Here is a 121,896-nt window from a genome sequence, read left to right on the forward strand (position 1 = left end):
CAACCAATTGGGCCATCACCTGCTGCCAGGTGTGCTGGAATAGGCTGTGTATGAACATGAAGCTGGAATCAGGAGCCAAGGTTAGGCTTCAACCCAGGCTCTTTGATGAAGGGTGGGGTCTCCCCAAGCAGTGTCTTAACCACTGTGCCGAACGTCTGCCCTCTCTTTTCTTTTTAAATTGGAACATGGGTAGAAGCCTGAAGAACAAGAACTTTTGTGTATGAGTAGGGACATTATGTGGCTCACCAGGATCTGTTAATTAAATATGAGAATTGCTCCTCTCAAATATGTGGCCCCTGTCTTCACCTTCAAGAAGCCACTTTTAATCTGTCTGTTGTCTCAAATTTCAGAAACGTGTCCTCTTCCAATGTTTGATTTTTCATGCCCACTTTTCACTTAAAGGCTTCATAAAGTAAAGTAGCTAAAGATTCTTTTAAGTGTTTAGGTTGAGAAACAGTGTTTTTCAGATGGCTCTTAGTCTTCATGCAAGTGGAAAATAGGATCTAATTTTCTTTTGCTTACAAAAGAGAATTTGCATAGAGAGGAGAAGAAAAAGTGGAGGGAGAAAAAGCAAGCGATTATCTTGATTTTACTTAAAGTGAAAGTATATTCACATCAAATTTACGTATGTATGTTCTCAGCCATTATGTCCTCAGACTCTACCTGTAGTGTGTTCCCGCAGTCACTGTGATGTGGCTTGGTAAAGATAAAAATTCAGAAAGTTAATTTCTTCAGCTTAGTCTATGTGATATTATCTACTAGCCTCTAATTTTTAATTTAGCACTTATATATGGTTTATTGATACCCAGCATAGTGTTTAAGATGTGGAAAAATACATGAAATGTTAAAAACAAAAGAGGCCCATAATACTCTGCTCCCATGAACTTCCACTTCCCCATCATCTCACATCTCTAACAAATTTTGGTTGACTCAGAGTTAGGTTTAATTCACTAGGGCTGTGTATATGTTGCTCATTAAGGCATATGGTTGTAATTTTTTCTTGTATAGCTTTTAATTTCTCGTGAAGTTCATCTGTTTTTTTTTCTTTTCATCTTCTTACTTCATGCCTCTAGAAAAAATAGGAATTTGAAAAGGAACATGGTACTTCATTGTGCCTCTGAAGGCTCTTTCAGATATTGCCTGAAATGGCAATGAGATTGGTGGGCAACTGCTCCTTGGAGACAAGATGCACAGCATCACGTGGCGTGGTGCAATAGTGGGGTGTTCCCAGGGGAAAGAGATACATAGCTTGGGTGACTGAGGCTATAAATGCTGCTTGGAGATGTTGTCTGTTAGAAATGAGGGTAACGAAGCCCCAGTAGTTCAATTTAGAATAAGGTATGCTAAATTCACATAGAGAGGGTACCATATAAATAAAGCTCAAAGGAAACAGGGAAACTAAGATCTTTTAAATTTTGTGCTTCCAAGGGACAAAAACAAAGCCCAAGGAGACTGCATGTCTCAGTGTTGTGTCTGAGCAATAAAGCGGTACACATAGAAAGAGTTTTCTTACACATTGGGTCAGCTGGTGACTGAAACTTTCCTCTCAGTGGGACATATTTTGGAAAGGAGTTACAGCTCACAGATTTTGGGCCTCAGAGCACTGTTCCTGGGCTGCCTGGCATCCTGTGCCACTGAAGCTACGCCAGCCTTCTCCTTTATCTCTATCACAAGATGCCTACTGTTCTTTCCAGGATATGCTGCACATTGGCCTTGTCATGCTTTTGTAGGTATGGGCTGTCTTGAGTCCTAGAATGGATTTTTTAGGAATTTTTTTCTACGGATCTAGAATTTGTGTTGTAAAGGTTTATGGGTATAAGTCCAGTGGGATGATCTACTTCATACCTTCTTCAGTCTAGTTAGAAAAGAAGCACACACAATTTTTAAAGTTGTAATAACTTTAGCGGTGCTGGTGGAAAAACAGCATAAAATATAGCAGGCTAATCCTCCACTTGTAGCGCTAACATCATATATGGGCACTGATTTTACTTTGGCACCCATAGTTGTGCTTATTTTGCTTTGAAATGTTAACAGTCAGGCATATCACCGTATTGAGATACTAGCATTCACTCTCAGAAGGCATGGATTTGAGTCCTGGCTGCACTTTCAATTCTGGCTTTCCAATGATACACATCCTGGGAGGCAACAAGTGATGGAACAAGTAGTCTTCTCCACTCATATGGGAGACCTAGATGGAATTCCCAGATCTTTATTTCAGCCTAACCCAGTCCTAGCTAGTGTAGGCATTTAGGGAGGAAACCAACAAATGAAAGATCTCTCTGTTTCAAAATAAACTTCTTTAAATCTTAATGAAAATTTATTTGAGAAGTAGGGGAGGGTAAAGAATAGAAGAAAAAACTTTGATCGGTTTACTCCCCAGTCTGGAGCCTGGGCTCAGGCTCGAGCTCCCACACGCGAAGCAGAGTCCGTTACTTGGGCTGTCACTACTCCCTCTCACAGTCTGCATCAGCAGGAAGATGGGCTCGGGGGTGGAGCTGTTATCAAGTCCAGGCGTGCATAGTGCTTTTTGGATCTGTCATTTTTATCTTAGCCCCTAGTCCAAATGTTTGCCCAAGACTCAATTTTCAACTTCATTTCTCCAGAAATATTTAAAAGTTGCTTGATACTTTGTTTTCAGTTAGCCCTTAATTATTGGTTTTGAGAAGTACACGCGAGGATTTTCCCACTAATCTGTATTTCTGTCTTTTGGCCAACCCTCAATATGTAATTTTATGACCTTAGATAAGAGCTGTTACATCTCCTTATATATTCACATCTTGCAAGCTATCTAATTATTTTTACTTTATGGCAAAATACAAATCTTACCTAATTTTGTTGCAGGTGTTAGAACTCATGGGATTCAGAAGAAACGACAAATCCTAGCTGTGGAAAAAGTTAGATGTTTGTGACTGTGCCCCTTGGCTAGAATTGTGACTCTAGGAAACTCAAAAGCCAAAATTGGCCACATGCCAATCCTTTGAGCTAGAGACTTTGAAAGACCATAGAACCTTTGTTAACCTGAAAAATAAGTAAACAAGCGGCTGACATGCTGTGCTCAGCACAAGTACTGTAGCTCGTTTGTCTTGTTGGTTTACAAAGGAAATGTATGAACTCAAAACTATTATATTGTCAGTTTCTTTGAACCTGTAATATTGTGAGGGTATTTTAACTTTGGCAAGAGGATTAATATGTACCTATGATTTGTAAAATGAATCTTGCTATTGACTTTTATGTAACTCTGTCATTACTTGAGTTCCTAGCTATTAATTTACAATCAGACTTTACATTTTGTGTCACTTTCTTTAAAAAAATTATTTGGCAATTACATAAATATAAAATCAAATACTGAATATCTCTTATTTATAGAAAGATAATATGTGATTATGAACAGATACATTATTTGGCCAATATGTATTTACTGTTTGAATAGCAAGATATGTAAAATGTGGTCAAAAATGCCGGGAAGTCTAAGCAATCATTACTGTGAGTTTCAAAGACAAGACATGTATTGGATAAGGTTTCAAGGAAAAGGAATGCTTTGAGCACAAAGCCTTGAAGAACAGGTGTAGTAAGATTATTATATGTGAGAATTGATAAGGCATCATCATAAACATTATGCACATATGCTCACTGAAGAAGTGTGTGATCAATTTAAAGACTCTTTTAGGAAAAATACATTGAAAATTTTACATGCCTCCCTGATTTATTTTTTTCACTAACAAAAAAAAAAAGTCATCATTTCTGAGGTAACTACCTCTCATTCAGACTCTTGTCACCAAATTTTTATAGTACTGGTTAGCACTGGTTGCTCAGATCATTCTTTTCTGGCAATAGTAGGAGGCTGTGGATTGCATTTTTGTCAGTCATTGCCTGTTTGCCACCACCCCATTTTGCAGGAGTCGTTAAGATGCCCTTAAGTTTATTCTCCTCTCACAGCTGCTGACCTGTGATGAGCTGCGGTTCTCTTGTAGAAAATCACACACAGCATCCTATGTTTTGGCTCCTTCTACTTCTTCTTTTTTTTTTTTATGATGCATTTATTTATTTGAAGGCAGGACAAGAAAAAGAGAATGTGCTGGTTTACCTCCAAATGGATGCAATGACTTGGGATGAGCCAGGCTGAAATCAGGATCCAAGAGCTTCAATTAGGTCTCCCATGGAGGTGGAAATGACCCAGGTACTTAGATCATCTTCTGCTGCTTGCCTAGGGGCATTATCCTGGAACTGGATTAGAAGTAGAGTAGCTGGGACTCCAACTGTTCTTCACATGGGATGTGGGTGTGTGCTCACATGGGATGGTGCCCTAACCTGTTCTACCACAGTGCCAGCTCCTCCTGCTACTTCTGCTAAGTGGGTGGAAGTGGGTTCATAGAAGAACATAACCAGGATTTTAAATAATTCTCAAGACTTCTGAGGATGGGCCCTATTCCATATACTCTCCAAGTTGTTGTAACTGCGACATGTTTTCTTTGCTAGTGACGGTGATTTAAAGCATGGAGCCTGGAGCCAAATCGCCTCAGTTTGAGTAACGATTCCACTATTTTCTAGCATTCTTAATTTGGCCAAAATATTTCATTGCTCAACTCACTCATATTTTTCTCCATAAGATAGAAATTCATTGTAAAATATTCTACACTAGGCACAAAGTAAAGGCCTAAATATCATACACTAAAACACTAAAAGTTACAATTTTAGTTTACTAATCTTACTGTGCTCATTGAAAAATAGTCCTTGGGCTTATAATAAGCAAAACTTCAGCAAACCTTGACAGATCTTTACAATTTGATCATCACAAAATAAGTGTGCTGTGTTATATTCACCTAATTCAAGTGTGACAATTTTATGTTTTTCTGTATGACCTATGTCTTTATCTTCAGCTATCATCCAAAGGGTGAGGTCTACTAAGCATGGTCTTTTTTTGCTTTGACACTTTCAGCATTCTGTCTTTCTATACCATCTTCCCTCTTCAGTGAGAAGGAAAAATAAAAGAGATATTTCCCCCTTTTCTCCTAACCCTCTTTTCTGTCAGCCTTGACCCCCAGGCATATTGGCACTGGTTTATCTTCAGGAGAATATAATAAGAAAACATGAGTAAGGAATTTTAGTCTTCTCCGTTTGAACCTTCTGGACACAACTTTAAACAAAATTGGCATATGCTAGCCATATGTTTAAATGTCAGCCAAGTAGTTAGAAGTCTAATACTGAAACCTAAGCAGCAGAGTTTAGAATTACAGTGCAAAATTCCCTTTCTGTTCATGGTCGTGCTCACACAGTGGAGTTTTATGTTGTAAGGTTTGAAGGGCACCAGGCAGCCCTCCTCCACTAACCAAGAAAGAACTGCTTCTAAATGTCTGTGCTACTAAGTTATTTTCAGGAGAGATGACACAGAGTAGCCTGCAAAAGCCAAGTAAGATTACTTTTGGCTCAGGGAGGACTAGGAAATATGGAAATAGCCAGTATATTGGAACACTTCAGCTAAGAGGAAACATTGAGAAAAGGAGTTTGGGCCCTCAATCAAACTTTGCTGGTTTAATTCTCTTGCCTAATACATTTCTGCTTTATTTATTTCTACAAGTCTTTGAATGCAGACTAGCTCATGACATAGTATCAGGCAAGTGGTAGTTACTTTTTAGAAAATAAAACCATGGAAACTATAAAGAGCATGAGCTAGAAACCATAACGATTTTTAGCTTAAACAAGGCTTGGGATATTTGTCCTTGATGGATGATTTAACACTTAATGTCCATGATGTGAAATGAAAAAAAAAAATCACCCAATGGAGAGCAAGGTTGGAGTGCCTTACCCACTTCCATGCTGTAGGTACCCCTTTGTTGCTTCAAGAACCATCTCGTTAATCTCTGTCTCTTGTTGCACTAAAGACGTGCAAGTGCAGAAGGAAACTTACAAAGTATTGGCAAATCCAAGCAAATATCATTCTGTTGAAGACTTTCATTCCAATTTACTCTCACCTGTGCCAATAATTAAGAGTGGCAATATATTAAAATTATTCTTGCTTCAATTCAGTCTGGGAGAAGCTTATCTTTTGGTATAACAATTTGCTACCATGGTTTTGATCATCTTATCTATAAAACTAACTGGTTTTGTTATACTTGGAGACTTTAACAAAAAAAAAACTTCAAGCTAAAGTTATCCTGATTGAAAAGAAGGTAAAACAGTTTTTTCTTTTGAGTCATTGTCACAACATGCAGGTGAAGAGCCACTTAGTCGTCTAGACACACATGATCTCCAGGTGCACTGAGAAATAGTGCTACACAAAGTGACTTGAAGCCATTGGAGCTGGATAAGCCATGGGGTCATACAGTGACTCCACTCTGGGGCTTCAAGTTGTTCATGTACTGGGGAAGCAGTAGATCATAATGTTACAGGTTCAAAAGTGCAGTAGTGGATGTGGTAAAGTCCACCAACAGGAAATCATGTCTTAAAGCTTACCTTTTCAATCTTGCCACTGTCCTTACTAGTTATATAACTTTGAACAAGTTACTTAAACTTGACTATCAGTTTATTTTCTACGAGTTTTGATCTGAAAGTATTCCGAAAAGGCTAGTGTAAACAATTATTTGAAAGAGAGCCGAAGAGAGATTTTTCATTTGCTGGTTCACACTCCCATAATATCATCTCATTGGTGCTTAGTGGTGGGAGAATGCAGTCCATACAAAATATTTAATCGAATGTTCACAATGGCCACAGACGTACCTCATATCATTTTATTAAGAGCAAACTGCACCAGTGTTAACGACAAACTTTTGTTTATATCTCAATTTTCTCTTATATGAAATCCAAACTGTGTAAATAAAAAGAAAGCCTTTGCTAAGGAAAATCTGGTTCCAGTAAATCACAGAGAAAACAGTTACTATGACTACAAGATTAGTCGCCCATTCATTCACTTATTAAATTACTACCTAACAATAGTCATCCCTGCTTCCTGGCCCAGGAACATGATCTAACCTCTCATTTTGAATTGCTAAGTAAAATTATAAATTCATGTATTCATTTTCCTATTTGAGAAAACTGGTTTTTATGTTTCTGTGGTTATAAAGATTAATTTTTGAGGATTGGTTCTACTCAGTCTTGTTAAATTAACTTTCAGGGTAGAGCCATGGGTTTTACTGGTATCACAAGGACTCATAATCTATAATTGACTGCCTACCAAGAAAGCTGAAGTTTCTTTTCTATGAAAATTACAGCATACTGATGAGTATCTGATACTGATGTTTCTTCTGTTTACGTTTGGGATTTTCTATATTTCATGATATGAATTCAATCAAATCAGCTAGCAATAACCAGATGTATTGCTCACAGCAACCGTCCCCATTCAGTTTGAAGTAGGTAGGTTTGCATTAGCTGTTTATTTTCATTCTGTTATTTAAAAAGCTTTGTATTAAAAATGGCGATTTAATAACGGCATCTTTTTCGTATCATTTTGAATACCTAATATTTCTGTTCTCTGTATGGAGTTTCTTGAGGTATGTAGATAAAGAGATTGGAAGTGTTCATGCCTCTGAGGAAAGAAATGAAATTAATTCTCTAAAATGAGAATTTTTTTAATACAATATAACCCTTATAAACATTGAGGGAATTATTGGATTAAAGGTGATTCAGAAAATTGGGCATTAACAAAAGTGAACAATGATGTGCTTACCTTCATCTAAGTTAAGAATTTGCTTTCAGGGCATGTTAACTTTCTCTTTTGTGATATTCGTGTGCCTGTCAGTAGATGGAGAAGGAAATAATGAATCAATAAGTAAAGTTTCAATATTATTGGCAACCACCAATATTGGTAAACTACTGCTAGCCTAACATGCATTTAACAGAGTGTACTACTCGGTACTGAGGTGAGGGAGTCATCCTGCAATTAAGTAGCCATTTGGGATACCCACTCATGTCATCTCAGTGCCAGGATCGAAGTCCTCGCTACTCTGCTTCCCAAATAGCTTCCTGCTGATGTTCAGCTTAGGGATAGGATGGCTCATAATGGCTCAAATGCTTGGGTGCCTGTCACTCTTATGGGAAATGCAGAAACAGTTCTGGGCCCCTGGTTTCAGATTTGATTGTCATGGATACCCAGGCAATGAACTCTCTTTGTCTTGTAAGTCTGTGTAGGTCTCTACCTTTCAAATAAATTGAAAATTAATAAAAATAATTTTAAAGAAAATGAGAAGCTGTACACAAATTTAAAAATATATCTAAGAACCCAGTTTGCTGTGAGTTCGTAAATGCAACAGTGGAGATTAGAGATAAAGGAGAAAAATTCCTAAATACCAACAATGATGCCTCTTCCTTGATGTAAACAAAGTACCTCAGGGAAAAAAAAAATCCTAATTTCCTTTTTTAAACAGAAGGGTCCGGTTATCTTAACATTGTAATGTCTCATATTGCAGTGCCTGTGTTTTATTTATTCTGTGATGGTAAATTTTTTGCTTGACTGATGAGTAAGTTGAAATGAACTGGAATGTGAGGACACTGATATTTTAGTCATTATGAATAAAAAGGACAAGTAGGCTTTATTGTTTCTTCCTAGTTTAAAAAAGCGATGTTTATTTTCTCAAAAGTGTTTTCCATAAAGCAGATTTTTGTCAAACACAAGCATATATATTTGACCCAAATACAAATGGTACATAAGGGTGTTGAGAGAAAAGTGGATGTCAGTTGTGTTTTATTGTTACTAGTAAAACCCAAATGGGACAGCATTGTCATTCAGAAACACAGGGGAGATAGGTACTGCAATGATTTCCAAGATGCACTGTCATGGAGAATATCAACTACAGATAACAGTGTTGGTTATCTTCCTCCATACATGTACGGTCTTTAATATCTGTATCATAATTTACCAGAATAAGTAGAATCCTCACAGCCTTCTTATATTATGGAGAGGAATAATTACAACGTAAAAATAGACTAAAGGAGCTTTTACCGTGGTTGAGGGACAGAAATGTCATCGCAGTCTCTTACTTTGGAACAAACTTCCAAAGTATTTGAAAGTTTTATTAAACTAATTGGACATGTTGAGCTAGAATCATACTGTGCTAGACTTAGGATTTGATTGGCCAGTGCAGATACATGTATCCATATCATTTCATGAATGTTTGTTAATGTTTAATAAGAATGAAATTTGACTACAAATCAACTTTATTTTGATTCTCCTATTTTTGTTCTCTTAATCTGTACATTATGGTAGACGGTTTGTTAGTTTCTTTTTTTTTTTTCCCCCTCCCTTTGGTGTGATCCTTCTTGAAATAGTTGCCTTCCTTTCTTTCCCCAGATACTCACGAAGCACATTATCAGGAAGGTGAATTTGTAGTGAATGAACACTCTGATAGGTGATGTTGTCATTCAAAGTGGCTGCTCAACATGCTATTCCACAATACTGACCCTTGAGAGCAGCAATTTATCTTTCTTACCTTTTGCCCCTTGTTCTCTGGGAAAGCTATTAAAACAGAGGAATTTCGGACTATTCAAATATTAAGACGAGACAGTTAGCCTTGGCTTGATGAAGAACTTAGCAACAACAGCATGGGAATCTGCAGTTTTTTATTTTTTTTTTAAAAGGTAGTGGGGATGGGGTGGGGAGAGAGAGAGAGAGATATCATCTGCTAGTTAATTCTCTGAATACCCACAATTTCCTGGATCCTAGAATTCCATTCAGGTCTTCTGTGTGTGTGATGGGGATCCAAGTGTTTGAACCCATCTCCACTGCCTCTCAGGATGAACATGATCAGAAAATGGATTGGAAGTAGTGGTGGGACTCTGTCTCAGTTGCTCGGATACAGGAAGCCAGCGTTCAAGTGGCAGCTTACCATGGTGCAACGAAACACCCACTCCTAGTGACTTCCTTTTATCTAAGGTCCTATCTCCAAATACAGTCACACTCTGAAGTATTTGTGGCTACAGATTCAACACATGAGTGGGTTTGGGGTGGGTGAAACAAACACTGTCATGTGTGGGCTAGAAGTTCTTCTTCAGAAGGTCTCCATGGCACTTGAAGGCACCGCACATGTGGAGATGTTTAGAACAAACCCCATGTTGTTACAATTTCATTAATAACAGGCTGTGTCTCAAAGGCCGCCTCTCAAAATTCCAGAGTTCTGAATGTCTAGGACAGCAATATGGGATGCCGAAAACCAACGAGATTTGTCACAGCAAAAAGCAACTTCACTCAGCTAATTTAATCATTGTAAACCTCACCTTTGTTAGCTGGAAAGTAGAGATAATCTGTATTTTGTTATTTATTTTATAGGCTGGATAGGTCAATTATTTCAAGTGACTAGTATCATGACTGAAAGCTAACGGTACTCATTGACTAGAGATTCTTGTCCCCTCATTGCTTATTTCTTAAGAATTACTGACTGACTCATCTGTGGGTACAAAAAGGGAATGTGATAAAGGGGAGTGGAAGGCTCCTACAAAAGGTGATATTTAATCCGAACTTTTTAGGTCAGGTGTAAATGCTTTTATAATCGACTTCAGCAGTCATATGGCTTAGTTTTCTATAGGTTTACTGGGAAAAACACTAAAACTGTTCTCAGATAATCTCATAAAAGAAACCACCCCAGTACTTTGTTGTATTTTTATTTTCTTTTATGTGTCATTTTCAAAAACTGAAAGATCGCAATACAGAGTCAGTCAGAAATCTTTAAACTGCAGATTCTCTTCTCTAGTACCTGCAGCATTGAGAGCTGAGCCAGGTAAAACCCAGGAACCAGAAACTCAGGGTGGATCTTCCGTGTGGGTACTTGAGTTGTCACGTGTGGCTTTTCAGCATGTACATTAGCAGGGAGCTGGAATCAGCAACCAGAGCTACTCAGACATGGCGTCTGCGCACTCTAAGTAGCGTCCTAACACCTCTGTCAAATGCTTACTCCTCTGTAATTATCATTTGAGATTTAGGTAAATAATTTATATTCCATTTATTTTTTTAAAGCACATTATTAGCAATATCTCGTGCTTTAAAAACCTTAGTCAGTAGTATGAAATGCCTATATGAAATTAATCTACCCATACTGTAGTTTTTGGAATCCTTTATTATTTAATATGTAGGTGACTTTCTTTTCTGTTTATTTGTTTTGTAGTATGGTAACGAACAGTACAATTAGTCCCTTTGATATTAAGTATTTACAAGGTTACCATATTTCCTTACAATAACTTACAGTTTTCTGGAAATGGACTCTTAGAAAACCTGAGGGCTATCAAAGAGCAGATACAGAAGTAGTATTCTAGTAACAACGCGATCAAAATGGAACTGTGTCCTTGGTCATGAAAACAGATGTGAAAAGAAAAATGGCTTTAAACATAGAGATGGTTTTCTAAGACATGACTTCATCAGCATTTCAGCTGTCTGTCTACAGGGTGCTGTCTTGAAGGCATCAGAAATTAATACAAGGAAGCTTCAAAATATTTAGGGAAAATGGAATCTGATACATTTGGCTTGGTGCAAAAAAAAAAAAAGACACCTTGAAATCTGTGCATAAAAAAGGGGGAGTAAGAGTTCAAGGAGAATGGGAATTACAAAAAATTGTGCATAGATTTGAAGAGTTTTTACACCAAAGTAAATATTTGTTAGTTCTATTTTTATGTCCTTTTTGATGTAACCTTGGGATCCTATTATCTTTTACTTTGTATCTTAGAGATGTTTTTTCCCCCTCCGTTTACGTGAGGATTTCCCATGGAAGCAACCTGAAGGAATTGATGTGAAGGTCATTTAACGGGAGCTTCTGTTTAACAAGATGATGAAGGAGACTGGAGTTTGGGTGAGTGATAGTGACCTATGAGCTGTTTATATCCTTTAAAACAAGTAAAAAGTCAAAAGTGAGAAACTCCATTTAAAGCTTGGTTTCAATCCCACCTCCGGGAACTAGGTAAACTACTCAGGTGCTATCGTGAAAGCTTTTACAAAGCAGTAATGTGAATGTCTGCTTTATCCTCTGTGGAATGGCGGAAAAGCATAACAGTTTGCAGAGAATTCCCTTGCCCACAAAATTCAGCGGATTTCTTAGAAAGTTGGTGTGTTTGATGCAGGTTCCTTGTTCTGTCTCCTTGGCCCCACACTTGTCACACTTTGATATACATTTTTCATCACCAAGGGGGCACATTACAATGCACATTTCTTGGCTTCACGCCTACATATTCTGGTTCAGTAGTTCTGAAGTGGGTCCAGGATTTAAATTTTAAACAAGCTTCCCAGATGACTCTGTGGAAAGTGTTTTCCGAGAAACCTCCCGTAGGGAACAGAACACTCGGCCCAGGATTGTTTCACTCCCCTGTTTTGACAAGCTCAGGGTAGAGATGGAATCTGATGCTTTCCTATCAGTACGCTCCCACAGTGTGTGTCCAAGATAGTCCCAAGGGAAAGAACTGTGGATTTGGACTTGTCCTCTGAGACTGTTGAGCAAGAAGAGGATTTACAACATGGATGAAACATCTGGCCCGCTGGCAGTCCAGCGTGTAGCCCCAGTTTTAGGTAAAGCAGAACTCAGAGCCAGCAGTGCCATTTATAGGCTGGATCCAATTGTTGCAGCTGGGAGAAACATACCAGTCTGTTTTAACTTCTCATCATGCGTTGCGATCACAATCAGATCATTGATTATCATCATTCCTTTGTCCACCATCATTTCTTTTTTCATTCTGAGCTGAGCTGTGAAATATTTTTGTCGTCATTCTTTCTCGGATAATTTTGACATATTAAGTTTCAAATCAGATATCATAAGTGGACTAACTTGTTTCGGGTAATCAATGAATGGAAGAATAAAGGGAGCAAATCTTTAAATTATCTGTTTCTCTAGCTTCATCCATATGGTTTAGAGATGAAAGTTACATGGTAGGTGATACTGCTGACTCTCGTGTCTTTCTCCAACTTCTTGGGTTCAAATCCTGGTTCTACCAACTTAATAGCTATGAATAATTATCATCCACCCCACTCAGTGGTTCACATCTGTATCTATACAATTAAAGTCATGGTAACACTGTTTTATAGGGTTATGGTGAGAATTTGATGAGAGAATATGTAAGATGCTTTAAATAACTCCTGATCTTTCAAATTAGCAGCTGTTATCAAGAAAAACTAATTATTTTTTGTAGAAGATTCACCGATTCTTCAGCTTTAAAATTCAGCTGTCCTCTCAAATTTCTCTTAAAATTACATACTTTCCATTTTTTACACAAAAAGACTGCTCCAAGATAGCAGAATTTGAAAATTATGCTTTTTATTATAGTCACATAAAATAAAGTCAGTTACACCAAGTTGTCCAAATACATTGGTGAATTAAAGCTCCCAACACTTACAAATTTTTATACATATATCTATGCAATTATAAATACATACATATGTAAAAGATATATATTTCTTCTAAAATAAAGTGCCCAGATATTGATATATGGGATCTTAGGAGAGAGGAATCACAAAATTTTATCAGTCATATACCATACTTCCACAATACAAGATCTGTTTGAAATACATTTAATTCTCAATTTTCCTTTTTTTTTTTTTAACATTTCTTTCTAAGACTAACAATAGTATGAGTAATTAATCCAACATCCAAAATTCTAAATATTTCATCAGCATTCATTCAACGGTCAGGACTTGGTGGCAAGATTGCTAGTGTTCTTAAATCACTCGGGGCTTCATGAATAAAGGCTTAGAAGGATCTGAGTGTGGGTTTGTCTACCTCTACCATAATTGAAACCTGGATTGGGGCAACAAAGGAGCATTAGGGAGTGTTGGTATTGAAAGAATCAACTGAAGTTCAAATGGGCTCTCTATTAACAGTGCTGGCATATTGGAACTCAAGGACAAAATAAAGAGTTACGGAAAACCTTAATGGCTTAAGAGAATTGAGAAAATTTTATCTTCAAATAGATGCTAGAGTTCTACTTCCTGTTTCAACAACTCACCTGCCCTTCCTGTGTTGTTACTGTCATTTCTGCTACGTTAGAACTTTTAAGATGATCATTTGTAGCCTATCAAGAAATGGACTTTAAAAATGTTTGTGAAAAGAATTCAACCTATTCAAGCAAGTGAAATTGCCTAAAAATAGCTTAATGCTAACCCATCCATACATAGAGTGCATCCTATTCAAGCAGGAAAGGGAGAAATTGTCAGTGTTGAACTTGCATAAAACACCCTATGGAAGGCTGGTGTAACGTGAAGCCCAGACATTTCCCAGAGTTTAAACAAGGAGTGGGGTATTTTGTTTTGTTGGAAAGGAAAAGGACTTGGAAAGGAAAAAGAATGGATTTTCACTGACTTGACCTCCCCTCAGTAGGACAGGGCAAACACACAGTAGTCTAACTACTAATTTTGGTGAGCATCTTGTTAATGGCTTGCTTGACGTGCGTAGTGGAGCTGCGTCGCCTGGTCTTACCCTGTACCATCCTCCTGCGACGCACCTCTCGACACAACTCGTAGAATATCTCCGTGATATTCCCTTCACCCGTGCAGGCAGAACACTCATAGAAAGCACACGCCAATTCTGTGGCCAGCTTCTCCCCTTCCTCTGTACTGACCTGTCTGGAGTGGTCCAAGTCAGCTTTGTTACCAACCAGGATGAAAGTCACATTCTTGGGCTTTTTGACCTCATCTAGGATGTTCTTCAGTGGCACCACTTCTTCAAAACTCCCTCGGTCAGTAATATCATAAACCAGCACAAAGCCTTCTCCCCATCTCATGTGTCCTTCCCTCTGAATGGTATCTTCCTATGGGCAAAGAAAAAATGGCTGTCAGGACGTCTGGAAGTGATGGCAATGTATAGATGCAGTTAATGTTTTAATCGTCCCTTAATTTCCTTTTTAATTTTGGATCCAGTGTCATTAAAATGACTTGTTCAGATGTCTGTACAAATTTACCTTCTCAATTAGTTTGAAATAGACACTCATGTCAAAGTTCAGAAAACTGCCAACTCTTGAACTTCAATAGAGACAGAAAGAGAAAGATCTTCTGTCCGTGGGTTCACTCCTCCAGTGGCCACAACGCTCAGAGTTGAGCTGATCCAAAGCCAGGAGCCAGGAGCTTCTTCCTGGTTTCCCATGCAAATGCAGGGTCTCAAAGCTTTGGGCCACCCTCTACTGCTTTCCCAGACCACTAGCAGGCAGCTGGATGGGAAGTAGAGCAGCCAGGATATGAACTGCTGCCCATATGGGATCCTGATGCATGCAAGGTGAGCCACTAGGCTATCACACCAGGTCCTACACTTGTCTCTTCTGTTTCTACAAGCTTCCAAAGTTTCCTGTACTTTCACGCTGCACTCGCTTGGTGCATTTGGTAACCAGAAAAGGTCAGGACATAAGAAGATGGTAAAAGAAAGGAAGAATTGTTTTTTTTTTTTTTTTAATTTTTATTATTAAACTCTTTAATTCAAATATTCAAATTGTCTTGGTATCATAGATCACTGATAAAGTGCCATGGAAATATTCAAATTCTTATTATTTCACTGATCATTACTGTATTTGGAAACTAAACCTGTCTACGAGATCTTTGGCAGTCTCAAAAGGAACTGATTGAAAACAAATTTGAAAGGTAAGTATTACAGGCTAGAGTCCTAAAATAAACAATTCTAAAACAAATATACAAGGAAACAAACTTCTGTGAGATTACAGAAACTTGAGATACAATATGAGGAGTCTTAATAGGAAAATTTGCATTTGTGCTTGAATTTAATTTTTTTCAGTATATTTACCATATAATTTTATCTTCCACTAAATGTTTGAAATCTCTTTCTGTGCTAAATCTCTCAAAGATTCACCTTGCATATAAATATATTAGAGGCTCTGAGATCCTTTTAGTAAAGAAATATGATGCATTTTGTCTGAGCATTTCAAATTTACTTGACCATGGAAACCTACTAGTATCTGCCATGCCACAAAATGTAGATGAAAAACCCTAGCCTAGGGCCAGGTGCAATCACCTTGTGGCTAAATCCTCTTCTTGCATCCACTGGGATCCCATATTGACACCAGCTCATGTCCTGGCTGCTCCACTCCCCTTCCAGCTCTCTGCTTGTGTCTTGAGAACACAGTCAAGGTGGCACAAGTCCTTGGGACCCTACATCCGTGTGGGAGAGATGGAAGAAGCTCCTGGCTCCTGGTTTCAGATTGACTCAGCTCTGGGCATTGTGGCCACTTGGGGAGTGAACTAGCAAATGGAAGACCTTTCTCTGTGTATATCTACCTTTCCAATTAAAATAAACAAATAAAATGTATAAAACCCTAACCTAGATAATTTAATAATTTTAAATCTTTTAATGATATTTTCAAACCTTTCTTGAGGCACTGGGGAAGTTACATAAGGCTGTATATACAAGCTGTTACAAATAGATTTAGGCCTAAAAGGCTAGATAATTAGGGAAAAAGGTTGTAGTCTTGCAAAAGCTGGTCATAGGATCATGCTTAATTTTGTTCAGTTGTGTATATCTCTTATTCAGTTGAATCAGAAAATATTTTAACTGAGCTCCTTATTCACCTGGCCAGCAGTATCTAGGATCTCCATGGAAACCACTTCATCATCGATGGTTGCTTGGTGTCGGTAGGTTGATTCTGAAGAAGTGAGCAAATAAAAAAAGCAACAGGGTAAATACCTGCAAGATTTAACTTTGATCCTTAAAATTAAACCCTCTAGTGATTAGAATGTACACCAAAGTTGAGAACCACTGGTTTGTTTTTCACAGTGATGTTAGCAGAAGTTCATGTCATGGACAACCTAGATATTTATCTCAGGGAAGACAGTTTCATCGTGGCATACTAAGAATCATTCTACAGAAAATTAAGAGTATATTCAGCAACACGCATGAATCTCAAAATTCAGTTATATATGTCACATTCACTTAGAAATATTAGAAGTTGATGTGCAGCACAACAAAATTCACATATATTTAAAATGTACACAAAACTAGGAAAATTGATTTTCCAAAAATATACATAACAGTTATACCCTACTATGTGGTATCTGATCACGTTATTCTAAATGCTTTCTTTAAGGTAACTCATTTAATCCACAGATATGTCTCATGAAATGTGCATTGCAATTAGCTCCAGTTTACAAAAGGAAACTGAGACAGAGCAAGGTTAAGTAACTTGCCCAAGCTCACCCAGATGGCAAATGGGTAAAAGTGAGATTTGATTTCTGAAACACTGGCTTTGGAATTCAGTCTGTGAAACACTATGCCTATCAGACTCATTAGATGATACATCCAAAGCAATGCAAGGAAAAGCAAAGATGCAGAACAAAAGGGCTTTGCATGTACTAAAGTGATCTGGTGCCAACCGTAACGCAATTCTTTGTACCTAATGATTCATATCACCAAGCTACCAACAAGATAAACCCAGAAGTTTCTGCTTCCCTGGTGCAGCCTGTAAGCCAGTGCTCCTGTGAATTTCTTCCTATCTACTTCACGTTTCTGACTTTCACTTCAATGATTTTGCAGTCCTTTCTTGGCCAGTTTTGTGGCACTTTGTTGTCCTTCAAAAAGTTGATGGGAAAAGGGATGAAAAATTTATCGTGGTGCAAAGATATTTGGCAATCTGCGTAGTTCTTCCATAATGTGCGTTTCAGTAAGCTCCTGGAAGGACCATTTGTGTGATCTCTTCTCCAAAATGCAAAATGCAGAAAGGGAAACTTAATAGCACAAGCCAGCCTTCTCCTTGCTATCAACGGTACGGTCTGCGATCATCATCCCGGGCTCGGCACACTACTCAGAAAGTGAAATTCCAAACCGCGATGCCATTCAATGCATACAAGTGTCTTTTACAACACTGCCATTGTCCTAGAGCATGGCGTTGGTAGCGAGTCTTTGAGTATCTCCTCCCTCTCCTCACTTAGATTCAATGGAAGAATCTATTTTTGTGTGATTAAATGCTCTAAGATGCAACTATGCATTTAGAAGCGTTGTCTCAGTGGGTTAATTATTATTATTATTTTTTTCAACTTGAGTGGCCTAGCACAAGGAGCAACAGCCTAGACAGCAAACCCCAGGCTGTGAGCTGTGGCCTTTTGATGTGCCCTCCTGTGCCCTTCAGTAGCCTCTGAAGAAGCTGTTGTTCGCCCTGCAGCCTGGCAAACAGTGTCCTGGGTACTGTTCCATCTCTTTGCACCAGAACTTATCTGCGAGACCAAGACATTGTTTTTCTCTATTGCTTCCATGATAAATAGTATTTCAGCCACAGAATGCCACAGTAGGAGGCAGTAGGTGGTTGGGAATAGAAAATAATGAAAATTATATGCAGTTGTGGGTCTCTCGGACGGATTGCTAACAGAAAGGAAAAGGGTGAAACACAGGAAATGAGGGAATGTCTGCCTCTGATGGAGCAGTGGGTGGTCGCAGGGATTTCGTCAGAGCAGAATTCTGGTTTCATATCATGTCAAGCCTTTTTTCTTTGAACTTTGCTCATTAGAGACTTTTTTTCTTCACATGTAAAACAGTGGAAGTATTGCCCAGAGAAGCAAAATATTGTGGAGATAATTAAAACATGGTGGGATGTGTGTGTGTGTGTGAAGAATAAGAAGAGAATAAGAATAAAGAAAATGTGTTTGTATTTGGATAGTGGACATACTTTTCATTTTTGTTTATGTTAATGGAAAATGATAATTTGAACCCTTTTCAAGAGTTGAGAGTAAATGTTTAGGAAATACTTCCAAAGGAATTGAAATGCTTTATACTCTAAGACAAATAGTAGTTTCAAAATAGAAGTAGGCATTTTAAAAACTATATTCAAATTTCAGTGTGTGAGGGAGACACATGATTTTTAAAACTATATTCAGTAACAGCTTTCTAAGTGGAAGTATTTTTTTATATATATTCTAAGGGGAGTTGATGATCAAAAAAATGTTGGGAGTGGTAAATCCTCTTACTAACAAAGCTTTTGCACACAATTAAACATGTTAGTGTAGACACGTGGCTAGCACGGCATAACACAGGAGTGATGATTTATGCTAGAGTGGGGATTGGACCTCCTGGGTGCTATTGCTGGCCTAAGCACAAACCAGCCATATAATCTTGGCTACATCTACTTCTTTGGATGCATTTCCTTATTTGTCAAATAATGATCTCCAAGTTCCTTGCAGCGCTGATATTAAATATTTCTGCAAGTTGGCTCAGCACTTCAGTTTCTAGTCGAAGGGTTCTGTTCAGGATGCATCTCTCTCTGTAGGATCCTCTCCAGGAGAGGAAAGAAGAAAATCAGTTGAGACAGAATGACTGTGGGTCTAGCATGCATGCTGACTCCCACTTTCAACACTGGCTGAGCTTTGGCCTTCAAGTGGTTCAAGTGATGTACCACTTGGAGGAGAGGCAGAAACCGAATGCAGTTTCTTTTTTCTTCTCCCATGATCTCCAGAAAACATATGTGTGCTCACGTCACATCACACACACTTACACACTCAGGCACGAATGCTAACACACAAATAGTGCATGAGGTAAGCCTTTGTATTCTCTGTAATGCCTTGCATACTTATTGAGCAAGAAGATACTTAGAGGTCACATTCATTTCTTGGTTGGGACCTGATCAGAGTCTGGATCCTGTTCCCCAGCCAGAACATTGCTGTCAGCACCCTTAGGGTAAGAGTTCCAGTTCAGGCATCCAAGTCTTAAATTTTGTGGGCTTCGGTGGTGGTTTTCAAATGCTATTCATAGACCAAAGCTAACCCCTGACAAAAATCTCACTGATCCTCAGTGAGATGATAGAAAATTCAAAAAAATCTAAAATTGCCCAATGAAAAAATAAAATACTTATTTATTTAGATCAGATCTTAGTAAGTACTCTCAAAATACTAGGAATTTTTTAAAAAGAAAAAAAAAACACCTCTCTTTTGTGAAATAAAAGTGTGAGTGTAGATTTAGGTTTCCTCCTCAGCCCAAGCCCTTGTTGGCAACTGTCATTGGGGTTCCTGTGATAATCTCTCTCCATAAAACCCAGCACAAAGGAAAAAACAAAGTGTAAGCCTGAAGTCTGAGAGTGTGGACACGGTGTGTTTTCCGCAGTGGCATGCATTTACTGCTTGGACTATCTCAGTCAGTGCCTCTTCCAGCTCTTTCAGGTTGTGGAGTGCTGTTCACAGTTCTCCTCTTCCGGGGGAGTAAGGATTCTGTTACAGTTTGAGAAAACAGGCCCCGTGTGTCTGACAAAAGCATTGAATCTAGAACTCAGAATTCACGAGGTTTTTTATTTTCTTCTTCGTCTTTTTTTTCCCCCTCGCACACAGCTTGCTTTTCAGAGTAGCTCTTTTGGTGGTAGTTTGCTTGCTTTTCAGAGTAGCTCTTTTGGTGGTAGTTTTGACACTTGCTGTTCAAATCACCATGTATTCACTCCACAGGGGATTCTGTCTTCTCCAGGAGAGTGTGTGGTACTCTGCTGGGCATCCCAGGAAGTGCTTTCTCTTGAACCAAGTGGATTGGGAACTACTCTAGGCTAGGACATTAGCACAGACAGACAGACAGACACATGCACACATGCAAATCCGGCCTCCTGCATGAGCGTTCGTGCGATCTTCACCTCAGAGAGTCACACATCTGTTAACTCCTGCAGTCTGAGGAGAGCTCTTGTTGCTTAGCAGCTGAGAGCTTCTCTGAATCTTTTCTGTACCAGGCCGATGAAGTTTCATTATTGTCAGAGAAGGGAGCCTGTATCACCGATAACTGATACAAGCCAGTTGCTATTGATAGCAGTTGTTTTCCAGAGTGAATAAAGCAAAAGGAAAGATAGTTCACCTAAGATGAATCCAAAAATAGTAACAATTGTTCCTGGCATGCATTCAGTGAGAATTCAAAAGCTCTGTGAGAAGAAGGGGTGGGCGTTTGGTGTAGCAGTTAACACCCACGTCCCACACCTGAGTTTCTGAGTTGGAATCCCAAGCTCTGCTCTCTACTCCATGCTGCTGCTAATGCATGGGAAGCAGCAGGAGACAATGCCTCGAGAATCTGTGTCCCAGACAGCCAGGTGAAGGACCTGGGCTGAGTTCTGGGTCCCTGAATGTTGAGTGCATTTAGGAGAATGAACTAGAAGGACAGCAGAACTGACTTCCTACTTTTCAAAATAATAAGCGAAAATTTAAAATTTTGTTAAGTTTATTTTATCTACTTCATCTTTCATGGAGATATACAAATATAAAAACAAATAAGTATTCTTCTCAAATCCTGCATACAATTAAGACTCTCAGATAATCTCTGTGAAGGTTAAATAATAGAAGTACAAAAAGAGAACAAATGTTCACCCAGGTGGGAGGAATTGCTGAGAGCTTTTAAAATACAAATTATAGTTGTAGACTTGGTATATCATTTAAACTTAAAAGTAGTTATTTAAAAATATATATATTAAACAATTTTTCATGAAAAGCTATTTAAATCCAGAGAGGAACAGAGGCGTGCTATGCTCCTAGATTAAAGGACATAAAGATGTGAACCTTCTCTAAGTACTTCGTAATTTTAGTGCAGTTCCAATCCAAATCACATCATGCTATAACAGAGTTTCTAAAATTAACCTGGAAGAATATGCTGAAGAGAGTCGCCAAGATAATTTTGTAAGAAACTAATGAAAGAACATTTTCTCTCCCTGCTGAATACTGAAATGTGCGACAGAGCATGCAAGCATCCAAAGAGTGTGCTACTGGTTTGGGATGTGAAAAACAGGTCTGAAACTGTCCGTACAATGAATGATTTAATGCACAATGACCATATTGGATATAGTAGGGAAAGGTAGGGATATTTACTAAGGAAGGAAAAAACTGGTTCCTGAGTAAAACAAAAATGGGCTTTCACCTTGTGTTTTTCATTAAAATAAACTCCGCAAAGGTTAACAAGTCAAATGCTAAATAAATAAAATGTAATGTTAGTTTTTGTCCCCTTCTGTTTGGTGTTCTTTCGTAGCACTTTTCATTTGCTCACATATATATATTTTTTACTATTCTCTTTGCTACTGTAAGCTCAAAAAATAAGAATTGGATTTTTTTTCTGCTAATGTTTTATCCTCAGGACTCGAAAAATATGAATAATGCACAGAAGGCATTTAATAAATATATTTTAAATAAGTGAATTAAAATAATCAAACGAGATACAATGGGAAAAGAAAGCTTCCTTGTAAACTGAGCATACATAATTTTGGAATGAAAAAGAACAACAACTACAAAAATCCGTGAAGAAATCAGAATGGTTCTAACCCACTTTAAGTGTCTTGATTAAGGCTTCTATGTGTAAAGATTAACTAATTTATTTCAAAGGCAGAGTTAGAGAGAGAGAGAGAGATTAAGAGAGAGAGAGAGATGTAGACATATCTTCTGCCTGCTGGTTCACTCCCCAAATGGCTGTATTTGCCACTTGGGCCAGGCTGAAATCAGGTGCCTGGAACTCCTTAGGAGTTTTCCATATGGGTGGCAGGTTCCCAAGTACTTGGGTCACCTTCCAGTGCTTTCTCAGCTGCATTAGCAGGGAACTGGATCAAGTGTGGAGCCTCTAGGACTTGAATTGGAGCCCTACTGGATGCCAGTATAGCAAGTGGTGGTTTACCCCCACTGAACCACAATGCCAGCTTCAGTTGCTATTTTCAAGATAAGGAAGATCATTTACCTTAGGATTTTTAACTTTTACATCATTTAAAAAATTTGTTTGAAAGATAGAGATACACAGAGAAAGAGAGAGGGAAGCGGAAGTAGATGGTGAGGGGCTGGGGAGAGAGATAGATTTCTTATTCACTGTTTCAACCCCCAAATGCCCACAGCAGCTGAGGCTGGGCCAGGAGTGCAAAATCCAGTCCTAGTCTGCCTTCTGAATGGCAGGGACACAACTGCTTGAGTCACCACCTGCAGCCTTCCAGGGTGCACATAAACAGGAAGCTAGAATTAGAAGCAGAGTTAGTCACTAAGCGTGGAAGAGAAGATACAGGCATCCAAAGTGCATTTTCACCACTGCATTAAATACTCACTCCATACTTTCTTAAACAGACCTTAGACAGACTGATTGCAGAGAAAAGGGGAGAAACAGTCTCATCTGACATTTGCCCAAAAGTCAGTATTTAGAAGTTTTGATGCTACTACTGCACTCTCCTCGGCATGTTGTCACAATCCACGCTAAACCTGCCATTTAAAATTTCCTTTTCCATTAGAATGATGCTGTGTATTTCTGATGTGTGAGCATCACGTTTTGTCTACCCTCTTCTTGCCTTGGGTTTGATCTCCCTTCGTCATCTGTACGTTACAGTCCTGCAGAGTTCTAAGCGGAGAACTAGGTGTCTGAGATACCTAGCTGCCATCTCCCAGGGCTTCCTTGCGTAATCTGATAATCCACTTCCAGAGCATCCGCCAGCGGATTAAGCATGCTGCATCATCCTTTCTCTGCATCACGAACTATGGAGGAAACAAAACCGGACTTACCGAGGGTGGGGTCGTATTCCCAGATGAAGCGTTTGGTCAGAAATCTCACTACAAGAGCTGTGGAAGGAAAGAGGAACATTTCAAACACATCCATTCATTTGCTTAGGATTCATGTCCTTTTGAGGAAAGAGGAATGAGCCAAGCAACTTTATAGACATTTTAGATTTCTCTCCTGTGTAAACCCAATAAACTTTGTTATTTTATTCAAATAGTTTAAAATGTGTTCATGTTTACCTCCTTGAAAAGATCACTAGCTGTAAAGTGTATTATGAAAAAGCAGACATTCAGAATTAAGCACTTGATTACAAATTCACCAAAGCCCATCAGTATCACAATGGCTCTGGGACCACTGTAAGCACCTGCATGATCTCCTTCATGTTTATCTCATCCCTAGGAGACAGAAAAGGAGACACGGGCTCCAGGTTAACTCGTGTCTCTGAGCTCATCTAGCCAGTTAGTGCTCCAGTGGGGATTTGAAGTCATGAAGTCTTTTTACAAGGCCTTCGGTTGATCCATTGTACCAAACTGAGCACAAGTACTAGAAAAGATGGATAATGTTAATCTGAATGGGTTAGAAAAATGGAAGAAGCCGAAATAGATGGATTCTGTTTTTTCCTAGGAATCAATGGGACATATGTCTTACAATCAGCGTTGACAAGAGTGGTTTTTTTTTTAATATCTGCTTTGCTAGATTTCAGAGGGTGGTATCACAGCCACTGTAAAAGTCAAGTGAAAACACTGGATCGTTTTCTTGGGAAAATGAACATTCATACAATCGGATGTAATTCCAGCAGGTTCAGGAGCCCCTAGAAGACTCCACCTTGCCTCCCTGGGAACCCGTTGACCTGAACCAAAGAATCATTGCCAACTATATATATTTTTTTTTCTTTTGGTTTGTTTTCACTGAAATGCCATGAGCTTAATAGCCAAAAAACGATCCTTGAAGAAATAAAATGAATGCTCAGTTTTTGTCTGTTGAAACTTTGGAGATCAACAGACTCACACACCTTCTGTCCAACATCTCACACAAGAGATCACCAGCAACCGCAGTGAAGACTTGAAGACGGCAAGCACACGTGGCTTGGCTGCTGACGACTGAGGACTGCAAGTAGCAGTGTTCTTTCTCATCAGAGTGTCACGCTGGCGGCCAGCCACGGTAGTCACAGAGCCTAAAGCAGCGAGGTCACTGACCATTTTAATCCTTCCCACTGGGAACTTACTGTGGTTTCCTCTGTGGTCTTCACAGTCCAGGCACTGTGCACTGTCGAGGGACTGTGCAAGGAGTAGTCATCAACAGACAGAAACTTTTCTTTTTAAATTACCATCTTGGTAAATATAACTGCTTGTGTGGTTCAATGGTTTTCACCTTTTGATAGGATATGCAATTTGAATTTTAAATTACTACTTTGAAAAAAATAATTATTTAGTGTCTTTTAAAAATGAATTAGTAAAATGAGCTGAATTTCTTGTACGTACATTATGGAAGTTGAAGTTCCCCAATTCAAAAACCATTTAAAAACTTTGATCATTTTCCCCCAAATATTTCTATAATATACTAGACATACCCTTGTCTTTTAAAGACACATATGGGCCTAGCACAATGGCCTAGTGGCTAAATCCTCACCTTACAGCCACTGGGATCCCATTTGGGTGCCAGTTTATGTCCCAGCTGCTCCATTTCCCCTTCAGCTCCCTGCTTGTGGCCTAGGAAAGCACTATAGGATGGCCCAAGACCCATGTAGGAGACCCGAAAGAAGCCCCTGGCTTCTGGTTTCAGATTAGCTCAGTTCCAGTCGTTATGGCTACTTGGGGAGTAAACCAGTGCATGGAAGATCCTCCTTGCTGTCTCTCTCTCTGTATATCTGCCTTTCCAATAAAAATAAATACATTTTTAAACTAAATAAAGTCACGCACATACACACATATGTATATATTTGAATCATGAAGCAAATGTCTGTGTCTTGGTAAAGAACCTTGAAAAGTGGCCTGGGAAGTTATCCAGTAATGTTTTTGGAAAGTGTAGAGTGGGTGAGTAAGGCTGATCTGGAGTTTGGAGCTTCGGAGGTTTTCAAGCTTTCCCAGGGATGGATAAACAGAACACTGCCCTCATATTGTACAACTGCTTCCTTTCCCTAAGATCACTATTTCTAATAATCTGTTTCTACCTATTTTATCTTGATTATGCCAAAGATTGATAAGTGACACTGAAAGTCTTGTTAGAATTTTGTCTCATAGAAGAGCAATTTAGTTCTGAGGTTACATCCAAAGAAACTGCTTGTGCTCCTGAAAGCATCCCTTGGGACACTTTTGAGGCATTGTGTTGGTGGTTGATGAGTTCTTCCAGCTGATTTCTGGATGACTGGCTCTTTCTCATGTAGCCAGCAAGGTGGTGTGGCTAGGCTCAACCCATGTAATAATACTAAACATTTTTAATTTTTAAAAATGGTTTTCCTATTTATTTGAAAGTCAGAGTTACGGAGAGAAAAAAGAGAGATTCTGTTCACTGGTTTACTCCCTAGATGGATGCAATTGCCAGGACAGAGGCAAGCTAAAGCAAGGAATCCAAAGTCTCATCTGGGTCTCCCCACATGAGTGATAGGAGCCAAAACATTTAGGCATCTTCTGCTTTTCACAGGTAATTAGCAGGAAGCTGCACTGGAAGAGCAACCAGGACATGAACCAGCACTCAAATGCAATGTCACTTTTGCAAGTGACAGCTTTACCCATTTTGCTAACATGCTGGTCCCAATGGTCAGTTTTAAGAGACACACAGGGGCCAGAGCATTGGGTAGCAGTCTAATCCTTTGTCTAGGGGGGCCAGCATTCCCTATGGGTGATGGTGTGTGCCCTGATTGTCCCACTTCCAATCCTGCTCTCTGTGTGTGGCCTGAGAAAGCAGCAGACGGTGGTCCAAGTGCTTGGGGCTCTGCACCACCATGGGAGACCCAGAGGGTGCTCCTGACTCCTAGCTTTGGATCAACTCAACTTAGGCTGTTGAAGCCATTTGGGGAGTAGCCAGCAGAAGGAAGATCTCTCTCTCTCTCTCATTCCCTCTCTGTAAAAATTTTTTCATTAAAATTTTTTTTCATATAAAAATAAATAAATATTTTAAAGAGAGACATACATAGTTTGTTCTTTTGACAATGGAATCATACACTTAATGTATTTGAAATTTATTAAAATATCACAAACTCTTAAAATATACTCAGGTTACACATGTGTGCTTTGAAGTTTTTTCATGCTTCTCTCACAGATTCTTCAGACCAATGCATTTTGCATAGTTTGGATTTTTAGCAATAGTTCAATAATATTACAACTCAGCGATTGGTCTAAAGAATGAAAATAGTAGCTTTGTACCTGTGGATATGTTGTGTGATACCGGCTCTGTTATCACTTAAGTGGCATGTGAGGTGTTTATATGGTTTCTAGCATTTACTGGTGCAGTTATCCGACTTCTTGAGCATTTTCTGCCTTAAATTTTATTGCAATGTTATGAATAAATACGGTTTTCATCTGTGATATATCCTACCACCACTCATCTCCTCTTTGCTAGAGTTCCAAGTCCATGGCTTCACCTGTTGACACTAAAGATACTTCTTCGGTAGCTAACATATTTGTACTATGTCTAAACAACCCCTTAGAACTACTTTTCACATGGCAGCCCATGATTCTGTTAAAATACAAATTACCCGTGTTATGCCTTTGCCCCAATTTCTCCCTGCTCTCATCAACAATAAATGCCAAAATCTGTTGTACACGATTGGAATCATTTAGGAAACAAAATCAGATAAAGAGTCTTGGCCTTATGGGGCATAGCTTCTAGTAGAAGGAGATTGATTAAAATGAAAATAATAAATCATATAATATTTTAGAAGTGTTAAGTGCTCTGGGATGGAGGAACTACAGCAGATTGCACAGGGTTTGTCATTGAGGTATATGGACATAATTATATAAAACAGGTAATCCTTTTTGACAAGGTGATATTTGAAAGGGCTGAAGGAAGACACCTGGGGGAGTGGTGTCCCCAGGCATAGTGCATAGCCAGTGCAAAGACCCTAAGGCAAGAATGTGAACTTGATATGATTAAGGAACACTAATCAGTCCAGTGTGGCCAGTGCAGAGTAAACAGTGGGTGTAACAGGAGATGAGGTCATTTCATACCGCTGCTCTAGTTATGTACTCCTCCAATTCAATTCATGCACTATAATTACTACTTGCTATGGTTTAAACGTCTCTGCCAGAAATCACATTGAAATGTAAGCCTTGGTGTGATGTACAAAGAAGGTCTAAACTTAATCTGTGGTATTTAGAGGTGAGACCTTTGGAACATAATTAGAATTAGGCAAATTCATCAGGTTGGTCCCCATGATTGAAAACAGGTGGCGAGACCAGAAGGCACAAGTGCATCCCAGTCTTTTGCCATCTTGGCACTCTTCCAGAAAATCAGCCGCCATCGGGAGAAGATCCTGGACCTTGAACCAGAACCATGGGCCAAAAATCTCTATTCAGACTATGGTACTGTGGTGTTAGCAACAGGAAAAGCATAAGCTCACAAACCAATAATAATAACGGTCATGATGATAGTAATAAATACTACAATGCTTACGTGATATTTTTTACTATGTTTTAGAGTGCTTATTCCATAAAGACATAGAATTAGTACTTCATATCTATAATAGTAATCTATAATGATAACTGACACTGAGAGAAGATACAGGAAAATTAACAGGAGAGTTCACATCAGAACCATGCCTCCCAGCCATAAGGTTTTTCTCCTACACAAATCCATCTCTGGTAAAGAGCGACACGAATACATAAACTGAAAGACCTTATGATTGTTATTTTATGATCCACATGCAGATTATACCTCTATGGTTTATTAAAATGTTGACTATAATGTCTGCTCTAATTTTCTTTTCAATTTTCCCCTTTTCCTGCCCAGTTATCTTGACTGAACTTTCTCTTTTGAAAAGAAAGGGTGATCTTGATCACCTTAATTTCTATCGAGAGTTTGATCTCAGGTCATGTTCTTTCAGAGGTCGCAATGTTTGGCTTCTTTGATCAGTTACACTTAAGTCACCATATTCCAAAAGGTTTCGTTTTCATTCTACTTCCTTGAAAACCCATACTTTTCCACTAAACAAGCCAAAGATATCCAGTTGCTAATTGAGGGAAGAACATTTTCCTCTCTTTACCAAATTTATAGCCTACTTGGATAATTCATCATATTTGATTCATTTTTAGTATTACTGGCACCATAAATTTCTTGACTATTCAAAAAAGTCAGCTTCTAACAAAATGGAAAGTGCAGTATGTAGAATTTATTCCAATGAAATATTTTTAAATCACTTAATGTAACAATTTAGTGGAATGATATTCCATTCATGAAAGGCAAAATTGCTACATTAAAGTAGGCATGCTATTTCTAAGGATTTATACTCCAGGGCTAGTGATTCAAAATAATTCCTGATGTCATTTTCATAAAGAGGCAGCCACCACAAGTGCCAGCTTTTATGAGTGGAATAACGTTTTTAAATGAAAACGAATTAGATATGATCTGTACAGAATCAAGTTTAGAAAGAGGACACCTTTTCAAGGTAAATTAAGATTAACACACACTGCCCAGTTTGAATATGATTTGGCTTGGGAACTCATGGAAGATGTTGAATCCCAAAGTCACGAGTCAATGACATTAAGATGATGGAAACTTAATCCAATGTGATGTCTGGGAAGTAGACTTAGTGGAGGTCACTGGATCACTGGAACATGCCTTTGGAAGAGAGTTCTCATGACAGCGTTGTTATGGAAGCAAATTGGAGGCAGCTTCTCTCAGCTCCCCAGTTTGTTTTGTGATCATCCTTCAAACACTCTCATCAGAGCTAAATGGATGGGAGCTCCTGACTGGGGCTTGCATCTCCAAAACTGTGCACTACAATAAACCCCCCCTTGGTTGGCAAGGAGCTTGTCTCACATGTTTTACCTTAGCCGTGAAATGCTGACTAGTACACACACAACACTCTGATAGTTTGAAAACATTTGAGACATATTCAGCAGACACACACACTGAATTTTCAAGTGTTACTTTTTCAGCTCATACTCTGAAAATGACATGTTCATTAGCTTCTACTTACATAAACCATGCAATGAAAGGATTACCAATGGCTACAATGCAATTGCTTTATAAGGGATAAACATACATGACCTCATGAACAGCTCTAATGGTTTTTCTGTGTAGGTTTTCAGACATCCTGTTGCTTTTTAAAAAATCCATTTCCCAATTCACAACAATGAGTTTTTATTATGGGGCATCTGAAAAGATGAGCATGTACTTCTGGGAATATGGTTAGCTGTTTTGGGAAAAAGCAAATAGTCAAAAGTGTTTAAAATGCCATGTCTGGAATAGGCAAATCATTTCTATTTCAAATAAGATTGTTTACCTAAGAGTTAGGTCTGAAATCACCACAGGTGAGGTATCTTGGGAGATTTTCCCAGTGGACTGCTGGACTCAGACCCTTACTACAGGGAAAATTACAGAATGTGTGATCTGACCCTGGAGTGTATGTATTGGGACTGGCCCTCCTTAGTTGCTGAAACCTGTGCAGTCGACAGTATGTCCATATGCACACAGGGGATATTACTGCCAGCTCATCTAGGCCAGTAGGGCATATACATATGCATACATATATATATATAGTTATAGTTATAGTTATTTTTATAATATAAGACCAGCTAAGAATGGCATGTTTTTAATGGCCTTCCACAAGAATTTACCAAGTTTAGGAGAATTCTGTCACAAATAATTTTAAATATTGTGTGAAAGCAAAAATTTGTGTTACACAAAGATAATATGGCTAAAATTCACACAACTGTAGACTAATATGAATTGCAGTAAGTGCATTCACAACCCCATTGTATCTTAATTTACCATGCTTATTTGTAGCGAAAATGTTCAATGTTTAATACTTATCGGTGTTAAAGCATAAAAATCATTTTGAGGCATTATATAGGCTTACATCATATGCTATGTATGAAACTTGATGGAATTAGGATGGAGCCAGGAGATGAATGCCATTCTTCCCCGCCCCACCCCTTGCTCCTTCTTTTTCACTTTATTGTTGTATTTGTAGTGTGATTCCTTGACTGTAATGCCAGCCAAAGCAAGGAGGCAGAGTTGCATATCTGCTTTCAGTCTGAACATTGTGTTCTATGCTTAAAATGGCATAATACATACAACAAGTATTTAAAAATAATGAAAAAGAGAAGGATGAGGGGTTTGGTAACTATTTGGGAATTCCTCGCTTACTTCACTAAGCACAACTTTAATTCACGTACTATCATATACATTATAAGCTGAAGAAGTTTCAACATGAAGCAGTGGTGTTTTTATGCCCCCTCAGTCACTGAGTGTGCACTATGCAGGGCCAGGCACTGTGCCGTATCTTTGCGTGTCTTTCTCTTCACTGCCCTGTAGCACAGAAGATATGTTTATGACGCGGATCTGGATGATGGATGGTTATTAACGAAGGAAGCAAAGGCCAACAGTTTCCCTCTCTCCCCGAACGTTAAACCCACTCTTGTCTGGCTTGAGGATCCACATTCTGTCATGACTTCTGCCCGATTCATTTATTGGAAGCTCATCTTTTCACAGATGAAGGCATGGCCATCAGAGAGCTTCAGGGTCTCCCTAGACACTGCTTTAACGGCTTCTTCTCCTTAAACGGCAACATTGTCACAGAGAATAGTGTATGCACTTTGCATTTGGAAGCAGTTTGGCATATCCCTGCTCACATATTCTTCCAACGTGGAGACACACTGGTCTTGTTCAACATTGCTTTCCTGTTCTGTCTTAGCAAAGATCAGGACCAAAACCCTGGAGAAAAAGAAATCCGAAATGTCTCAAGAAAAAGTGGTTTTTGAGACAAATTTCTGAACATTCATTTATGTTTTTATTGCCTCAGTGTGGAGCACTGACATTATTTTAATTTGCAACCCTTGTGCACTCACACTGACAATTATCTCCATGACACCATCTTGCAAATGTAATTTAGTTGCTTTTATGTTTCTCTCAGAGTTTATTATCTTAAATATAGTATATGAATCATTGCATATTTGGGGTACTCTATGTTTGGGGGCTGATTTTGTCTTAATCTAGCACCCTTAAAAATTCCAATAAGCTAATAACTAATGAGAATATTAAGTAGGTAGCCCAAAATGGAATTAATCAAAGAAAGGAGGGGAGGAATCCTTGGAATACAGCAAACTCAAATAGCGTTGCACTTCACAAAATATAATATCTATGAAGAGTAAATGAGGAAACATCGGTTTTCCCTGATCTTGCTAAGCAGTATCATTTCCTACGTGACATAAATCAACCATTTATTTCTTCTCTGTTACAGCTTGTGTACAACTACTTTGTAAATGTTCATTGATGTTATAGTTCTGTGTGTCTTATCATTTGTGAGTGATCTAAAGCCAGAAACTAAGCCTTGTTTTTCTTTCTCCGGTGACTGACTTGATTGTGTCAAGTGAGAAAAGCAATAACTATATGAGGAGACAGACATAGGTCATGTGTGATAAACAAAACTCCCTCCTGACTCATTTCCTCTGTCATTAACAAGTTTAGTTTTTCAGCAGGAACAGATTGCAAGGATCCATTGTAGACAAGGAAGAGGCGAGTGAAGTCAGTAAAATTCTTAAAGAGTTGAGAGTCAGCCCCTTTGTGTGCTGGATTAAAAATGAATAGATGAGGACAAAAATCAGTTCACAGCTGTGTTTTCTAAAATAGCCTCATTCCCCATTGTCATTTCACTTGCCTCTATGCTGTTAACTCCCTGTGAGGGTCAAAATAAAGACACTGAAATCATGTAAGTCCCATAAAATAATAAATAAACAGAAAACGAGTAAGTTAATAGAAATTTAAAATGATTACAATAAAAAAGTGTGTGGTTTATTATGCCAGAAGTTAAAATGAGAAGTAAATTAGTTCCAGATGGGGTCTAGGGATTGCTTTTAAATGACTGTGTTTGTTTAAGCTTGAAAATTTTTGATTAGTCCTGTATTCTGACCAAAAAAAAAATCTGACAATTAGGGTGTTTCAGTGCACACTTCCTGAGGATAAATGTGTAATCTTAAAAAATAATAATGCAAGACATTTATTTAAAAAAAAAATCTAGCCTTCAAGTCTAGCTTCAGTGAATTTTAAGTCCTGGAAAAATGACTTAGCCATGGAAAGGATAAGGTAGGAGTTAATTTGAGATTAACAGCTGAGTCTGAGGATAATAGATGGGAAACATGGAAGAATCATGATTTACAATTTCCAATTTCTAACATGTTTAACAGGAAACAGAAAATTGGGATTTACTGCAAGGAATATAACATTAAGAGAAAAAAAAATGTAATTTTCTGGGATGAGCATTCTGCCTATCTGTTAAGCCTCCAGTTGGACCTTTCACTCCCCATGTTGGAATGTCTAGATCTGATTCTTGGAACTGGTCCAATCACACCTCCTGCTCATGGGCACCTTGGGAGGCAGCGAGCCAGGGCACAAGTATTTGGTTTCCAGCAGAGGAGACCTGGATGTAGTTCAGAACTCCAGCTTCAGCATTCGAGGCAGTCGTGAGTATTTGCAGTGAACTAGCGGTAGGAGCTAGCTAGCTGAGCTCTCTGTCTCTCTATTTCCTCTCTACCTCTCAAATAAGCAATGCTTAGAAAATAATAAAGGAAAAGTTTAAATTTCGAATAGAAAAATAGCATATGTGTTTGAATGGCAAGGCATTCTTGAATAATTTAGATCGAAAGTAGAAACACGAAATAAGTATAGCATATGGTAACCAACTGATCTGATGTTGTCTTTTCATTTCCTATCTTAATGGCTAGCAAATCCAGTTATGGTTTCTGTATCCAAGATTTGAAGCCAGTGACATGTAACTTTCAAAGCATCACTTGGTGTAGTTATTATAAGAGTGACAATTAGGGAACAAATTATTAAATTTCCCAAGCCAGGGCCTATAATTCAATAATTTATAGTTTACACCAAATTCATTTTAAAAATAAAATTTCATACTGGGACATCATGTTTAAACAGAAATATATTTTTTTAAGTTGTCAAGGGGTTTGGATATAAAATTTGTATGTTTAATAATCCATTTTTCTGAGAGAAAATGCATATGTTACTGATTTCTATTTTCTCCCTGTAATTACATTACTAGAACACATAAGGAATTGACAAATGGAAACATTTAGACTGTACTGTGGACAAGAAGTGAACATCCCAGAGAAGCAGAGGAATACATGGTCTGCCCCACTGACTGCCTTTACAAAGATCCCAAGACCGTACAAGTTAGGGTATGCAGTCACATCCTCCTTTTCATGTTTATGTGAGCATTATTTTAATATGCTGGGTTTAGGGTGTCTAATGCCAGGTGGAGGTAACTTCTTGTAATGAGTGGGTCCTTTTGTGGCTCCATCACCATTCTATGGCTACCTGTAGAGTATTTAAAAAACAAACAAACAAACAAAAACAAAAAAAACAGTGCCTTAACAGGTCTTAGTGTATATGGAGAGTCAGGGCCTGGCAAAATAAGAGCAACCTTGAAACGTTTAGTGCCCACATTAAAAAAAAAAGATTTATATATTTTTATTGGAAAGTATGATACACACATAGAAGAGAGAGAAAGATCTTCCATCCATTGATTTACTCCCCAAGTGACCACAATGGCCAGAGATGAATGGATCCAAAGTCAGGAGTCAGGAGCCTCTTCTGGGTCTCCCACACAAGCGCAGGGTCCTAAGGCATTTGGCGTCTTGGACTGCCTTCCCAGGCCACAAGCAGAAGGCTGGATGAGAAGCAGGACCCCCGGTATTAGAACTGGCACCCATATGGAATCCCAGCGCATGCAAGGCAAGGACTTTAGCCGCTAAGTTACCGCAAGGGGCCCTAAGTGCCCACAATTTAGAGACTTTACATATTAAGCTAACAAATTTCTTGTTAGGTTTGATATGATGGGAAACCACTAAAGCACAAACCAAAACAGGATATGATCACTTTGTTTTGCAAAGATTCATTCTGTTCCAGTGCCAAGATGCACAAGAGGGAAGTAGGTGATGCTGAAGACAGGACTAGATAAGAAGCCATTTCAGCACTACAGAATGGCAATATCAAAAATAAATGGAATGATTCCTCCTTCACTCTCACCTCCGGCATATGTCTCAAACCATTACTGGAGGTAGACAGCATGTAACCTTTCCAAACCAACCTTTTTCACTTGGCAATGCACATTAAAGGTTGATCCTTGCTATTTTAATAGTTTATTCCTTTTTATCTCTGAATATTTCTTTTCATTGATGCACCACAGTCAGTTTATTCAGTTGGTAACTGGAGAATTCTTAATTTTTAAGCTAGTGTGTTTCATCAGTAAACTTACACATGCAGATATTGGTTTAGACATAACAAATCAAATCATTGTGACAAATATTTAGGAGCACATCACTGGATGGTAATACTATGTCTGGTTTTACACAAAACTGTCAAGTTCTTTTTCAAAATGGTATGTTTCACTACTACTAGTAAGGAGTGGCAGTTTCTATGGCCCCATACCCATCAACATTAGAATATAGCACTGCCAGTTTTTTTAAAAAAAAATGTTTTTAGCCATTTTAATAGGCAGGTATTCAACATTGCATGGTTCTTTTGCTTCTGCATATAAACTTTGAAGTCAAGTTGTTGTTACCCATAAAATAACACAGCTTGATTTAGATTACTTCACATATATAGAACAAATTGGGAAGAAGGTAAATTTTGATAATGTTGAGCCTTTCTATAAATGGACCTGAGATATCTTACCATTTATTGTCATGATTCTTTTTTTGGGAGTTCTGTAGTTTCCTTCATAGATAGTCCACATATTCTGTGGTAGTTAATATAAATAGCTTTGTGTTTTGAATTTCATTACTGTTTCTGTTGTTCATTACTGTTGTGTAGGAAAATAATATTATTATATATTAATTTGTATCCTATAATCTTGTTCTCATTGCTTATTTGATTCAGAATTCCTTTTATCTTATCATCTCAGGTTTTCCACAGGGAGATGACCATGCCATCTGTGAGCAAAGACAGTAATATTTCTTCTTCCTCAATCTTTGTACAATATATTTTCTTTTCTTATTCTATTATCTAGGACACCCAAGATGGTGTCACAAAGCAATGATGAGGGAGCACGTGCACGTCTAGAAAACTTAGTTTCCTACCATGAGGTAAAATGTTAGTGGCAGAAAGTAAATGATGCTTTCCAAGGTGATGGGGATTTCTTCTACTCACAACTTGCTAAGGGCTTTTAGTGGATGTTGGATTTTGTCCAATCTACTGATATTATCTTAGCTATTTCTTCCTTCCCTGTGGATGTATTACATTCATTGTTAATTGAATATTGACCCAAGGCTCAACCAAGATCAATTGACTTGATTTTGTTAACAGATATATGCCTATTCAAATTGTCTATTTTTGTCTCGTGTGCATTTTTAGATTGCATTTTTTCAAAGAATTATTTCATTAATACAAGTTAATATTTTGTGGGTAGAAAATACATGCCTATATGGTATTCCCTTGAAATGCTTTTAATACCATGTCTCTCATTTGTACTAGTAGTAATTTGTCTTCTCTCTTTTTTCTTAGCCTGCTAAGATTTTATCAGTTTAACTGATCTTTTTTTTAAAAGAAAAATTTTTGAACTTGGTGGTTTCCTCTAAAGATGACCTATTTCCAATTACAAAGTTTAGTCCGATTTTTATTGTTTTGTTCTGTTTAACTTTGGATTTAATTTGCCTTTCTATTTGCACTTTCCTAGGATTAAAACCTAGATGGTTGATTTTTAGATTTTTAAAACATTTATATATTTTTTATTTATTTGAAAGGCAGAAAGAGAAATAGCAAAAGAGATTATTTAGTTGGTTCATTTGGCTGGAAATTGGCCACAACAGTTGGGAGTGGGCCAGGCTGAAGCCAGAAGATAGGAACTCATTCAGATCTCCAGTGTGGGTATAGGAGTCCAGTACATGGTCCAGTGTCTACTGCTTCCCAAATGTACTAACAGAAAGCAGGATCAGCAGTGAACCAGCAAGGACTCAAGTTGGAACTCCAACATGGGATCTAATGTTGCCATCAGTGGCATAACTAGCTACATCACAACGCTGGCCGGTGACTTTTAAATCTTTATTTCCTTAATTTAAAAAAAAAAAGGAATTAAAAAAATGCATTAGATTCTCAGGGTCACAGGAAATGCATAATAATTACAACACAATTATCCTAAATTTGCATGTTAACATGCTGTAAATTAAAAAAAGTTCAAGCTCATAGATATATTTCTACTAATTTAATGATTCTTCCCTGGCTACTCCCCTCCTCTTTTTTCTTAAGTAATGCATAAATTCCTTCTAAAGTATTCTGTTTAGTCTCCAAATACTTGGGACTTTCTTATCTGTCATTATTCTACTGACTCCTGGTTTAGTTCTATGTGGCCTAGAGTAGAGATTGCCCTATATTCTCTTGGTTGAAAGCATGCTTTATAAGCCAGAGAATGGCCTAGTTTTGGTTAACGTTCAATGTGTGCTTGAGAAGAATGTGTGTTCTGATGTTACTGGCTGAAAATTTTATGGTGTCTCTGTCTAGGTTGTGTGTGTGTGTAGAAGTTCATTCATTCCAGCACCCAAATAGTTGAGAGACCTGTGCTTTCTCTACTTAATTTCCTTTTTTCTTGGTCAAAGATCAGAAGAGCTTGATTGTATAGGCCTTTTAAGAAATTATCACTGTTGAGTCTCATAAATTTATGTGTCTAATCCTTTCATCAGTATCATGTTGTATTGTTACTCTAAGTCTTGAAGTCTGATGGTATTAGAGATGGAATGCATTCTCCACTGAATCTATTGATAAAGTTGGAAGAACTGTTATTTTAACAATATTGAGTCTTCCAATCCAGGAACATGGATATCACTCCACTTATTTAAATCTTTGATTTAATTCTTCAGACTTTCATAATTTTTCTAACAGAAATCTATGAGAAATATTTTTTGTTGGATTTTTAACCTATGTATTCAACTTTCTGTATGCTATCTTAAAGGTATTGTGTTTTTAATTTCAAATTTCATTTTTCATTACTGATAAATAGAAGGTCAATGATCTTTTATTAACCTTGTATCCTGTGACCTTGTTGTAACTGTTCATTAGTTTCAAAAACTCTATCCTGATGTTTTTAAATTTTTTACAATAATTATGTCATCTGTATACAAACACTATCTTCTCCTCCAATATTTACACATTTATTTCCTTATGTTAGCATACTATTTAGGACTTGCAGTTTAATATTGGAAAGTTGCAATGAGAAGGAATATCCTTGCTTTATTCCTGAACTAACCAAATTGTTTCATGTATTTGGGACCTCTGTTGTCAGGTGCATGTTAAGAGTATTGATGTCTTGTTGGAGAATTAGCTCCTTTGTCGCTATGTAATGAGCCTCTGTCTTAGTCCGTCAAGGCAGGAAACTGAGCTGGTTGCTGCGAAAGTGCCTTGGCCTTGTATTTGTTCAATCATTCATTCAAAATGTATCGAGCAGCTTGAATGTTCCAGATTCCCATAAGGCCTAGAGATGCTAATAAACAGATAGAAATCTTGTCCCTCAAGTTTTGCAACCATTATACTTCAGGAAAAAATATTTTGAATTAAAAAAAATGTGTGTGTTAGATGATAATAAGTGCTATGGAGAAAAATGAGACAGAGAAAAGAAAGTAAGTTGGAGAGGTGTGAATGGTGTATTATTTCAAGAAAGGTGACCAATAAGGTGTCAGTGTGATAAGCCATGCACCTTTCTGCAGAAAGTATGTCCCAGACAGAAGAAAAAACAGTGCAAAGACCCTGCAGCAGAAATGCACTGGACATGCTCTAAGTATAGGAGTCGTGACTGAAAGGAGGGGAGGGAGGCAAGGAGAAGGCTGGGAATTGGTCAGAGTGTGTAGTTGAATGAAGGGACCTTGATTGGAGGCAGCAAAACTCCAGGAAAAAGAAGGTGACTGTTCTGTGGGTAACATGGATAGGACAAGGGAAGAAGCAGGGAGAATAGTTAAGAAGTTATTGTGGTGGCTGAGAAAGTGGCACCTTGGATCAAGGAAGAACAGTGGCAGTAGGAGTTATAGTGGATTGGCTATGGATAGTAACAAGAAAAAAAAGAAATGAAGGGTCACTTCAAGGTCAGTGGCTTGAGAAATTGGAAGGATAAGGTGCCATTTCCTGAGATGTAAGAAGACTGGATTGTGCAGAATTTAGATGAAAGATCATGTGTTGTGAGCAAGGCTGAGTTAATGATGCCCTTTTACACATGCAAAGGGAGGTTAAAAGCAAAGGGATGAAAGAGTCTGTGAGGGTGGAGACTGTGGAGATCCGGATGAGAGACACGCAGGTGTCAAATTTACAAACCAATCAGTATAAAGAAGGGATTCAAGGCCACAAGGTTGCAGGAGGGCACTGAAGTTAGACAGAAGCATCCTGGATGCTCAGGCACCTGAGGTTTTTAGCATGAGTTGATGAGGGAAAATCATCCATGAGGGTGACTGGAAAGGTGGAAAAGGAGAAAAGCCAAGAAGACGGAGGTTTCCAGAAGTTGTACAAAAGGAGTTTTTCATGGAAAAGGGACTGGTCAACAACTTCAACTGAATGAAGGATCACAAGCAAATTACAGGAATGGATGGCAGCTTGATCTAGAGTGGGTTGGTTGAAAAGTTACAGAGAGGAAGTGCAGAGTGAATCTACGCTTTCTATCTTTCACAAAATGTTTTGGAATCATGTTCTACTCACAACAGCATAGCAATGTTAAACACTGATCAGTCAACATTTTGTTTGAAAATAAAATTGTGAACCGCAGAGCCATTTTAAATATTTATCATTTTGTTTGAAGATGAAATTGTGAATGATAGACTCAGCAACATAACAAATACAATTTAAATGCACAATGCTGTAGAAACAAGACTGGAATAAAATGACAGAAAGTTACAAAGTGAGAGGGACAGATAATGTGGTGGAAGCACTGACTCACTAGCTTTTTAGGAGATGATTTCTTGAGTTTCCCACCCCCGCCCCTTTTCTTTCTACCAGTTTGTCTTTACGTTAAGCCATACTGGGAAGGTGAAATTAGAGCTTAAATGCAAAGAGAATGCATACAGAATGCCTGGATTTTATTTGGTACATTCAGAACACAGAAAGCACTTGAAATTGAAATTAGATTGTTTTGGAGAAAAGTCAACTTAGAGTTGCTTTCTCTGTCCACAGTGGTTGACTAAGAAATTAACACCAGCTGTGAGAACTCACAACTGTTTAGCTGATGTGTTTAAGTTCTTTGGGAGAGACTAGTAGTGTGAAGCAAATCAAAACATGCAGGTTGTAACGGTAAATCTGGGTTTGGATTCCAGTTCTGTCACTATCTTGAGAATCTCAAGTAGGTAGAAACATTCTCCGAGTCCAACAGCTTTATTTGTCAAATGAAGACACATAGATAGAGCTTGAAAGACTGTTATGATTATCAAAAGCCATGATACTAAAGTGATTTATTATTTAAAAGAGTGAGAGAGGAACACACACACACACACACACACACACACACACACACACACCCCACATGGTGATTCACTCTCCACATGACACAACAGCCAGGGGTGGACCAGGCTGAGGCCAGGAGTCAGGAAAGGCTTCCTGGTCTCCCACACAGATGGTAGGGCCAATGCTTGAGTATCTTTTGCTGTCTCCCAAGTGCATTAGCGAAAAACTGGGTTGGGTGTAGAGTGGTCACCACTTACACACAAATGTGGCTAAGCAAATTCCACTGTGCCACAATGCCAGCCCCTGTTAAAATGTTCTGTAAACTCTAAATGTTCCAAAATGAAATGATGCAGGAATTAATACCACAGTCAGCTAAGAGCAGAGGGAAGGCCAGTCTCCAAATTCCTGAGCAGGCAGCATCCTAAAGCCTGTTTATCTTTAGCAATCTGGCTTTGCATCAGATTGGCTAGCAGTACAAACAAATGCAGATTAGTTTTAAGCAAATCAACTTAGAAATATCACATTAACAACCTTCCTCTTCAGTTTTCTTGTGACTTAGATTTTCCGCAAATATTCTTAAAAGAAAAACTTCTATCTCCCTGAAATCTGCCTTTCGGCATGCTAAGGCTTTCAATTGTGTCCAGCTTCTAAATCAAGTTTAGTAAAATCTTAACAACCAAAAAAAAAAAAAATTGGAGGGCTATCTTTGTTTCACTTTGCCTGGAGTAAAAAGGTACATTCCAGATCTCATTTAAAAAAAAATTCATTAGCTCCTTGTAAACACTGGGTCAAACTTAAATTTATACTGATGCATAGAAAGACTCCATGCTCTGGGTTCACCGACTATATGACTTTAACATTATAACTCAAAATGATTCAAATCTGCTCTACAAATGAACATAATTCCTCCTGTAAAGTTTGACTTCTGTATAATAATTATAAAGCATTTTTTTATTAGACTGTGCTTAGAAGTCAAATGAAATGTTTAAACAGTCTTTAGCTAATTCAGTCTGAAGCAACTGAACAAAATTGGGGAATGGGATAATTTTATAATTGTCATCTTACAGACATACTACAAGGCAGTGGAGCTGCAGGTAAATTGGAGCAGCTGGTATATGCTCAGAGGTATATGTATGCTTAGATGATTTCCCTGAGTAAGCTGAATAGCTTCTCTGCACTGAACCACCAGCCATTGGCTCCATTGTGTCAGCATGCCAATCACTCTCTTACTGATGAGCCTATAGCCCTCCACCCTACCCAACTTGTGCCTGGTATAGGCATTCCTAATTGACCATTGCCTGCTTTCCTCTGTGATCTTATTATGTGAGTATCCTTCCAACCTTCTTGACATTGTTCCTGAGCGTTACTAACAAAAAAACTGAGTGGGTGCAGGAGGTAGGTGTGTTTTATTCTGTAGGCTACAGGCTGTGGTCTTCATACTGTGCTCCTTTGACTTGTGAAACCTCTTGCATGCTGCAGGCAGCCATAGGGGATTGGTAGAGCAGGTGGAACAAGAGTTCTCACCTTTGTTTCTGCTGCAGGTATTAGCAGTGAGTTCAGTGGTTACCTGTGGATGCAGGCACAAGGGGAATTGTGAAATAATGACATCTAGGCATTTCTCTTTGTGAAAATTCACATAGTTTTCAGCTTAAACTTTGAGCATTTCTCTATTTGTCTCTTAGACATCACTACAGGTTATAAAGTGTACACACAAAATAATAGTTAACCCACCACATCTATAAGCTGAAGGCAACTCAATTGTTATTAGTCAGACTTGGGCTCGTGTTTAGGCTCAACAGAGTAATTCACCGTGTGACTTGGGCAAGTGACTAATTTGCCCCTAAAACTGTGGGGACAAGGCTCTTATTTTAAAAAAAAGAAAAAAGAAAGAAAAAGAAAAGGAGAAAGCCCAGATTTTAAGTTACCGAGACCTTACAGTTCTCAAGTGGAAAAACCAGACTGGAAACACAAGCAGGCTATATATTGAAATAATGCATTATGTGATATGATAAGGCTCAGATGGAGGAGGGCATAGGGAAGAATTGAATGCTGGCCAAACAATCTCCAGGAGACAAATGTCAACTGTAGGTTTAGGTTTTGAAATTCTATGTTAAATAACTGCCTGGCATTTTATTATGCAATTGCTATGCCTCATTTGAGATAGAAAATGAAAGTGTAAAAGGGCAATATTACCCCTGCACTTTATAGACAAAGACACAGTTGTGTAGAAAGGTTAACGCCATTCTTTCTCGCAGTGCATTAGCATCTGCATCCTCAGGACACCCACTGGGAAAGCCATCTACCTTGGGAAGCGTTATCCAAAATCAGTCATGAGTTCGGTGTAAGGATGGGTGATTTTTTGGTCCTGCATTTTTAACATTTTCTACAGTGAGCCCACTTTATTTCACAGTGGAAGATTCACTTGAAAAGTCCCATGCAATGCAGACAACTAATCTCGCCCAGCAATAAGAACCACATGTCTTCTAAATGGGAAACATGCTGATTTCTCCTTTGTTTCTTGGAAACAGCTTGCCAGACACGCTGTCTGCCGCTTTGAACCATGTACATAAACAGACACAAGCCAAGTGTTTGCACGCAACAGCTAAATTGCACACATATTGGCAATTTAAAGTCTTTGAAAGCAGTGGTGCAAGCTGATACTGTGGTTGAATTCACCTCAGATATTTCTTATAAACCACACACCGGGGACAGCTGTTGCAGATGGTAGCGTCTAGAGTCATTTTGAAAAATTCCTATTTCATTCTGAGATGTGTGTGCTGCGTTGGGGTGTTTAAACAATAGCAAAAGTTACAAATCCTTCAGGTAAAATTGAATATACAGGAGGTGCCTTGTGAGTGGTATTGGAATATTGCTACCATCCACTAGAGGGCGCTACCAGTATGCACAGAGTTTTCTCAGGGCAAGTAGGACAAGTCTCCCCTCCCAATCGCTTTCTGTTCTCCACCCTTCCCCCCACCCCCGCCCCAGTTCTAAGCAGAGAAAGTGAATGTGGTTAGGTCAACGCTTTTATTACGCTTGCTTTTCCTGTATAAATCAGGTAAAACTTTTCCTCCCAATGAGGAGATTGATGAATTGTGTGCTATCCTTACTTTTATGATCCTCTTAAATTGCTGTAACCACTTGATTGTAAAAACGTTATTTTGTAATGAATGTTGACTGCATCCCATGTGTTAAGTAATGAGCTTGTCTCCACGCGGTAATAAATTAGCTATAAGCCCACCTTCTTGCCCACCCATTGGACGTTAATGGAGGGCTTCTGTGATAATTACAATGCACATGATATAACTCGGGAGCTATAAAATACGGAAGGTAGATGCTATCTTGTTTTGCACAGTTAAATCCTTCGGCTGTGATGGGAATACTGGCCATAGTCATTTGAAAAAACAAAATCATATGAAGTTTTCACAAATGGAAAAGAAAACCAGAAAAGAATATCAGAAAAGTCAAAGAAGTAGCAATTTCCTTGATAAGGAAAACTAAGGGTTTTTGCTTCTAGGTTCTGGCTGCCCTGCACTGAGCTGGATGTTCTCAGGGACAGAGACACCAAAACACCTCCTTTAAGTACCAAGAGACATTTCTGTCCCTTGTGCTGCAACAGGTCGGCTCTTCATCTTCTGATGCCATTAGGGATAGCTCCCTTCAGGCTCAAAAACAGAGAAAAACAGAGACCAAGATTCCCACTTTGTCCTGTCTGATCCAGCTGAAACATATGAGAAGTTTGCTATAATAAAATAAATGACATCCCATTTGTGTCATGGAAAACTCAAGTCTTTGTTCGACACCAATAACCTGAATTGAGGAAACTAACCATTGAAAGATTCTTGGTGGCTTCCCAAGCAATAGGAAAATAAAATTACAATGATAAAATATATATATATTTTAAGTCAATTTTTATATAGTATTTCAAGTTTAATATATATATATATTTTAAAATTAGAACCAAATCTAGGGACATGTTCTTAGGAATTAAATCTTAATACAGTTTGAAGAAGAAAGAATTTTTTTTTCCATTTTTAAGAGTTATTTATTTACTATGAAGTCAGATTTAGAGAGAGGAAGAGAGGAAGAAAAAAGGAGAGAGATGGCTACAATGACCAGCGCTGGGCCGGGCTGGGGCAAGAAGCAGGGATTCATCAGGGCACAAACACTTGGATCGTTCTCTGTTGTGTGCCCAGGCCATTAGCAGGGAGCTGGATCAGAAGTGGAACAGCCAGGACACAAACTGCTGCTCATGTGGGATGTGGCTGTTGCAGAAGTAGGTTTTACCCAGTATGTCACATCACTGGCCCCAGAAAAGTTCTTTTTTTGGCTTTTTTTTTTCTCCAATAATTTTTGGCCAAAAATAATAGAGCTTTCACTAAGACTGAATTCTCGGCTGTTTCCCATGCTGCTTAGGAAAGTGGTATTTTCTTGTTGAATTAATATGTGCAGACAAGTATTTACTCACTACCCATGAACATGACCTCCTTACAAGTCATCACTCCTAGTATTTATGGTCTAAGAATGAGGTAGTCTAAATGAGTCATATATTTACACTGAGCAGAGAGATTAAGAAAAAAAAAATTAACACCACAATTTCCCTTAAGTAATGGAAAAAATGTAGCTTGTTACACATTTATTTTTTGGGTCAGTGTTTTTCCAGCCATTCCACAGGGGTCTCAGGTCACCCAAGATTTCTGTAGGTTTTCTTGAAAGAAAGAATGAGGGATTTATGATGGGTGCTTGACTTTAAATTGGATAACCATTATCTGCTACTTTTAAAGAATGGTTTACTGGTCTGGATACTGAAAAATAGGAACCAGTGGTATAGGCTTTGAATGTCTGAAACAAATGATCTTGAATTAAATTTCCAAAAATAATAGGGCTTCAGATAAGAACTTTGCTTACAAAAGAGATCCATTACCCCAGTCTTACATTTTCAATAGGAGGGATAGTTCAACACTGGGACTCAGAAAAATGACAGTAAGGGCTATGAGGAAGGAGCAGAAAACAGTGTCCCTGAAAAATGCAGGACTAGTTAATTTACAGAAAACAACAACCAAAAAGGATCCTTGTGGTGACCTGAAGCACCTTACTGTCTAAATGAAAGACTTAGATAAATAAATCCATTCAAGCACAGTATAGGATTCATCTGCTTTGATGATCTTTAAAGACACTTTTATGGGGTTGAATTGTGTTCCTCTAAAAGATGTTGAAATCTGAACCCTCCATTCCTGTACATATGTTCTTACTTGGAAGTAGGGTCTTTGCAGAGCAAATTAAGGTGCATTCGTTAGGATTAGCTCTTGATAATTTGGCTGGGTCATTAGGATAAAGGGGACAGAAAGACGCGTGTGGAAGAAGGTTGATGGGAAAGCACAGGCAGAATGCCATCTCCAAGTCAAGATGATGGACCAGAGTCTCCTGTGCAGCCCTGGGAGGGAATCTCCCTTCAGACTCCTTTATTTTGGATTTGTAGCCTTCAGAACTGAGAGGCAGCAAATTCCTGTGGTTTATGATAGCTCATGGTACTTCATTAAGGCAGCACTAGCAAACGAACACAGACATTGCTCTCTGTTAGACACTGTCTTTGGCTCCTAAGTTAGTTGCTGCTTTGCCCTGGCAACCAAGGCACAGCAGAAGCTGTGTCCAGATTGCCCTCAGATTCAACCACCTGGTCTGAGTCTACATGCCATCCACGTTAGGCCAGGATGGAAAATCTGCTTAAAAACACACACACCTATCATCCAATATCAGATCTCATGCACAGGAGTTGTGTTCCCAACAGCCAGTAGGGAATCAGGCATTTGTTGTATTTCGATTGCTACAAGGACTTGTTGGCCAAATAGATAACAGACAGAGAAGTTTGCAAAGTGGGAAAAACACTGGGATGTTATATGGTGATCATGATGTCCGCTACTAGCCAAGAACATGGTAAGTTGTCTACTATCCTATTCCATGGCAGCCAGACCCCACAATCCTTGTGCAAAGAAACTTGAGTCAGTCACCCTCAGCAGCCATGTTTACAAACATTTCCTTAAACACTAAGCATAAACAAGACTTTCAAAAAGCACCTTAAACTCCAGAACATACCAATCCTCATATTAGGTGAAGGAACTTAAGAGCAGTTAGTTTAAATAAGACGGATGATTGCATTAATCTAAATTAGTTACATGTCTTCTTTCAAGAAACCTACTTTATGTAGGCACTTCAACACTGACAGCATTTCTTCTTAAATCTCTGCTCCATTAACAGACTAGAAAAGAAGCTATTTAGCACACGTGTATAAAATGATAAGCTGAGATGCAAAACTTAGATTTTAAAAAAAGTTTTTAAAAGGCTATAGAACAAGCAATGAAAGGAACCTAGGATGGGCATTTGGCCTGCGGGGTTAAGACACTTGCATATCAGAATGCTGGGTTTGACTTCTGACTCTGACACCTGACTCGGGCTTTTGTAACTGCAGTCCCTAGCAGACATGAAATATTAGTGTCTCTGCTACCCACATCATGGAACCTTGGGTTCCAGGCTACCAGCTTTCCTTTTTTATTTTTCCTTTCCTCTCTTTTTCTCTCTTTCTCTTTTTAAAGATGTACTTATTTTTATTTGAATGGCAAGGTTACAAAGAGAAAAGGAGAAATATGGAGAGAGATCTTCCATCTGCTGTTTGACTCCCCAGATGGCCACCAATGGCTGGAGTTGGGCCAGCATAACGCCAAGAGCCAGGAGCTTCTTTCAGGTCTCCCAGGTGCATGAAGAGGCACAAGCACTGTTCTATGCTGCTATTTCAGGCTATAAGTAGGGAGCTGGATTGCGAGTCGACCAACCAACCGGCAGCCCTGCTTCCCATCCAGCTCCCTGCTTGCAGCCTGGGAAAGCAGTCGAGGACGGCCCAAAGCCTTGAGACCCTGCACTTGCATGGGAGACACGGAGGAAGCTCCTGGCCCCTGGCTTCAGATCAGCTTAGCTGTGGCTGATGCGGCCGCTTGGGGAGTGAATCAGCGGATGGAAGATATTCCTCTCTGTCTCTTCTCCTATGCGTATATCTGTCTTTTCAATAAGAAAAAAATAAATCTTAAAAAAATAAAAAGGAAACAAAAGCAGGCCTGGGTTGGAGCACATAAAGTAATCTAACATCTCTAAGGGTTTTCATCTTTCATTTTTCAGTAAGTACCTATGATGTATTGTGACTATCAGAAAAATATGCAGACACCTGGTGCCACCTGTGTAGGTGTGACCATAATTTGCCTGTCGGAAAATAAAGGCTTAGAAAATGAAATTAAAGAGAGTGACACATGAAAGGACAAAGGAAGTCTCCGACAAGGCAAATATATAACCGGGCTGATGAAGCCTGCAGCGTAGTCCTTCTGAGCTGTGTTTCCACAGGAACATGAGGGTGGAGGATTCACAAAAGTCTTGGCTCCAGTCCACCCCCGTGGCCTGCTGACACAGGCCCAGCTCTCCACAGAGCACTGGGGTTGCCCCACTCCCTGCCAGAGTGCTGCTTTCATTTAAATTGAGCAGAAAGAACAAGAGATGGGGTTGGGCTAAGCTTGGGATTTGGACAGGGTGTGGTGGGTGAGGTTTCCCTTTCTGAGGCAAGGCCCTGGGTTGGATGCACTTGTAGGACCTACCAATTATCTTGTCCTGTTTAGAATCTTTCCTCATTCCTGTGGTTACCGGAGCACCCCAGGGGCCTCTGAGAGTGGCTAGTTGTTAAGCCAGGATTTTCTCTTCTAAGACCAAAGTGGGGTGCATGTTATAGAATGGGATCTTTGAGGCCCAGCGTGGTAGCCTAGTGGCTAGGGTCCTTGCCTTGCACATGCTGGGATTCCATATGGGAGCCAATTTCAATTCTGGTGGCTCTGATTCCCATCCAGCTCCCTGCTTGTGGTCTGGGAAGGCAGTCGAGGACAACCCAAAGACTTGGGACCCAAGGCTTGGGACCCTGCACCCCCACGTTGTAGACCCAGGAGAGGCTCCTGGCTCCTGGCTTCAGATTGGCACAGCTTTGGCAGTTGCAGCCGTTTGGGGAATGAATCAATAGACAAAAGATCTTCCTCTCTGTCTTTTCCTCCTCTCGGTACATCTGCCTTCCCAATGAAAATAAATAAATCTTATAAAAAATAATGGGATCCTTAAACATTTTTATGATGTGATAGCTTGATGTAGCTTATGAATCACCTCTCATAATAATACTTAATCATGTAAAATATGGAACTTCAAAAATGTGTGGGAAATGGAATCAAAAGAGGCTTGTCTGGGTGCAAAACACTTCAAAATCCATGCATAATTTTTCATACTGTACATCTACCTGAAATTTTTGAGGCCTCCTTTATATAAATGAAAATTGGCTAAAGTATCATTATCAAAACATTTTAAAATACCACTATACCATTAGAAAAATATTTTATAAGCAAACTGATGGCAGAGTAATTATATCCTTTTTAAAAATACATGAACTTATTTCAAGTATAATAATTATAAATAGTTCACATTAATGATGACTATAATTGAATTTTGGGATTTCAGCAACAATAAAAACTGAAATATTTGCGATATCTCCTAGTGGCAAAATTACAGATATTGCCATCAACACTGAAATTTTGCTTGCATTCATAATGGAAGTTGGTGCAAAATGTTGCTTAAAGGTTAGCAAACATGAAAATGAAATGGCTCCCTAAGATACATCTGAGAACTCTTGACTGGGTCTGGATTACCAGCTCTGATACAGAGGCTTACCTATTGTCAGGCGAAGGAGGTTTTGCCACAAAAATCACATTAGTTTTTGTGCAACTGTATAATGATCATCAATTTGAAAAAAAAAAAAGTTTGAGAGAGAGAACAAATGAGAGATTGATAATGCTCCCAGCTGCTGGTGCATGCTCTCCATACCCACAGTGGCTACAGGTGGGCTGATGGCAAAGACATGAGCTGCAAGGGCAATCCAAGGACTGCGTGAGGATAGCAAGGACCTGATGACTTAGGGCCTCTTTGTTGCCTCCCACAGTCTGCATTGGTGGGAAGCAGGAGTCAGGGGGCAGAGGCAGGGGCTTGGCCAAGAAACTTCAATGGGCACTTTAGCTGCTGGACTAAACACACAGGGCAGCACATTTAATCTCTGTACCTCTGATAATACAGAAGTCACTTTAGAATGTTTACAGAAGCAGCAATACAACAAACACGGCTGCCCTCTAGCCTTGAGGAATGCTTGTTAAGGCAATCATTGATTTCAGAAAACCTGTCACAGTGGTTGATATTTCCTTTGTACACCAGGCTATGCAGCAAGAATTTGCAGGATATCGAAGAGTTTATTGTGATCAATGCATTGTGAGTCCTTACGGGGAAAAGGCAGACTTATTTGACCCAATGTAATCAATAAAAGACAGTAGTTCAAACTTACTGAGAACTTCATTTACATCACAACCTTATCATGTACATTGGGTAAGTCCTTCACTTCTCTGAGCCTCAGGTAGACGTCTGAACTACAAAATATGGCTAAAGATAATATTTATATAATAAGCATATTAAGACATGAGGCAAGAGAATTCATGATAAAGAGCTAAACCAACACTGTTGCACAATGAGGAAATGGGTGCCAGCTACAGCTGTCAAGCAACTTTTCATCTATCTGCTCCACGGCTTCTTTTTTTAGACTTGCTATAGAGTCTCAGCTTCAGCAGGCGACTCAGTTTTCCATTCTGTACTCTATATCTTTTTGGTTTAAGAAGGCAGGAGGAAACAGTAGCCATTCAGACTGCATATAAGGCAGATGCTTGGAACAAAACAGAATAGCTTGAAATACTTGTTATCTACAGATAAGAGTATAAGTCTGGCATCAGCTTTAAAATATTTTGTCATTTTTGGAAGTATTCTACAAGCCAACCACCCCAGCTCTTCTGTGTCAAGAAGTCAAGAGGGACGTGCAGGAAGCTTGAGAACTAGTGGGTAATTTTTCAGATGAATTCCCTTAGTTGATATTAACTTGAAGGATGTTAATTTATGACCTTGCTTGGAAAACAATCATATTCCGGCTTCATGAAAATGTAGTGCTAAAAATTATCAACTATTTCCTGTCTCTAGAGTGGTAAGTCTAGACTTACCAGGAGTATCCCACTCTTACTCCTTGGTGGTTCCTACCATATACTTAAAGATGAAAAGGAAGGGGAAGAAAGAAGAGAAACAGAACTATAATTCCAAACTGCACAGAGATGTTGACGACCAGGAAATGAGGGCTTTGGTTGCTTATTTCAAAAAAGCTGCATTTTTCTTTTTCATCAAAATGAAATGTATAAGACTGCCTCCACTGAAGGAGGAATTTTGCCTTCCTTTTTTTTTTTTTTTCCCATGTCAAGTTTTTGGATGTATTTTCAAACTGAGAAAAAAGCTGTGAGAATAGAATACAAAACTCTTTTGTCATTTATCTGGATCCACCCACTGTTTACATTTTGTTCTTTTTTTTTTTTTCTTAACTTTCGCGTGTCTTTATTCCTCCCCCTCTTCCTCTGACTGCTCTCCCGCAGCCTCCCTCTCCCCCAGTGGTGAGTGAATGAACTCACTTTGCTGTGCAGTTCGAGACTAAGTTGGAGGAACTTATGCCTGCCTACCTCCAAATGCTTCAACATATACACTTAATCACAAAGCTGCTTGAAATGTGGTAATAATGTTGGTACAAAAATATGGCCTAATCTACAACGTATAATTATATTTAAAAGAATCATCCCAATAAGGCCCTGTTTAGGTACCTTCATTTCCCCTGGTCCAGCATCTAATCCAGGCTCAGCCATTGAAATTAGTTGTTATTATCTCTTCATTGTCTTTTATATTAGAGTAGTTCCTCCACTTTTTTTCCTGCTTTATTAATAGTATAGTATTGAGGCCTGATGCAATGGCTCAGTTAGCTAAAGTCTTTGCCTCGCAAGCACTGGAAACCAATATAAGCACCAGATTGTGTCCTGGCTGCTCCACTTTCCATCCAACTCCCTGCTTATGGCCTGGGAAAGCAGTAGATGAACCTACACCCCTGCGGGAGGTCTGAAGAAGCCCCTCATTTCTGACTTCAGATCAGTTCAGCTGTAGTTGCTGCAGTCACTTGGGGAGTGAACCAGTGAATGAAAGATTCAGTTATTTAATATTTTTTTATATATTACAAAAGAGAGACTTGAACAGCATACAGTTTTTAAGAGGAACCAAATGAAATCTCAATTGTCTACATTTTTCTTATGAATAATTGAGGTAATATGTTTTGGGGAGCAGAAATATCACAGAAGTATTTTGTCGTTTTTAGTGCACCAAGTCAGAAAGCACAAGATGTTGGTTTATTTTTCGTCATTGATTATGCCAACTTCATTTGACTAAGGTGGTAGTTTTGGAGTTTCTCCAATATAAAGTTATTGGTTTTCTATTTTTACTTACTCAGTGTTTTTTAGGAGACACTGACATTTCGTAGTTCTACTGACCCCTACTGAACTTTGACCCAGTAGTTTCAGCAACTACTGACAACTCTCAATCAAGGCAGTTATTACTCTACTGCTTCCTAAACAGCAGTTTTCTGTCTCATTCCTTCTGCATTTGTCAGTTGATATTCTCCAATTAGAGCAGAACATTCTTCTCTTTGGCATTTCTCTGTTTATTGGTTTTGATTCTGGATCAACAGGGACACATTTATTCTTATTTTACTGAGTGGGTTATGATCCATTACTATCATTATTTACTCTGTCTCAGAATTGACCAATGGAAATACTTTCAAGTTGGCTCTTATGTTTTTTTGGCAGGTCCCCATCAGTTGTTGAGCAGGACTTCAACATTTTGCATGATCTCTTGCCTTGGTAACACAAATCAAGTTTTAGTTCTGACATAAAAATGATTCACTTTACTTTTGCAGAAGGGAGAATAATTCCTGAGTTTTTCAGAGACATGTTTCAAATTTGCACATGGCTTATCAGATTTTAAGTTTCCTTTCTTTGGTTACTGATTTTAGACATTTCTTCATATGTATTGATACAACAATAAATCATACCAAAACCGAAATAAACAACAAAAGTTTCCAACCCAGTTTTTCTTCCTGACAATGGGAAAAAATGAGAGGTTTAATGGATGTTGTCCCAAGATAGTGGAAGAAAACCCTAAGGTCCCATAACTCACATAAAAAGAAAGACAGTTGTAAGGGTTACAATAAGTTTTAGGAAATGGACAGGAAGAAGGGGTGAACATAAACTTTTGGTGTCTGTGACATATTTTTCTTGTGTAAAACTGCAAATTTGTTTCAATACGCAATTAATGGCTTGTTTTATTTTCTGTAATTGAGCATGTGGTCATTTTGGTTTAAAATCCTTTTCTTGCATTGAAAAAAGTAGTGTCCACAGTCTTACTTTACTTAGAGTGTTCCCTGTTGAACAGCACAGGGGCTGTTGCTACAAATCATTGGACAGGTTGGAAAGAAACATACAGAAAGTTAGCAGATGAAAGCCACATGCAGATGCCACTTAAACATGATATTTTTGTTTTGTAATTTAAAAATATTTTATTGGCACATAAAATATTGTAAATATTGGATTGAGGATGTGGTATAGCAGGTGTAAACACCACCTGAGGCACCAGCATCCATTTGAACACTAGTTTGAGTTTTACCTTCCTTACTTCCAAGCCAGTTCCCTGCTGACGTGCCTAGGAGGGTAGCAGATGATGGTCCAAGTTACCAAGGCTCTAACAGTCCATGTGGGAGACAAGGATGGAGTCCCAGGCTCCTGGATTCAACCTGACTCTCAGCCATTGTGGCCATTTGGGTAGAAATCCAGTAGATGTTGATGTATCTCTCTCTCCTTTCTCTCTCTTTCTTCCCCCATCTCTGAAATTCTGCTGCTTGAGTAAATAAGTAAATGTTTTTAAAAACGTAAACATATTTATGGAATACCTCATGATATCTCATAATGTGTATATATGTGTTTACATCAGAGTAAACGTGTATCTCCTCGAGCATTTAGCATTTCTTTATGATTAGAGGATTCAAAGTCCTGTCTATAGCCTTTAAAAGTACATAGAATATGCATTGAAGTTATGGATGTATAGTTATATTAATGTACAATGAAATGCCAGAATTTCTTACAATGAAACTTCATTAACCAACTTTTTCTCATCCTTCTCTCTCCTCTTTTCTCCCTGTCTTGGGTTACCATTATTCTATACACAATGTCTAAGAGATCGACTTTTTTTATTTCATATATGAGTGAGAACAGGTGGTTTCTTGTCCTTCTGAGGCCACATTTTTGGAACCTTCTGTAAAGCTATCATTCACAAAGAAACAAAAAGGAATCCTGCAGGAACAGATAATGCTTTACTTTATCATCTCTAAAATAAGGATGACAACACTTCTCTTTTCCATACCCGGGATTATTGAAGTAAACCAAAGAGTCACTGCACATTAAATACTTTACAGGTGAGAGCCATATATATAATTAGATCATACTTTGACCCAACATATTTGAAACATTACATCGACATTGGATGTTAGGGATCCATTTCCCCCATCACATGTATGATGACACAGTAGAGGTGACAGTTAAACAAGAGAGCTAGAGAAACACATCTTAAAATGCCCAACAAGCAGTGAAACCTTATGGAACAATAGTTCTCTCTCACACACACAGATGTCACCATGTCACACGGCCAAATTCGCATGTATAGAAAATCTCAGAATAAGTCCATATGTGTTTTTTGGAGCAAGATTCCCGCTCCTCTTAGCAGTCTCTTGTCTTACAGGCAATATGCCCATTTGTTATTGATTTGTGCACTGCACACTTTTTGTATGGATCATTCAGAAAAAAGTGTCAGGGTGTTAATCTTTGTCATTATCTCAAATGAGTCCCCTAGCTAAGAGGGGTGGAGAGAACTGGGGTATATGGTTATTAACTACACATCACCTCACTTCCTTTCCTCCCTTTCTTAGAGTCACACACTATAGCAATGCTTCTAGTGCCAGCAGTAATTAGATGAGCATAATACACCTACTGGTCAAAGCACAGAGGGTAATACAGGAGGACTGCTGGAGTGGGAAGAGAAATCAGATAAAGCCTCTTATTTCTATGCTCCTGAGGATCTCTTCTATTCCGAAGAAAGGAAAATCAAGCCTCAAGAACAAAAAATAACACAAATGTAATATACTGTTTTTGTGTGCCTACAAATGTGAAAATGGTCCCCAAAAGACAAGTGTTGACTCTCACCACACAACTAATTAATGCCATAGTGAAGACTAAAGCCTAAACCTCACAATCAGTACCAGACCTTGGAATGCTCTAACAATGTCATATTGTGAGTATCTGAAACTTCTTCTGATTAGCCATTGCTTTACGGAGGGCTATTCATATTACACCTAGAATTTTGTTCCAAGTTTTTTTTTTTTTTTAACAAACTTTGCCAAAACAGTGTGAATATTGTTGGCACTCGAGTTCTCAGTTGGGTTAATAAGAATCCTACATTTTTATGTCTGCTGAAATGTAACAGGATGTAGGCAAGTGTGATCAGGTGCACTTGCCTGTGCTGGGAGCCAACAATGCCAGAAGCTCTACGTGAAACCAGAGCAGATGCTACTCCTGCAGGTGGCCTGACACTCCTCAAAAAATCCAGAAAGGATTCACAACTGAGAAACATGGATGACTCAGGCAACAGGGAAGAGGAATGGGCGACAATTAAAATGTAAAATTTCATTTTGTGACTCATAGAGTCATTTTTTATGGATAGCATTTCAAATGATGCCTCTGTTAATTTACCATGAGTACATGGATTTAAGAAGAAAGGGACAAAGATCCCCAAAGAGCTAAGTTTCTGCATGAATGTGGAGAATTGTTTTTGAAGCATTTCCAGTAGCGGGTAAGGCATTGATGTGGAGTAGGGGAAAGGAAGTGAGTTAATAGTCGGATGGTCTCTGCTATAATTCCAGGTCTGCCGAGGGAAGTGCACCATCAGGTCTGGCCAGGGAAACAGAAACCACCTTAGCTCTTTCAGACAAAAGCATTTAGTAGAGAGAAATTAGTACTCAAAATATTCAGAGTTCTGAGAGGACACTTAGGGAATGGGAACTCAACAGCAGAAAGTTGTACCCACAACAGACCTCCAGACCTAAGGAACTAGCTTGAGGAAGCAGGTAATCAAAGCTGAGCATACGAAGCCTTCTAGAAGAATCTGGAGTCAGTGCTGACTGCCTAGTTGGAGAGGAGATAGACCACCGAGGGAGGAGCTTTTTGAGGTGATTAAAGTCTACATGAAATGCAACTATTGCAAGACACACCACAGGAATCACAGAGAAAATACTGTGGTTGTTCCTCTCCATCCTTTCATCTCCTGCCACCACCTCGCATCGGATAAGCACACGAGGAACACATACTGGTTTCCCTAGGAGTTCCAGTTCTGTCTGAAACAGAGCAAAACAGATTAAAGGCGAGAATGAATCAGAAATTACTCAGGCTGTGTGAAGTGGCTCATGGCACAGTTTATAAAAGTCTGATTCAGGCAGACACATGAATCTCTGAGCCAACCCCGGCTGGAGCAAGCTTCACATTAGGGACTTCATTACTCACTGTGCGGCCTGGGTTTGTCCATCCACACCTCCACTGCTTCTGAAGTAAGTGCCAAACTTGATGTCTACCAAGCAGACTTCAGGGATCCCCTAAACAATGTTGGTGGTTGGGCCATACATAAAGTTAGATCCAGCACACCACGGGAGCCTACGGAACCTATTTCATTTCTCTTAAGACCTCAATAACCTCTCCAGCTCATTGCTTTTTCGCTCCCAAGACACTTGAGCACGTCCTGAACCATCAACATGGAATTAGAATATTGTTCTGAAACAAATGGACTATTAAGTGCCAAAATGCAGCCTTCTGTGAGATACCCTGTACTCTTACTGGTCGCATGCCTGTAAACACAAAAGCAAGATTTACTTTAAGTTGTCATGCCTTGATTCTCAGTACTGCGGGGGCCAATAGAGCTATTGTTTAATTCTCCAACCTTAGCTCATCCATCCATGGTCTATGGAATTTCCTCCTCTATTTTTCAAAGGAATCTGCCACCCAAACAAGGTGTTAATTAACACAAAATAGTCAAAGGAGCATGAGAATAAAATAGAAATAAAATGACATTGCCTTTGGATAGAATCCAGAAGGATGTTATTGAAGCTGTTCAGTGGTATGCTCTCTTCATTAAGTCACAGGGCCACTCACAAGGTAATGTTAAGAGCAACTTGTAAATAATCCTCTGGCCAGCTGAACATTGTGCCCCTCTCTCGGAGTCCTCAAACTGCTCCTCCGTTGAGCAAAATGAAGAGAAGGAACAAACTGTACCAAACCCATAATGGTGCTGAGAGCACACTCAAATTCCAGTTCGTTCTCTTTTGCCCTGGCACTTTAGAAGGCTGGGGGAAGGACTTGTGCTAAGGCCTGATTGTATCAGCCATGGCAGTATGGCCACAACCCTGCAAAACACGGCTTTCTGCCTCTGCATGAAGACTGTCACAGCACAACGAAGGGTGCTAGATTGGAACACCATACACCAGCCACTTCTTCAAGCCAACAAGCTTTTAACTTCTGCCAAACCTTTTCTTTTTTTTTCTTTTTTACTAACATAAAGTTGTTCGGGCTCCAAAAATAACATCTGTTGCTTAGAGTAACATTTTCAAACAACATAATAAACTGTACTTCCAGAAAATATACACTCTGTACTTCCCTAAGGGAATTGGCAGAATGGATGATGTGAGAACCTGGCCTCCTTCTATTTCATGGACTGCTAGCCTTGGGCAAGTTATTCAGTTGATAAGGGGAGGGGGGAGGGTTAGCGTGTACATTTTACCTTCATTTGCAGCAAGCATTGACTGAAGTAGCTTTAAATAACAACCCTGCCCAGAGGTGCCTGGCAGGCTTTTACTAGCAGAAAGTATTTTTAAACTAAGGTCATGGTTCCCCAGAGTAGGTACCAGGGAGACTACAGGAAAGTTAAGACATAAATAACTAGTACAGTTTAATTACAGCACAACTTCAGAATTGGTGAAAATTAAGATGACCCCTTAACTCTAACTTCCTAGTATTTCTTGCATCGTGCTAATCTTTATCCTCCCCTTCTTTTCCTGACAATACTTTGGAATATGGAAGACAGACAAAGCCTGAGCTCCCATGACCGATCGTCCACAAGGTGTTAGTCATTTGTTACTGGGGGCTAGGAGAGAATATTGAGACAGATTATAATCACTGCTACTGCAGAAAATTCAGAATACTCATTAAGAAATCCACAGTAGAAAAAAGGACAAAGCTCTACAAAAACTCCTTATTTCTAATTTGAGAAGGAATTCTGAGGCATTTCTTGGGGTTGCCAACCTTTCAAATATATGACATGACCCTTCCTTGCACTTGGACTAGGATGTGTGGTTACAGGAGAGGGGTTGCCAAGAATGGAAAAGCAAGGAGTTACAGATCATGTCCTGGGAGCGCTGAGAGCCTGAAAGACACTGAACATAAATATCCACCGTCATAGGCTTGCATGAGAATTTTTTTTTTAAATCGTATTTACCTAATGTATCCAGTTTAATATAATTCCTTGATCTATGAAGGTGTAACACCAAGAGAACGGGGAAGTTGGGAATTTAGTTTTGGACATCTGCAAAGCATCTCAACCTTTATGAGCTTCAGTTTCTTCATGGTGATGATGATGATGGTGATGAGTATGTAATGCACCTTTCTTAAAAAATGTTATTGGAAAATGACACACATTGACACGTAGGAAGTGGCTTTAGGAGAAATGCAATGCTTTGAAAGTATTTACTGATTTGATTATTGTTGTGATTCAGAATGTTGTAATGAAGCACTATAGAGCCTGCCAATAGTCTGGACTAGATGAAACCCCTGACTCTAAGATTCTATGCTATGTGTTCAGGCACTCTTTACACATCTAAGGTTAAAACAAACAAACAAATGAACAAAACCCCCAAAACAAAAAGACTGTGAAGCTAAAATGTCTCATTAGCAGTGAGTCGTAACAAGGAGACAATGCCCAAGGAAACTTTGGTGCAGAGGAAAAGTCTCTCTCACCAAGTACAGGGCACGCGTAAAGTTTGCTGAAGACTCTTCTGACGTGGCTTTCCCAAGGTGGGTCTCTCATCTGGAGACCTGAATAAAACAGAGTTCCCTAGAGACTAGGGAGTAAGTATTACTCCTGGCTGGCTTGTCCTGAGGAGCCTGGCTTCTGGCCTGGCCTGGTCCCTTTGTAGCGACATCAGAGAGGATGTAGACCCTTGAATTGTATCAACTCTCCTCTGAAGTCTCCCTTGCCTTCTGCACAGTGATTCTAAAGAGCCAGCGCTATGAGACAATCCCACCCCTCCCCTTCCCCACCCGCAGAATTTCGGATTCAGTAGGTTCGAGGTGGGGGCCTGAGAACTTGCCCATCTGAGATGATACTGCCACTGCTGTGGACCCCATGTTAAGAATCACTGGTCTGCAGGAGCCACCATACCTCCTGGTGCCTAAAATGATCCTTTTAGGGCGCTGTAGAAACAAGCAGTTGGAGTTGGTTTCTATGGAAGCTGAAATCAAAGGTGTCTTTAAAGTGGTAGTAGTTAGTGTTAACCTGGAAAATAGTCTATTTGAATAAGCTGCATCTAAATAAAATGTTTGTGGGTGCGTGTGTAGATTTCTGTTAATATTGTTGTGAAGACACAATCATACCATTTTTGCTTTATTCATTTCCCCTAATCTTTGCTCCTTCTTCTGGCTAGCAATTTTTCAAATGTTTACAGTTTATTTATCTGAAAAAAAAAAAGAGAGAGAGAGAGAGACAGAGAAAGCCCAAAGAAAAGTGCTGTCATGTGGGGATTCACTGTCCTAATGGCTGCAATGGCCAAGGTTAGAAGTGTTGGGAACCAGAAGCTCCGTTTAGTTCTCTGATGTGAGTGTTGTGATCCGAATTGCTTGAGCTGCTATTGCTTCCTCTAGCAGGAAGCTGGAGTCAGGAACTGGAGTCAGAGACTGAATGCAGGTACTCTGGGGTGGCTAATGGGTGCCTTAGCTGGAGTCTTCACTGCTAGACCAAAGGTACACTCTGTGAATGAAGTTTTAACTGTTCCTTCTCTGAAATCAAGGGCAGAAGGTTTGTATACTTGGATCATAGACTTAGAAACTGCTCTTTGGATGTTGAGCAGTAATTGGAAATTATGCTCGCAAGACCAGATGAGGCCAGTTTTACACGTCAGCTTTTCCTTTATTACACCTGCAAATCTGGCTTACGATCGCTTCTCGTCTCATTAACCAATTAAGCCCTTCACCTTTTAGTTTGCACCCTTAGGTCTCCAGGGCTACATTGCAAACAATACAGTACAGCATAACAGAAATGTGGACAATTGCCAGCTATGCTCAAAAGATTACATTTCCCAGGAGTGATGTGTTCCTTTTTAAGGTCAATACTAATTACTTGTGTGTGGCCCCTTGTAGCTTCAATCACATACCACAAACAAAAAATGAAGCTATTAGCACTAGTTAGGGGTAAGCATGATGACATAGCATATTTAAGTGCTAGATGGGAAGCCTGCATTGTATATTACCGTGCTGGTTCAGCTGCTACTCAAATAGTTTAACATTTGAGTCCCCAGGACCCAAGATACAAGTGTCAAAGAAAATGCATGGTAAGGCTAGCTCAAAAAGTGTTTTGCATTTTCATCATTATGAAATCCATCAAACTCAAAGTAAGAAATACATATTTTGAAGTGGTACTTATAACTGAATCCAACAAGCCTGTTAACAAAAACTAAAGACCACTTTAACACAAAGATACAGTTTTATTTAAGCAAAAGCTAACATTTTCAATTACTTTAAAACATGTACAGGTACTTAACCTAACACTTAGGGTACTAGATAAGATGGTTGCAACCCACAACCCACAGAAGATAGTGATGATTCAACTGGCAGTCGTCCTCCCAGCCACCAGGGAGACCTGGGCTGAGTTCTCGATTTCCGGCTTCAGCCCAGCCTAGCCCTAATCATTGCACACATTTGGGAATCGAACCAGAAGATGGGAGCATGCACTCATTCTGACTCTCAAATAAGTAAACAGATGTTTTAAAATAAATAAGTGATTAAACAATTTACAAGTAGGTTGTTAAATCTCTGAAACTTAATGTGGATTGTGAATTTCAGTGATAATAACATGCCACCATACATTCACTAATTAGAACAAATATAGCACTCACATAAAAAATTTGATAGAGGGGTAGGTTGCAGGGAGGGATGGGCAGCGATGCAGAGAGGGGACAAGGCGACTTGGAGAACCCATGGAGAATGGAACTTAAAATGCTTCTTTTGCTGAAAAAAAAAATTAAAACCCTATTTAAAAGCAAAAACTTTAGGGGAAGTGTGTATTTTATATATATTATATATATGTAAATTTTATATATTTTATAAATATATAAAAACCTGCATATATATATTTATATATATTTATATATATATATGTATATATATATATATATATATATATATATATTCACTTGCTGGTATTTCAAAATTTCTCCATGAATGTTTGAATTACATTTGCGTATGGAAACTCTGTAAAGGTTCAGTTTAGCTATGAACCTAAAACTACTCTTAGTCAATTGTTTAAAACATAAATATTAGCAATTATTTTTAGTGTATAGTTTCTGGAGTTAATTGTCTTCAGGCTAATTTGTTATCCTTGGAATTTTATCAACATGTAGAGGCTGATGATTCTGGGTCCATTATGTTGATATGGAATTCAGATGACAACCTAACTTCCCAGACACAGAACATTGTGTGACTGTAAAAATTCAACTTACTTAAAACAATAGACATTACTGGTTAAACATCTGGTAAAATATGCTAATGATTAATACAATTTTATCTATAGTCTTAATTTTCATGAAATGAAACACTTCAGCATACATCAGGCAATGCTTCTAAACATTCTTTTAAAGCTCATATAACTTACAAAAAAAATAACCTTATTGGAGAGACAGAGTTAACATTATACAAACCTCACTCATTTATGTATGTAGCCAGAATTTTAAAGCATATTTATAGAATTGTATAACCATCAACATTATCTGATTTTATACTATTTTCATCACCCAAAAAAGAAACCTTAGACTCAATTAGTAATTAATCCCCATTCTATCCCAATAGGCCTCAACTGCATGGCCCCCGCTAACTGGTGATCTTTGTCTATAAGCCTGCCAATTGTGAACATTTCAGATAAATAGTATCATATACCATGGGCTCTTTTGTGACTGACTATATCTCCAAGATCCACGTTACAGCCTGTATGGGCATTCATTCCTTTGCTATCCCGAATAATATTGCATTACCTAGATATGCAATCTTACTTATCCATTAATCATTTAATGAACATTTGAGATGTTTTCTTGTTTTTACTATTGAGGGTAAGGTTCTATGACATCAGTGAATATGATTTTGTGTAGAAAAAGCTTTTCTTTATATAGAAGATACACACAAACAATCACACAGTCCCTTGGTTGTGTTAAAATTTTCTGCAGCTGCCAAACTGTTTACCAAAAGAGTTAATATTATTTTACACTCCTATTACCATTTCTTTTGAGAGGTCCAAATTTCTACATCCTGGCCAATAGGTTGTGTTGTTTTGATTATAAATGTCTTAGTGAGTGTGAGGGGTATTGCACTGTGGTTTTGATTTGCATTTCTCTAATGGTTGATGATGTGTGCATCATTTCACGCTTTTATTGCTTTCTGTTTAGCTTCTATGGATAAATCCCTCTTCAAATAATTGTCTGTCTTAGTTAGATATGTTGCCTTTTTATTATTGCACACAAGCATCCTTTGTAAATCCTAGATCTGAATCACTTATCAGGCATTTTATTTTAATTTTTTTTTTTTAATTCTGTGAGTTGTTCTTTAACTTTCTTAGTAATCAACTGTAAATGTGCAAGATTTATAATTTTAAAAAAAGATTTATTTATTTTTATTGGAAAGTCAGATATACAGAGAGGAAGAGAGACAGCATGTGGGTACTGTGTCATGTCCTGGCTTCCCATCCAGTTCCTTGCTAATAGCCTGGAAAGCAGTGGAAGATAGTACAAGTCCTTGGGCTCCTGCACCAATGTGGGAGACCCAGAAGCTCCCAGATCCTGGCTTCAGACTAGCCCAGTTCTGGCTGTTGTGGTTATTCAAAGAATGAATCAGCAGATGGAAGATTTCTCTCTCTAGCTTCCTTTATTCATAATTCTGCCTTTCAAACAAAAATAAATAAATCTTTACCAAAAGAATTTGGAATTACATCCATGTATATCATTCATTTTTTCATGTATACCATTCTAATAAAACGTCTTGAATACAGGCTTCTGATAGCTTTAAGAGGATTTTTAAAATTCTGAGGGCAGAATAAAAGGAGAAAATTGGTTGATCCACAAAACAATGAATGGAGATCAACCTGGAAATAGTTACAACAGACTCAATGAATAAGCAAAATTTGTGGCTATATTTGAATACTTAATCTTCTAGGTTTAGAAAAAAAAAATGTCCTGCAGTTTCTGTGGCTTACTGTCTTTGGCAAAAACAAAGGTTCAAGTATTTATTCTCCCCCATAACGCACACACACTTTATTCCTCTAAAATTCAAAAGCTTTTTTGAGGAGATTGTAGTCCTGTTCATTACTTTTAAGATGTAAACTCAACTTACTATGTGCTTCTTGGTTTTGAGACATAGTTCTTTCTTTGAACTCTTCCTATTGGCTGCCAGCATTCTACAGATACACAAATACGAGAGATAATCCTGGCCCAGTCCTTTGAGGTGATGACTTGTGCCTGCAGAACAGTTAAAATGAAGTTGAACAATTGGCTTTAGTACTTTAGCCTAAGAACTGCGCTGTCTAGTATCTCTTGGTTTCTCCAGTGTGAGTTGAAAGAGTTTGTTTTTTGATGTCAACTTCCGTTTGTCACATACTTCCCATTCAACATGGGAGCGGATCAGCAGCCTGGCAATGAGGGACAAACAGAACCTGGCTTTGGGATGAATGGTCAGCGATGTGCTCAGGAAAACATGCCCAGCACAAGGAGGTAATCAAAATCAGGATGGGATCATTTGTGTCAGACAAAGACAAGAGGTTATAGAGAAAGATTCTTATGCATGACTGCCTGATGGTAAATGTCACTATGAGGCCCCATTTCAAAATGAGATGCTAATTAGATATGATACTTGGTATTCTCACACCTAATTCTGGAATTTATATACAGTGCACACAGGGCTCTGCCAAGGAAGTTCTTTGAGCTCAGAGTACAGGGAGTTGTGACTCACACTTTGGGGAAAACAAAAGTACTGGTCATGACCACATAAAAATCTGGACACCATGACCCAAGAGCGGCTGATGTGTCAGAAAAATATCCACTCATGGATGCTATGATTTCAAAAGTGTAAATTAAAGGAACCAGTAGATGCCCCTGTCCAGCATGAATGAAACAGTTACAAAAGATGAAACCCTTGCCCAAATGCCAAACACTTCTCGTTGTCAACGCGTCAGGGGCCAATGTGTAGGGTCATCCCAGGGCACTGGCATACTGAGGAAGTCCCTAAGCTAAGACCAGTGTAGATACTTTTTAGCTCCACCCAGAAATGCCAATCACTCAGCTGGAAAAGCCTGTGGGATGACCAGAAAACTCATGCTAAGATGACGCCACAGTTAGAAATACGTGTCTAGGGTTGTAGTGTCTGTGCAGCAGGAGTCCGTTTCTGGATGCCCTGCCAACCTGCTGGTCTCTTGCAGTATGTTCAGTAAATTGTCTCTGCCCAAGTAGCTGACTCTTTTTGCTCAATTCTTCACTCCCCTGACCCCCCATACCCGACTATGCACTGGCCTTTCTTGTTCTCTTTCTGCAACATTTTGGGGGGGAGGGGTGAGGGTTAATTGTGCTTTTGTTTCATAGCTTTCCTCGATGAATCTTTTGAAGTCTGCATTCTCAGTAGTTCTATTGAACATCCCCAGAACTGGTTGAGGATTTTTGATAGAACCCCAAAACTGAATCTACTCATGTAACATAAAGCAAGCCAAACACTAATTCTGGGGTGGTAAAAAAAAAAAAAATAGGGGGGGGGGTGTTAATTGCAAAGTGCACGGCAATTACCCATACAGCTATCAGTTAATTCCTATACTCTTGTAGGGAGGAAAGACTGTGAATCTGACAGGTCAATGTTGAGAATGCGCAGTGCGCAGTCAGCTCATGTGTGGGCCTCTGATTGGTCCACAGTGCAAGTGGTCTTTCTTTGATTGGTCAGTGCAAGGGGTTAGTATGTCTCCTTTGGAATGGCAAAAGTACATTCTGGTCTCTCTGGATCTTGGGGTAGGTTGCGTATGAGTTTATTTGAATGAAGCTTGAAGATCCTGGAAAACCATCTCAACTAATTTCAAGGACCAGGATGTTAGCCATAACATGGTAGCTGAATTTCACATTCTATAATCCAGAATCCTGCCAGTGAGTTCTCACAAAAGCTCACACAATAGAGACTAATATTGACATGCTCCCTGTGTTAACTAAAGGGGTAATCTCTCACTCCCTTAAATGTGTTCATCTTCACGAAAGAACTGAGGGCAAGGGAAAAGAGAGACCCAATAAAAATATACCACAGGGGCTACTAGGGATAGAGTTAGATTATAGAAGCATGAAACCACAGAAGTCTCTGTTTAGTTAGTCTAGGTCAGAGATTTCCTTAAGAGCCTTGAAAGTAAGTCTGCAGCTTCTACTGCCAGGCTCTCTGCGTGTGTATACTAGACACCCCTTCCATGTTCAGGCAGTCAGTTTACAAGGACGCCTTAGACTTCATTTCCTGCTTACACAAGGCTTCAAGATCAGCCAGCGGTCAGAGTCCTCTCCAGCCTGCACCACACCTGCACACGGCTTCGCCCTGGAGTGCAGACTTTCAGATTCCCCTACACAGAGCTCCTTTCCCTTATCTTCCTTTTAAGCTTCTGGCCAGGCCTTTGTTTGGCTGTGGTGTTAAACAATTACCACTGATTGTTTCTGACAAGCCCCCCTGGGGGGCGGGGATAGGACCCTCTCCTCCAGCCAGTGTTCTGTATCAGATCAAATAGCAGCACTCTTTGAAAGCCTCTTCCAGAGGCTGTGAGATAAGGCCAAGGGGTGGCTATGCCCTGCAGGGGAGATTTAGAGACCCTATGCCTCCCTAAAGACTGGGCACTACTTTTCACTGCCTCTGAGGCTGTGATGCTGCCCTGGAACTGGGGACAGTGATAATCCAACAAGTTAAAATGGCAACCGCTGTTCCTAATTCTGCAGTTTTTTCCTGAATAAAACCTTCAAATTTCTACAAGGCTTTGGGTAGCATCCAGAGGTCTAAAAAAATTGATTTTACACAAATTTTGCCAGTGTTTTTATTGCTTCTCTGGCAGGGAAACTTTATAAAGGTCCTTATTCTGTCAGTCTAGAAATCCCCTATTATTAGTACTCTCAAAGGGTCAGCACAGTTTATTGGAAACTTTTCATATAATCATAAGCGATTCTTCATATTTGTTTTCAAAATTCACGAGTTTATGGCATGTGGCAGAGGCCTAAGTTTGAGTAATTTGTTTCAGTGCTGCCTTCTTATCACATGGTCTCTAGCATTGTATGCTCCATTCCATCTCTCAAATGACCCTTCTTTTGGTTCCCCTTTCTTATCACATACCAAGAATAGAAAACATTTTTTCTGATCTAATCAAGCATTTACAGGACAAAATTCAGACCTTTCCTATCTTTGCTCTGATAGATGTTGAGCTTATTTCACTAATGTTTAAAGTGTACAATCTCACTTCAGAATTTGAGTCTACAAATTTTGTGTGAATTTTGAGATCTGAGTCAGCTCAAAGCAGGACAGTGGCTAAGAAAACTTGTAAAATGGATTTTGAATAAGTTACATTTATTTTTCCTAGCAGAGGCCACATCCTTAGATACTTTGGTATTTGCAAATGGATAGAAGGCGGGTTTGTTGAAATTCATCTTTCAGATTATTTGACATGATGCTTATAAAAAAAAAAAACATACTTCAGGAAGCAAAGAAAAGGGGCACTGATCCTTTGTGACTTCCCACGCTTAATTTGAAGCACCAAAGCAACACAATATTTGGCTTGATAGTTTGTTATTCTTAAGAGACATTTTTCAAAATTTACACTGTTGACAGGAGATTATCTTCTTCCACGATAAAATATATGACTTGAGAGTGCCTCTCTTCTACACCACTTCACTCTAGCAGTCAGATAGAAATAACAGGTTTTAGTGTTCCAAAGTACAAGCTGAATGCAGTGTATGATAATATGTTACCCACTGAAGAAGGACTAGAAGGCGGGTGCTTGAAACGCACACAAAAAGATATTGAAATGCATAGGTTACTTCCCTGGTTTGAGTAGTTTACACTGTGTTGAAATAAATTGCAAGGCACCTCATAAAATGTATGAGTATAACCTGTTAAATAATTATTTTTAATGAAATTTTTTAAAGTCTCATTGAAAAAGATTTATTTATTTCACTTCAAAGAGTACAGAGAGGGAGAGAAAGAACTTCCATCTGGTGGTACAGTACTCAGTGACCGTAACTGCCGAAAGCTGAGAACCAGGGGCTTCTTCCAGGTCTCCCATGAGGCTGCAGGAGCTCAAGCACTTGGATCATTTTCTGCTCCTTTCCCAGGCCGTTTTAAGAGAACTGGATTGGAAGTGATGCAGCAGGAACACAAACTGGTGCCATTAAGGTATGCTCGCGCTGCAGCTGTGAATCAGCTTGCTAAGCCACTTGACTAATCCCCCAAATCTCATTCTTCTCAATTAACACACACACACACACACACACACACACACACACACACGTGCGCACGCGCGTGCACGGCCACAGCCTCTTAGACACCAAGATTCTGAAAAAGGCAAGCATTTTCATCTGGCCGATAAAGCTATCTAAGTCTGGTATTTTATTAACATAATATCATAATGCATGGAAATAATTGATTTGATTGAAAATGTCATCATTTGATCTATAAAATGTAAAAAAGATGCAGTGTACATAAACCTCTATTTTCCTTCTTAATTTAAGAATGTATTTTGACCTATATTCTAATTTCTTAAAATGTTTACGATGCGTGCATAGTAATTCTCCCACTATGATTTAGCTGATGTATTTATGAGCTTCTGAAATTTATAGCATTGCTTAATAGAATATCTTAAGTATATTTCTTTTTGAAAAGTTCAATGGCTCCCTGTTTATGGAAAGCAGCAAGAACAACCAAAGTATATTTTAGGCCTGAAGACATCTTAGGTTTTAGGAAACTTTGTTTCCAATGTTCTGTTGCACAAACATCCAGAGTATACTTTAAAATCTAGAACAAAGATTGAAAATTATGTTGAAAGGAGGATTTGTGATGAACAGGAAGGGAGAAGAAGCAAGAGACAAAACACAAGACTAGAATTGTGATCTCTCTGGTTCCAGCTCTTTCTTTTCAACATGCATGACAGTCAGATGACTTTGGCTGCTCATAAACCCGATACTACCCTTTCCTGTTCTGGGTGTTCACCAGAGGCATTAAGGGTTTGGAGCAAGGGGAATTAGAAGCATACATTTAGACATCTAAACACTATAATCCTTAGCCATTTCTAACTTCTTTCCTCTTTCCCAAACACGTTGAAACCCTGTCTGATTTCATAATTTGATTGCTGAAGGGAAGCAGGGAAAGAGATAGCAAGTGTTACAATAGAGGAAAATACTGCAACTGACCACATATCAAGAACTTGATTCAACAAAGAAGTAACTTCAAGAGTAGCTCCAAGTTATTATAAATGGCCCATTAGATTGTAAATTCGTTTTAATATTTCTTCTAACTAAACTGTGCCACCCACAACCCCATTTCATATGGGTTGTTGGCTTTTTCTATAATATTTACTAATACCTGTTTCTTTGAGTTCTATTAAAAATGTGAATACCAGGACCATGGCACTAATGAATGAACTTGATCTGTGCTGTGTGAAATAAAATTGTCAGAAATATCAACACATGATCTAGCAGGGAGACCAGGACAATATCCATCTGTTCCATTTCCCTTAATTTTATGGACTATTATTTTATTGGAGAAAGGAATATGCTTAAGTTTCAGAGAAGTATAAACTGGAGTTTCAGGCTTGTCTCTTGTCTACTCCTTGTACTATTTATTTTATTTGAACTTCAATTGCCTCATCTATAAAATATGGATAGTAAAACTTGTTATGAGCATTGAATTATAAAGGTGATGCTTTGGGAAAGGGCGGTTTTGTTCCTGCAAACATCCAGGACAGGATATATACACAGAAATATCCCCCACACTCTCCAACCTACATGGAGATTAAATAAAGGGACCAATCCATTAGAGATGTAGAAAAACTGGTTTTCCTGAGGAGTTTCTCCCTGCCAGTATGCAATTGTCTTCCCTTCTTGATTTGCAAGTGTGGTTAAAAAAAAAAAAATAGGCCAACTACTTAACTTCAGTTATAAGAAGTGGCTAGAACAGAAATTTCTTAATTTCATTACTAAAAGTCTATGTTGAGATGATAACTTTCTGCTTTCTCTACCTTCTGTTTTGCCTACATCGAGTTGTTTCCTTCTTTTAAATGAACACTTTGGACATCCAAAATATGACAGGAAGATAAAGCAAAGAGGGAAGGGGATCAAGTATGAGACAACTTGGGGTCGAAGGGAGGAGTGAGTGGTGGGAATGTGTGCCTATGTGTCTGTGTGATGATGGAGGCTCCTAACTAGTCTATTACATTTTTCTACAGACAGCTACAATAGTCTTACTATGTAACCAACCATAACTTTTTGCGGTCTCAGAATTTGTTCTGAGGGGCCTTGGTGTAGCAGGTTAAACTTTCATGTGTGGCACAGGCATCCTATTTGGTAATGGTTCTTGTTTTGGTTGCTCTACTTCCCCTCCAGCTCCCAGTTTGTGGCCTAGGAAAGCAGCAGAGGCTGGCTCAATGCTTTGGGCCCCTGCACCCACGTGGGAGACCCAGAGGAAGCTCTTGGCTTCAGATTGACTTAGCGCTGGACATTGTGGCCATTTGTGGTGTGAATCAGATTATGGAAGTTCTTTGTCTCTTCTCTCTGTAACTCTGCCTTTCACATAAAAGCAAATCTTTTAAAAAAAAAAATCTATTCTGAAGAAAAGTTGTCAGAAACCAGTGGAGTTTGTCTGAATGTCACATGCCCAACTGCATCGAGGTCTCTGGCATCACCATTCCAGTCCAGGGGGAGCAATATCCCAGACCTTCAAGTTGCAATTAAGTGTGCAGAGTTTTGAATTTCCATCCAAATCTTTGAAAGTGTCTGGTTCATGCTCCTGAATGCATTATCTTCAATGTTTAGATTGCATCTTCATCCCAAAATATTGTTAGGAAACATTTGTTAGCTGCCATGTAGCATCCAGAATATCAAGGCATGAAGAAATGTGTGAGGAGAAGCCTGTGGGTTTTCTCATTCCAATTTCTATCCCTGAAAGCCACAACATAGTGAGTCACTGCTTTTCACCGAGAAAATTACCACTCAACAGAGAAAGCAAAAGGAGACGCTGAAGGAATCGGAGTGGGCAGCTCCAGCTATGTTTTTGCAGCTTGTCCACAGTGCAATGGGAGCTTCAAAATATCACAACTGAACCCGGTATGAAGCAAGTGGCACAGGATTGAACAAGCTTGGATGTTGGTCAAGAGCATCAGGGTCAGGAACCAGGCCAAAGCTGTAATAAAAGGCAGATGGACTGAACTGAGTGGGTTTGAGAAGAAGGGAGAAGAAAGGATATATAAAATTCATTGTGTGAACCTATGTGAAGGAAGCTTAGTGAAGAATAATGAAAGAAAATAGATCACAGTATTCCTTACATCGAAATTTAATTTTTTTCCTAGACATGAAAAATTAAAGAACACAATGTATTAATGCTCTTTGCAACAGAGAAGAATATTACTCCACAGACAACTTGAGGTCTCAGAATTTTACTAGAAAGGACTGACGTGTGAAGGAAAAGATGATTATGAAGTTCCTGTGCTGGGTCACATAGTCTCTCAGGTGCCTTTCCTAAAACACCCTTATGTCCTGGAGTGAGGTGGGGAAAGCTGGAACCCTGTTGGAAAGACTGGAGTTACAGGCAATGGATGGATCTGGCATGAAGAGAAGCCCAGCTCCCTACACAGGCCTGACAGCCAGTCTTCTAGCAAGCAGTAGCTCTGCAGACAGTGGCCAAGAATCTTCAAATACAAAATCCAACATCCAAGAGATGAAGCTCATAAATCATCCAGAACACTCTCCAGCTGGAGGCACAGGCTCTGAAGACACAATTGTTTAAGTCGATAGGGATGACTTGGATCCTGTCTGTCTGCTTTGAACTTAATGGTTCTGAACCCTTATCTGTGCCTTGAAATACTGATGGAGCTCTCTGAGGTTGGTTAATTAACCGTTCTCATAGGTTAAGAGCCTCACTCCTAAAAAACAAAAACAAAAACACACAAAACATGGAGCCTCAACCTGAGGGCGACTTGTTTCCGCTTTCGGTGTGGTAAGGCACGGAAGGAGAGCTTCTCAGCTATGTGAGCAGAAAGCAGGATTTGCCAATATTCTTTCTCCAAACTAGGTCATAAGACCACACAGTCAGGTTGCTTCCAACTGTGAGTCGGCCCCCTGAGTCATAAAGGTATTTCAAGTCCCATCTGTCTCAATTTCCTAACATATACAGGTGATTAATAGAGGCAGTCCCAGTGCAACCAGACATTCGTTTTTCCAATTGTTTTACCCCTCCTGGGAAAAGTTCTTTAGCTTGGAAAAAGCCAAACACAGACATCAATAGCTTTAAAAATCTGCTTTTGGCTCACCTTCTGTATCTGAGGCTCTACTTTCACTTAGAGCTAGCACATGATATGGCAGTTCAAATAAAGCCCTCAACCCCTCTGGACAGTTGGAGGTCCTTAGGGAGGTTGATAATGACCAAGTCATGTAACCTTAACCCCAGAATCCAACAGCCAGCAAGTCTTCTTCATCCCAAACAATCTTAATAATCTAAACAATATGTGAAATAGTAAGCTAGAGCATTTTCATGAAATCCCATATCAGATTCAAAGGTTGGCATGGCATTTGTTTCCACGTTTGTGTCCACAGAGCCCATTCGTCAAAATTGTTAATGACTGTGTTTTGCAAGCCTCAGGCGTAAGGAATGAGTTATCACAAGGAAGCAGTGTAGGGTGTAGGCAGTTGGGATTGTTAGGTTTTAAATCCTAGCCCTGACAATGTCTAGTTGTATAACCTTCCATAAGATGCTTAAACTGCTTCTCAATTTCTCTGTATGTGAGTGGGGATAAATTCAAGAATGCTATAAATATTAATCAGTGTGAACTATTTAGAATAATTCCTTGATGGTGTAAGTTCTCAATAATTGTACATTTTTATTATGCTGTCTGGTCAAACCTTTCCAACCATATTTGAGAAAGGAAAGGACAAACACCTTCTGGATAGTTGTATGGAGTTTGTGCCAATGAAGAGACAATAGACAATGCAGAAAAGAAGATGAGACATGTTGTCGCCCCTAGGACCAGGTAGAAGTGCTGTGTGTTGCCCCTGCAGAGGTGTGACTGTCTGGCTTGGCTACTTAGCTTAAACTCTGGGGAGTGTCACTGTGACCCGTGGGAGAAACTATGCAGAAATTTCATCATTTCCTCCATTTCATACTTCAAAGAATATAAAAAAAGGAAATTTCAGTTCATGAAGCAATTTTATCTCAAAAGAAGAAAATAATTGGCAGATTAAGTATAAAAAAGGGTCTCCTAGCATCCTACTAAAAGAACCCTTCATTCGAAGTCCCTTCTTTCAAATTTTAACCAGAAAGAGATAGAAAGATAGCTGTTGATGGAAATTAGTCACAGAGATTATGACTAAACAAATATCGAGTGAGAATATAATGTCACATCTTAAAGTACATGTCTGCTTCTTCTGATTTAAATTTTTAAATTTTTTAATTATTGAAAGACTGAAAGAGGGAAAGAAAGAGAACAAGGAGGGCAAAGGGAGGGGGGAAAAAGAGAGAGAGAGAGAGAGAGACCTACCATCTGCTGGTTCACTCTTCAAATGGGCCAGAACTGACTCCAGCTTTCCCACATGGCTGGCATGCACCCTGACAGTTGAGCCATCATCTGGCATGCTTCCTTCTAAGGTGTATATTAGCAGGAGTTGGGTGAGAAGTGGCATTAGGACTCAAACGTGAGCACTCTAAAATGGTATGGAGGTGTCTCAGGTAGATTCTTCGTGATTGTTTTGAACCTGCCCTGCTCTTCATTTAAAATCATTAAAATATCTACAGTTCTAGGAAAGATGAACAACTAGCTATGGAAAACACTAAAGTGTAAAACACATGCTTTTGACACATTCATTCTGAGAGCAGATAGCATCAACACCAAGAGAAATGAATAGTTCATCTTTACTGATTTAATAATGATTGTTCACTTCCTGATGACCTCAAAATGTTTAATGGGCATCACCTCATTAAGCAGGTATTAATTAGAGATCTTATCAAACACTGTAAAAAGGTGGGATGGAAGAGATAGATGTGGTATAGAAGGCATAAATTATCATGAATCTTTGAAAGTAATCATATCTCCTTACCATGTTGTCTTTAATATTTAGAAAGCCTCTGCTCAGACACATATCATTCACATTTAAACAGAAATGTGTGACAGAGGGGGAAGAACATACAATAACGCTTGACCAAGAAAGTGCTGGAATGTTAAAATTGCCTAATCTATGTAGCTTAGAAATTTATAAAGCAAATATAAATTTTCTTCTGGGAATATGAGAGAAATTAAAAAAGTATATGGAAAAGATTGAATTAAAGGATGTTTGCCATTGTGCAAAATTTTTTGATATCCATGCATATGAGAGAACTTCTGAAGTTCATGAAAAGATGTATTATATTTTTAAAATCAACTTCTAGTTTTTTCCATGAATTTAAAAAAATTCCTCATATGCACTGATAAAAACAAGTCTTGCTTTTGATCAGGCAAAGAAAAAAAAAACCCAAAACCAAAAAAACAATAGAGCTTTATCTCAATTTTTAGTAGAGCAGAATCAATGAAGGCATAAAATGGGATATTCAATCCAAGCTTTTTATTCAGGTGAATAATTTGTAGTCCAAGAGAAAGATTTCCCCTAATGTTATGTAAGATTTCATGCCCACAACATGTTTATTTTATAATCTGTCAGCAAAGCAGATCGCTAATAGATTTTTCTTTTCTTTTCTTTTTCTTTTCTTTAAATAACTGACATTTACAGATCATTATAGCAAAAAAAAAAAAAAACAAAATTATCATTCAATTTAGAGCCAGCTCTATCAAGGCCTAGAAGTAGGAAGCAAAGAATCATTCTGATTTATCCAAAACACACAGTCTCAATGTTAACCCATCTTAAGTCAACAGCTGGAGGAAGCTCGGCCTCATTAAACACTGTGTCTTCGTTGTCTCTGAGAAATGGACTAAGGATCCTATAAGTGAATGCTTACTCTTTCTGCTCATCCAATTTTGCAGGAAGCCAAGCAACCTTTCTAAAAGTGAGAATACCTGGAAACTGACTTTCTTTGATGTCCCTCTTCGAGCCTCCAACTGATGCACATGTTTCATTCAGACACTTCTTGAGCCCAACTGCAGTAGCAAGTGCAAGTCACACAGCTAGAATCACTGACTGCCTTTAAATCTACTCTGCATCCACACAACCGGTCTTCAAAGATTGAAGCAAGGACACCTTCATTCTATCAAGTCTCATGCCATCCTTTTAAAATGTCTACTTTTGATCATTTTTATTCAGTGTAAACATTGCATGTATCAGTACAGTCTTTGTAAATAGTAACTGCTGACACATCCAGTTCAAACAAGAGGGAAAGATGTCCCTTTATATATGAGGATGTGAAGGGGAGGAGTTATTCATTCTCAATTGGATACTGATTGCTTTCCTAAACTGGATTGATGCTTTGAAAAATAAAAAAAAAAGACCATTGAAATTATTGTTTTTACAGAATATGCACTAAACCAACATATCTGCATTTTTTTTAAATGATAAAGTTTACCATTGCATGCTGCATGAATACGACAGGCCTCATTTGTCAAAAGTGTGTAGAGAGGCTGGTCCCTATTACAAGCCGTAAAGCTGGGAACACCATGTGTTCAAACCGATGAATCTAACAGCATCCAACGGCAGCAAATCATAGTGACAGAAGGTATGTTACAAATGCAAATCATACAGACAGAGGATATGTTTAAAAAGCAGTTAGAGACCAATTATAAGCAACATAGGCTGCTGCGCCAGTTTGAGGTACCTATGTGCTTTTCTCCATACTTTCTACTTCTTACAATGCCCAGTCCTTGGGAGTGCTTTCAGAAATTGAACTGAGGCAATTAGTTGATCTCTCTTAGATCACACCATCTAAAATCCCACAAGGAGAAGAGGAAGAAGGCACAGAAAGGAACGTTATGTTTTTACCATAATTTTATTTTCCCTTAACCTAATTTAACACTCCAATGGAAAACAACAGAAGCATAGCTGCAACAATTTGTCAAGCACAGACTAAGCCCTGCACACGCAGCGCAATGTGATGGCCAAAGTGTTTGCTTCATTACTAATCAGGTGAGGTCTCAGCGAAGACACCTTGCTGTTTGCCCACAGCTTCTTTTTTTGGGGGGGGGGGGATGACCATCAATATTGTATTCATTTCCCCTCTAACATTTCAATCTTATGTTGGTTGGCACTATTACCCAAACATAGCTGCGTTGTACCCAAATCCGTGATAGTATATCAGCTAGAATATAGAACACAAAACATTTAAGTCCTTTAATATACTCCTGAGATACAGTCTACATTACCACAGCATAGCCTTGTCACAACCCAGGCTCATTTACAAAATGACAGCATAGGCAGGGATGAAATCCACAGCACACACCTTGATATTCTGAGACTTTGACATCTCTCCATGTTGAGAACTGTTTCTTTCATCATCATAGGTAGGGAGAAGCCTATGGCAATTAAAGCAACTCTCTGTTGGATTATTTTTATCTCTATGTCACATAAACTTGGAGGACTCAACTACTGCCTGTTTATTTTCAAAGGCAGAGAGATAGAGAGCAAGTCAGATAGTGACAGATAAGAGATTTTCTATCAATTGGCACACTCCACAAATGTTCACAACAGCCAAGGTTGGGCCAGGCTGGAGCCAGAAGCCTGGGACTCAATCTGACACTCCTGCACAATTGGCTAGGACTCAAGTACTTGAACCATCACCTGCTGCCTTGCAGGATGCATATTAACAGGGACCTGGAATCTGCAACAGAGTTGGTCCTCAAACCCCAAGTACTCCAGTATGGAATGTGATGTCCCAAACACCTCAACCTCTGTTACAGAAACCAAGTGATAAAGTCCTTTTTCCAGAAAAAAGTACTTTCAGTTCCAGAAATATAATTAAATAAGTATTTAATCTTGGTAACTTGATTTGGAGTTTAAAGGTGCACACACACACACACACACACACACACACACACACACACACACAATAAAGCCATCTGTGCTGGTCTTTCATTTAAATGGAAACTAAGATTTGTAGAGTAATTTCCACTAAATTTCAAATACATTTATAATTCTATGCTTGAAGCTGATGCTGGGACATGGTAAGTGAAGCATCTCCCTGCAGCAGAAGTAGCCTGCATGGATGCTGGTTTGAGTTCAGGCTGCTCCACTTCTGATCCAGCACCATGTTAATGGCCTGGGAAGGCAGCACAGGATGGTTCAAAATCTTGGGCGCCTGCACTCATGTGGGAGTCTGAAGGAAGCTCCTGGCTCCTGGCTTCAGATTGGTCTAGCTGTGACCAGCACGACCATTTGGGGAGTGAACCAGTAATGGAAGACCTCTCTCTCTCTCTGTCTCTCTCTCTGTCTCTCTCTCTCTCTCATCATCTCTCTTCTCTATACCTCTAAGGAAGATAAAAGTGGAGCTCAATGTTTCAAAATCTAGTGATAAGTAAAGGATTTGCCTAGTTGCAGAGCAAATTAATTCCATCACTGTTTTTTATTTTGTTTGTTTGTTTGTTTGTTTTTTGCATTCGACTCTGTGCTATTTTCATTGAGTGGGCTCCACCAACTTAACAGTTTTAGTAAAATGCCTATGTAGGATATTGTATCACTGCAATGAATCATTACGATACACACTGAGGAGTCACTTAAGCCTTTCACACCATATTTGACTGTTGAATGTTGCCTGGTTTCTGACCAAAGGTGATGGGATGTCACTTCCTCAATTATGTCCCACTACATAAGTCTACGATGATGCAAACTCCCTGCCAGCTTTGCAGAAGGAAGTTGTGAGTGGGCCCTCTCAGAGGACTCTGGCTGAGACTTAGCAAGGAAATGGTGACCTCGGGCATAGAGCTGCCAAAGAAGAAAATGAATGCTGTCAAAATCTGAAATGAGTTGGGAAGCAGTTTACCTTTGTCAAGGCTCCAGAGGAAAATTCACCTCCGCCCTGACGTCTTGATCCTTAGCAGAAAGCACACCTCAAATGACTTCAACCTCCTGACCATGGAAACCATGATACAATCCATTGATGTTGGATTAAATCACCAGGTTTAGGGTCATTTATTTTGTGGTAATAGAATTGAATGCAAATATCTGCCTTGATAATAAATGAGTGTTGAACATACGAGAGACAAGGTACTTTGCTAAACATCTGCGAAGAGTAAAGAGTTAAAGTGCTTCTTCCATACAAACCCACTTCCGAACTATGAGACGTCATTTTGCTCAGTGCTACTCATCACTGTCAACCTAGAAGGTGTATCCTTCCCTCTCCCTCAAGGAATGCTGCTGATAGATGAGCTGTGCAGTCTCCTTGTACGGCATGCAAGTGTGCCAGAAGCCCTCAGCGGCATGTTGGTCTTGCATGCTTCAACCTGAATCTACAGGCTCTGAAGTTTACTTAAAAGTCAGGGGAAGCCAAGATGGAGTTCCATATCTGGACATTTGGCACAGTGGTTAAGATGCTTCTTGGGATACACGCATGCCATATTGGAATGACTAGGTTCAAGCACAGGCACCACTCCTGAGTCCAGCTTCTTGCAAATGCATACCCTACGAGGCAGCAGGTGGTGGCTCAGGTGGTTGACCACTTGCCATTCCTATGGGAGACCTGGCCTGAATTCCTGGCTCCAAATTTTAGCCTCACTCAGTGCTGACTGTTGCAGGCAAGCATTTGAGGAATGAATCAAAGGATTCAAACTCTCTCTCTCTCTCTGATGTGCCACTAAATAAAACAAGAAATAACCATTTTAAAAAATGGTCTTCTTTCCATTCTATTTTCCATTCTGCTTTCATCTCCCCAAATTCATTTGTGCCATAGACACTTACATCTGGCAAGGAAGGTCATGTTGATACTTGTGGCTTCTTCCCTTTGCAATATGGTGCTGGCCAGGGCTACACTGAGATCAACAGTTAAGTTCAGAGCAATGGTTTGGGGTATGCCTCTGTATGCTGAACAGTCAGTCAGGTTGGTATGTGGAAGGCTTACAGAGCCACCTGTTTTCTTTGATAGGGTTGACAGGATATTTGAATGGTCAGTTGGTAGGAACAAGGGCTCTGTTACTCTGCTTCTCTCCCAACATGTAGCACTATTTTCTGCCACAGTAGCTTCGAAGCTGACTTATCCCTCTAAAAAATATATATTGGCTTGACAACAAAGACAAGTTTATGAGAAAAACAGCTATAACAAAGACTCATTCCCTGAAGCCATGAATCAGTTGTTCCTATCTGTTTTGAAGAGTGTGGGCTTGACTAATTCAATATTGGGGAAACACTGCAATTTCCCCCTCATTCTTAGCAATGACAAGAGTGTTGAGTAATGAGAGAAATGTTTAGCTATGCAACGAGAGAACAGATCTTGAGCTCCTGTGGAGGCAGGAAGCAGAACATGAACTCTGGGCCATAAAACGTGTATGATGTGTGCATGGATTGGAGGTTAGGTGCCTAGCAGAGTCACCACATTGAACACCACCTTAATGATAATTGCCACTGGTTGTGTTCTTAGGAAGTATATTCTGCCTGCATGTGTTATGTATGCTTTCTTTTAAAAATTTCACGGCAATATATGGGATTCATGTAATAATTCCCACTTGAAAGCAACAGAACAGAGGCCCAAAGAGTTGAAGATTTTTGTTCCAGGTGTGTGGGCACAATGCCAATTCTTATCTAGCTCTGACTCAAGCTTAAGTGTACGGCTTTACTGAATGGCCTCCATGTGAGGAGACAGTGAGATGGCTTTGTGGGTGCCAACGTGTGTAATGACTTAGCCTCCAATGGGGATGCATAACCTTTTCTCATCAACTTCTGATTTGCATTTCTAATCTGACCCTTTCTACCTAACAATCCCCATTCACATCTGCGCTGGAGGTGGCCTAGACATAAAGATTTTTAAAAAGTCCCACATAATTTTGAAGCACATCCAAAAGTTGAGAGTCAATAGACAGGGGGCAATAAATGGATAGAGGAGCTCTTGGTGTTCTTGTGACACAATTCAGAGAAGGGTGACCATTTACTCCTAAATGGCCCTTCTCCTCCAGGCCTTCCAGGATGGACCACCTATGCTAATCAAAGACACACAATTTAATATTAAGAAGCCCCTCCAATCCAAATGCAAGCAACTGTTATTTTTGAGTAACAATAGGGCATCTTAAGGGGAAAAATCTGAGGTTGGACTTTTCAAGGGAAAAATAATGATTTAAACCATCTGATCAAGTTATGGCTCTTTTTTTTTTTCTTTTGGTTACTATTATTAAGAAATTAAAGCATGATGTCAACATCAGGAAATGAAATTTTTCTTTCCTGTTCAAAATTTATAGCAATTCACAGTGTCTGGAAGCTTGCCGGCCACTGGATGTTTGCTTGCCACATGCTTTTTTAACCAAGACAAGAAGAAAAAGAAAAATGCCACATTCAGTCCCAGTGATTTGAATCTTCTGCTAGACAGTGCTGGTAGGAAAATTTTTTCAAAGTTGATTTCAAGAGAATTGGCTTTGAGTCAAAGAGATGAGGAAGGGGAAAAAGAGTAGGAGTGAAAGGAAGAAAGAGGAGGAAGGAGAAGGAAAGAAAGAGAAGATTCAGAAGAAGAGGAAGAGGCAAAAAGAGGACAGATTCGGAGGTTATTTTTTCACTTCCATTTGGGATAAATGACAATGAACAGGCCAGGCTATTAATGCAAATAAGCTGCCAAAGTACAGGACCCTGCAGAAAATAACAAAGCATTTAATTATACGGTGACAGTCGCCGTGCTTGGGATTTCCCGGAGATTAATGGAACAGCTGGGAAGAGTCAGTGGCCCTAGGGACTGCGCAGACAATCCTGCCAATGACTAATGCCCAGGACAAGCTTCTGGTTCACCTCCCTAGAAGGCAGGACATGGAGGAGGAGGGCCTGGTTTGCTCTCCTCCTGTTCTGCCTATTACCAGAAATTGGCACAGGGAATTGTTTGATTCAGGGTGTAGATTTCTCTTCAGATAGTAATCAGATTGTCCAGTCCATAACTCACAGTTTCAATCTTTTAACTGTGGGTCAAACTTATACACTGCCCAGAGAAAATGAGAGGTGATTCTTGAGGATTGAGGGCAAACCGGAAGAGACTTTACCATCCTTGATATGCAAGAGGTGGCAGAGCTAGCACTCAAGTCAGTGTACTACAGCATTCCTACTGTGAGCGCACACCTTACAGCTTTCCTGAGAGTATATACAGTAATTAGGATAGCCCAGAGCTAATTCTCAATATAGCATTTACCCATGATTTGACCAGAAGGCAGATATTCTTTAGCTTCAGGATTTTAGCATAGTCTTTTGAAAACACCCATTTGTTGTTACATTTTTGAAGAGCTCTTATTATAAATGGATTCCTTTTCTTTTGTACCAGAATTAACTTTTGTATTCTCATTTCATTTTCTGCACTTTTTCAAAGATCTGTTTTATCTATTTGAAATGTGGAACTGCAAAGAGAGGCAGAGTCAGAGAAAGTTTTCATTTGGTGGTTTGCTTTCTAAATGCCTGCAACAGCTGGGGTTGGGGTAGACCAGAGCCAGGAGCCTGGAATGCCATCCAGGGTTCCCAGGTGCATGGAAGGGGCCCAGGCACTTGAGCCATCTTCTGTACTTTCTCAGTCTCATTAGCAGAGTGCTGCATGGGAGGTGGAGCAGCTGGGACTTCGATGGGCACTCACATGGGATGCCGACAATGCTATATCACAGTACTGATCTCCTACTATAAACTTTCTGAAGCAGAGTCATACTTCTGTCACCAGCTGTGATTGTGTTAGCTGTTACATTTGATAATGTCGGGTGCAAATGCGAATGAAGTTTATGCATATGGTCATTTGGCTATTTTTAATAGCACAACCGAATGCTCTGAGACATGTTTCTAAGTTGTACTACAAGAATCACACTGAAGTGAGATTGTTATAATTTCCCCAAGATTACATACTATCCTTCTGTGCATTAGAAGGAGATAAGCAAATGCCAAAGACAAAAAGGTCCAGAGTTTCTTTCCACTAGACGGGAACAAACTGGATTCCTGAGCTGGAAGAGGTCTTTAAACAGGCAGCATTTGTATTTTAAGGACAGGAAATGCTGTTCAGAGAGATGGATTGCTTACTTTCCCAAGTAAACAAGACTAAAGCGTGGCAATGTGAAGATGAAAACCTCTGCTCCCTATCCCCAACCAATCCAATGTTCACGTATTCCTGCCATTGTTTTTCTTTCTCCCCTATGGCCACCTTTCATGCACCCTTTGTGGACAAGCATTTACGTTCAGTATTCTAACAGAACAGGTTTCTGACAAGGGACAAGAAAGTACACTGCGCCCAGAGCTGCAAGCTTGAATAACTACCTCTCCTTGGGGTAGGCCACAATGTCTGCAGATGTCTTCAGGAAACACATAAAGCCTTCTAATCTGGTAACAGTCTCCTTTGATCATCATGTGTGAAGAAATGCCCAGACAGGGGTAGGAGAAAGTACGTCAATGAAAAAAGCAATGGCCTTTGGCACTACTTCTTGCTTCAGCACTAATTCCTCCCCCGACCACGTCACTTGCCTTCTATTTCAGCTTTATTTATAACTAGATATATAAATATTATAAATGATTAGTGTGTGAAGTGAGGTAAAGAACTCTTACATGTTTTCAGTACGTCATGGATCTACATAATGTTTTCAGTATGTCTGTGTGTACCAAACACATAGAAATGGTATTTCATACATGATGAATGCTAAATAGTATGAGTTTATTTGCTCTTTCCTATAAGGATTTTCCAGCCAAACTATCATTCTTCTGAAGAAGAGAAATTTATTTCTTCTACAGGTTTGTCCCTCCACTGGTAGTAGTTCAAATAATTTCCTAGATACCTTGTTTACTTGGAATAAGAAGCAAGATTCCTTAAATTTTTTATTCCACATACACACACACACACACACACACACAATACCCACTTGTCTTTTCCCCCCAATCCAATCAATAGAATGTTCTATGATTATGGGAATGGTATAGCTGCAGTGTCCTACATAGATGCTATGGCTGGAACACAGTTTGTCCCTTCCAAAACTCACATTGGGATTGCATTTATGTCGTGAGATACGAGGAGGAGGAAGCAAACTTATTCTGGCTGCGGTGCTTAGCAGAGAGTCTTGCAAAGGTCAGTGAAACTAAATCAGCTCATCATAGCGGAGCCTCCATGACTGAAGAGTGGTGATTTTACAAGAGGGACAGAAAGCCCAGAGGCTACACACTTGTGTGCCCTACTTCTTGCCCTGTGATGCCCATCGTTGCTCTGGGACTCTGCCAGCAAGAAAATCATCAGCAGATGTGGCCTCTCCACCTTGAATCAGAAGCCTAAGCCAAGATAAATGTCCTTTCTTTATAATGTAACCAGGCTGCGGTATTGTGTTATTAGCAACAGAAAACAGACTAATATATTGGATTATTGCAACAGATCCTTAAGGGTTGCTGTGTTTCTATCCTTGTTTTTTCAATCTCTCCCTTTCAAACACACTATATTGCATTCCTAATGTAGACATTAAGATAGAATTGTTAAACCTAAGTCACTCAATGGCTTTTATTTTATTACAGTAAGAGTTAAAGACTTGACAGTGACCCTTGAAAACCTACACAGTTTTACCATCCTGAGCATCTCTCTGGCCTCTTTTTCTTGTTTCACTGCGCCCCACTCCACCCCATTCCACTTGACCTGGTGTCCTTCCTTGATGACACACATGACTGTTGCCCTTGCTACTGCCTGTTTCTGGAATATTTCCTCTGTGCCTGTTCCAAACCTCACTCTGCAGATCTCTTCAGATCTTCCTTTAGATGCAATCTTCTTACTGAAAGATTGTCTGACCACCCTGTTTAAAACTGGATCTCTCAACACTTTGTTTCTATTATGGCTATCATCATATAACACATTGCACATTGTGCGTATTAACTCTCCTCGTACATCATTCTTATAACATGCAAATTCCACTTAAAAACTATTTTGTTTGTTGTTATCTTCCAAGAGCTTCAAAGAGTGACTGACATGAAATAGGTGTTAAGTAAACACTTGTTGAATAAATACTTCTGTAGCTAGAGGACCAGGGAGAAAAATCTTCTGGGAGTGGAATTTGCATGACCCTCACTAAAAGTGACAAGTAAGAATTGGAGAGCTTGGTGGATTTGTCCTTAAAGCTTTGTCGAAAAGCAGAATACCATGGCCTCCTGGTTTACCTATGCAGCAAGGCTCTATGCCAGGGAGCTTGTCATTAAGAAAACCACATGATTATTTAGACTCTGTACATTTCCAAGCATACTGTTTTCATATTATCCTTTCTATTTGATAGTACAGATTGAATGTCTCTAATCATAAAATCTGAAATCTGTAATGTTCTAGTATTCAAAGTTTTCTGACAACTAATAGGACACCACAAGTAGAAAATTCCACGTCATAAAACTTGGTTTCACACATAAAATTCTGCATCCAGTTATTCTCAGGCTGGGTGTATAAGATGCATATAAAACATAAGTGACCTTCATGTTTACACATGAGTTTCACCTCCAAGGTATCTCATTATGTATATGCAAATATTCCCAAATCTAAAAAAAAAAAAAATCCAACATCTGAACACTTTCCAGGGCCACATATTAGGGATAAGGGATACTTAACTTATAATAATTAAAAACAGTACTTAGGAAGAGTAAGGAAATGGGTAAATTGAGGGCATACTACATAAGGTCTGGTGAGATTAAGGGGAGAAGGAAGCTTTAAATGAACCAAAAAATAGATGATGATCATTTAAGTATGGCTATAATGCACCTTAGGTCAGCGGGTCCATTGTAAGAGACAAAGGGGAGCCCTGGAAATCAGGCTGAGTCTACCCTGGGTCCTCAAGGTTCAACTGCAGGAAAAACTTGGGGTGTTATAAACCCCAAAATGTCACTGACAATGGGTTGTGTACACATCCTAGTTATAGGTTTCACCAAAGATGTTCAATATGTGAACTTAATGCGTAACTTAACCCAACTTTAGTACATAGTCAAGGAGAGCTTTCAGTTTTTGGAATGTCCAAGCTAAGCAGCTGAAGACATCCTGGATAGAGAATCCTACTAACAGGCAGCAGTAAAGACGGGAAAGGACAGAGGCATTCAAATCAAGAGTGTTTGTTTCCTACTGTGCATAACAGCTTGCCAGTGAATCAAAGTTTCTTTAGAAAGATTTACTTAAAATAAAATATTTTAAATTTTATTTAAAAATAAGAATGTTTATTTTTAGAAGATATAGCTATTCACTTGTTTATTTGATTAAAGACAGAGAAGCCTACATGTGCTTGGTTCACTCCCCAGATGCTCACAATAGCTTCAGCAGGGCCAACCTGAAGCAAGGAACCAGGAACTCTACCCAGGTCTCCCACAGGGGTGGCAGGGACCCAAACATGAGTCACGATGTGCTGCCTTCCCAAACACACCAGCAGGAAGCCAGACAGAAAATGGAGGAGCTAGGACTGAGACTACTATGGGCGATGTAGGATGAAGCATCCCCAAATACAGCTTAACCCACAGTGGACACAACACTCTTAATGCAAAAAAAATTTTTTTTTAATTTTACTTATTTTTATTGTAAATGCAGATACACAGAGAGACAGAGAGAAATATCTTTTATCCACTGGTTTTCTCCAACTGGCTGCCATGGCTGGAGCTAAGCCAATCTGAAGCCAGGAGCCAGGAGCTTCCTCTGGGTCTTCCATGCAAGTGCAGAGTCCCAAGGCTTCGGGCTGTCCTCCACTGCTTTCCCAAGACCACAGACAGGGAGTGAAGTGGAGCAGCTGGGATATGAACTAGCACCCATAGGCAAGGCAAAGATCTAGCCACTGAGCTACAGTGCCGGGTCCACAATTATTATTATTATTATTTTTAAAGAATGCAATATCAAAATTACAGGAACAAGGTTGCAGGACTATTGCTGGTTGTTGGCTAGGGCACCTCTCAACCTGTTCAAGTTTTGCGCAAATCCTTGAATAATAGCACTTTCCCCTCATGACAGTTTCCTTCTTTAGAGACAGTAAGTAGACTTGTGTCTCTCTCCAGTCTGCTAAGATAGTCTTACATAATTCATCCAAATTATAAGAGTGGCATCCCATTACCCTTGCCATTCTCTATGGGTTAGAAGCAAATTACAGATTCTGCCTGAACTCAAGGAAAGAGGACATGACTCATGAGGAGTTATGGTGGGGTGTGCCTGTCACACCCACACAACCATCATCCCAGATCTCGAGAGCATCATAGGAGTATTTCAGTCTCAGACCACTGCTGTACACGATGGCATGGATTTGTAGACTAAAATGACTTACCAGTTCTAAATGTGGAATTGAACAACCTAAGCAGTAAATCCTCCACCGCCCTCATCACACTCTCCAATCAAGACTTAACTTCTGATGAGGGTGCTGTTCTAAACCTCTAAAATCTGCCCACGTTCTCTCTAAACCACTTGTGATTGTGTCAGAATTAGGCTGTTTTCCTGGGACGACTGCAACAGCTCTCTGATTGATCTCCCTACACTTCTGCCCCCTCCTAACTTCCAGTATTACTTATTTCCCAGAAAGAAGGCAGATAAAATTTCCCAATATATAAATCTGATTACATTTCTTTGTCTAGAGCCTTTAATTAGCTGCCTATCACATGTAGTTTGAGTCCCAAACGTACTAACATGATCTGGTTTCTCTTTAGTTTTCCCATTTTTCTATCTTCACCTCTTTCCCTATTGCTCTTGAACTCCTTGATCCACCCAAGCTAGGTATTTGGTGTCTTTTGCTTGTTTTAATACATTTACTTATTTGCTTAACATGCAGAGGGAGAGAGAGACAGGAAGAGACAACCTTCCCATTTGCTGGTTTACTCCCCAAATTGTTGCAATGGCTGGGGTTGGAGCAGGCCAAAGTCACCAGCTTGGAATTCTAAGTGAGGTCTCCTACTTGGGTAACTTGGGCGCAAGCTTTGGGACACTTGCTGCTGCATTCCCAGGCACATCAGTAGAGAGATGGGTTGGAAGTGGGAGTAGCCAGGACTAGAACTGGCACTTTGATATGGGATGCTCATGTTGGAAGCAGTGGCTTAACAAGTTGCACCACCACATGGACCCTTAGTTTTCTCTTTGGCTTCTTTTTTTTTTTTTTTTTTTTTTGGTTTTGCTTTGTTTTTAAAGATCCACATTTTCTCTTGCCTCTGCTGCAGCAGTGTTCTTTCTTCCGCCTGAGCATGTCCCTAGTCCCATCCCCTCTCTGTTCAGCCAATCTAAGCTGTGATTCACACTCCATCATTTCTCAACCTCCTGTTAATAGTCTGAGTGCTTCCATGGGTCCAAGTACTTCCTCTATTCTGGTACATGCTGCTTTGTCAAGATATTCCTGACTAGGTAGCTATTAAATCTCTGAAACTAACATACCAAGTTGACTTTGGGACTGCTGAGTAGCTATTGAATGGGAAAAAAATGCCAAGTTGTATTGAAAGAAACTGTATTGACAGTATCCTGAATGCCTATTTATTTATTCTCCCACTTTAAAAAAAATCATAGAAGGACAACTAAATACTACCTATGCAATAAACTCTTATTTGGAGCCAAGTTTTACTTGCAAAAGAGTTGTAAAAATACTATAGGAAGTCCCTGTACTCTTCAACTAGACTCATATAATGTTACCGTACCATGTAACCATAGCATAATCATCAAAATCAATAAATTAACATTGATACAATGCTACTAACTAAACTATAGATATTATTTAGATTTCGCCATTTTTTCCCCAATGATGTTCATTTATTTTTCTCCCAGGACATAATTCAAGATCTCATGCTGCATTCATTTGTCATGTTTTCTTCATCTCCTTCAATTCCTAAAGGTTCCTCAGTCTTTCCTTTCCTTGAAACTCTGCAATGATGCAGGGCAACTCTTTTGCAGGATGCTGTTCAATTTGGGATTGTCTCCTGTAAATGCCTGCTTAGACTGAGGTCTGGCAGATCAGGAGGAGGTGAGCTGCCCTTCTCAGTATATTAATCTCCATGTGGCATGGCCTCATTTCCAGTGATGCTGACCTTTGGGCCTGCTGAGTGAGATAGTTGCCAGCTTTCTTCCAGGCCAAGTTCCTATTTTTCTCTTTGCAAGTAGAGACTATTTATATAAGGGGAGAAACTTTGAGATTGTGCAAACATCCTGTTTCTGCTTAAATTTTCAGTCCTAAATCTATCAGTAGTTGACTGCAGAGATGGTAAATCTGTTGTGCTATTTTTTTCTTCCCTCATTCATTCTGGATTTATTCTTTGTACTTATTTTGCCATTTCTCCATTCTTTCATTATTCAATTATCTGTGAATATCAACGTGGACTTGGGATAGCTATTGGAAACCTTGGGTTACGATCAGTAGTATGATTGGCTTTCTGGTGAGGTTTTTCTACCTCTGGCCTTCGTGGGCTATTTTTGATGGGTGGGCATGCTGCCATCCTCCCCCTGAGTTTTCAGCACTTTTCTACTGCTTGACACTATAAGATGCTCCATGCTGATCTTTCATTTCCTTTCCCTGGCCCTGAAACCTACCACTTCTCAAAGGAATCATAGTTCCTGTAAAAAGAAAATCTATGCTGCCTCTGAAAACACTGTAATCATCATCTACAAACTCATTTCCATGTGCCCCACACTGGAGCGCTCCTGTTTTCTTCAAAGAAAAACAAATTTTGAATGAAAATTTTGGGAACTATGTGGGCTGATGGTGTAACAATGAACATGTGGCCATATCATAACACAAAAAGTACTGGGAGATATTCCTCATCATGTAGCATTTTTATTCCAGATCTGGATTCAATCGAAATGCTATTGTTAAGTGGGAGAAACTAAGAATGTAATAGCCAAACAAGAGAAATCTATGTAAGAATAGTTTGGCTATTATTTCCTTTAAGTGCATTCTCATGGTAATAAATTTCAGTGGCAAGCAAATCATTCAGCTTTTTATTATATAAAAAAAGGGGAGTGAATTCATGAAAAAAGGCTGGTTTCTTTTTATTCTTTATTTTCCCACTCCTCCCCCTGAAAGGATTTGAATTTGAGATTTTACTTTGCAAGCAGGAGAACAAAAAAAAAAAAGTACCTTCACAAAAACAGTCCAAACAATGACTAGCCAATTCTATGCAAGGATCCAGGATTAGGTCCCTGCTTTGAGAAACTTCAGATTTTTCTGCTGAAGGGTGACAGGAAGACAGTGTGCAGCTGGGGGATATCTCAGCCTGCATGGCACATACTCACAAGGATGCAGGCTGGACTGTGAACAGCAAACACTGATTTCCTTTAACAGCACATTCCAGGCCCTGCTGTTAGGGGAGCAAAAGCAAAGGACATTTGAATGTGGTCATAAATGACTCTTTAGAAATCTCTAAGAACTATTCTCTTAAAGGCACCTTTCCTACTCTTTCTCACGTTGTTATGCATTCCCAAGTTCTCAAAATATAAGCATCTCCCCTTTGAATGTATGCTTTTGAAAACAGTTATTTTTTTTAAGACCCAAAGTTTTAAATAAAAAAAAAAAGTTGAAGGAAGAAGCATGATCTCAGCTATGGATGCTACAGCTCTTCTAGTAGCGTTCCTTTAGCTCAGATTTGTGCACTGCACACACACTTTGGTGTTTAAAAGATGGGAGGCCAATGCTTAACACCATGTCCGATTCGCCAAGACCAAGAAAGGCGTTCTATTTTGCTTTACTGGTTAAAAGCAATTCTGTTGACAGCTAAGGGATCTCTTGCTGTGTGTCCATTTTTTTCAGCCTCTGGTTGCTGCAGAATGCTGGGTTGATTGTGTCCAACGGGTGAGAACTTGATGGAATTCATAAAGCAAATGTCTGGACATGTGAGGTGCTCTAGGTGCTGCTTTCATTTCTTATTGCATATTGATTCACTATTTGTGCCAGACTAAATTCCCATCTTCCAAATGGCTCTCGGTAATGTGTGCCAAGGACTCACTCCTTTATACCCAGCAGAAATTCAGTTTTCTTTGTTTGTTTGTTGTGCTTTGTTTTAAACATCTAAATCTATTATCTCTCAGCAGATACTTTGTGAAAAATTTTAATCTATTACTTAGAAAGCTGGAGAGCTTGGGAAATTAGTGCTGGCAGAGTGGCTTGACTAAAATCTGTTGGAACATCATAACTAATGAATAAATAATTGCAGCAATTCTAATTATCTACCTAGAGATGATGACAGAGTTGAGATTTTTCACAATGCCTCCAGAATATTGCTTTGAGGGAGGTTAAATATAGCTGAGGAGATGGGTAAAATGGAATCAAGTACAATCTTTACAGGACCTCTCTACCTCCTATTTTGCCTCTCACACAACTGGTGCTGCTCAAAACGTCCAGGCTGCCTGATTAGTGAATAAAACTTTGAAGCAACAGAGAGAGGTCATGGTTCATCTCTGTCTTTCCCACCCTCAGTTTCTTTTGGCTAAGTAGGTGGCCTTCACTGGACTCCCTGATTCTGCAACCTCCCATGGAAAATTCCCGCCTACTTTCCTAAGGCACAACAATCTTGGCTTTCACCAGCCTCTTCTCCCATTTGGGCTTAGTTAATGACCCAAACCCATTAGCATTTATTTGTCTCAGATTGAACTGAGGTCAAAAGAAAACCAGTTCAGGAAGGTGGGAGGAAATCAGTCTCTGCTGCCATATGGCAGCAACCTGAGACAAGCAGGTACCTGGAAATTGCATCACTGATGATAAATAGGATGCTAATAGGTTATCACCCTCCCCAAAGGCCTCACAGCCTCAGCCCTCATCCTGTGCTGCTACTCCCACTGCAGGATTTATGTCATCTGCATGAGCAACTTAAGGTGAAGAGCCAGTCTCTGGGATGCTTGTGTGCTTTCTTTCTGTATCTTGGATTACTTTATAAGAGTGAATAAACTTTCTCATTCACAATATTCAATGGACTGAGCTCATGTACCACCTAAAGCAACCGTGTGGAACTTCCACCTAAAAAAATGGGTTTCCAGTGTCTCCTCTTCTCTTTTCAGATCCATTGCAGTCTAAGACAGGGACTGATAATTGCTCCACAAGTTTACATGCTTGAGCCCTTTTGAATTAACAAGTTGGTCACCAGGATCCATCTTCTTAAGCCCAGTGAGAAAACAGCAGTTTAACAACAAAGATTCAGAGGCATGGATGCCCCACTCATTGCAGGGAAACAGTGTGGATGCGGTGTTTGCTCTTAGAAAAAACTAAAGAACATTTTGAACACTTGCTTCTCCCCAGGCAGAAATTTTCTCATTGAAGCGATGACCCAAGCTTCCTGAACAGAGATAGCTAACATTACCATCTTATTACAAGGCTGACATTAACATGCCAGAAAATGACACCTTGTCTTAATCACTGTCTCCCCAAAGAAGTATTTTTCTAACAGGTGTAAGCCCAAACTTCGGCTCCACGTTAGCAACTGTGTTCAAGTTTAAAGCCCAGGTGGACAGGTCAATAAGACTTGCTGCTCTCAAAACTGTGGCTGTGGCATCAAAAGCATGCTACGTTAGCTTGGAACAAGCTTGAATGATTGGTAAGGTTTGTGGTCACAAAACAAGCAAGATCTACACCATTTCTCTGGGCATTAAAAAAAAAAACATGTCTACAGATCTTCATCAATGGTGATTTCCCCAGTGACTGTCAGAAATCCATTCAGAGGTACATATTTCATACATAATTATACTGGAGATGGAAGGTTATTCTTAAGCATTTACAGAACAGTTTATTCTTTACAAATGCTACATAATTGCTATTATGGAAACAAAAACAACCTGAGACATGGAATGAGAAAAGACTTATAAAAGAGCAGGAACAAGAGAAGGTCCTAATCAGAAAACAAGCAAGGCTCCTAACCATCAGCATCTCATGGAATCACACATCTATTCAGCGGTAGATCCTGCAGGTTTGAACTCATGGAAAATGACAGCCAACTCTGAGTAGTCCCCATCTTAAGAATTTTCACAGATTATTGCACTTATTACTTACATTGACAACCTGAGACCATGTTTAACTCTCCAAATATTTATTGAGTGCATACAATAAAAGAAGACCTCAAAAAGCATGGCAAAATGGAATTGAATGATGTTTATTTGGTAAAAATAAAAGTTTTCCAAATCCATGCATAGTTGTTTTCTTTAAAAAAAAAGATTTATTTTTATTGGAAAGGCAGATTTACAGAGAGCAGGAGATAGAGAGAAAGATCTTCTATCTGCTGGTTGACTCTCCAGGTGGCCACAATAGCCACAGCAGAGCTGAACCAAAGCCAGGAGCCAGAAACTTCTGGGTTTCCCACACAGGTGCAGGGTCCCAAGGCTTTAGGCCATCCTCTACTGCTTTCCCAGGCTACAAGTAGGAAACTGGATGGGAAGTGGAGCAGCTGGGACACAAACTGGCATCCACATGGGATTCTGGCACATTCAAAATGAGGATTTAGCCACTAAACCATTGCACCAGGCTTACATAGTTATTTTCATAATGTGCTTTTGTTCTGTGAACTTTGAAGGAGCCCTTGTACGTCAAATTAGGTAGGGACATGACGTAGGTTAACACAGATACCTGCACACAGCAACTCACATTTCTGTGCACCCTGCAAATTCATATAGGCTAATTCTACCTAGTGGGTGTGATGCAATGAAGCCTCTTGTGGAGGCTGATGAGAATCTCATAATCTATTGAGACCATGCCCCACCCAGGCCATTACCCAATGTAAGCTTCTGCATTAGGAACTTTATTCACTGTTACCCCTCAGCTTGTTAGTTTTCCCTTTCCATACAGTGCCTCCCCAGTCTGATCTGGAACCGCAAGTTTCCAAGGGCTATTTTCAATCTCAGGTCAAGATAGCAAAGTAAGTGCACGGGTTCACAAGTGCTCATTCCCTGAAGAACATATTGACTTCTGAGCAGCCACCTTCTGTTCTAATTTACACCTCAGTATGAGATCAAAACTTCCAGGAGGAACATCCAATTTTCTTGTAAAGGAATTCAGGTGACTACAAACTCTGTGCAAATGTCCCATCCTGCAGGCTGGAAGAGTGACACAAGCCAGAGGGCCTTTCTGCTGGCTCAGGTGTGGGTCCATTTCCCTACCTCCTTCAGCTTCCAGATCCTTCTACCCCCATGGCTCCTGGCAAAATCACTTCCTGTACACTCAAGACCAATAGCATTCCCTGTACATGACCATTTCCCTTTAGCCACATCTTTCTGATCTCATCCTCTGACCCCAGCCTGGAAAGGTTCTCAGCTTTAAGGAGAGATGTGGCTCCTCTCGCATCTATAAATGCTCTTTGTCCATATATGGTGGGATAGTCACAGGTTCCGGAGAGTATAATGTTGACGTCCTCAACGAAAATCATAATCCTGCCTATCATGGTCCTCCCTGTGGCAAATGAAGATGACTGACTGTTGCACATTCAAAATATGTTCATGCTATCTCCGAATTCTGGTCAGAATTCTCAAACCATGCAAGATTTTTTCCAAGTGCAAAATTTGCTAAAAAAGCAAAACAAGGGGAGATGGGCCAGGTGTTTGGGCTCCTGCCACCCATATGGAAGACCTGGATAAAACACTTGGATTCTGCCTGGAGCATCCCCAGCTGTTGCAGACATTTGGCGGAGTGAACCTAAAGATGGAAGTTCTCTTTTATTTTTTCTCTTCCTTTCATTCCAGCAAATAAACAAGGAAAGAAAAAAAGAAGCCCCAAATTCCTTAACCTACCTCATAAAAATCAGATATGATGAGACTCTGAATAACCTCTAAGAATGCATAGTAGAAGAAAACTGGCAGGGTTGGTACAGTGGCATAGCAATCGAATCCTCTGCCCTGTGAAGCCGTTATCCTACAAGGGTGCTGGTTCATGTCCCAGCTGCTCCATTTCTGATCCAGTTCTCTGCTTATGGCCTTGGAAAGCAGCAGAGGATGGCCCAAGTCCTTGGGCCCCTGAACCTATGTGGGAGACCCTGAGGAAGCTCCTGGATTCCAGTTTCAAGTCAGCTCATCTCTGGCTGTTGTGGCCGTTTGGGGAATGAAACAGTGATATAAGCTTGTGTTCTCTCTTCTGTCTCTCTCTCTCTCTCTGGAAGCACACTCCTCTCTCTTTGTAAAAATTTGCCTTTCAAATGAAAAAGGGGGGGGGACTAGAACTTGAATGGAATTTGTGCATCCCAAAGGCATCTCAACAGCTACACCAAACACCAACTCCTACTTGTTTTTAATTCCATTTTTCTATGAGTGTTTCCATGGGTGTTTTTCCATGGGTACAACTCCAAAGACGGCGCACAGGACTGACAATAAAATTAAGTTAGCAAACACACAAAGGCATCTGATAGACTACGACATGAGCAAAAAGCAAGGCATGTTTACTTAGTGAAAACTATGTTAACGTTATCCTGCAGAAGTAAAAATCATTTTAAAATCCTGTCTCATGATACTTTAAGTAAAGGTCATGCTGTCCCAGTGACAGTTGTTGAGGAACTTGTAAATTTACACTGAACATAGGGGGTTAGGGTTAGGGTTACCACACTTAAAACTAACACTTTTACTTTGCTACCATAATTTTTATCATAAAAACCAAAAAAAACCCCACCATAGAGTACTGCTGAAAATCAATTACAGCTTCAAAAACAATCAGCAACAGTAAATTACAGTGATCCCTTGCATTCGTAAGGAACCTCATCACTTTCACAATATTTATTGGCCTAGATGTCTCCAGCAATAATTAATCATGAATTATTCATAGCAGATAAAAGATCTCTAGTTATCTGATGGGATCCTATCCTTAACCAATCTGCTCTCATGAAGTGTTTGAAGCCTTCTGGCACTCTGCCCTGTGTAGGAGCTTGATTCTTCCAGTCACTGGGTTCACAACAACAACATCTTGTATTTCAATGAGAAAAAAAAAAAAACCTTCTCCTATTGTGATGAATAACGCAGAAAGTCTTTGCAATTCAATATTTTTAAATACGTATCATCATTTAAACACTTTGACTTGATCATATATTTTCCTCAATGTCAACAGGCTAGAACTTCTCACATTTTTAAAAAGCTTCTGAGTTTTGCTTTTGGGGTTCTCCCAGGTCAAATTGTTAATGTTTCCTCCCTTTTCTTCACGGAGGATGGTTAGCACGCTTCACATTTTTCACATATTAAAAGATATTCTCTACCATTTTCTTTATATGTCCCACCCTCCTCCCTCAACTCCTCCTTCACATACTACTGGCCATCAAAAGACAAATATGAAGTTTTCCCATACAACCAAAGGCAGAATTTGGAATAGAAATCGCATTCTGAAACTTGAATTGTGTAAATAGAGAATAAAAAGCTGTGAGATCTCTAATCAATTGATCACATTTTTTTTTCCCGTTCTGGTCCCTCATTTTTCCTCTAGCAATGTTCAAGTGAAGCAGAGTTTTTGTAGCGATGGGTTAACCTGAAGGAGTTTTCCTAAGTAACAAAAAAAGAGTACAGAGAGGAAGAGAAAAGTATTTCTGAGCATATGCATTGTACCTGCACTTTGCTAGGAAATTCCACAGTTTGCAGGTAGAACAGGGCACTGGAGCCCAGCCTCTGGAGAGAACTTTGTCACTACTCTGACCTTGTACATGGCACTTACTCAACTGGACCTTAAGCTCTTCCTCTGTAAAGAAGAGAGAAGAAAAACTTCAATGTGAACTTAGAAGAGTAAGTGCTAGAGTCTAGCAAGGGATAGTGGGGCATATAAGGAGATCAGGTAACAGGACAAAAACATTTAGTAAGAAGGAATAAATTGGAATAAAGTCCTAGTATCACACAGCACAACAGGCTGACTGTACTTCACAACAACCTAGCTTATAGTTATGAGCAAGCAGAAGAGAGAAGCCCCCAGAGTCCAATCATGAAGTAATGTCCAAAAGGGGAAAATGTAGATTTCTTTAATTTGATAAGTACATACTTTATATATGTATTGAAATGTGGCACTGTATCCACACATGTGTAAAATTATTGTCAATTTAATTTTAAAACTAAAGAAAACAGAGAGAATAGGATAAACACATATAATAGTTTGGATGTTTATGTGAATTTGTTTGTTTATAGATCCATAGCAGTGCCTGGCTAATAAAATGGCTTCAATAAATTTATAAAAAAAAGTGTAAAATGAAAAAATTATGTATAACTTTCGAACTGTTTTGCACCTAGATAAACTTATTTTTTAATTCTAGTTTCCAAAAGTCTTTTGAAGTATCCATCAGTTCATCTTTACGACTATTTATTGAGGGGAATTTCTTCTATTCCCAGTTCAGTAAATGCTTCAATCAGTTCACGGAAGTGACACCAGAAGCACAGACAACAACAATAAAAATAGATAAGTAGGACCATATTAACAGCAAATTTCTTACAACCAAAGGAATCATCAAAGGAATGAAATTTAACCCAAAGAAACAGGAAAAAAAAAAGCGTGTAAAACCTAGTCTAACATGATGCTTATTTTCAAAATGTAAAAGGAACACATACGACTGATTAGCACAAAAACAAATAACTCAATTTAAAAAATGACCGTAGTACTCGAATAGAAACAATGCCAAAGGAAACATGTAATTCATCAGTGGCTATGTAAGAAGACTCTGGGCATCACTGGTCATCAGGAAAATGCAAATCAAAACCACACGGAGATATCATCTTACATCTGTTAGGAAAGGAAAAGATAAGCATTGGTGAGAATATGGAGAAGCTGGAACTGTGGCATAGCAGTGGTTGGAACCTAAAATGGTCACTGTCACTATAGAAAATAGTTGGGAGTGGACACACATTGATAGCAGAATCCCACAGGATCCAGAAAACCAACTTGTATGTATTTATTCAAAAGAATCTAAATCAGGAACTTGGAGCGATATCTTGGACTCCCAGGTAACCTGTAGCATTATTTGAAATACCCTAGCTGTAAGAATAAGTCAAACACCCATTGAGAGGAAAACAGTCTTCCCGTTTGAGACGTCGACAACAACTTAACTGCCATGTCCAATTCCAACACATATTTCAAAAACCTTTTGCACAAAAATAAACTTAGCATTTGATTTGAATTTTCCATAATTTGAAGTACCCTTGCATATGTGCACACACATTTTTAATCCATTTTCCTCTCTGCGGACATTGAATTTTTAGCATTTTAGATTCACTGCCTCCTTAAAGGGCACTTAGGTATTTTCCCCCAATTTCTCCCTCCTGCTGATTCCTGTATCATCTATGGTCTGAACTAAATGGTTCAAACATTGTCTTATGTAGAATATGCTCAGCTAAATTGCACATACGTTAGACAGAAATTCCTGAAACAAACTGGCAGATTTCACCTTATAAAAATGCATAGCTATTTGTCTTCTTTCTTGAAGTCCCTCTTTTCATCTCTTTTTCTGTCTCCTCAAACGGACCTTGAAATTGAGTCAAAAATCAGTCAACTCACTTGTATGTATGTGACACAACTGCCGCTGTATCTATGTCAGTGTCCCAGGTTTGGTGATGTATTAGGGGTATTTACTATTGAGGGACATGGTAAAGGTACACAAGAACTCCTGATACTGTTTTTGAAGCTCTGAACAATCATCCAAGAATACCTCACAACAAAAAGTTGTAAAGACCACTATCTGCTAAAAAAAAAAAAAGCCACCAGCTGACTTTTATTTCTACATTTCCCCAAAACTGCTCTGTCTGAGGACCACAAGGGCAAGGTTTAACATCATCCTTAGTACTTCCTTCAGAAATACTGGCATTTTAGAGGGCTCTTGGTGACGGTAGCGGGTAGAGAAAAACATGGGAAAGTTGCCAGCACAGTAGAGGCAGTCATACATATTTGTTAATTATTAATGGGAGACATAAGAGATCAAGAATTAAATTTTGAAACTCAAGAGTTTCAATGTGAGTCCAGAGTTGTGGTGGAATGGGGTAAGCTGCCACGTCCTATTCAGGCATCCCATATGGCCTGAGCATTGGTTTGGGTCCGGGCTGCTTCACTTCAAATCCTGCTTCCTGATAATGTGCATGGGAAAGCTGCAGAAGATGGCTCAAATTCTGGGGTGCCTGTACCCAGGGGGAGATTCAGATGAAGCTCCTGGCTTCCGGCTCCTGGTTTTGACATGCACATTCTTGGTCTTTACAAATGCTTGGGAAGTGAACCAAAAAAAAAAAAAAAAGTGTGTGGGGGAGATAATCTCTTCTGTCTCTCTCTCTCTCTCTGCCTTTCAAATAAATTAAAAAAAAAAAAATTTAAGGGAGCTTAAGCATATTGTGCTGTTCAGTTCACTTCTGTTGAAATACTGCTTAAAAGGTACACTCAAGAATGCTTGAATGGAAAAAAGCATCCCAGGCACTGGAGCGGATCACCATTATTCATGCTACCATGTGCAGCTGAGATCTCCTTTACTACATTCAGCTCAACATGTATTGCCAAATGATTAGGAATTTGGCTCAACCATTGGGGTCCACTATAATTTATGGTGTTCTGAATGCAAAGAGGATTCAGTTTCTCTTCAGAAAAAAATAATTCACAATTTTTCATGCTTCCTCATTTTGGCTTAATCTCTGCCATTATTATCCAATAGTATAAAACAGGAATTTTTAAAAGGTATTTAAAAAACAGGAAATGTATTATTGAAAAATAGATGTTTTCTACCTAAAACAGTGGAACTCTATGAACTTTTCTTGACTCTGGAGTTCTTTTTGCACTGTCATTACATGAGTTTTATAAATGACACTGTCAAACACCAGTTGAAAATTATTTTTTTGAAATATGGGGTGGATGAACAACCATATTATTTTACTTGGATTCACTGGATGAAGCATGGTGCCAATAAGCTCAAAGCTACAAGTTCAAGTCCTTCATGATCTACTTAGCTTTCCTTGTAGAGAACTGGCATCCTGGTCTTAGATGACACATAAGGCAGTACTGTACTATTATCAAACAAGTCAAATATTTGAAAATCAATGCTCAGCATGTCAGTTAATTCAGTTTGCTTAAAAAGAAAATCCTATTGTAGGGCCTAGCTAAAGTCCTTGCCTTGAACACACCGGGATCCCTTATGGGCACTGGTTCGTAACCCGGCAGCCCTGCTTCCCATCCAGCTCCCTGCTTGCGGACTGGGAAAGCAGTCAAGCATGGCCCAAAGCCTTGGGACCCTGTACCCCCTTGAGGGAGACCCGGAAGAGGCTCCTGGCTTTGGACTGGCTCAGCTCCAGCCGTTGCACCCGCTTGGGGAGTGAATAAGCAGATGGAGGATATTCCTCTCTGTCTTTGCTCCTCTCTGTAGATCTGACTTTGCAATAAAAAGACAATAAATCTTTAAAAAAAAAATCCGATTGTAAAGTGTAAAAAACAAGAGGAACCTCAGAATGGCTTTGGAGGGTTTTTTTATCTTCTTTTTTTTTTTCCCCAACTTTGGCTCATTATCTATTCACAGCAGAATGCTCCCAATATAAAGACAGCTAACTTGTCCATTTTACTTGCCACTTCATCTCAGGTACTCCCAACAGTTGCTGGCATTCAATGTGTAGACAGTGACCTCATGAAAACTACATACTTTCATAAGTGGACAACAGTTATCTCAATGGAAAGTTTAGTGCTTCACAAACCTAAGAGATTTGCAAACTCTGGAAGAGCACCAACATCACCTGGGAACTTGGTAAAGACAGAAACCCTCTGGCTGTACTGGAAACCAGAAACATGAATCTCTTGGTTTGGATCCAAAACATTTACTCACTGTTCTGTGCTTTAAGTAGCAATGTACCATGAATATGGGAGACAGAACAAGATATAAAAACATAACATTTAACTGGAGATGGCAACTGAGAGGCTTTTTCCTAGTTCACTTTTTACCTGTATATATCTTGAACAGAAGTTATTTAATAAACTCAATATAATGCAATATGATCAAAATGTCACTACAACAAGAGCCAAAGACGTATCTTTTTTCCACCAGCTATAAGTTATAAAAAAATGATAAAATTTCAGCGGGATTTCTTGTCATTTCAATGTGTTCTGTCATGTCAAAACAGGACAATTCAATAAGAACATCACGATGCTCCAATGTTCCAGACTGAACATGTTTCTAGATGAAGGAAACTGAAGAGAATGGATGTCCATGCTAGATCAAAAAGGTTCCTCATGGCCAGAAGAATTTAGTAAAACCAAGAAAGCAATCTTGAAAAGGATGAAAATAAACTTCTATGCCTGGGTCTGGTACTGCAGGGCATGGTAGATAAGACTATGGCCTGTAATGCCAGCATCCCATATGGGTGCTGATTCATGTCCTAGATGTCCCATTTCTGATCCAGTTTCCTGCAAATGGCCTGGAAAAAGCAGTGGATTATGTCCTAAGTGTTTGGGTCCCTGCCACTCACGGGCGAGACCTGGAAGAAGGTCCAGGTTTCAAACAAATATCTGAAAAACAAAAAAACTTCTACACCCTGCTTAGGTGTAGTTTTTGGAAGATTTGTCTGGCACAATAGCTATTTAAAATTTTAAAAATAATGCTGTATTTGCAATCAACTCTCTGGGAGCTAACATTGTGTTGCCGGTCACTCTGCAGGCAAAAAAAAAAAGTAACCGAAAGACCTTAGGATGCATTGATCGAAGTAAATTATCAAAATACAATCACAGTGGTGCTCTAATCTGTACTGTGCAAGCCACATCCAAAATGTGTTCAGTTGCAGGACCCACATTTTATAGAGTGTGTGAGTCGAGTGGGAGAATAAGTATAATGCTGTAAGTAAATCCAACATTTCTGCGGGTCCAAGGAAGGAACTGTTTCTAAGCAGACTGTGAAGGAAGGCACCCCGGCATGAGTTTGGGCATGCAAGCTTTCTTCAAATACCTGAAGGATTGTCTCGGGAAGAGGGGTCTATTATGCTCTTTGTGAATATAAAGGAATGGCTTTGAAGTGAGTAAGTAGATGTTACCGAAAAGCCTTTGGTCCCAAGGAAGGTCAAATAACAAATAGGAGGAGTTGTTGTGATAGCTTTAAGTATTAATGTGATTGGGTTATAGAATCCATTGTTGATGTACTCAGACACTAATGTATGAGTTAACTCTGAGTTAACACTAAAGTGCTCTGTAGATGGAGTTACCCTCTATCAGCAGTAGAAATAAGCAGAGGGGACCACCCCTGAGGAAAGGGATCAACCTCATCCCATTATTGGAAGCCCTTCAGTGCCAAAGCTAAGGTTTCCCAGAAAGGAAGAAATCCTGCCTCAAGATTGCAACATCAACTCCAGCTGGAATTTCCAGCCTGACCTACAGATTTCGGTTTTTTCATAATCACAGAGGACGCTTGCAATAAATAAGCAATGTACATGTGTACCCTATTGGTCTGCTCTCTGATCCAGCTGTGTGAGCAAGGGTGGGAGGATCTGTTTCCATGCACGTGGTATACCACCACTGGAACTGGGCCAGAGTTGGGCCACACAGAAGCCAATAGCTGGCTTCATTGGCTTCTGCCACATGGGTGGCCATCTTCTACTGTTTCAACCAGGCCATTTAGCAGGGAGCCGGGTCAGAAGAGGAACAGCTGGATATGAACTGGTACCCATATGGGATGCCAACGCCATGGGCTGCAGGTTTGCCTGCTATGCCACAGTACAGTGGGGCAGGCATGTTGTACAATTATAAGATGTTGCTTGGAATAACAACATTATACATAGGAGTACCTAGATTTTAATCTTGGCTCTACTTCTGATTCTAGCTGCTTGCTAACACACACTCTGAGAGGCAGTAGATAATGCCACCTTCTAAGATTGCAAGGAAATGTATCTACTAGTGGATATAATATATATTTTACACACACACACACACACTTACAAAATGTTTAAGGAACTTTCGACAAAAACATTTGAATGCTTTAAATTTATAATTTTAATAATGGTTACATTTAATTATTAAAAATTCTAGAATACGCTGTTTCCTTCTTCAATAAGGCATATGTCTAAGCGACTGTTTTAGATTCTCTTCCCCTCTTTAACTATCAGCCAAACACAACGATCATAAAAATCTTTGACTCAACCTCTGTCCATCTTTTATATTTGAAACTGCAAATTCTTACAACATAAAAACTACAAGCTTGGGACATTTCGTGCTATTCCTCACTGACACGCACTTCGTGACTGGCGTTAAGCTGCCAACCTCAACCTCAGAGCTGAGTGCATTCATCAGCCTCTCCTCCCTTACTGGTTTTCCAAATATGAGCGACACAAAACAAAAGAGAAAGAGCTGGATGGATTTCAGTGGGAGGAAAACCATAATATTAAGGGAATGGTAAAATTCCAAGGTAACGTCAAAACCATAATTTTCTTCCTTCACTAAGGAATAAGCAAATGAATATATCATATAAGAGGAATATAACAAGGCATGAATGAAGTAAAACTGAGGTTTAAATCCCAATCCTTATAATAATTTGTGTGCTTCTAAGAAATTATATCACAGAGAACAAAATCCAACACAGGCTATTTGAATAATGATGAGAATTTATACAATGGCAGAAGATGATTAATTAGTTCTTTGACACTTGATTCAAGGGTGTAAGATAAGAAGTAATGCATGGCAGAAGAACTTTCTTAGGTTGCTAAAAAATATTACCTACATGCAATAGTAACACACGTGATATTCTCAGAGGACTTTGCTACACACTATTCATTGATTAGTGCGAATAGCTTATACAAAAAGAACTCCTTAGACTTTTGGAGAGTTCACTTTATGAAATTCTAATGGTCATCACAGTTCGTGACATAAAAAAAAAAGTTTGAGAGGGTGTGGGAAAGAGATGCATGGGACAAAAACTCTTAAGAGCAACATTGCATAGTCATAAAGTGGGGTTCTGGACTTGGCTCTGGCACCAGCAAGCTGTGACCAAGCTCGGGGCAGCTGTGTCTTCTGGATATCTCTCCCATCTATGTCTATTCACTTCACATATTTGTTAACTCATGCTGAAATTACTTGTTCCAGGCTGTGATAGAACAAGTCTTATTTTGCGTGGGCTGGAAGAGATTAGTGCTGTTTTTCTGAAACCACATCAATTTTGAAAGGCAAGTGTAGCAACAGAGATGCATATACACTGGAATTTTGCTTCAAGGCCAGTATCACCTTGAAAATTTGGCTGACATTCCCAGATTCATAAGTTGGAGAAATACCAGGAATAAACAGGAGAATTACAACGATAAAATGTTCTTACTCTCCCTAAAGTTAGTCCTTTTTCAGTTGCCAAAAAAAAAAAAAAAGTCCAGATCAAAATGGAACCCATATATGGCATGTACTTAAACTATGAGAGCAATAGCTTCATGAATCAAATAGTCATCAATTCACAATAAAGGTCAGTTGAGTTCTAAGATCATTCAAATGGCGGGGAGAGCATAGATAACATCTTCTTAACTTTGAAAATGGCTTTTATGCTTTATTTTCCAGTAATGTTTTCTCTCTACGTTTATGTTTCTTAGAAAGGCCATGACTCAGAACTGGTCATTACCAACCTGTAAAATATTGAACCATTTTCCCCTGCCCAATGAATAAGCGATTTTAATTTTTTTCCCTTCTCCCCTTCCATCTCCCCCCTCCTACTTCTCTTCACTCCCTCTCTCTGTCCACCTTCCTTCCATTCTCATTACCTAAGCCAGCTTTAACATAACTTCTCATCTTACCTTTTCTTCCTGGGCATGCAAGAAAGGTCAGCAAAGTTTTACACAAATGCATAGGTGCACACTTACAATTTGAAAATACCCTTCAATTGCCTTTGAGGAGGGAAAAACAAACAACTGGCTTGTCTGAACCATGTGTCCCTTTTTTGCCTTTCTGTCTGTGAGAAAGAAGATGTAAATGATGGGAAGCCATGGTAAACATGTCACTGTTTTAAGCACCAGGCAGGCCAGTTTTCTCCTAGCTCCTAGTTCACACAGTTTGGACTTAGTGTACCTGCCTGACACTGTCCCCTCCAAGAGTCCATTGTGACTGATAAAGGCTTGGTCCCCTACAGTGATGCATGTTGTGGGGAGCTGATGGAACCTTTGAGCTGGGGGTCTGGCTCAGTGGGTGTATGCCCTTGGAACAGACTTGGGGACCACAGTGTTCGTTGCTGATAACTTTGGCTGTGTTAACTCCTCCACAGACATGCATGCCTCCACCAGGATGAGACTGCTTGTCCTCAGACACCGTTCCACCACTGCTGTTGATGCCAAGAGGTGATGCAGACAGCAGACAACCTTGGCAGAGCCCGTGCTACGCTGTTTGGACTTTCAGTCTCTAAAACGGTGAGTAAAACTCACCTTTCCTCTTTATAACATTAACTGTCCGAAGCCTTTTGTGGTTGTAACACAAAGCTGACCAATACTTGTACAAGCACTCAAATTTATCTCATGGCAGCTTCCTCCTTCTCACCAAGTTCTTTCAAAATCAATTATTCCTCCAATAAACAGCTACACAGAATCCACGGATCCTATCACAGGTAACCTTTCAATTTCAAAAATTATTTAGACAAAACTTCTTCACACACACACACACACACACACACACTCCCAACAACACATAACACAGAAGAAACACAATGGGTCCCTTCTTCCTACTGTGATTAATGTTTTTAAAAAGTTTAGCATTGAGGTTATATGATCGGTGTCTGCACGCTCATGTACATTACATTTTTCACATTAGCCAAGAAATGAAAATAATTGAAGTGCTAGCCAATAAATGGATTAAAATACCAATGAACAGAAAATATCGATTCTATCATTCAACAGAATACTATTCAGTACATGAGAAGTGGGAAATGTTGTCATTTACAACTACATTAACAAGCCTAGAAGACATTCTGCTAAGTAAAATAAACCATGCACAGAAAACATATGATCTTATTTTTATGTGCACTGCAAAAAAGTAGCACTCAGAGAAGATTTGAATAAAAGGAGAGTTAAAATATATATAACAAAGATCCCTAAAGCTGGAGAGGTGTGGATAGATGTGGAACATGAACTTATGAGTCACAAGATACAAAGTTTCACCCATACAGGAGGAATAAGCGGCAAGTGTATTTATCACCTTATTACTATGTTAATAGTAATGTATATTTCAAATAAGAGAATATTTTAGATGCTCTCCCCACAAATACATTTGAGACAGATATTTGTTATTTGTTTTCCACAATATATTTACTTATGTATCAAAAGACAATGATGTATACTCCATATAAATTAAAGTTACTTTTATTAATTAAAAATAAAGTAGGGTTGGAGCAGTTGGCCTAATGGTTCAGATCCTGGTTGGGTCTTTGGCATTGTGGGTTGAGCCGACTCTGCTCCCAGCTCCAGCCTCCTGCACAGGTGCTCCCTGTGCTCAAAGTCCAAGACCAGATTGAGTTCCTGCATCTGTCTTTGGCCATAGCCCAGCTCTGGCTGCTGCAGGCATTTGGTGATTGAAAAACAGAGTATGGGAGATCTCTCTGTGCCTGTTTCTATATCTGGCCCTTTCATTCTCTTTCAAATAAGTAAAAAATACTTTTTAAAATATCAGATTCGTTTATATCCCCACTTGGAAGTAAGATTTCAAAAGAAGCTTTAAAAATTTAACAAAAAGGGCCTGGCGTAATAGCCTAGAGGCCAAAGTCCTCTCCTTGCACAGACCAGGATCCCATATGGGAACCCATTCTAATTCCAGCAGCCCTGCTTCCTATCCAGCTCTCTGCTGTGGCCTGGGAAAGCAGTTGAGGACGGCCCAAAGTCTTGGGACCCTGCACCCGGTGGGAGACCTGGAATAGGCTCCTGACTCCTGGCTTCAGATCATCTCAGCTCTGGCCGTTGTGGCCGTTTGTAGGCAAAAACAATAATAACAACAAAAAGGACAAGAAGGAAGAGGAAAAATCACATCACTTTTTTCTTTGTACCAAGGAGAAACATACCGTTGGTTTGTTAACATTTAGCACTTAATTCAGAGCCCAATAATCCAAGTCTGTGAACTTGAGCTTTCATGGATGAGTGAATCTTTTTTTTTTTAATGAATAGACAGCATTACTCAATTAATTCTAAGACTAGATTTTCAAGATATGTTTAGCTGTGCTACACATAATCTTTTAATTCCACAAGGAGACTGTTGACTGTGAAACTAAATTCAAAATTTACTATCAATCTGAAAAAAATATGAATACAGGACACATGTAAATAAAATGTGTACCTACCTACCTTCTAGGTTTATTGGCATGATCTTAATGCTTTAATTGCACAGAGATTGTCAAAATACAGGCAGATGCACGCAATGAAAGAAATCTGTGCCTCACAGGGCATACTATTAGTGCTTCGTTCTTAACCAGTTACTGTAAATGTTTACCTTGCTAGGGTGGGAGGAGGTAGAAGGGGCTGGGAAACCATGATCCTGCATTTTACAAACGATCTCCAGTGCTCGCCATGCCGTCCCAAATTCAGCAAGCTCACATAAGGATAGACAGAAGGAAGAAGGAAGAATCTTCCCCCCAAAGAACAGGTCAAGTGAATACTATCATAAGCATATTACTCACATACATATATACACACAACATACACAGCTGTCACATGATTTATCTGTGATCCCTAATAATTAGTCAACTATTAATTTTTGCTCGTGTTGACACTTCTGTGGTAATCTGTCAACCCCAAAGTGCTGCTCAATGTTATGGGCTCTCTTAAACATAGAGACCTCTCTGTTACTTAGGCTTACACACCCACCTACTGCATACCAGAAGCATTTTCAAATTTAAGGGTGTTAATTTTTTGGTGGTACTAACATATTTCTGTCTGGTTTAAAAAGATTAAATATAAGCTACAGGAAGTATTGTTATGATTATCAGTTGTCAAGCTATAATTGACGTTAACCAGACTTTGAGTTAAAGAAAGAAAACCAGACAAAGTATGTGTGTGTGTGTGTGTGCATGTGTGTGGGTGTGCATATGTGTGTGTGTGTATGTCTGTACCGAGTAGGGTTAGAGAGTTTTTATTTATAAACTTTCTTACAGTGAACATCAGAATATCCGCTGGCATGTAGGTATATTTAATCTTGACCAAACAGCTTCAACTTGCAATAAGCCTAAGCTGACAATTATAATAATATAAGCTCATATTTCAGTGTTTAGCTTGGTGTCGGTTGTGCTTTTAAAACATAACTCATTTAGCCTTAGTAACAGCTGAGATAGTAGCTTTCTCCGTTGCAGACATTGAGCGGTTAAGTAACTTGCTCAAGTTGCCAACTGCACACAATTAGTAAGGGTAGAATTGAAATGAAAACATTACAGTATGATTCTATAGCTCACGCTCTGATCTCCACTTTCTATTAGCAAATGAACAAAATACGTACCCCTAGACTCCAAAACTGTTAGTTGTAGGGCCAAGCAGTGGGGGCAGAAAGTGTCTGAAGACATTCACAAAAGACCCAAAACATTTCAGAGATGCTCACTTCCTTCCAGTCTACAACGTCAAGCTGGTTCCCTGATGGGTACTTTCCCTAGTGAGTGTTCAGAGAGAAATTAGAGGCTGCGAGTCCATGGGAAGATTGTGGCTACTCTCAGGAGGCATTTGAATAAGTGAGAAACTGAAATAACATTCCAGAAAGTCAAATTTCCTGCAAACTCGAAAAAGCAAACATTACTCATAAGATTGATTTAGTCTCTAAAGCAGCGAGGTGAATGTGTGGTCCAATGGCTAGGCGGGGGCATCACGTAACCATATTAATAAAAGATTAAGTATGAAGTTGCTATTGCTGTAGTGGACTCCTGTAATTGATAGATTTGAAATTGCTGTCGTTGCTTTCACTTAACTGTGGGAAAAGTCTCAAAACTGTCTCCCATGCTTGCAGCAAACTGGGACTACTTTTTAACCGTGAGATGTGGTTACAGGTCTCAGGAAATAGGCTACTATTGAGCTAGGAAAGCAAGTCTGCTTCTAAGTAATAGACAAAAAAGCAATTGTTAAACGTCTGTATCAGTGCCACTTTCACCTCAATGAAACGAAACACAAAAGGTGGAATGTGCACAAGATGGGTAGGGGTACAAGTTCAGAGGAGACTCATTAATCAAGAACCGTAGGATTGTAGAGTTGATAAGGGCCTCAGTAAGCAACTTCAACCTCCCGGTTTTACATAAAATAAAACCCAGGATAGCAGGACTTATTCTTTAGGTTAGAGTGTTGTTCCTAGCTCTGGGTGACAGCAACACCTGTGGGGAGAGTGTGACAAGCGAGAAGATCCAAAGAATCCTTAGTAGAATCCTGTAAGTCTGAGCAGCCCCTGAAGGCAGCTGGCTGGGAGCCTTGGGGATTTTAGTGAAGAATAAAGCCTTTGGTCTCACAGATAAGATGCCTCTTGAGGTGCCCACATCCCACATGGCAGCTCCTGGATTCTAGTTCCAGCTTTGTTCCCAAATCCAGCTTCCTCTAATATGTACCATGGAGTGAATGGTGATGGCTCAAGTACTACATTATCTGCCACTGATGTGGGAGACCTTGGTTGAGCTCGGCTTCTTACATAGCTTCAGCTGGTGAAGACGTGTGAGGAAGAAATCGATGGGTTGGAAGATCTCTATCTTTCTATCTGATCTGTTTCTGTTTATCTTCATCTATCATCTATCTGTTTTGGGCCCAGTGCGATATCCTAGTGGATAAATCCTCTTCTTGCATGCACCAGGATCCTATATGGGCAATGGTTTGTGTCCCAGCTGCTCCATTTCCCTTCCAGTTCCCTGCTTGTGGCCTGGGAAAGCAGTGGAGGATGGCACAGTGCCTTGGGATGCTGTGTGCACATAGGAGACCCAGATGAAGCGCATGGCTCCTGAACAGCTTAGTTCCAGCCATTGTGGCCACATGGGGAACAAACCAGTGAACGGAAGATCTTTCTTTCTTTATATCTGCCCATGCAATATAAATAAATATGTATTTTTAAAAATCTATAGATGTCTTAGTGGACCAAAAAGAAAATGCTGAAGGAAAGTTGTCAGGAGGAAAAATGCAAAAGACAACGGAGATAATTTGGAGCTCAAAGCTCAGACTCCTGTTGCAGTACCCCTTTCTCTTCAGATTCTCACGGAATCTGAAGATGCTCAAATTGCTTATATAAAACTGGGTAGGACTTGCAGCCTCCTCTGTTCTTGAAATCATCCCCAGATTACTCACAATATCTAATGTAATTTAAATACAGCTTAATTAGTTGTTATACCACATCGTTTATGAAATAATGGCAAGAAAAATGCACTGATGTTCAGTACAAACACGATATTTTGAATATCTTCCATGCACCATGGGCTGACTGTATGGCCTACAGAGTGATGGCTGTGCATACACCTGAATAGTTCTCTCAGTTGAGTTTCAATGTTAGGGTTCACTTTTTAAGTCATGTAGAGTTGGATAAATTATACAAGGTTCAAGAAAGTTTCCCTTCCTTGTTACTTACGGTAAGTTTCAAATGAACGTAAAAGGATTAGTTCCTGCTGTAGCCTTTGGACCACAAAGACCCAGGCAAGCTTTAATGGGCAGCAGGGGCCTCCCTATATATTTCCTTCCTTTCAATCTGCACTTTCTGCCATAGTTTTCCTCATTCTCTGGATGCAGCCAGAGCAATGAGGCTCTCACACCATTAGGACACATTGAGGGGATTAACAGGGAGAAGTTTAGCTATTTTCAATCTTAGGAAGGCTGGCAGAGTCTTAGTCTTGTTTCTGTCAGAGGCAAAAGTAAGCAGCAAATAAGAGAAGTGTGGTGGCATAAACCAGTACTCTTGAAAAAGTTAAAATGGGGAAAAATGAGAGAGAGAGTCTTAGAATAGGGAATATTACTATTGAAAACAACAAAGGTTGGTCACTGAATTCGAACTACTAATGTTTGTTTGCTGAAGATTAGATGGTTACCTGTTATGTGGAATAATCTGGTTTATTTCCAAATGGCTCTCCCTAGAAACATGCATGCATTAATTGTTGTTGAGAACCAAAAGTTCCGTATGAAAAAGAATCACCAGATTTCCTGAGAATGAAGTTTCTGTGTGAAAATCAATTTAGTCTTTCTCAAATAGGGGACAAAGGCAATATTATCTGAAAAACCATGTCTCCATGCTGTCTGAGCAACAGTCACTTCATGATTTATTGAATCTAAAATGTAATTGTGTTTCTCCCCATTGGTTATTAGGAAATTTTCTACTTTTCCCCTCATCTTACAGGTCTGCAGACATCTCAGATAATCAACTTAAAAATTCTCAGAAATACATAACCAGAATTTGTTCATTAGAATTCACCCGCAGAAGCACTGACCATGGTTGTCTGGTTAGAAGGTGTATGCTTCCACATTTTGAATAGTCTTCAGTGTTTATGAAAGTGTTGGACAACAATACAATTGTTTCTGATAAACATATGTCAACAAGCATTTATGAAACAACAAATATATGCTGGACATTAGGCTGTTTGCTGAAAATATCAAAGCAAAAGAGACATAAAATTGGTCATCAGGATCCCATACAGAGAGAAAAGAGCACGCATATTCTAAAATGTTCACAATCACATTTACTTGAAGTTAATTAATATGCTTCCTCAGAATGCCAGGATGTATGTTGTGTCCATTGCCTTACATTTCATTAGCAAAGCTAATGAATCATAAATATGCATTTGGTTATGCACAAGAGAAGTTGTAGACAGAGAGAAAAAGATTTCATGGAAAAGGGAATATGGGTGTCAGACATTTGCCTGCCCAGACTCCGGTAGCAGCAACAAAGAAACACACACCTTGCAGCCCTTGCAGCCACAGTGGGTGCTTACCTGACTTGCCCACTCCTGCTCTCCCAAACAGCGCCAGTTTGACCTCTGCACTTTTAGCCATGACGGGTGCTGCTGGACAAGTTTCTGTTGGTAAACGGAAGAGCTGAGCAGATCTTTCAGGTCCCAGCGTTTGAGTTCACCATATCACTGTCAATGCTGGAAGGGCCCACAATCCTTAAATGAAAGAGATTTGGGAATCTGTAAGTGGCTAAGAAAACAAAACAAAAACAAATTATTTCATATTTGTATGAAATAAGCATATGCCATTCACTTTCTTAACAACTTCCAATTTGATCTTTATTGCCACCCTATGAGAGATTCAGTCCTAGAAGTGTAGTAACTTATTGTAACTACTCAGCTGATGGCATGATTCAGCACTTGATTTCAGATCCATGTCATTCTAAAACCTGGGCATCTTTAAGAATTTTCTTAAATAATTTCTTTAAAAGAAGATTTATTTATTTTATTTGAAAGGTGGATTTTTCAGACACACATACACAGATCTTTCATCTCCTGGCTCACTCCACAATGGCCACAGCAGCCAGATCTAAGCCGATCCAAAGTCAGGAGCCAGGAGCTTCTTACACATCTCCCAGGCGGGTCCGGGGTCCAAGAACTCGAGTCATCCTCTGTCGTTTTTCCAGGCCATAAGCAGAGAGCTGGATCAGAATTGGAGCAGCTGGGACTAGAACCAGAGCCCACATGGGATGCCAGAGTCAAAGGAGGAGGATTAGTTGAGCCACCATGCCAGCCCCCTTGTTTAAGAATTCTTTGTGAAGGCATTATTTCAGGAAGGTAATTCCTCATAAATGGCTGAAATATGTGGATAGGTGCATTTACCATGTGTTTGTAACCACTTGCTGCACAGACAAAAGCAATAAGGAAAGTCGCCTTCAAACTTTATTCTCCTTTGGATAGAATAAGATATCCATCCATTTTAGTCTACTCCACTGCAACATAATTCCAGTCCACCATTCAAGGTCAAATTTTAGAATAGCCAAAGTTAGATGACATGAGCAGGTTGCGTGACAGATACATGCATTTCAGGAACTGGCATATAATATTCAGATCATATTTTAATATTTTGATGGGGACAATGCCCTGGTATTCAAAAAAAAAAAAGCAAATGTCATACTATGAGTTTTGATTTTTCTTCTACAATGGCCCCAAGTAAATTAGAATACCCTTCTACTGGTGTGTGCGAATGTATCTCTCTTCCCTTCAAATAAGAGAAATAGATAAAAATGTTAAAAATATGAATTTATAAGAGAGGGTCCTTCCTGATGGCTAGCCCATAGTCCTGAGCCAGGGACTCCACTTCCACTTCCAGGTCTGTGAGGCAAGTTCATTGCCCCTGAAAGCTCTTTCATCTCGAGTCAGCCATCCTTGATTAAGAGAACCGTTTTCTTAGATGGAGCTATAATCTGCTTCCCTGTGACCTCTACTCATTTGTTCTGATTTTTTTTTTTTCCTGCATGATATAACTGAAAACCAGGCTGCTCTTTTCTATACTCAGGACTTCTCATGTGGTCTACACCTCCGAGGAAGCTTTCCCCCACCACAGGCCTTCATCTGCCAGAAAATGAAGCCTGGTGGCAAGTTCACCTGCTCCTGAGGCATACACGTGCTTATCTGTATGCCTATTATCTGGGCTTCAATAGCCTATTAGAAGGGCAGTGCTCTGCTCTGACACCCACCACTTCCACAGCTTCAAAAATGTGGTAGCCACTGCATCTACTACTTGAGATAGGACCCTACAAACTGACACACAAAATTCCCTGAGTCTTTGTCCCTTATCTGCACGGTGTGTCTATATTACAGCTCAGATTCACAAGAGTTTCTTTCTTGTATATCAACTGTAGATGCCTCCGTTCTGAATTTCTGCCATGAATGCTTTAAAATACAAGACTTCGTGTTTAGCCATGCTGAAGCTAATTCCTTCAGTCCTCACAAATCATCCACCTTTCCACGCTGCAAAGGCATCTTTGAAACACAAATTTGTTTTCAAAAACATGTTAACATGCTAGCATTGTTTTCATCCACAATTTTTTTTTAAAAAAATGCTTCCCAAGAGGAAAAGAAAAAGGCAAAAATCCTTCTGAAAACATATTTCTACTAGAGTGTAAACATGGGATATTTTCCCATGTTTGCAAACCATCAACCTGGACTTAGCAATTCATGTATCTACTGGTGTGCACAGTGCTGGAGCTTCCAAAAAAAGGTCAACAGTCACATTAGTGATTGTTTATTTTGTTCTCAAACATGAAAAAAAAAAACTTTCTTAGCAATTATTAATAGCACAAAACTCAGAAACGTAAACATCTGCAATTTGTCCCAGTCCATGGTTTTTGGCTAACAATAAAAAGATTTCCTTTCTTGTCATTGCATTTGCATTCATTCAGAAAAGGCCCTACTGTCTCAGGTTCAGTGGTTCATTACAGAAGCACAGCATACCCCCAAGATGTTAACACTATCAATTCTAATTGGGAGGAGTAGCTGGCAAGCATTTGTTTGAAACTTAGAACATGCAAATGTCAGGAGGTGGGGTAAACAATGATCTCTTTCCCATGCATATGACATCTGAGTAATTATCTGTCTGATTAATGCTTCATGAAACTAGCCATCAACCGTCATATTTACAAAAACAAGTCAAATACTTCAGTAATTCCCAAGTGGCTTCCAAGGGGTAGGAATTTCACATAAGACAAATGATGTGGACTTTATTCCATGTACAACCTAATAAAGATACAGCTGGTTATTGTCAACTTTGTGTTTAGAAAAATCACTCACGATACAAAGTAGACGCAGGTTCCTCACCATGTTATTTCTCACATGAAAACGTGAAAAAGTTACATCTGACAAGATGGAAAACAAAGATAAATTTGTACACTGTTGTAATAAGTAACCTGTTGTCTGAACTCATTCACAATCTGCAGCCCTCCATTTACAGCTCTAAGAAACATCCATCCGCTCGCAGGTTGCACAGAGACAGTCCAGCTAGGGGCTACAAGTTGGTGGTCACCTTGGAAGTGGACAATGCTTTGGAAGGATGAAAACTTCTCAACTCCTACCATTTCTAAAGATAAAATCACAGCTGTTTAGACTTAAACGGTGTCATCATTTCCTCCCTTAGACATAAAGGACGACTTTAAGAGCAGGAAAAGCTAACCTCCAAATCCTGCATTGTTGCCCATGCATTCATTGATCCACTCACACCAAACATGCACAAGCCAAAGTCATCCCCCTTGAGGAGCTGACATTGTTGGAGACCCCTGGCACTTCGACCGCCAATCATCTTATATTTATTTATTTATTTATCGACAAATCGTTCCCAAGATGATGGTTAAGAGATCCATGCTTTCTGCTTCCTCCAGGTTGGAAGTTGAGGAGGGGAGGGGGCAGGCGTGAGAAGGCAGTAAACATCTTTATAAGATAGTTATTTTTCCCAACTTGTGGTTTCTACGATCTCATCAATATACAATGCAGCTGTTTAGAGAAGAAAAGACTCAGTCCGGCCGTGGGAATCAGCTGCTCCTCTCTTTGGGGGCAGCCCCTCTCTGGCTCTGAAATCAAGTTTTCCCGGTCTCAGGGGCAGGAATTTGCCCTCAGTTCATCACAATTGCAGCTCTCACTGCGACAAGGATAACCGCCGTACAACGCCCTGGACTACAGCGTCACTGGGAAATCAACAGGTACCTCGAGGGGGGGATAAACAAGCCCTTTGTGGACCAAGGGCCAGTTGCCAGCAGCCAGACCAAGTCAGAAGGGCATTCACGCCCAAGAGCGCTTTGCAGACTGGGCTCCGGCGCGCACCCCCACCCACCCGGTCCCCTTCTCCGTGAACCCCCAAGCGGTCCAGAGAGGACCCCCTGACCTGCAGGACTGTCCAAGCGGCCGACTGCTCCGGCGCTGGCTCTGGGTCTGCAGGAGCTGTCCGGAAACAGCCACCTGGGCACGTGCGTGGCACTCACCTGTTCACACTCTCCAGGCCACAAGAGCCGCCGTCCCCTGCAAGTTCGGACTGGGTCCCCGGAGACCGCGACGCCCTCCCACGCTAAGCAGCCCCCTTAGGCTGCGGCTGGCACTTCGAAGCTACCGGGTTGCGATCACGAGTGGGAGCCCTCGGTGCAGCAAGTGCCTGGGGGCCTGGCGGGGGTCTCCGCCCTGGCGCTCGCTCCGGCTAGCAGCCGAGGGACTGCGGCAGGACGCGAGCCGAGCCTGGCCGAGGCCGCCGGGATGCTGCAGTGAGGCTCGCGGACGCCCCCTTCCGGGCCCTAGGGCCGAGCTCCTCCCGCCGAGCTGCCAGCCTGGGGGGCTCCCTGCCAGCCTGGGGGGCTCCCTGCTTGCAACCCTGCAACCACCACCCGCCTCTTGGGGTGCAGCGCCTGGGACTCGCCGCCTTTGCTTTGGCTGAACCCCAGGTGCGCTCTGCTGGGTAAAAATCTCTCCCTCACCATATCCCTTTGAAGTACTGAGTGATTCCCATGACGCCCTAAACGAAAAGGAAAAGGGATTTTAACTAGTCAAAGGCTAGTTTTTGGCTGAACTGGAAGCTGAGAGACGTAAGGAAAGATACAAAAGGTGGTTCATATGAAGTTCATGTTTGTGCACTTGAACTGCCACCACAAGCTCCGGGTTCCCTGAAGAAGATGGGCATTGTAGTCATGCCCAGCAAACTCAAAGCCTCACAAGGAATGAAACTACATGAGCTGGGTCTACACCTGCGTCCTGGTCCCCCTTTTCCTTCCATTTCCCTTTCTTCTGGGAAGCACTGGTGTCAGAGTTTCTAGCTGGGCAGGTGAGCTAACTTTCGTGAGGTTCAAGGATTTCCCAAAGACCATGAGGCATCATGGTACTTTTTTTTTTTTTATCCAAATCTAGACTGACTTGGGGAGATGCTGGGTGGTCTCCAGGCCGTCCCTGTACGGGGAGCTGATGGGGGCCTGAGGCTCCAGCCTAGGTCTGTAGGATGGCGTGGGTGGAAGGGCTGTCATTATGAAGACAGTTTCCACGGAGGCTGTTACTTGAAAAACCACTGCAGACAGCAGCAGAGGGCCTGGGGAATGGACAAGCCGGTGTTGGGGTCGGAGTAGGAGCTGCCTGGCTGAACCTGGATTGTCTTGCTGAGTTTTCGGGAAAACTAACTCCATGTACTTCGTGATGAATAATTTATACCCTCCCACCTCCGCCCCCACCCCACATGGATTCAAGTCTCCTTTCAGGTCTCACAGCGCCCCGTGAACTGCCACTGGTTTGCTTTGTGTTCACTTTTTGAACAAATTATAATTATTCCAACTGTGCATGTGTGTGTGTGGGGGGGAGTTCAGCAGAATAATTTGATACACATACCCAACGTCTGATCAAATCATGCTCGCTGGTATTTCCATCTCCTTAAACCTCTTGCAAATTTTGATTGATAATCATTGTACTTCAGTAAGAAGTACTGCATGACATTTTAATAAAAGTGTGCAGTATGAACTAATCCAATGAGCATTTGTATTTCTCAGGCTTCTTTGTTAAGCCTCCAACTCCTGGAAGCCAGAAATGTTTCATATATACAAGATAGCTAAAATATTCTTGGGATGGGATGGGCACTGAGTTGTAGCAGGTTAAGCCTCTAGTTGCAGTACCAGCGTCCTATATGGCCCCTGCTAGTGTCTGCTGCTCCACTTCCTGTCTAACTCCTAATGGCCTGGGAAAGCAGCCAAAGATGGTCCAAGCCTTTGGGCCCCCTGCAACTATGTTGAAGATCCAGAAAAAGTTCCTGGCTCCCAGCTTTGGACCAGTCCAACCCTGGCCATTGGAGCCATCTGGGAAGTGAGCCAACAGATGGAAGATTCTGTGTGTGTGTGTGTGTGTGTGTGTGTGTGTGTGTGTGTCCTCTCTATAAATTTGCATTTCAAATATTTTTGTGGGAAAAAATGGGTTTATGTTTATACTAATGCAAAAAAACGAAAAATCATTGACTGCAAGGGCTCTTAGAAAAGTACGGCTATTGGCCAGTCCTCCTCATCACTAATGGGGGAGCCCTAACATCACACACACACAGGATGGATCTGCTGCACCCACACACAGATGGGGTGGGTCTGTTGAGGCCTGGATCCCATTGCATTCTGTCTTCCACCTGTACCTTGCACTGCGTGGGAGGGTTCACTCGTGCATAAGCAGCAAAAAAAGGAGCCCTTCTCTTTTGTGTCTAAGAAGGCTAGTTCTGTGATCCGTGCCTACTGGGCAGGAATGCTCCTGGGAGGGGTCGTGGATCGTGCCATACTCACATCACTTAGCCCAGCTTCAAGTTGACAGGGAAACTCTTAAGGAAAGGCAATAAATGAAGAGTCACTGTAACCCCAAAGCACGCTTAGAAACTAGAACTGTGTGAGTACAACTGTTAATCTTGTTCATTGACATTAATTTAAGCAGAAAAAAAAATAGAAATATCATACTACTCAGAAATAACCACTATTTACATAAAAGAACATTATCAATCTGAATACTATAGAAGATAGGTATGGAGGTAGAGTGATATCTCAAATGGTATACAGATATGTCAGTGTTATCCTCCTAGAAGTGCTATTTTAATCTTCAAATACAATTAAGCAGAAGATAAAGAAATTAAAGGATGGCTGAACTTTAGATGTTTATTCATCTCATATTTCAACTTGATTATCCTTTTAAAGTTAAAATTATTACATAATACCAGAGCTGAATTCATTATGTTTAGGGATCTATTTTTGTTCTTCAGCATCAATAGGGCTCCTTGCTGTTTACAAAAAGAAAATTTACTTTCCTATGGGAGTGCTTTAGAAAGTTTATGCATAGTGATTTTGTAATATACACTTCCACAGAGTTTTTGAAGACCTTTCCAGTTCATGTATTTTGGTATTTTTATTTATGTGAAAGACACAAAGACACATACATACACAATGGGGGGGAGAAATTTCCCTTTTCTTGCCATCTTCCAGTTGCTCCCAACAGCTAAAGATGAGCCTGGCTGAAGATGAGAGCTTGCAGTCCAATGCACTTGTCCCATGTGGGCAACAAGGACTCAAGTACTGGAGCCATCTCTTGGTGCCAGGGAGGCTACTCATCAGCAGGGGTCCAAAGCAGAGCTGGAATTCAAACCCACAAGTTCTGATGTGGGATGCAGGAATCCACTGTGCCAAAAGCCAGCTTTCCATATCCTTTTTTTTTTGCACCAAGCCTGTCTTCTAATTCAGTTGCCCACACAATTTTTGCAGTACACTCAGAATCTCTCTCACTTCCTTCTCTCTCATGTTTTCATGTGGATCCTCTTCATTGTCAAGAGCTAGAGTTATAGTTCCCATTTCCAAAGAGGTCTGAATTTTGTTCTATATTTAAATGAATTAATGTAATTAATTATGTTACTGTGACATTTTCATTGTTGGTTTTTAATTTTTGATTCATCTCCTTGATTTCTTTATTAAGTAGTGTTCCTAAGGGCTTTGCAGGTACTGTACTGTGTAATTGAGAATATCTGTCTCTTCCTTTCTTTTGCTGTTTTTCATTTATATTATTGGACTACTTTTAATATAGTAATCCAGTCCTCTTTTGTCCCTGCATAGCATATTATCATATTTATTAAGAAAAAATCATAGGTGCCAGGTGTCTATTAAAAGGATTCTAGTTGATTCCATTCCTATTACATCTAGGATCTGTTTCTTTTTCTCTATGCAGCCATGGCTTGAAAGTAAGCTCTGCGTTTTGCCTCCCAGTCCAAGATTGGAAGATAAAGGAAAGGCGAGAGGTCATCTGAGTCTCATGACAGGTGCCTCCTCTGCTTTTGTTCCGAGGTTTTACTGAAGTCTCTAACCCAGGCCTTAGGGCAGGCCGTCAGGATCAGTTACTGCTGCAAAGAAAAGCTTCTCTCACATTTGAGATCACTTCCCCTTTTCATGCCTGGAGCCCTTTCCTCTCTCTCCGGTAAACCATTTCCGTTACACCTACTCATGCTGTCTCCTCCCCTGGCCCCATCAGAAAAGGATAAGGATAATTGCTCAGCTCATTTTACTCCCCATCTGAAGCTTTCCTTGATGGTTGAGAAAGAAACACAGCATCTGAAGTCTCGTTCCTTCTGTTTGTGGAAAGCCCCAACTACCAATACCATGAACTTTTGTTTCCAAGCTTCATGCTGAGGAGCTGTACCTCTTTTCTTGCTTTCTGGCTGCTAATGATAATCCTTTTTTGGGAGGATGACTATGATATTATTTGTAGTATTTATTGCAATTAGGCAAAGGTGAATCTGCAGATAGCTAAGATTAGAATTGTCTGCTTACTGATGGTATAAACATTAGCTAGGGGCCCAGCATGATAGCTTAGTGGCTAAAATCCTCACCGTGAACTAGCCAGGATCCCATATGGGTGCCAGTTCTAATCCCAGCAGCCCCACTTCCCATCCAGCTCCCTGCTTGTGGCCTGGGAAAGCAGTCGAGGATGGCCCAAAGCCTTGGGCCCCTGCACGCATGTGGGAAACTTGGAACAGTTTCTGGGCTCCTGGTTATGGATGGGCTCAGCTCCAGCCGTTGCGGCCGCTTGGGGGGTGGGGGTGGGGTGGTGAACCATCGGACAGAGGATCTTGCTCTCTGTCTCTCCTCTTCTCTGTATATCTGCCTTTGTAATAAAAATAAAAAAATCTTTTTTTTAAAAAAAAGTTAACCAAAAATATACAAAATAGCTATTGGAAAGTAGGGGTTATAACAAAGGCTGGAAACCCTGAGATAGGTAATGTGTTTGAGATCAGCGTCACATTGCAGTTTCTTCTTAGAGACATTTTATGGGTCCTTCTCTGTGACAGCGGAGCCCATACAACATTAAATTTAGGACACTAAATTTAGAACTACTAAGGCCAACTGAGTCCTGAAAGTCAAAGGATCGTCAAGGGTAGCTGTAAAAGGAGCACATGGTCCTGGGACCGTGGCTTAGTCCTAGGTTGACATTTGGTGTTGGGTCTCTTGGGAACCTGGTCAAAGAACAGCAGCCTGGAGTTTGATCCCTGGGTGGGTATTCACAAGACACTGGGTTTGAGCTGCACCGAGGGAGGTTGTAGTCACATCCAGCCCAGCCTGCTGCCCTCAGTCCAGCTCTTGCTCACACCCAGTGGGAATGCCAACCCAGCCAGGGCATCCCTTCAGGTTCCCAACCAGTCCTGTTCCAACCCACATTTCTTAGGTGTGTCAGTGGAGATTGCAGTTCCACTGGGTTGATTCTGCCACCAGACCTGAGTCTCTCACACTGCTAGTTATTGTCATGGTCCATCCTAACTTCATCCTTCCCCTGTTCTGACTCTTTCTGGTGGGCACTGTGATCTTGCCCTGGCAGGTAAGCCCCAGCCTTAGCTTTAGTGTGTGCCAGTGAGTGGTGTTCAGTGAAAGTCGATGCTAACTACCCTAGCTCAGGTCTCCCATATGTGCTGGTGCTTCAGACGGACTTTTAAAGGTCTTCCCGTTCCCTTCTCCAAACTGCTTGGTCTCAGCGCCCTTGCTTACCTGAAAGTACAGTGGCCTTCTCCATGGATATCCCCCAGTAGTCATTCTTCTCCTGTACATGAACCCAGAGGTCCCCGCTCAGCTTCACTTGCGCCATAGCCTTTAGCCACATACCCAAGTGTCTAGAACGTGTCGCCACCCAGTGGCCTAATCTAGAATTACCTCTGCCACTGCTGGATGAGTGTAGTGAGATGTTTTCATGTGTCTGCATACAGATGTACCTCACTGTAGAACTATATACCAAGCAGAAAATATTTAAGTTTTGTTAACCATCTGAATACATTTGAAACTTATTTATTTATTTGAAAGGCACAGTGACACAGAGAGACACAGGAAGAGCCTCCATTTCCCAAATGGCTGTAACTATCAGGTAAGGACCGGGTTAAAATCAAGAACTAGGAACTGCAGGTCTCCCAAGTGGGTAGCAGGGGTCAACCATTTGGGCCATTTTCTACTGTCTTGCCAGGCACATTAACAGGAAATGGTATAGGAAGCAGAGGAGCTGGGGTGCGAACTGGTTTGCAAAACAGTGGTTTAACCTTCTGTGCTGTAACACATGGCCCTAAAGAACAACTTTCAAGTTAGATGTGTGTGTGTGTGTGTGTGTGTGTGTGTGTGTGTGTGTGTGTGTCCACACATGAAAGAAAGACTGCAGAGCAGTCACTTTCAGGTTGCTTTGCTGCCAGTACCGTTTTCCCCTTGTCCCATGTGGTCTGCTTTGATTCCTTTTCCACTTTCCTTACGTCCAGCTAAATGACGCTACCAAGAGTATTGCTGGAACTTGTGGAAAAACTAATATCAAAATGTACACAATTTTATTTAACGTACCTAGGGTTCAGAATTTCAGAGGTAGATGAGTTAAAGCAGAGATGTATTTTCAGCCATTTAGAAAAACACACTGGAAGAAAGACATTTTCCTTACATTTTAGTAACTTAAAGATTTGCACCTGAACTTAATTATTAACTGATATAAGAATTCAGAATTCCTAAATTCTCATACGAAGAAGCAATTGTTACAGCTGAACGGGGAGCAAGAATAACCCAGCATTTGCGGAAGAATGCCAATAGAATTGACTGTGTACAAAAATTAATCTGAAACCAATGGGCAGAGATTCTTTTCATAGTCAAACTCCCTTAGAGGTTTTTACCAGTTGTCTAATAGGGTTGAATTCCAGCATAATGGAACTACTGTATAGGCTCACTCCATAAGGAGAAAAATCATCGCTCGAATTCTGCTTTGAATAATTTTCACAAGACCCTTTGTTACTTTCTGTTTAAGACTAGTTTATCTGGAGGTTTAATAGAAAAGATTGGGCAGACAATGTGCTTTGACAGGTGGAGTTTCATATGGCTGCAGGTTTGTGTCTGGTTGCATCGCTTCCAGTTCAGCTCCTTGCTAGTACATGTGGGTGTGGGAAAGCAGTGGAGCATGGCCCAAGTGACTGATCCTCTGCCACCCATGTGGCACCCAGATGAAGCTCCTGGCTTAAGACGGACCCAATTCCAGCCATTCTGGCCATTTGGGGAGTGAGTCAGGAAATGGAAGATCTCTCTCTCACCCTGCCTTACAAATAAACAAATCTTTTTAAAAAATAGCAAGGATTTGGTAACCACAAGAATAGAATACAGAACTACTGAATTCTGAGCATTCATGCATTCAATAAACTCCAAAAAGTCTCAACAGTGGCTTGTTTATACTGTGATCTGGAGGAGCAGCCTTAAAATAATGAGACTAAAATACTAGACACTGGGAAGTTGATCACGTCCCAGAACCCTTCTCTACTCCCATTTTGGAACATGTACCTAGACATGCACAGCATGATACTGGATTTTCTGCCTTCACCTATATCTACCTTATCATGACATATTTAAATCAGAGAAAGTTAATCTTGTAACTAAGGGACTATACAATGTGATAATTTGGGGAATGGTAGCTAGTGGAGGAGTGGGAAACAGGGAGAGAAGAAGGGGAGAGGGAAGGAAGAATCCCTATACCTATAAAAATATGAAAAAGATAAAAATAAATCTATATCACAAAAATACAAGACTAAAATAAATGATGATTTCTTTTACACTCTTGTTCCTTGGCCAATAAAGGTGTTAGCCTGGATGAATAGATACACAGTGAAAGAGAAGTACTTCGATTGTTGTGCATAACCTAACCAGAAAGCAGACATGCATCCTTCCAACATCACACAAATAGAAAAGCCTGCTAGGTATTTTTCTGGGTTTTAATACAAATTGGGCATATTAAATGTAAGACAAAGTTTGTTTAAGTGAACCAAGTCACATGAAATAGAGTTAAGCTGGCCACATCAATCATCAGAATGAAGGCAGCAGAAGTCATTAAAAGGAATAAACTCCCTTTATACTGATAAGGAATGAACTCCAAGATACAATTTTAATTAGAAAAGGAGTAATCCAGTATGATTCTTTTTTTTTTTGTATTTAAAACTTATACTTAAAGAGGCAAGCATTCAACTTGGCCATTAAAATGCCCATGTCTGAACTTGGCATGCCAGGTTCAGTGTTTGCCTTTCACTACCAACCACTGCTTTCTGTCATTGCAGACCCTGGGATACAGCAGGTGATGGCTGAGTCATTGAGGCTGAGTTACTGGGTGCTGGTTTCAGGCCAGTCCTAGGCCAACTGTAACAAGCATTTGGGAGTGAACCATAAGATGAGAGCTGTCAATCTCTTTACCTCTCAAATAAAAACATTTCTTGAAAGTTTGCTTTGGTGCATATATGCGTACTCTCACAAGCATAAGCTATCTCCACAGCTGCTCCTATGGTGGTTTCTTCTAAGGAAGAGAACAGGGGTCTTGGAAAAGGATTTCCCATTTGTTACACATGTGTGCATACCTTTTGAATGCTTTATTGTGTGTATGTATTCACTCACAAGTTTAGAAATCTAAGAAAAACAACAAAGAATGACTAAGACTGCTGCTCTTTCTCTGAGTCAAAGATAACGCTTTTTCATAAGGCTTTATTTGTTTGAAAGGAAGAGAGAACAGAGAGAAAGAGAGACCTATTTACCCAAGATGCCCGCCACATTCAGAGTTTACTCAGGTTTTAGAGCCAGG

General features: G+C 39.8%; 1 protein-coding gene across 1 annotated transcript; it reads right to left on the bottom strand.

Moving 5' to 3' along the window:
• Window positions 1–14,222: 14,222 nt before the first annotated feature.
• RERG (RAS like estrogen regulated growth inhibitor) lies at window positions 14,223–113,507 on the bottom strand. Its single transcript, XM_040967457.1, has 5 exons — window positions 113,280–113,507; window positions 109,309–109,482; window positions 23,363–23,419; window positions 16,469–16,542; window positions 14,223–14,706 (listed from the first exon to the last, which is right to left on the bottom strand). The coding sequence occupies exons 2-5, from the start codon at window positions 109,367–109,369 to the stop codon at window positions 14,299–14,301; spliced, it is 600 nt and encodes a 199-aa protein (XP_040823391.1). The 5' UTR covers window positions 109,370–109,482; window positions 113,280–113,507; the 3' UTR covers window positions 14,223–14,298.
• Between the last annotated feature and the right edge of the window lie 8,389 nt (window positions 113,508–121,896).

Source organism: Ochotona curzoniae, unplaced genomic scaffold (assembly GCF_017591425.1).
Source record: "Ochotona curzoniae isolate NIBS_2020 unplaced genomic scaffold, NIBS_Ocur_1.0 contig_1482, whole genome shotgun sequence".
NCBI classification, from domain to species: domain Eukaryota; kingdom Metazoa; phylum Chordata; class Mammalia; order Lagomorpha; family Ochotonidae; genus Ochotona; species Ochotona curzoniae.

What these genes read in the sequence shown, in the direction of transcription:
- RERG (XM_040967457.1), bottom strand. Translation starts at nt 109,369, where the DNA reads ATGGCTAAAAGTGCAGAGGTCAAACTGGCGCTGTTTGGGAGAGCAGGA. An exon ending in AGCAGGAGTGGGCAAGTCAG is followed by an intron (nt 23,420 to 109,308) that starts GTAAGCACCCAC and finishes TTCCTTCCACAG; the next exon opens with CTCTTGTAGTGAGATTTCTG. An exon ending in GGAATACGACCCCACCCTCG is followed by an intron (nt 16,543 to 23,362) that starts GTAAGTCCGGTT and finishes TCACTTCTTCAG; the next exon opens with AATCAACCTACCGACACCAA.